Source organism: Papaver somniferum, chromosome 6 (genome assembly GCF_003573695.1).
Source record: "Papaver somniferum cultivar HN1 chromosome 6, ASM357369v1, whole genome shotgun sequence".
In the NCBI taxonomy this organism is placed as follows: Eukaryota; Viridiplantae; Streptophyta; class Magnoliopsida; order Ranunculales; family Papaveraceae; genus Papaver; species Papaver somniferum.
This window is the reverse complement of record NC_039363.1, coordinates 98276992-98421170: the sequence shown is the minus strand read 5'-3', so window position 1 is coordinate 98421170 and position 144179 is coordinate 98276992. Positions and strand designations below refer to the sequence as shown.

At 36.9% G+C, this 144179-nt stretch overlaps 5 protein-coding genes, 2 long non-coding RNA genes, 4 other non-coding genes and 2 pseudogenes across 17 annotated transcripts; 5 read left to right on the top strand and 8 right to left on the bottom strand.

The window, feature by feature from the left end:
* Nucleotides 1–28144: 28144 nt before the first annotated feature.
* LOC113291184 (surfeit locus protein 6 homolog) lies at nt 28145–29331 on the bottom strand. Its single transcript, XM_026540747.1, has 4 exons — nt 29275–29331; nt 29083–29190; nt 28471–29011; nt 28145–28332 (listed from the first exon to the last, which is right to left on the bottom strand). Exons 1-4 carry the CDS (start codon nt 29329–29331, stop codon nt 28145–28147), a joined length of 894 nt encoding a protein of 297 aa, XP_026396532.1.
* A 21087-nt stretch (nt 29332–50418) lies between these two features.
* On the bottom strand, nt 50419–50518 carry LOC113292048 (annotated as a pseudogene).
* A 33039-nt stretch (nt 50519–83557) lies between these two features.
* On the top strand, nt 83558–87150 carry LOC113288543 (annotated as a pseudogene).
* Nucleotides 87151–87290: 140 nt separating this feature from the next.
* Nucleotides 87291–90699, top strand: LOC113288544. The gene is made up of 4 exons (XM_026537622.1): nt 87291–87994; nt 88091–88235; nt 89520–89667; nt 90130–90699. The coding sequence occupies exons 1-4, from the start codon at nt 87448–87450 to the stop codon at nt 90358–90360; spliced, it is 1071 nt and encodes a 356-aa protein (XP_026393407.1). The 5' UTR covers nt 87291–87447; the 3' UTR covers nt 90361–90699.
* A 262-nt stretch (nt 90700–90961) lies between these two features.
* Nucleotides 90962–91033, bottom strand: TRNAW-CCA. Its single transcript has one exon. It is a non-coding gene; the product is annotated as a tRNA-Trp (tRNA).
* A 1997-nt stretch (nt 91034–93030) lies between these two features.
* TRNAW-CCA lies at nt 93031–93102 on the bottom strand. Its single transcript has one exon. It is a non-coding gene; the product is annotated as a tRNA-Trp (tRNA).
* A 67-nt stretch (nt 93103–93169) lies between these two features.
* Nucleotides 93170–96422, top strand: LOC113288542 (A-kinase anchor protein 17A-like). The gene is made up of 5 exons (XM_026537621.1): nt 93170–93750; nt 93850–93994; nt 95186–95345; nt 95865–96044; nt 96164–96422. Exons 1-5 carry the CDS (start codon nt 93207–93209, stop codon nt 96167–96169), a joined length of 1035 nt encoding a protein of 344 aa, XP_026393406.1. The 5' UTR covers nt 93170–93206; the 3' UTR covers nt 96170–96422.
* Nucleotides 96423–97621: 1199 nt separating this feature from the next.
* Nucleotides 97622–98727, bottom strand: LOC113288539. Its single transcript, XM_026537620.1, has one exon. It carries the CDS (start codon nt 98670–98672, stop codon nt 97890–97892), a length of 783 nt encoding a protein of 260 aa, XP_026393405.1. The 5' UTR covers nt 98673–98727; the 3' UTR covers nt 97622–97889.
* A 3038-nt stretch (nt 98728–101765) lies between these two features.
* Nucleotides 101766–103434, top strand: LOC113288541. Its single transcript, XR_003330652.1, has 4 exons — nt 101766–101818; nt 101906–101969; nt 102324–102409; nt 103363–103434. It is a non-coding gene; the product is annotated as an uncharacterized LOC113288541 (long non-coding RNA).
* Nucleotides 103435–122045: 18611 nt separating this feature from the next.
* On the bottom strand, nt 122046–123180 carry LOC113288538. The gene has a single exon (XM_026537619.1). It carries the CDS (start codon nt 123083–123085, stop codon nt 122243–122245), a length of 843 nt encoding a protein of 280 aa, XP_026393404.1. The 5' UTR covers nt 123086–123180; the 3' UTR covers nt 122046–122242.
* A 1403-nt stretch (nt 123181–124583) lies between these two features.
* TRNAP-CGG lies at nt 124584–124655 on the bottom strand. Its single transcript has one exon. It is a non-coding gene; the product is annotated as a tRNA-Pro (tRNA).
* Nucleotides 124656–124741: 86 nt separating this feature from the next.
* On the bottom strand, nt 124742–124813 carry TRNAP-UGG. The gene has a single exon. It is a non-coding gene; the product is annotated as a tRNA-Pro (tRNA).
* A 4675-nt stretch (nt 124814–129488) lies between these two features.
* On the top strand, nt 129489–134392 carry LOC113288537. Of its 7 annotated transcripts, none has more exons than XR_003330649.1 (8): nt 129489–129579; nt 129677–129749; nt 130363–130712; nt 130933–131292; nt 131592–131671; nt 132034–133133; nt 133230–133387; nt 133943–134392. It is a non-coding gene; the product is annotated as an uncharacterized LOC113288537 (long non-coding RNA). The 7 variants fall into 7 exon arrangements; XR_003330648.1 differs by having other exon boundaries at nt 129677–130712; nt 130933–131012; nt 131143–131292; XR_003330646.1 differs by having other exon boundaries at nt 129677–130712; nt 132034–132397; nt 132969–133133.
* The last annotated feature ends 9787 nt before the right edge of the window (nt 134393–144179 follow it).

The following is a 144179-nucleotide window of genomic DNA, read 5'->3' as shown; positions in this document are numbered from 1 at the left end:
TAATTAACACTCGTCCCATATTTATAAGAACACGTCTGGTAAGTCTAGATCAAGAAAACGGAAATCTTCCAAATTCCCTTTTCTGGAACCGATTTTTAAAGGTCCTAGACTCAGTCCTCAGAAAAATCCTTCAGATGGACTACTGAAAAGGTTTATGGAAAATTCTTCTGGAATACGCTGTAATCAATGGAAAGGAGGTAACACACAAATAAAACGCTTAAAAAACTTGTACAACCCTTCTCTCATGTTTCGTAGTTAGATCACTTCTCACTCTTTTACCTAACTCTAGGTAACCTCATCCTTGAATCTATCTTGAGGGGTACAAGGATGATGATATGGGAGTCTCAAGATTTTTTTAAATATTTTTGTGTTATTTTCTTTTGTCATTCAATCTGAGATATGCAACTGTCATAACCCAGGCTCTAATTTAAAGATTATTGAGCTATATTGACAAACATTGTGTTTTTCCTTATTGGATTTCTTTTCATCTTTCACTTGTAAACATTCCGTGAACGTCCGTGTCCTACTCCTGTGAGTTCACAGGATTTCCTCAATGAGAAGTGCCTTCTCTTAATTACATATACATCTTATATTGTATTAATCCATCCCTATAAAAAAATTACATGAAGAACTCTGCAAAATCTCAAGAGATTGTGCATCTTGATATGGAGAAAGACACTCAAGGACGTGAGTCGATTCAAGAACTGGTTCTAAAGAAGATTCTTGGAAGAAAGGACCACAACTCCTGGATTGATGATTCTGTCAAGGATTTAACTCGTTTTCAGAATGATTCAAAGGTCGAGTTTGCAAATCTCCAACTGCAGATAAACCAACTCTTAGATGGTCAGGACAAAATCCTTGCAAATCAAAATATTCTAATACGGAATCAGAAGAAACTCATTATGGACTGTGTCAAGGCTTGGAAAACTTGCTCGGGTTGTTGATCGTAAAGTTTGTGTACTTACTCACGAACATGGAGTGTCTACAGTCAAAAGAGTGAAGGAAATTAGTGACACCATCTATGATGGATTCATTGAAAGGTATGAGGTTCTCAAGGAACTTTGATTTATATGTCTAGTAAATCTTCTTTTTATGTTTTTAGAAGAATAACTAGGGTTTGGAATAGCCATTATTATGAGTACACATAGCTATGTCCAACGATTTTCATCTTATTGTTTTTAGATTTATTTGTTTAAATTCTAAAGTATTTTGGAAGATGATTTTTGCAATTTTAATCTTTATGATTTGGTATATTGTAAATTGTTATAGGATATGTTGTTTACGTCCGTGAACTTGTGACTGTCCCATACTTGTTCAAAAGTTATCTCTATTATGTCAGTATGAATGTATTGATGGAAGATATAATGAACTTTTGACATTACAAAAGTTAAAGCCTTTTATGTCATTTTTTGATGGAAGAAAGGATAAAACTTTTGTTTACAAGGATTAAGCCTATTGTATGTCATTGTGAAAATAGTGATAGAAAATAGGATGAATCCTTGTATATTCCGCAGTATTTGGTCGATCTCCGATCCACATTTTTGTGCACATACTGTGTTGCTCCGTAAGGTTTCTTGTGTTTGAGCATAAACGATTGAGTTGATCATTCCTATGATTGACTTAGTTGTTGCTCCATAAGGTTCCTTATGATTGATCATGACCAATTGAATTGATCATACTCGTGTGGTCAATTTAGTTGTCGCTCCATAAGTTCTCTTATGCCAAGCATGACCAATTAAATTGATCACCTTGTGGTTAGTTTAGTTGTGTATTCCAATTGAATTAATCATGGGTTTTCTTATGGTTAATTTGGTTGTATTTTTCGATTGAACTAACGATGGGTTCTCTTGTGGTTATTTCAATTGAATTTTTTGGATACAAATTCATGTTTTCATGTGATTTGGTTGTCCAAAGAAATCCTTCTTTTCTTGTGAAAGTAAGGTCGCCTTTGTTGTTCCTTCTGGGATGACATTTTATGGGGGAGAGTTCTTTTGAACTTGTATTTAATTTCCAAATATTGATACATGAAAATAATTAATCCTAAAAGAGGTGTCCCTTTAGCTTACCAAGGGTTCCTCTTAAGAAGAAGGAACTTGGGGACTAGGCCTAACCCATTGGAATGGGGTAGTTCTAGTCCATCCAAGACCATGTCAAGATTGGATGGGCTTTAGCCCAAGAGGAAAGCCTCTTAGGGTTTAGTATTAACTTAAGGAAAGGGAAATGGTAGTTTAGTAATATGCTAATCTTATGAGCATTTATTCATAAGATAGTCATTATAAAAGGGAAAGAGGGCACACTTATTGAGACCATCATAATCCCACTATTACCACCCATAAGCTCCTTGGAAGTACTTTCTGTGATTAGGACTAGTTCCTCCTTCCCACTTTCTACCCATCAACATTGCGACCACAGTGGGAGGTTCTTAGCTTCTTTTCCAGCATTATACTCCCAGGAGCGAGTCAAGAAGCATTGGGCGGAAGATCCATTCCAAATCCGGATGAGGTTACAATAGAGAATGAACAGGAAGAAAGAGATGAGGAAATTCGAGTTAGAGCAGTAGTTACCACACCCATTGTGCAAGGAGCTGGGGCGTCGCAGAAGAACACGGACGCAACTCATGACGCGAGGATATTACAGAAACAGGCGGATTCCCTAAAAGAGAAGAATGTTGCAAAGTCGAGTGAGAGAGAAATGGTCGAGATGCAAAAGGAATTAGACGCATCTGTCAAAAGACAATAAGAGTTACGCGGACTCCTAAAACGAGCAAGAGAACAAAGGTGACAATGTCTAGAATGGTAAACATGAAGAGCGCAGCACAAGGAATGACAAAAGATGCGATAGCTAAATTCTTGGAAGCCAATTATCGAGTAACGAAGCATGACGCTTACGATTCACTAGGATCTCCATATCCTATGGAAGTTGCGGATTATTCATACTCGGAAGATTATACATCGCCAAAGTTCAAAACCTATGGTATGGTTACTCATACCTAAATGAAGTCACATTTCATTTATGTACAACAAGCTAAGTTCGATCTAACGGTTGAAAGATATTAGCTTGACTCTAATCAGGTTTTCATCTAAAGATATTGAAGACGAGGGTACCCAAACATACCTCAATCTAAAACTTTTCCATATATAAGTCCTTTCTCCGAAAGTGATTGTCTATGGACTGAGTCGAGACAATACAACTAATCGGTTCACACTTCGTGTGATCGTCTATGGATACGTGAGTCCCATCTAATGTATTTATGGGTGAAAATGCGTCGCACTTTCGTTCTTATTAAATTCCCCCACACTTACATTTTACTCATCCTCGAGTAAAACAGAAAATTGACCCGCTACACAGCTGGTCATATAATGCAAGAAAAAAAAGAAAAGACCCGCTACACAGCTGGTCATATAATTATTATTATTTTTTTGTAGACCCGCTACACAGCTGGTCATAATAAGCAAGAAAAATCCTGAAAAAGAAAAATAAAACGTTAACCACTCCCCCACACTTAAACATTAGATTGTACTCAATGTAGTTGAGTCATCCAATGCAAAACTTAAGATGGGAAATTCATAAAGTAAACGAAAATATAAAAAATAAAAATAAAAATAAATAAATATACCTACTGGAATGTACAAAAACGGATCGCCAAAAATCAACAGCCTGGAATGTACAAATGACAGTTTCACAATTAAGTTATGAAAATGCGGGGACACTGAAACTGTAAGAAAAAAGAGGATTACCCCCAAATCTAGTTTTTACTACACAAGGAAGTATGTAAAGAACATAATATGGGGATACTATTGGGACAGGGAAATTTTCAATTGGCTCATGCACGGTATCAGAAATTGGCAAGTCCTCTGGGTACTTAGATGCAAAGTAATCCAACAACACTTTAGAAGCACACAATTCTAACCCTAAATTAGGAAACTTTTGGAATTCTAGGGGTTTAGAAACAACCTCTAAGTTGGGTGAATTATCTTGTGGGATGGATTCATCTATGGAATTAGGCAAATCATCCACAAGGTCATCTATATGTTCTGTCTGGAACGGAGAGTCACTACAAGACTGATCATCATTATCATTGAATAATTTTTGGAATTCCAGAATTCTCAGTCTTTGTTCCAAACTAGATGGTGTGTATTTGTAATACTTCTCATATATCATTAGCGGGGATTCTTCACTTACCTCATGTGGAGCAAAAACTCCATACCGTTGCCTACGCTTATATTCAGCAAGCGTCATCTCGGATGAGGTTTCCTGACAATTTGACTTTCTACGCTTATATTCCGCCAGCGTCATCTTAGGTGATGTCTCCCCAGAAAAATCCATCGTCCTCAAAAAGTCCCTGAAAAGAAATACAAAAAGAAATGCATATAAAGGAAAAAAAAATCTAAAATGAAATGAAAATATTGTACAAAATAAATAAAATAAACCTAAAAATTAATCTAAAAACAAATCCCCGGCAGCGGCGCCAAAATGAATAAGATTTTTGATTGTCGTTGTTGTAATAAAGATTCAGACTCTAAGACTTGTGAAGATTAAATTTAAAGGTTTAATAAAAGCGAGAGCAACTGGGACTAGGATTCCACCGAATTCATAACACAAGGCTCAATTATTTATTCTCAACAATTATCGCTCAACAAATAAAACAACATCGACTCTTATTCTTGCCAAGGTAGATTCTCAAAATATTAGTTATAAATCGTAAGCATGGGACATCAAACATCAAAACAAGCATGACCCATCTAATAAAATAATAACTAATTAATTCAAATCATAATTATATTTTAATTAGTGCAAAAGTCATATAGAAAATAAAACAAATTCACCCATGTATGAAGTTCGGCTTCCTCCGTCGACCCAGTGTTGGGGTTTAGCTTCTCATGGGGTGTAAATAGTAGAGAAGGTGCCCCTTATCCAACAGTGACAGTCCGAATAACATGTGTCCTCCGGGTGCAAATAACATTTTTTCGAGCAACTTTCTCCATAAGAGCTTATTTCACAAAAACACCTACAAACAAGTTTATTAGTGATAAAATGAGTCACACCTAATGTATTTATGGGTGAAAATGCGTCGCACTTTCATGCTTATCAATACGAGATCGAGACAATATGTCAACAAGATAACTTGTATGATTGACTATGTCTGTGTTATTGCTTTTACGCATTATATTTTTTATATAATTAAAATAATACAGGTTGTGCGTTAAGATCATCAATTAGAAATCCAACCTTTGGTTGTTGATTGAGATTGATTGATCCTTGGACATTGGTCTTTGGTACCGTCCAAGTTATTCCTTGTATTTGATTAAAGGCCCGCTATTGTTTTAGCTCGAGTAAATCAAAACAAGTGAGAGATATAACTCCTTGAGATACTTTAATCTAGATTGAGTCTGACTGTCTAGTTGATTCTCTAGCAAAGTATTTCGGAGTTAGTCTATACAGAATGCTAATTGAATTATGGGGTAGTATTGTTAGACCCCCGCTTTTTCAATAGGTATCAGAGCAGGCAAACACGTTAAGACCTGACAAGTTTGTGTTTGTGGCAATTTGAGTCTGTGGATAGAATCTCATACGCATACCAAAATGCCTCCTAAAGCTGTCCACTTTGTCAAGTGTCTTGGAAATACCTCAAAGGGTCACTCCTTAGATGATTATTCCGAATCCCGAGGTAAGAAGAATGTCTCATCTTGTGTCAATCATTCTTCTTCCAATGATACATTGGACATAATGCCTAAAGCTGAAATGGAGCTCACTAGAATTTCAAAAAAAATTATAGAGTTATGTTGATCTCAAGGATCATGTACATCTCATTGATGAATTCGAAAAGTCTATTGATCGTGAACAGGTACTCTACAACATTATAGGGTCCTTCTCTAAGGAAATTGAGAAACTTCTTCAAAAAAACAATATACAGCGTGAAAAGATTTGTGATCTTGAAAAGCTGGTTCAAGAAGGCTCAATTAGAGAAATATGTTTGGTCAAGACGCATTCATCTAATCTTGACAGACTCCGTGTTGAGAAAAAGGAACTTGAAGCATCGCTTGCCATAGCCCATGGACAGTGCATATCCTTGGAAAAGGAAAAATCTGTTTTAAAGGAAAATTCTTTTGCACAAACTAACTTTCTTAAGTTACTGTACAAAATGAAAGTTTCTCCAGATGAAGATTGTGTCAAGAAAAGTTTCCATAACTTACAATCTTCTCTGGTGGCTATGAAGTTCAAACAAGTTCCTGTTGTTACTTCACCTCCACGAACCTATACCTTCTGTGGAAAAGGAAATCACTTTGCTATCCATTGTTTTGAAAGAAATAAACAAATTTCTAAACTCCGTAATTTGCTTCTATCCACTGTCAATGTAACAAATATCCAATCGACTACATCAGTGAACCAAATAACCACAGAAAACCAGGAGTCTTGTAAATATGGATCTCTTCCTAAAAGACGTCACATATCACAGGTACATTCTAACCATTTAAACTCTTATGTTATTGATGAATGTATTCCCCATATTTATGCTTTTGGTAAATCTAAGTCTAGAAAGTGGATTCCCATCCATTCTGATCCACTTGAACCAATTTCAAGAGGTCCTAGATTTAGTCCTCAGAAAAAGTATTCAGAAGGATATGCGGAACAAGCTATGTCTTATTCTTCTAAACTGAGGGATAGTCAAAGAAGGAAGGCTAAACAAAAGCAATGGTTATTTAATGAGCTGGATGCTCATACTTGTGTGAATTAATCACAAGGTTGATATCTCATTCATCAAAAATCCTAGCTGTGTGAGAATTGAATAGGTATACTCTGTGCAAAGTAACTGTGATTATCTAGCTATTTTCTTATCGTTCTTAGATGGATAATCAGTCACTTACATGAGTATTTTATCATCTATTTTGTACTGTTTTTGTTAGTTTGGTCTTGGATTTCAAAAAACTTCAAGTTCTGTTACGGGCTTTTTAGGCTTACCCGTAAGGCTTCGTGTACGGTTCTGGGCCTTGTCTCATATACCTACCTATTTAACCCTAATTCCATCAAATCATTTATATACCCTCCCTATTGAGTTAAAGCTTTTCACTCTAGGATTCTCTTGAATGACTTCTTCTTCGTGGGATTTGCCTGAAGACTTTGTTGATAACGGTATATACTTTGAGTTTGATAAAGAGAAGGGAACTATTGTTGAAGTTGAAGGATCTCTTCCTCAATCTCCTGTTTTCCACTGAGATATTGGGGAGAAAATTCCAACTAAGGTGATTATTGATTCTCAACAACTTGTTGGGACTATAAAGTGTCTTGATGCTGTAAGAGACAAAAGGTTAACTGTAACCTGGCTCTCATGAAGAATCATGTCAAAGAGCCCCTCAAAAAGGATTTTTCCTCTAAGGTTGAAGAGGTTGTTGTCGCTCATAAGATCAATAATCACAAGACTCATGAACCTCCATAATCGTCCGTCTGATGTTGTATTGTCTGGTCTTTGGTTAAGAGTCTGGTTTTTAGATGCCTAATATGTCTTCTTTTTGGATTAGTTGGAAGAATAACTAGTGCTTTGAATAACGATGATTGTGACTACACATAGCTATTACGTTTTCATCTTATCATTGTTATTTTTTTTAGGTTTATTGTTTTAAATTCTAAAAATATTTGAGGATGATGGTTATTGCAGTATTAATCAGTATGATTTTGAAGTATTGCAATATTTTTATGGGATATGTATTGTTTGCGTCCATGAACTTGAGGGTCCCATATTTTGTCAAAAGTAAAGTCGTTCAAAATTGATATTCGTATTGATGAAAGGACGAATGGACTTTTGACAATTACAAAAGTTATGCCTATGCAGTCATGTATTTGATGGAAAATAGGATGAAATCTTTTGTAAGACTAAGGATAAAGTCTATTATGTTGTTATGCACATAATGATGGAAAATAGAATAGATCCTTGTATGTTATCCACGGTATTGATCTTCATTGATCCATTTTGTTATGTATTACCGTGAAGGCTCGATTGTGTGTCTCATGTCGAGCACGATACGACTAAGTCGATTATTCTTATTGACTTGGTTGGTTGTTCCGTGAGATGCTATACGTTGAGCATTATGAACTAAATTAATCATCTTGATTGGTTATTTAGTTATTTGCTTCGAAAGTATTCTTTTGTCGAGCAAAACCTTGTGACAATTAAATTGATTATTTCGGTGATTAGTTTGATTGTGTATTCAAATTAGATTAATTATAGGTTCACTTGTAATCATAATATTCCGTAAGGTTTTTCTTATGTTGAGTATTTGAACGGTTAAGTTAGTCATCTCCATGTGATTAGCTTAGTCGTTGCTCCGTAAGTTTACTTGTGTTGAGCAAAATCAATTAAATTGATCACTTTTGTGGTATGATTTAGTTGCGTATTCCAATTAAATTAATCATGGGTTTACTTGTGATTAATTTGGTTGAGTTTTGGATATAGAAAATCATTTCTTTGGTTTTTGGTGTCCAATTAAAAATCCTTCCTTTCTTTCGAAATTAAGGTCGCTCTTGTTGTTCTTTCGGGAATGACATCAAATGGGGGAGAGTTCTTTTGAACTTGTGCTTAATGGTAATATCTTGCGGGGTGTGCGGCTGTGGAATTTTAGAGGGGTTATCTTGTATCTTTAAACTCCTTGATGAATGCATTTAGCTTCGGCTTTATGATTGCATCTAAATTAAGTTGGTATGTATTTTTTCTTTTAGTCTATGAAATGTCTCTTGTGGAAATTTCATTATGATCTCGTTCTTTTACCTTTGCCAATTTTATTGACAAAAAAGGGGAGAAATAATGTAGTTCACACTACAAATACATATGGTTTTCGGATCATTGTGTAAGGGGGAGTGGTTTCCATAATCAAGATGGAGTATTGACTAAGGGGAGGAGATACATATCACCATAATATTGTTGTTAAAGTCGTGATGCAATTGGACTTTGATGTTACATAATAGTACTATGTCACTGTATAATAATGATCGAGAATCTCGATTTCTCTCATTGTTGTAGCTACGGATCTTCACCAACGGTGGTGCTAAACTTACAACCTTTGGGATCATTGGAGTACTTGGAAGGACGAAGATTTCAAGGAACGTTGAAGATTAGACTATGGAATAGGAGCCAATAAAGTTTATCTTTTTTTGTATTCCATATGTATTAATAGTTTTGTCACTAAAATTGACAAAGAGGGAGATTGTTAGAGCATAGCTCGGTCGACCTCGCATGCGTTGCTATATCAAGCATGTTTGTCAATGTTAGTGATCAAAAATATGAGTCTTGATTTCTAGTCTATTATAGCTAAATCTCGGACTAGGATAGAAAAATGTAGTTGAGCTCAAGGACTTCATGGCGATTCATCATACAACGACGAAGATCTACTCAAGGAACCATGGAACTTCATCAACAAAAAGGTATGTGGAGACTTGAACTTATCTATCACTCAAAAGTATATCTATTCTATCTCCTACTTCTTATGAGACAAAAGTCGTACGCTATATAGACTGGATCATACACATTTGATATTTCGATCTGAGTATACATTGCTTATCTTTTTCTCGAAATCATGTGTTGGTAAAGCATTTCGCTTTGATCGAGTTTATCTTTACCTAGTGACGAAAGTCATAATGTTTCAATCACTTTGAAAATCGCTTTGACGAGAAATAGTGTAACAAGTATATAACGTCCTCTAAGAATGTTTCAATGGTTGGAATGAGAGTTTAGATTACATAACCATGTATTCCTTGAACCGAAGTTTTCGAACTTTGTTGATCAAGAGTAATCGGAAGGATTGTGGAATTGGCTTGCCAAGTCCACGAACCCAGTCCGCGAACTGATGGAAGTTCTTGTACCGAGAATTTCTGCTGGGATTTCCAAAAACTCGTTTGTGTTCTAAGTCCGCGAACTGGTGGAAGTTCTCGACCCGAGAATTTCTGCTGAGTTTGGAAAACTCTGCCGGTTATCTTAAGTCCGCGAACTTGTTTGTGAACTTAAGTGGTTATGATCTAAAGATGTGCTTCGAACATCAAACTTAAATTACTAAGGAATACTTTATGCAAACCATGGCTAAAGTTCATGAGCCGATTCAATCGAATCGAATCATCTTTGTTTCAATTGTGTCTTGTGTAGTTACATAAGATCTCATAGCAATTGAACAACTCTCTAACTAGTTCATTTGAAGTCAATTGAACTAGTATGGTGAAGAAGAACAAGGTTAATATGAAAAGCTCATATGGTTAACCTTTTGGGTTATTATGTTGAACCAACATACACGTACACGTTTGGGCATGGTTTTCACGAACCCAGTAAACGTATACCTCACGTGTGTGACAAGCTAAGTTTTCGATCTAACGGTTGGGAAATATTAGCTAGAATCTAAATCAAGTTTTCATCTAAAGGTGAATATGAATTTCTTTGTAACTAAGGCAAAACTCTGATTTGAAGACTATATAAAGGAGACATCTAGCATTGGGCAAAACTAATCCCCACACGTATGTGTGATACTAGTGCGCTCGTTAGATTCGATCGCCATTAACCTTTGGTTTTCTTCTTCTAAAACCAGGTTAACGACTTAAAGACTTCATTGGGATTGTGAAGCCAGACCGATGCTACTTTTATCGTAGTTATGTGATCTGATCTTGCATCTTCTATCGTACGAGTACAATCATATTGATTGGCTTGAGATCGTGAGAGTTCTCCGATAGGCAAGATATAAAAGTAATCACAAACGCCTTCGTCTCATCATTTGTGATTCCACGACATCTTGTTTCGCTACCACACGATTAAGATTGTTGTGAGGTGATTGATTAATCTATTATGTTTTCATCTTCCTGTGTTATTTTTTAGATTTATTTGTTTTACATTCTAAAAATATTTGGAGGATGATGGTTATTGAAGTATTAATTTGTTTGATTTTGAAGTATTGCAATATTTTTATGAGATATGTATTGTTTGCGTCCGTGAACCTGAAGATCCCATATGTTATCAAAAGTAAAGTCGTTCATAAATTGATATTCGTATTGATGAAAGGACGAATGGACTTTTGATAATTACAAAAGTTATGCTTATGCAGTCATGTATTTGATGGAAAATAGGATCAAATCTTTTGTAAGACAAGGATAAAGTCCATTATGTTGTTATGCATATAATTATGGAAAATAGAACAGATCTTTGTATGTTATCCACGGTATTGATCTTCATTGATCAATTTTGTTATGTACTACCGTGAAGGCTCCATTGTGTGTCTCATGTTGAGCACGATACAACTAAGTCAATTAATTTTGGCTTTTTTGATTGTTTCATGAGATGCTATATGTTGAGCACTCTTGAAATAAATTAATCATCTTGATTGGTTATTTAGTTATTTGCTCCGAAAGTATTCTTTTGTCGAGCAAAATCTTGTGACAATTAAATTGATTACTTCGATGATTAGTTTGGTTGTGTATTCCAATTAGATTAACTTTAGGTTCTCTTGTAATTAATCTAGTTGAGTTTTCATATATTCCACAAGTTCTTGTGTTGAGTATATGAACGACTATACTAATCATGCTCTTTGGTTAATCTAGTCGTATATTCCCTAAGGTTTTCCTTATGTTGAGTATTTGAACGATTAAGTTAGTCATCTCCATGTGATTGGCTTAGTCCTTGCTCCGTAAGTTTACTTATTTTGAGCACAATCAATAAAATCGATCACTTTTGTGGTTTGATTTAGTTGCGTATTCCAATTAAATTAATCATGGGTTTACTTGTGATTAATTTGGTTGAGTTTTGGATATAGAAAATCATTCCTTTGGTTTTTGGTGTCCAATTAAAAAATCCTTATTTTTTTTCGAAATTAAGGTCGCTCTTGTTGTTCTTTCGGGAATGACATCAAATGGGGGAGAGTTCTTTTGAACTTGTGATTAATGGTAATATCTTGCGGGGTGTGCGGCTGTGGAATTTTATAGGGGTTATCTTGTATCTTAAAACTCCTTGATGAATGCATTTAGCTTCGGCTTTATGATTGCATCTAAATTAAGTTGGTATGTATTTTTTCTTTTAGTCTATGAAATGTCTCTCGTGGAAATTTCATTATGATCCCGTTCTTTTACATTTACCAATTTTATTGACAAAAAGGGGGAGAAATAATGTAGTTCACACTACAAATAAATATGGTTTTCGGATCATTGTGTAAGGGGGAGTGGTTTACATAATCGAGATGGAGTATTGACTAAGGGGGGGTGATACGTATCACGATAGTATTGTTGTTGTTAAAGTCGTGATGCAATTGGAATTTGATGTTACATAACAATACTATGTCACTGTATAATAATGATCGAGAATATCGATTTCTCTCATTGTTATAGCTACGGATCTTCAACAACGGTGGTGCTAAACTTACAACCTTTGGGATCATTGAAGTACTTGGAAGAACGAAGATTTCAAGGAACGTTGAAGATTAGACTATGGAATAGGAGCCACTAAAGTTTATGTTTTTTGTATTCCATATGTATTAATGTTTTTGTCACTACAATTGACAAAGGGGGAGATTCCTAGAGCATAGATCAGTCAACCTCGCATGCGTTGCTATATCCAACATGTTTCTCAATGTTAGTGATCAAAACTATGAGTCTTGATTTCTAGTCTATTATAGCTAAGTCTTGGACTAAGATAGAAAAGTGTAGTTGAGCTCAAGGACTTCATGGAGATTCATCAAACAATGACGAAGATCTACTCAAGGAACCGTGGAACTTCATCAACAAAAAGGTATGTGGAAATTTGAACTTATCTATCACTCAAAAGTATATCTATTCTATCTCCTACTTCTTATGAGACAAAAGTCGTATGTTATATAGACTGGATCATACACATTTGAAATTTCGAGCTGAGTATACTTTACTTATCTTTTTCTCGAAATCGTGTCACCTAGTGATGAAAGTCATAATGTTTCAATCACTTTGAAAATTGCTTTGACAAGAATTAGTGTAACAACTATATAACGTCCTCTAAGAATGTTTCAATGGTTGGAATGAGGGTTTAGGTCTACATAACCAGTGATGGATATAAGCATTGTGTGGTAACACATATGTGCATAAGTCTTATTCCTTAATCCGAAGTTTTCGAACTTTGTTGATTGAGAGAAACCGGAGGAATTGGCTTTGCCAAGTCCGTGAACTCAGTTTGTAAACTCAGTCCGCCAACTGACGGAAGTTCTTGTACCGAGAATTTATGCTGGGATTTACAAAAACTCGTTTGTGTGTTAAGTCCGCGAACCTAGTCCGCGAACTGGCCGAAGTTTTCGACCCGAGAATTTCTGCTGAGTTTGGAAAACTCTGCCGGTTATCTTAAGTCCGCGAACTTGTTTGTGAACTTAAGTGGTTATGATATAAAGATGTGCTCTGAACATGAAACTTAAATTACTAAGGAATTCTTTATGCAAACCGTGGCTAAAGTTCATGAGCCAATTCAATCAAATCGAATCATCTTTGTGTCAGTTGTGCCTTATGTAGTTACATAAGATCTCATAGCAATTGTACAACTCTCTAACTAGTTCATTTGAAGTCAATTGAACTAGTTATGGTGAAGAAGAACAAGGTTAATATGAAAAGCTCATATGGTTAACCTTTTTGGGTTACTATGTTGAACCAACATACACGTACACGTTTGGGCATGGTTTTCACGAACCCAGTAAACGTATACCTCAAGTGTGTGTGACAAGCTAAGTTTTCGATCTAACGGTTGAATAATATTAGCTTGAATCTAAATCAGGTTTTCATCTAACAGTGAGTATGGATTGCTTTGTAACTAAGGCAAAATCCTGATTTGAAGACTATATAAAAGAGACATATAGCATTGGGAAAACTAATCCCCACATGTATGTGTGATACTAGTGCGCTCGCTAGAGTCGGTTCTCCTTTAACCTTTGGTTTTCTTCTTCTAAACATGGTTAACGACTTAAAGACTTCGTTGGGGTTGTGAAGCTAGACCGATGATACTTTTATCGTAGTTATGTGATTTGATCTTGCATCTTCTATCGTACGAGTACAATCATATTGATTGGCTTGAGATCGTGAGAGTTCGCCGATAGGCAAGATATAAAAGTAATCACAAACGCCTTCGTCTCGTCGTTTGTGATTCCACGACATCTTGTTTCGCTACCATACGATTAAGATTTTTGTGAGGTGATTGATTAATCTAGGATGTTCTTCGGGAATATAAGATCGGATTATCAATTGGTTCATGTTCACCTTGATTTCATATCTTAAGACGGAACAAAACCTAGGGTTTATCTGTGGGAGACAGATTTATCCTTTGATAGACTTTTCTGTGTGAGACATATTTGTTTATTATCAAAGCCTGCGATTTTGGGTCGTAGCAACTCTTAGTTGTGGGTGAGATCAGCTAAGGGAATCAAGTGTGCAATATCCTGCTGGGATCAGAGGCGTAGGGAGTGCAACTGTACCTTGGATCGGTGGGAGACTGATTGGGGTTCAACTATAGTCCAGTCCGAAGTTAGTTTGTAGTAGGCTAGTGTCTGTAGCGGCTTAATAGAGTGTGTATTCAATCTGGACTAGGTCCTGGGGTTTTTCTGCATTTGCGGTTTTCTCGTTAACAAAACTTCTGGTGTCTGTGTTATTTCTTTTCCGCATTATATTTTATATAATTGAAATAATACAGGTTGTGCATTAAGATCATCAATTGGAAATCCAACCTTTGATTGTTGATTGATATTGATTGATCCTTGGACATTGGTCTTTGGTACCGTCCAAGTTATTCCTTGTGTTTGATTAAAGACTCGCTATCGTTTTAGCTTGAGTAAATCAAAACAAGTGAGAGATATTAACTCCTTGAGATACTTCATCTAGATTGAGTCTGATTATCTAGTTGATTCTCTAGCAAAGTATTTCGGAGTTAGTCCATACAGATTGCTAATCGAATTATTGGGTGGTGTTGTTAGACCCCCGCTTTTTCAATTGTTATCAGAGCAGGCAAACACGTTTAATACCTTAAAAGTCTGTGTTTGTAGCGATCTGACTATATGGACCATAAAGTCTCAATTGACGCTTCACCAGGTTTAAAAAACAACCGTCGGAAAAAGTCTGATAAACTGGTTACTCTTCAAAAGAGATTGGAAGAACAAATTCGAATATATTCTGGTCTTGTTGCAGAAATTGCAACTCTTAAGGATTTGATATCTAGTAAGAGTCTCTCGTTGAATCTGAGAGAATCCAGTTGTTCCTTGTTAGATAATTTTCACCATTCAGATAATGTTCAACGATTGGTTGTTGAGAAAACTGATGTGACTAGAAACCACTCAGATAAATGCCAAGGGTCTGGATTATATGGATACTCATCCGTTCATCCTCAACAAGCCTGTACACCTTCTTCAAAGAGTCTGGAGGCTGCGAGTAATCCTTGCAAGAATACTTTACAATCTTGTGTTACTCAAAAAGGACATACAATTCTGTCAGGAAATTCCAAACAGAAAAGTACTGATAATATGGGTAATCTTTCCTTGTGTTCTATCTCTTCCCTTCAATGGTGTAGTGACAGTCGTTGTGGCCCTTTTCTACATGTGTTAGGCGATTCTCAACTTTGTGTGTCATCTATCGTTTCTAAAAGTGGAAAAGTCTCTACAATCAGAACAAAAGGAGAACTTCTGGTTGGTTCTATTCTTCCCAATTAGAACCAGAAAATATTGATATAACTCCAAACAACATTTCTTGGGAAAAGACAATGGATGATGAGCTAGATAAACTTCATAGACAAGTTGTGTGGAACCTTGTACCGTGCAAGTCCAAAGTCTATAATATTGGTTCTATATGTGTATCCAGGAATAAGGGAGATTATTCAGACAATTTCAGAGATAATCTCAAGCTCATTCCTCAAGGACACTCACAAGTCGAAGAATCTGAGTCTAAAGAAACGGTTGTTACTACGGAATGTACCCCGACCTTTCAACCTAATAACTGTAGCAAGTCCTATGTGACAAGCACTTTCAGGAACAAAAGAAGAAGATTCTCTGCTCAAGTGTCTTACCTTAGAAAGTCACTATGGGATAAACAAGGGGAACTTTTTGGTCCCATCGTTTCTACCTAACCCTAGACGTTCGTATCCCCATGTTTGTCTTGAGAAAATGGGGATTTGCGTCTTTTGGCTCAAGGTGTATATTTTTGGTTAAAAAGTTTTGTTTATAACTATATAAATATCAAAAAAAATAAAAAAGCTTCTGTTTGTCTAGGGTTTTAGTCATTCGCAAACGGTGAGTCTCAAAAGTTTTTGTTCCATGGCACCTGTTATTAGATGCAGTACAAGCAGGAATCCAACTCTGGCAGCTAACGTACGTCGGTGTAACGGAATTCCCTCCACAAGTTTGAAGAAAGTGAAGGCTACAATTAATGGTAAAAATCCTTCCTCAAACTGGTTCTTGTCTTCTTATCAATGTGATGAAAACTTCAGGAATCTGGTAAAACAGTTCATCAGCAAAAGAAACAGCTTAAAATCTCGGATTGTTGCATCCTTAGAAGATATAATTCACTATGAACGAATGTTCTCTCAATCCTCAAACACTGTACGAAAACTAGAAAAGGAACTTAGTAAGTTGACAGCATTTTCAAAATATTTGGAGGAGTTGAATGATCCTTTTGTCAATGGATTTTTCAATAACGAGAAAGAGTTCTCTGAAGAAGCTTTGGAAAAGTTTATTAATGCCTAGTACGTCTTCTTTTTGGTTTAGTTGGAAGAAAACTAGTGCCTTGAATAACGATGATTTGTGACTACACATAACTATTATGTTTTCATCTTCCTGTGTTATTTTTTAGATTTATTTGTTTTACATTCTAAAAATATTTGGAGGATGATGGTTATTGCAGTATTAATTTGTTTGATTTTGAAGTATTGCAATATTTTTATGGGATATGTATTGTTTGCGTCCGTGAACCTGAAGATCCCATATGTTATCAAAAGTAAAGTCGTTCATAAATTGATATTCGTATTGATGAAAGGACGAATGGACTTTTGATAATTACAAAAGTTATGCCTATGCAGTCATGTATTTGATGGAAAATAGGATGAAATCTTTTGTAAGACAAGGATAAAGTCCATTATGTTGTTATGCATATAATTATGGAAAATAGAACAGATCTTTGTATGTTATCCACGGTATTGATCTTCATTGATCAATTTTGTTATGTACTACCGTGAAGGCTCCATTGTGTGTCTCATGTTGAGCACGATACAACTAAGTCGATTAATTTTGGCTTTTTTGATTGTTCCATGAGATATGTTGAGCACTCTTGAAATAAATTAATCATCTTGATTGGTTATTTAGTTATTTGCTCCGAAAGTATTCTTTTGTCGAGCAAAATCTTGTGACAATTAAATTGATTACTTCGGTGATTAGTTTGGTTGTGTATTCCAATTAGATTAACTTTAGGTTCTCTTGTAATTAATCTAGTTGAGTTTTCATATATTCCACAAGTTCTTGTGTTGAGTATATGAACGGCTATACTAATCATGCTCTTTGGTTAATATAGTTGTATATTCCGTAAGGTTTTCCTTATGTTGAGTATTTGAACGATTAAGTTAGTCATCTCCATGTGATTGGCTTAGTCCTTGCTCCGTAAGTTTACTTATTTTGAGCACAATCAATAAAATCGATCACTTTTGTGGTTTGATTTAGTTGCGTATTCCAATTAAATTAATCATGGGTTTACTTGTGATTAATTTGGTTGAGTTTTGGATATAGAAAATCATTCCTTTGGTTTTTGGTGTCCAATTAAAAAATCCTTATTTTTTTTCGAAATTAAGGTCGCTCTTGTTGTTCTTTCGGGAATGACATCAAATGGGGGAGAGTTCTTTTGAACTTGTGTTTAATGGTAATATCTTGCGGGGTGTGCGGCTGTGGAATTTTATAGGGGTTATCTTGTATCTTAAAACTCCTTGATGAATGCATTTAGCTTCGGCTTTATGATTGCATCTAAATTAAGTTGGTATGTATTTTTTCTTTTAGTCTATGAAATGTCTCTCGTGGAAATTTCATTATGATCCCGTTCTTTTACATTTACCAATTTTATTGACAAAAAGGGGGAGAAATAATGTAGTTCACACTACAAATACATATGGTTTTCGGATCATTGTGTAAGGGGGAGTGGTTTCCATAATCGAGATGGAGTATTGACTAAGGGGGAGTGATACATATCACGATAGTATTGTTGTTGTTAAAGTCGTGATGCAATTGGAATTTGATGTTACATAATAATACTATGTCACTGTATAATAATGATCGAGAATATCGATTTCTCTCATTGTTATAGCTACGGATATTCAACAACGGTGGTGCTAAACTTACAACCTTTGGGATCATTGAAGTACTTGGAAGGACGAAGATTTCAAGGAACGTTGAAGATTAGACTATGGAATAGGAGCCACTAAAGTTTATCTTTTTTGTATTCCATATGTATTAATGTTTTTGTCACTACAATTGACAAAGGGGGAGATTCCTAGAGCATAGATCAGTCAACCTCGCATGCGTTGCTATATCCAGCATGTTTGTCAATGTTAGTGATCAAAACTATGAGTCTTGATTTTTAGTCTATTATAGCTAAGTCTCGGACTAGGATAGAAAAGTGTAGTTGAGCTCAAGGACTTCATGGCGATTCATCATACAATGACGAAGATCTATTCAAGGAACCGTGGAACTTCATCAACAAAAAGGTACGTGGAAACTTGAACTTATCTATCACTCAAAAGTATATCTATTCTATCTCCTACTTCTTATGAGACAAAAGTCGTATGTTATATAGACTGGATCATACACATTTGACATTTCGAGCTGAGTATACTCTACTTATCATTTTCTCGAAATCGTGTCACCTAGTGACGAAAGTCATAATGTTTCAATCACTTTGAAAATTGCTTTGACAAGAATTAGTGTAACAACTATATAACGTCCTCTAAGAATGTCTCAATGGTTGGAATGAGGGTTTAGGTCTACATAACCAGTGATGGATATAAGCATTGTGTGGTAACACATATGTGCATAAGTCTTATTCCTTAATCCGAAGTTTTGGAACTTTGTTGATTGAGAGAAACCGGAGGAATTGGCTTTGCCAAGTCCGTGAACTCAGTTTGTAAACTCAGTCCGCCAACTGATGGAAGTTCTTGTACCGAGAATTTCTGCTGGGATTTCCAAAAACTTGTTTGTGTGTTAAGTCCGCGAACTGGCTGAAGTTTTCGACCCGAGAATTTCTGCTGAGTTTGGAAAACTCTGCCGGTTATCTTAAGTCCGCGAACTTGTTTGTGAACTTAAGTGGTTATGATATAAAGATGTGCTCTGAACATGAAACTTAAATTACTAAGGAATGCTTTATGCAAACCGTGGCTAAAGTTCATGAGCCGATTTAATCAAATCGAATCATCTTTGTTTCAGTTGTGTCTTATGTAGTTACATAAGATCTCATAGCAATTGTACAACTCTCTAACTAGTTCATTTGAAGTCAATTGAACTAGTTATGGTGAAGAAGAACAAGGTTAATATGAAAAGCTCATATGGTTAACCTTTTTGGGTTACTATGTTGAACCAACATACACGTACACGTTTGGGCATGGTTTTTACGAACCCAGTAAACGTATACCTCAAGTGTGTGTGATAAGCTAAGTTTTCGATTTAACGGTTGAATAATATTAGCTTGAATCTAAATCAGGTTTTCATCTAACGGTGAGTATGGATTTATTTGTAACTAAGGCAAAACCCTGATTTGAAGACTATATAAAGGAGACATCTAACATTGGGAAAACTAATCCCCACACGTCTGTGTGATATTAGTGCGCTCGCTAGAGTCGGTTCTCCTTTAACCTTTGGTTTTCTTCTTCTAAACCAGGTTAACGACTTAAAGACTTCGTTGGGATTGTGAAGCCAGACCGATGCTACTTTTATCTTAGTTATGTGATCTGATCTTGCATCTTCTATCGTACGAGTACAATCATATTTATTGGCTTGAGATCGTGAGAGTTCTCCAATAGGAAAGATATAAAAGTAATCACAAACACCTTCGTCTCATCGTTTGTGATTCCACGACATCTTGTTTCGCTACCATACGATTAAGATTTTTGTGAGGTAATTGATTAATCTAGGATGTTCTTCGGGAATATAAGACCGGATTATCAATTGGTTCATGTTCACCTGGATTTCATATCTTAAGACGGAACAAAACCTAGGGTTTATCTGTGGGAGACAGATTTATCCTTTGATAGACTTTTCCGTGTGAGACAGATTTGTTTATTATCAAAGCCTGCGATTTTGGGTCGTAGCAACTCTTAGTTTTGGGTGAGATCAACTATGGGAATCAAGTGCGCAATATCCTGCTGGGATCAGAGGCGTAGGGAGTGCAACTGTACCTTGGATCGGTGGGAGACTGATTGGGGTTCAACTATAGTCCAGTTCGAAGTTAGTTTGTAGTAGGCTAGTGTCTGTAGAGGCTTAATAGAGTGTGTATTCAATATGGACTAGGTCCCGGTTTTTTTTTGCATTTGCGGTTTCCTCGTTAGCAAAACTTCTGGTGTCTGTGTTATTTCTTTTCCGCATTATATTTTATATAATTGAAATAATACAGGTTGTGCGTTAAGATCATCAATTGGAAATCCAACTTTTGGTTGTTGATTGATATTGATTGATCCTTGGACATTGGTCTTTGGTACCGTCCAAGTTATTCCTTGTGATTGATTAAAGACTCGCTATCGTTTTAGCTTGAGTAAATCAAAACAAGTGAGATATATTAACTCCTTGAGATACTTTATCTAGATTGAGTCTGACTGTCTAGTTGATTCTCTAGCAATGTATTTCGGAGTTAGTCCATATAGATTGCTAATCGAATTATTGGGTGGTGTTGTTAGACCCCCGCCTTTCATAAAGTTGAGTTGCTCTATTTCATCAGAAAGGGTGGAGAACAAAGCAACTTCAAGATCTGCAAGTTCCATGTATTCAAGTTTTTTAATTTTTGTAGGCAGTTAGAAATTTGGAACCTTCCATGTATTCTCTTAGAAATTTGATACTTAACAAAAAAAAAGGTTTGATACTTAAAGAAATTTCAGTTCTTTTGTTATATGAATCTGATATGAATTGAATGAATGTGAGATGAATAGATTGAATTGAATGAATGTGATATGCTGTTGAGTGTGGATGACGAATGTATTGAAAGGTATATGCAGGGCATAGAACCTAGAATTCCGGCTTATTTCCGGCAGAAAATGAACTGCCAGTCAACATTGACCAGGTCAAGGTTGACTGGCAGTAATTTTTTTACTGTTACAAAAAAGTTCGTAACGGCTCCAAGCTGTTACAATATGCCACGTAGTAACGGCTCTAAGATGTTACAATATGCCACGTAGTAATGGATCGGCGGTGTTACGACAGTGGTGTTACAAATAAAATTCGTAGCATCCCTTAGCTGTTACCATGTGGCAAATTCGTAACGGCTCACACCTATTACGAGGGCCGTTACAACCCAAATTCGTAACGGCCACAAAGCCGTTACGAAAAAATGTAACACCCACTTTTGCAACAGGAAAGAGCCGTTACAACCCGTTTTACTAACGACTCAGTTCTGTTATGGATCCCAAAATTTGGTGTAGTGGGAGATGAAGTTATTGTGGTGTTGGTAGTTTATGAACTGCAGTTGTAGTTTTAGTGGAAGCTGGCTGTTACAGGAGAGATGCTGTAGGGGAAACAAAGATGTGGGAGTTAGACTTAGAGATGAGATGGATAGTGAGTGAACTGGTGTAAGAAAAATGATTACGATTAAAATGGTGATTTAAAGTTGTACATAGTGATTGCTGTGAAATCTTGGAACTACGTTTGCAGGTAAAGCTAAGTTTGTAGTTAAATTATGAAGTTCAGTTAATTGAATATATTTGTATTGTAATGGGAGTTTTAGATGTTGTTAGATTAAATTGAAATGGTAATAAAGTGGAAGTTGTAAATGAGTTTAGATGTGTTGCACCAATGAATGTGCAGTGGTGTTCTTTAGCATGTGTAGGCTTTAGCCTTAAGCCTTACTGTTCAGTTAGATGTATGACTGATTCAGTGTGTCTGACTTAGTAAATTTGATTGAGCTGAATCGTATTGACTCAGTGAGTTCCCTTTCCTTACCGAGTTGACTCAGTTGACCCTTTTGACCGTTAGATACCGTTAGTTGACTAATGGAATGAACCTTAGTTTAATGGTCTAGTTAAGAGGGCTTGTGCTTAGGATTAGTTTTCCTAGTTTGATATTTGGACCCCTTATAGTTTGATTTAGCATTTGGTTCCTTCTACAAAGTTGTAGACATTTATAATACATATTCAATAGACTATAAAACCAACCCAGTTTAATTAGTAAACCTTAGCTATGCTAAAGATAGAGAATGAAAAGGTGTAAAGTCATAAATGGGCTTAGAACCATTAGATAGACTTGTATGATCCTTTTGAATAAATTCTTAGACTTCTTGTGTGATTAACAGTTAGTCTATATTAACAACGATCGATTCAAAGGATGAACCGGAAGATCGTGGATCTCGAAGTAGGCGTGGCTTGTCATCAAAAGAGGTGGGAATCGATAACGAACTCTCTTGTATTCATTATTGTTTTACAAATCAATCTTGGTGTTGTGAAATTCATGCATATGTTTGTGTGCTTTGTGTGGTATGAGATGTGTACCGATACAATATCAGTATTCTAATGAGTGTGGTTAGCACGAATATTACCTAATGAGTGTGATTAGCACGAATATTATTCTTCCTTTATATCAAGTATTCTAATGAGTGTGGTTAGCACGAATATTACCTAATGAGTGTGGTTAGCACGAATATTACTCTTCCCTTATGTGCGGCAACACACATCTGATACATGGATGTTTACTGTTATTTATGGATGTCTTTGAAGAAGTTTCTACATTATGTTTTATTGTCTTTCCTTGTTTTATCGTCTTTCAATTAAACCTGCATTGTCTTCAAACCATACTAATGATTACTTGAAAGCTAGTTGTTATTCCTACGGGGCACCCCTTTTAGGGATGATGTGCTCATCCATTCCCAGTTTCAGTTTCAGAGACAGATCAGAGTTGCGCAGCGGAAGCTTTGTGGCGTTGAGTCTATTGCTATGTTTATTATGTTGTATATTCTACTTGTAAACCAAATGACTATTGTATATGTAACATTTGAGAGGACTTCTTGTATATATATGTTTCAGAGCGGGTTAGTTTTGGGTTAAGTTTTGTATCGCATCTCTTAATTGAATACTTAAGAACATGATTTAGATTCTTAGTGCCTCTTTATTTAGTTAATCTCTTGGATTAGTCAGCTGCTAGCTTAGAGGGCGTTATAGTTACAGAAGGCGATGTTACTGTTCCAAAGGATATTGGTGAGTATGTTCCTGACGAGATCCTTGCTGCGAAGAAAAATTCTGATGGCCTAAATTCCATCATACATGCCATTACCCCAGATCTTCAGTACCATGTGACTATGTACACTAAGTCTAAAGAAGCCTGGTATATCTTAGAAACTATATTCGAAGGAAATTTCTCTAAGAAAGAAGCTAGTTTTCAAAACCTATGTTATGATTGGGAAAACCTTCGTATGGATGATGAAGATTCATTTGATGAGTTTAATCACAAAGTGTCTGAAATTGTTAATACATCTTTTGTGTTAGGTAAGACTATTCCTGAAAAGGACAGTGTGATAAAAATCGCAGACCGCTTCCATCTATATACGATTCTAAGAAGCATGCCATCGTTGAAGGAAATAACCTTGATACCTTATCCAGAAATACTCTTGTTGGGAAGTTAAAGATCTTTGATCATGAGCATAAATCCAAATCCGGGAAGGATATTGCTTTCAAAGCACAAAAGAACACTAAATTACTTGGTAAAAGTAAAAGTGTTGGCAACTCTGAAGTTGATCCTATTGAGACTGATTCATCAGATGAAGATCTTGACAACTTATTTTCACTGATCACTAGACAGTTTAGAGATATTCTGTTGAAGAGAAGTAAACGGTTCATCAGAGATAAACCCAGGTCATCATTCAAACCTCACGACCATTCCCTTACTAAAAATAGAGACACCGTTGACACTAATGATGAGAATATGCCACAGTGCTTCAAGTGTAAAGGTTTTGGTCATTTGTTAATGAGTGTCGTAGAAAATACACTTGGAACAAAGGTCTTGCTGAAACTCTTGATGAAATGTCTGATCACTATGATTCAGATGAAGAAAAGCCAAGTGTTGCACTCCTTAGTGAAAATATTGATTTTGATATTGTAGCAATACGTACATCAATCTTGATATTTTTCCTGGAGAAACTTCGTCAACCACTATGGAAGATAAAATGGATTTTTCCATGTCTACTGAAAAATTCTATTTCACATGTTTCAGGTGTTAGAGCATTGCTCGGTAGGACTCGCAATCGTTGCTATCTCAAGCTTGTTTGTCAAATTTAGTTGTCAAAACTATATGTCTTGATTTCTAGTCTACTTATAGCTAAAGTATCGGACTAGGATAGTTAAGTGTAATTGAGCTCCAGACTCCATCACGATCATCATATGAAAATGAAGAACTACTCAAGCAACCAATGGAACTTCATCGACTAAAAGTTTTGTCGAGACTTGAACTTATCTATCACTCAAAAGTATATCTACTCTATCTCCTACTCTTGAGACGAAAGTCGTATAAGTATACAGATTTCAATTATACACATTTGCTATTTCGAGCCGAGTTTAACTCGCCTATCTATTTCTCGAAATATGTGTTAGTAAGCTTTCACTTTTGCCAAGTTTATCTTTACTCGTGATGAAAGTCATGTTGACATTTCAATATCTTGAAAATCGCTTTGATGAAAAATAGTTTGTGAATAACAACTATATAATATCCTCTAAGAATGTTTCAATGATTGAAGTGTAGAGTTGAGATTATGTAACCATCTTTGGATATAAGCATATCTAGTGTGTTCGCATATTAGTGTATAAATCCATGAACCGGGAACCAAGTGTATGCATATGTGTGTGTACGATATTGGTGAAGGAGACAGGTTAAGTATGCGTATATGTACACATACTAGCGGAAGTTTTCACCCGAAAATTTTTGCTGAGTTTGGGAATTGTCAAGCTCTTAACTAGTCACCTTAAGTATGCGCACCCGTACGCATACTGGCAGAAGTTTTCTATCCGAAAATTTCAAATGAGTTTGGAAACCAAAACCAACTCAAATCCGGTTGCTTAGGTACGCATACTTAAGCTGGTTACTTTATCAAATCGGTCAGTTCATGAACTTAAGCATTTAAATTATAAGGAACGCAATCTTTGCAAACCGTGGCTATAATGTTCTTGAATTGATTCAAGTGAATCAAAACGATTTTGTTTCAATTGGGTCTTTCAAAAGATCTAAGCAATTGAACAAATCTTTAACTAGTTCTTTTGAAGTCATTCGAACTAGTTGTGGTGAAGATGAATATGGTTGATATGAAAGTGCTCATATGGCTAACACTACGGGAAAAATCATCATTGAAGACACAAGATAAGAGTTGCAGTACCCCTACGACAACTCCATTTCATGCATTGTGGAATGGGGGTATTGTAGAAAGTCCAAGTTTTTCTACAATGGTTGACAAGTGTTGTAAAGGGTGATGTGATTCATGGTTCGACAATAGTTTGTCAATGTTGTGATTCTCTTTCGATTTTTTTTATAACCTAACACAACTCTTGCTTGTATTGTAGAACAATCGTGGACAACATAAGTAGCATATCGTAGAAACATATGCAACAACAATTACCAGTATTATGAATAATATTTGCACAACACTTGTATGAATTTTCGAACTATCTTGGACAACACAAACTTATGTTGTAAAGTAACTGTTTCACAATATCTAGTTTATGTAGTTGAAAACCTTTTCACGATGTCTATTAGTATTGTGAATACTCCTCTCACTACACTTCCTTGAGTTGTATAACTGTTCTGAACAACACCTGGTGATGTTGCAAGATTTCATTTTACAATGATTGTGGTATGAAGTAGAAATTGTTAACACAACACTTACTAGTATTGTGAATATTACAGTCAGTACACTTGTTAGCATTGTAGAACATTTGTTTTTACAATTATTGTCATGGGTAGTAGAAATTTTAACACAACACTTATTAGTATTGTGAATTACAGTTAGTACACTTGTTAGCATTGTAGAAGTACCTTGATACAACTATACTATGTGTAGTAGGACTATCTTGGACAACACATAGTTATGATTGTAAATAAACTATTTTACAATACTTGTGAATAAGATCAAACCCATATTTCAGAATATATATTTCACTTTTGTCACTACTATTTGTGAAATGTAAAGAAACAACTAGATTAAACTGAAATGTAAATAAACAATTGGATTAAACTGAAAGATTCATTCAAATTAAACCAAACCCAGAGTTAAAGCATTCACATACCAATGTGATATACACAAAACATACAAAAAAGTGGCAGTGATATGTTTGTTACCAAAAGTTAAGTCTCCAAAAAGATCACAGAAGATTAAGAAGTCTATTGGTAGATTATTCTATCTTTGGGCCATGTGATAAAATTTGAAACAACATCATGAACAGTTCTGACTTCTGAAGTAGCTTGGTAGACAAGAGCATCATCCACATAAGAAACCTTCACACATACAGTGTAGGCTCCAAGACCGATTGGTTTTCCATGTATCTGCTTACTTGGATCTGTTTCAGCAATTTCAGCCTCTGCAACCACCTCGTCCTCCTTGTACCAGCTTAACAACTTGCAAACTTGGAATCTCTTTGGCACTTGAACCTCATTTTGTTTCCTGACATGACTTGGAGTGGTATCAGTTGAGTCTCTTTCATTACAGATAACATTTCTGCTAGTGCTAGCCTCATGATTGTTGCTGGGACTTAACATGTGAGAGGGTAAGACTCCATTGCAGACACATTTTGATTTCGTTCCCTATATTAAGACCAATCAGCAGTATGAGGGGCATTATCGAGTTTGAGTTTATCAAGAAAAGGAGACCTAATAAAAGACAAGTTAAATTCTCACCTCTAGCTGCACCACTCGATCACTCAATGCTTTATAGGATTCTTGACACTCTTTAATCATCATCTTATAGTGGGACTGCGCAACAACCTTTTTACGTGTCGCTCCAAAACCAATTCCTTTAAGTCTCCCTTTAGTTTTCTTGTCCTCACCAAAGGCCTTTGCAAGAATATCATCTGTCACGGATGATCCACAATCAGCATGATACTTTTCTCGAGCTTTTTCAAGTTTTTCCTGTGTAAGCGTGTAAAACATCAGATATTTTTGACTTTTTCAAGCACACACAAATAAAACAAAGTAACATGAGAAGATTTCTTACCAAAGCTTCTACAACACCAGGATGTGGTTTCTTTCCTTTGCGCTGTTTATGACCAACTTTCCAGATTATAGCTCTATCAATCTCTTTGGTTGTGTTTTGCTCTTTTTGCTGCCAAATAAATGTATCAATACATGAGTCATCAAGAATAGCATAACAACATGGTATTATCTCAGAATATTTCTAAGATAAAACTTTGTAGAGAACTTCAAACAATTATATTTTTAACGATGCAATAGCTTTCACATGGTGAATATCAAGACTGTAGAACATACCAATTTCACCTCCAATCGGGCGTAACCTTCTCGACTTATGGTATGTGGGGTGGTGTGTTTTGAACGATTTTTTGCATTTTTATTCTTCTGACCTGAATAGAAAAGTAAAAAAATCATTTGACAGACTTTAAAGTTTTTAATACAAATATATAGGCATTCTATATAATAGAAAACTTACTCTGAATTCAATAGAGTCTACATGTTTCACAAACTCTTCCCACTCCCTAACTGTCATGGTCCTGGGCATTAACTTCTCCAGCCGTTTCTTTTGTTCTTCCCCTTGTAGCCGATCCAAAGCGTCGAGTACCAAACCAGCTTTCCTTGACCTTGCTTCTCTAAGATAAGTTCCCATCTTGCTGAAATAATAGTCTTTGTAATACTCAGGCACAATGAATCGGTTCTACAAATAAATTTAAATAATTGAATTAGAATACGCTATGAATTAAATAATTGTTGACTATGACTTAAATAATTATTGACGAATGAAAAGAGTTAAAGAGTTATCAATTGCGAACCGAGACTATCTTCCATATGTTTTCTTTGGCTTCATAAGGGACAAGTCTCCAATCCTTGTACGTTAATGGAAGTTTCCGAACAAGCACCCCTAGCACACTGGCAAGTTGCACAGATGGATCACCAATCGGTTGTTCATTAGCGTTGAAGGAAATTGTTCTTTTCGGATCAGCAGAATCTAACTTCAGTGCATACATCTGGGTTGGACCACGTGGAACATATTTTCTTTTCTTCGCTTCTTTTCCTTCTTCACCTTCCTCATTATCATCATTACCATTATCATTTTCTTCTTCCAATTCAGGCTCATCACCATTACCATTATCATTCTCTTCTTCCACATCAGGCTCCACATGATCAGAGTTATCCTCTTCCACTTCCTCCTCCTCTTCCTCTTCTTCTTCATCTTGAAAATCTGCGAGAGTGTCGTGTGGATCCCTAAGTTGAACATTCAGACATGGGCCTGTGCTGCTTGTGTCAAGTTTCCGCTTTACATTCTTTCGCCCCACTCCAGATTTTTCAGTATCTCCTTCAGAGCTTTTTGATTGGGACTTTGTAGTTGTGGTCTGTGAATGTTGAGCACTTTCAGATTGCACATTCTTCTTCCTAGTAGCCTGTCTCTTTGTAGTTGGTGATGACATTTTAGCACTTTCAGGTTGTCGACGACGCTTTGGAGTTGTTGCACATTTAGTTAGAGAAGAAACAACACTTGGTTCTAACTTCTTGTTCCTTTGTGATGATCGCCTACTTCCAGGTGAAAGAGATGGTTCTGCGGACTTGGTTTGAGTCGGGGTTTGCAGCTTTGAAGTGAGTGAAGCACTTTCAGTTGGGGACTGTTGAGTGTTCTGCTTGTTTTTCATCTGCAAAAAGTGTAGCTTAGTTAAAATGAGAAGGTAAGTAGTTTGTTAAAATTGAGATGAAAAGTCTTTACCTTTATCGCAAACTTCTTGTTCCTTGGTGATGATCGCCTACTTTCAGGTGGAAGGGATGGTTCTGCAGATGGAGAACCTTTATCAGTTTTGGACTGTTTGTTTTTCATCTGCAACAACAATGCATATAGGTTAGTTAAAATGATATGGTGAATAAATTTATTTACACTGAAATTGAGATGAGAAGCCTTTACCTTTATGGCCAACTCCCTGACCAGCTTTTTCTTTATTGTTTCCTTGTTAGTCTTCATTATTGCAGTTATGCCTTGCAAAAATATAATCACAGTGGCTAAACTTCATGCTTTGGCACAAATATAATCAAATCATACACCTAAAGAGAATAAGGCTACACCTATCAAATCACAAATTCTTACGAATTCTAAATTATACTTCATGCATCACAGTGGCTAAACTTCTGCACTAGTACTCCACATATCTTTGCTACTACAATTATTACACTAAAGCTGTAGTCATGAGCCCATGAAGAGCACCTCCCCATTAACATGATTTTTTATTCCCTGTTGCTAATGGGAATCATGGCCATCTAGGGTTCTCTGTATTTGCTAATTGAAAGATGGAGAGAGGGATTGGAAATATGAAGGAAGAAAAGGGGGGATTTTTTGTTATAACACAGAACAAAGACCTAAAAAACTAGAACATGAGCTGCAGAGACAATCATCGAAATGAAAATCATCATAAAAAGACCTAAAATCGAAAATTCCCAAAATTAAATAGGACCCAATACCAATTTCATCATGGAAACAACAAATCCTAAATTGCATGTGAAGATCTGAACATTTATGTGAAGAAAAAAAAAAACTCAAAATTACTAAAATAGAAAACTGGAACAAAGAGATTTATTTTCTTAAGATTTGAGAGTATGAGAGATTACCCCTTCGTGAAATCCTTTTCTTGAAAATTTGTTAGGGTTTTCTTCAAAGTTGAAGAGCTCTGAGATTAATAGATAGTTATGGTTTTATGAAGAGTTTGAGTGATTGAGAGATTGTTAGGGTTTCCTGATGAGAGATTGTTAGGGTTTTCTGATGAGAGATTGTTAGGGTTTTCGGATAAGAGATTGTTAGGGTTAGAGCTTCACAGTTGCAGACATGGCGATAGGTGAGAGATTTTTTTCTTTTTTTTTTTGGTGAGAGAGTTTTCTTATTTTTGTGAAGAGTGAAGAGAATAATGATTTTGGGCGCGTTGTGAAAATACTGGGGGGAATTAACATGGGATAGGACACGTTGCAGTGGTCAAACATTAAATATTGTCTGAAAATTTCTTGGGCAGACACGTGACCAAATTTGGGCGGGATCTTGGGCGGGAAAAGTGGAATATTCTGATTGGTCTAAGCAAAAGCATACGGATTGGCAAAGAAACACAATTTTTGACAAATAAACACAAGATTCCCACCGTTAGATTTAGTAGCAGTTGCTTCCCCTAACTTTGGTACGTTGGATTAGACAAAATTACAAAAAAAAACAATTGGTGGTAACACTCTAAGTAACATAGATATAACCTGGCTCAGAGCTCGAAACGTGGCGGTAACTGGTAAGTGGACTATTCTAAGTCAGAGACTTCATAAAAACGATGGATCCGTCTATCTATAAATAATATCGGTGCCATTAGAATATTCCTCCAACCCTTAAACCTGTCCGGTTTTGGCAACTTCGAGATATAACATGGCTCCGAGATCGAAACTTGGCGGTGAGTGGACTACTCTAAGTTAGAGACTTCATAAGAACGATGAATCTGTCGATTCATAGGTAAGATGCTTTCATAATATTCCTCCAACCCTTAAACCTGACCGGTTTTGGAAACATCGAGACATAACATGGCTCCGAGATCGAAACATGGCGGTGAGTGGACTACTCTAAGTCGGAGACTTCATAAGAACGATGAATCTGTCGATTCATAGGTAAGATGTTTTCATAATATTCCTCCAACCCTTAAACCTGACCGGTTTTGGCAACTTCGAGACATAACATGGCTCCGAGATCGAAACCTGGCGGTGAGTGGACTACTCTAAGTCAGAGACTTCATAAGAACGATGAATCTTTCTATTCATAGGTAAGATGCTTTCATAATATTCCTCCAACCCTTAAACCTGACCGGTTTTGGCAACTTCGAGACATAACATGGCTCCGAGATCGAAACCTGGCGGTGAGTGGACTACTCTAAGTCAGAGACTTCACAAGAACGATGAATCTGTCGATTCATAGGTAAGATGCTTTCATAATATTCCTCCAACCCTTAAACCTGACTGGTTTTGGCAACTTCGAGACATAACATGGCTCTGAGATCGAAACCTGGCGGTGAGTGGACTACTCTAAGTCAGAGACTTCATAAGAAAGATGAATCTTTCGATTCATACGTAAGATGCTTTCATAATATTCCTCCAACCCTTAAACCTGACCGGTTTTGGCAACTTCGAGACATAACATGGCTCCAAGATCGAAACCTGGCGGTGAGTGGACTACTCTAACTCAGAGACTTCATAAGAACGATGAATCTGTCGATTCATAATATTCCTCCAACCCTTAAACCTGATCGGTTTTGGAAACTTCGAGACATAACATGGCTCCGAGATCGAAACCTGGCGGTGAGTGGACTACTCTAACTCAGATACTTCATAAGAACGATGAATCTGTTGAGTCATAGGTAAGATGCTTTCATAATATTCCTCCAACCCTTAAACCTGACCGGTTTTGGCAACTTCGAGACATAACATGGCTCCGAGATCGAAACCTGGAGGTGAGTGGACTACTCTAACTCGGAGACTTCATAAGAACGATGAATCTGTCGATTCATAGGTAAGATGCTTTCATAATATTCCTCCAACCCTTAAACCTGACCGGTTTTGGCAACTTCGAGACATAACATGGCTCCGAGATCGAAACCTGGCGGTGAGTGGACTACTCTAACTCGGAGACTTCATAAGAACGATGAATCTGTCGATTCATAGGTAAGATGCTTTCATGATATTCCTCCAACCCTTAAATCTGACCGGTTTTGGAAACTTCGAGACTTAACATGGCTCCGAGATCGAAACCTGGCGGTGAGTGGACTACTCTAACTCAGAGACTTCATAAGAACGATGAATCTATCGATTCATAGGTAAGATGCTTTCATAATATTCCTCCAACCCTTAAACCTGACCGGTTTTGGCAACTTCGAGACATAACATGGCTCCGAGATCGAAACCTGGCGGTGAGTGGACTACTCTAACTCGGAGACTTCATAAGAACGATGAATCTGTCGATTCATAGGTAAGATGCTTTCATAATATTCCTCCAACCCTTAAACCTGACTGGTTTTGGCAACTTCGAGACATAACATGGATCCGAGATCGAAACCTGGCGATGAGTGGACTACTCTAAGTCGGGGACTTCGTAAGAACGATGAATCCAACCATATACTGGGAATATTCCTTTGGAATATTCTATGTATATCATCACATCATAACCACCCATTCATTTAATTTTTAGTTCTATTTCATCTACAGTCGTTAAGTTTTTTTTTTTTTTTTTTTAACATCATTCTCATATCTATTCCTTCCTTATCCTTTTCTTTTTTTCCCTCAACTGCATCTCCCCAGTGTGTTCGACGGAGAAACTTCACCTAAAACCACCATTACTCAAACCACCATCACTCAAACCACTTCGGTACAACAGCACCTCCATCACTCAAACCACTGGCAACTTCATAGTCTACGACTCCAACAGCTCCGTTCATTACCATCGTTTTTAACTTCATCGATCTCAGGAGATTACTTCACCAACTTCATCATCACCACACAATGTTGAAGATCGACCTGTAACCCATATCTCGACTAACCACCTCCACCAATTTCCCGAAGTTGAAGATCGACATGTAACCAAAGCTCAATTTAGGGTATATTGTTTTTTTGATTTTTGATTTAGGTTTTTTTCAGTGACTTTTTTGCATTAAATTTGAGTAGTTTGCATTAAATTTTGGTAGTTTGCATTAAATTATGTTCTTTTTGTGATAATCAACACAAAACAATATGGGTTTGGTTTAAAATTTGATTAAAATCAACAATATGGGTAGTTTGCTCCTTTCTTATTTGCATGACAGTAATGAAGAAAAGAGGGTTTCATGATTCTAGAGAGTTTTCAATTGCTCCATTTGTGTGTTCTGAGTTCAATTTTGTTCTGATCCAATGTAGATGTGATGTGATTGCTTGTCATCATGAATTTGATGACAGTAAACATAACAAGTCTTTTAGGAGATTTGGCCCTTGAGATATAAGACTTCATCAAAACTGAAAACTGTAGGTTCGCAGTTCTGTGACCTATTCTGCGGTATTTTTGCGCAGACTCTTGCTGTTTACTTTGGTTTTTAATTTTCCCCATGTCGAAGCATATAACGTTTCAAATTGTGCATGATATGAGGAAATGTTCTCCTGATTTGTCTGATTGATGTTATATAAATTTCATGCGACTGTGTTTAGTGACTTTTCCCTCATACCGCTTGCCGAATAAGAATTGCCTGCTCCAATGTGTTGAATGTCTAGAATTAGTACTCACATATGTAGTTCATTGAAGGGAAGTTGAACTGGATTAACTAGTATGACATATGTTGTCTAAACAGTGTGAATAGTTTGTTTGAAGGACTTGATTTCAATTTGATTGGCCAGTTTGTCTAAAGCTTTTCCTGTGTAGGCTGTAGAGGCACTCTTAGTAGCAAATGGTTATACATGTGGCCTGATGTACTCAATTTAGACAAGGATGGTTATACTAGTTCGAAATGTATCTATATACATAAAAAACTAAACAAGGTGGCTGGTATATGCTAGCTAAATATTCATATCAGTACCTCACTCTGGAATATGTATTCTCAATCCCCTTTTTGTATATGTAAATATCTTATGATTTGTTAATCCATTGTGGTTACTTATGCTGGTTATCATATTTTGATTGCGCCAGGTACCATTAATCTTTAATAAATTCAACATTCCAACCAAAGAAGTGGCTCCAGTGTTGGTTGAGAAGGGAAATTGAAAGGTTTTTTTTAACTGGATTGAAGAACTGAACAGATTTGCAGATTCAAGTCATTCAAAATTATGAATAAATATTGGGTTCATTGGCCAAGGTTAATATGTTGTTCACTGTAGAATATTACATTCTTTACATTGGTTTTCCCTCTTTTATTGTGTTATTCCGTGATTAATTATTTCGTCGTTCTTTCATGTAGGGGTGATCTTCCATATCAAGAGGCCTTGAAGAATTTCATAGATACCGTTTGTCAGAGACTTGGAAATCCTTCTGAATTCAGTTGTCCTTGTGTTGATTGTAAGAATCTCACTTTCCCACTTCCTCCGAAAAAAGTGCATCTTTACTTGCTGAAACGAGGTTGGGATCCTATACACACTGAGTGGGTTTTTCACGGGGAGACTATACACACTTCTACTGATGTACACCAAGAGGGAGCAACAAGGGGATCATATCATATAGATGCTGTTGTTGAAGATGGTGCACATATCGATCAGGGACATGAACCTGTGCAAGATGAGGGTTTGGAAAACCATGTGGAAGAGGCGGACACACCGTTATATCCTAATTGTAAAACACACACAAAGTTATCCATCACTGTTGAATTGTATAGGCACAAGAGAGTAAATGGTTTATCTAGGAAATCTTTTGACGAACTTCTCAAGACAATCGGTTCCTTGTTGCCGCCAGATCATTGTCTTCCTTGCTCAATGAAAGTGCTCATATCGCTAACCATTTGGTTAACTGTTGTGAACCAACTAAGTGTACACGTTTAGGTACGGTTACTCAAACCTAAATGAAATATATTTCATTTGTGTATGAAAAGATAAGATTCGAAGTAACGGCTTAAAGATATTAGCTTGAATCTAATCAGGTTTTCATCTAACGGTGATTATTGAATGATTTTTTACTAAGCTAACATTGATTGCAAACCCTGATTTGAAAACTATATAAAAGAGAACTCTAGAAACTGGGAAACCTAATTCCCACACCTCTTGTGTGATACTAGTTGTGTTAGCTAGAGTCGATTCTCCTTTAACCTTATGTTTCTTCTTGAGACCCTGTAAGTTCAAGACTTAAAGACTTCATTGGGATTGTGAAGCCAGGACGGACTACTTTTCTTGTAGTTGTATGATCTGATCTTGTTGTACCTATCTGTTGATGATGGTTTTTAGCCTAGGGTTAAAATCGTAAAACCGCACATCTGACATGACGTCATTATGACCATTAACACATTTATTGAATCAATCAGCATGCTTACGTAAGAATTACCAGGGTACCTTTTTTCTTTCTATGCGTCCTGTTCCACGGCAGAACCCTTAACATCGGTTGACATCACCTGTACAAAACCCTGAATTTTCATGCTACTGTGCCAATGGCAAACCATGCCAGCCACATCTCCGCGCCAAGGCATGCCAACCATGCCAGCCGCACCACTGTGCGAATGGCAAACCATTCCAGCCACATCTTCGCGCCAAGGAATGCCAATCTTACCAGCCGCACCACTGTGCCAATGGAAAACCGTGCCATCCACATCTCCGCGCCAAGGCATACCAACCATGCCAGCCGCACCACTGTGCCAATGGAAAACCGTGCCAGCCGCATCTCCGCGCCAAGGCATGCCAACCATTCCAGCCGCACCACTGTGCCAATGGAAAACCGTGTCAGCCACATCTTCGCGCTAAGGCATGCCAACCATGCCAGCCGCACCACCGTGCCAGCCACATCTCCGCGCCAAGGAATGCCTACCATGCCAGCCGCACCATGTGCCAAACGGCATGCCAAGCCCTTGGCCCCGCCATGCCAAGCCAAGCGCACCTAGCCGTGCTAGCCGCACCATGTGCCAAACGGCATGCCAAGCCCTTTGTAGATGGTGGATTTTCAACAAAGGGCAAAACTGTAAAATCATGAGGCATGTTTTTGACACGGCTTTCAGGCATGCAATGATTCATATTTTACGAAGCCATGACGAATATGTTTTCGAAAATCCTCCACTAGCTAGCGTTCGATCCCTGGCAGTTTGTCATGACCTCTATGCAGAATAACGTATTTGGGAGGTTCTCCGTAGATTGAGAGCTTAACGCCTTCAGGACTTCAGTGATACTCATTGTTCCCTGACTGTAGGAGAGAGACCCACCTCTACATAGAAGAACAATTGGGCGGTTCTCCGTAAGATTGAGACCAATAACGTCTTCAGGACGGTGATACTCACTGTTCCTGACTATGTAGAGAGACCCGTGTATAGACTCAGGCGGTCCTCCATACATGAAATGTTGAGAGGGAAAAACGTCTTCGGGACATTAGCAACACTCGCTGATTTACTGACTATACGCAAGAGATTAAATTCTAGGTCATATTCACCACTAAATTTCTAGAAGATAATCTATCTTATCTCATTACTCCTATATCATGATCGAAATGGTAATAGATAAAAGTATTACTCCAATTTTGTGATCGAATCCACGGCTGATCTCATGAAATGGTAATAGATGTTATTCCGATTTCATGGTCGAATCCACGGCTGATCTCATGAAATGGTAATATCACCACTTATTTTATTACTCCGATTTCATGATCGAATCCACGGTTGATCTCATGAAATGGTAATAGATGTTATTCCGATTTCATGGTCGAATCCACGGCTGATCTCATGAAATGGTAATATCACCACTTATTTTATTACTTCGATTTCATGATCGAATCCATGGCTGATCTCATGAAATGGTAATAGATGTTACTCCGATTTCATGGTCGAATCACCATGATTCCATGGAATGGTAATATCACACTCATTTCATTATTCCAATTTTATGGTCAAATCTGCGATTCCATGAGATGGTGATGAAATTATCATTTTATTATTCCGAATCCATAGTCCATCTACTGATTTTATGGATTGATAATAAATAACCACTCACCTTATTACTCAGTTTCATGAATCATTCTCCATTGAATTTCATAAATTAGTAATAAATACTCAATACCGGGTATCTGGACCACTACTGAGTAAGTCCCACAAAAATGGTGTAAGTGTACTCGACCATGATGCATGAACGAGCACCCGAATGCGCGAACGCGCATCCAAAATATGAACAAATGAGGAATCCCGCATAAAACAGGAGAGATAAAATAATAATATTAAAATAATGGGAAGCGCTCACGGGCCGGTCCCACGGCCGGCCGGCCGTGCCCTAGCCCTGGCCGGTCCCATGCTTCCTCCATTATTTTTTCTTATTTTATTTTTTCATAAACTCATGAAGATTCCTCCATCCCAGCAACTTTCCTTGTTTGAGTAAAACTCATGGTTTCTCCATATTTTGGTGGTTTTCCCAAATTCTGCGCAGTTTTACAAAAAATAACAATAAAATAGGAAAAGGTGTTGCGAGACCGGGAAACATGGCCGGCCGGCCATGCCCTATCCGTGGACGGTCCCACACCTTGCAATCCCTAATTCTCATAAATTGTTATTTCCTCATCTTGTGAAACTCCCTAGTTTTAGCAAAAATCATGGTTTCTCCGTATTTTCTCAACTATTGCGGAAACCATGAAAAATCCAAAAGCCAACATGGTCACATGACCGACTAGGCTACTCACGAAAATATATATTAAAATATCTCTATTTTAATATTCACAGAATGTTGATCAATTGAGCATACATGCTCATTCCAACAAAAATCGAGAATTCTCAGTCAAGATGAAACCCTTCTGAAAATTCACTATGTTGCTCGAACGTGCATCAGAAAATGCTGAAACTCTCAGTACGGAAACACGGACACCGTGGTAACACGTGTATGCCCTCTTGACCGACCAGGGTCGTCCCTAGGGCTTTCACAAAGCCGGTCCCACACGTTTTCACACTTCTGACCTAATTTGCGCAATTGCTAGTATTGGGTCCAAACTCTTCACAATCTACTCAGAGTTTGTGCAAACGCTCACCAGCGGTCCCACACACCCAAGGGCCGGTTTCACAACATCTTGGTCGGTCCCTCACTTCTCCATAAATTAGGTTTTATCACCTAATGCTCAATGGAGCACTATTCCAGTAAATGATGAAACCTATTTAATCGTCATTCCTTCACCAACCGGTCAACTCACGACCCTGGTGCATGCTCACTCGAGCAATTGGACATCACATGGACGTCCATAGTCTCATGTGGTTGGTCCCGGTCCCTCCGCTCATGACCCATTCTCAGACATTCGTCAATTAATGAGCAATCGATCAAAATTTAGGGTTTCGAACAAACGCTCAACAAATCATCTTTCTGAGCAGTTCAAACACTAAATAAATTTATTTATGTTGATTCAGCAATCATCATCTGGGTTAATTATATATTTGGTAGTCTACCAATATTTTAATTAATATTTTAGTGGGTCACGCATCCACAAATAATTAGCTGAATTGAGCAATACTTGCTCAATCCACCAAAATTCAGTAAATTATCAGTAATTTTCCAAATTGAGCAATACTTGCTCAACCACTCGAATATTGATCCACTATCAATATTCAGCAATTCATCAGTAATTTGTCGAATTGAGCGATACTTGCTCAGTTGCACGAAAGATTATCAAAAATCATTAATTTGTTGAAATGAGCAATACTTGCTCAGTCGCTCATCAAATTCTCAATATTCAGTAATCCGCCAAATTGAGCAATCGCTCAATTGCTCGAATACTATCCAACTAATCAATATTCAGTAACCCGTTGAGCAATTACTCAATTACTCGAATATTGATCCACAACCATCAACACCCAGTAACTCGTCGAGCAATACTTGCTCAGTTACTCGAATATTCCACTGAGCAATTTGTATGCTCAATTCAATAAAACCAAGACTCATTGTCTAAATCAGTCAACGTGACTAATTTAATGCACGTCTGTCATGCAGACTCCACGATTCGTGAAACATCAATCACGTCAAAATGGGGGATATCACTTAGGGTTTTGGTCTTGCGGCCTACAGCACGTGGATTCATCCACAACGAGAAATGTGAGTAAGTCGTGTCAACGGTTGGAGGAGTTAGCAAAGTAGTGGGTGAGTGATCAACCAAGTCTCCGCAAGACCTGGAACTGGTTTCACCACGATCTCCCACTTTACCACTATTTCATTCAAGAAACTGTCACACTTACAGAGATCAGGGCGTTCATCATTCCTGCAATATAAATAAGCCTCTGAGTACACAATTGAAACGAGAACAATTTTTCGATCAATCACTCTCAGAAATTACATCAATCTCCCAGAACTTATTCACATAACTCAACTTCATCAGTTCACCATCATTGCAGAAACCTTCAACACACCCACAATCTTCGATCATCACTGATCCCACACAATTCTTATCTTCCTTCCTACAGATCAACCCATCTCCCTCTTTGCGACCGAATTGACTCTGGAACGACCATTGTCTTGGTTTAGGCCGGAGTCATACAGATTGATTTCCCGAATCTAAGCACCCTCTTTGGAGCGGTGCATCTGTGTGAGGTTAGACAGTTCGCTCGGTTCGAGGAATATCCATCGCACGATGATTCCCTCATTTCCTAAAAAACCATCACCGTTTTCCCCCATCCACATATTGGAGACCATAGTGGGAGATTAATCTCTTGGTTGCAATCTCACATTTTCACAAAATGGCTGGTCTTAGGTCTGGGACAGTTACAAACGCGAACGACGCTAGAACTAGCACCAACGACAATGATGATATCCTGGAAACCATCCCTTCCTCCAATACTAGTGGTGGTGATGTCACTCCTTCTCATATCAACTTCGGCAACCATCCTCTCTTCGGTCGGTCTCCCGAGGAAATCAGAGAAAATCCGCTTACCATAGGTGATCTTATGAAGGTGCAAGAGACTCTCGCCAAAAACCAGATTGACATGGCTGCAACACAAAAAGAGCTGTGCAATCATCTCAAAACTCTCAAGATGTCAGAAAAAACTCAGGAGAAGGGAAAATACACAGAAACATCTTCGACTGCTGATCCTGAAGCCACTCCGATCCATGTAGTAGACGATGATGAAGTCCACAAGGCTGTAGACCGAAGGAACCTGCAGGCTTTATCATCCGTGAAGTCCTGGAACGCTTTATGGAGGATCGATGAAAAGACAAGACACTGATTCATCGTCATTAACTTCCATATCCTGCTGCTACGCAAAGAATTCCTCTCCCGAAGGACTACACTTCCCCAACGTCCACACTACAACGGAACAGGGAACGCTCGAGAACACGTCTGTCGATTCATGGAGGCACTAGGAGAGCATGAACACAACGGAATGATCCCAATCTATAGAGCCTTGCCGGAGAATCTGCGATTCCAGACTTTTTTCAGAACTTCATGAAGCAGACAATACAACCTCCAACCTTCCATGAACATTGTTGCTCAAGGAAGCATAAGGAAAGCCGAATAACCACGACAAAAGCATACTTCTACAAACGAGTAAATGATAAGACAGATTCAAACTTCCCTCTTCTCATTGAAGAAGTGATCGAGTTACTGGAAGTCTAGATTCAAGATGGTGCAACCCAATTGACATTCATCAGGAGACATCCAACTGAAGAAGAAGTGAATATTCCCAGAAATACTCCCTGAACCTTCATCCACAAACAAGGAAATGCACGACTGGGGACTGCTTACCAGTCCATCTCAGAGGAAATGAATTCGAAAGAATGTTGATCGATGCTGACACCGTCATCAACATCGTTCCACTGAAATCCCTCAGAGCCGCTGGCATCACTCGACAAGAATCTACTTGTCATCCCATTATTAGAGCACTTGGAGAAATTTCGAACTTTGACGAGGTTGAACCAAGAACTTGAAAAAGATGCATAGACATTCATCAAGAGGTTCCGTACTCAGGCAAGTCTCATTCTTTTCGTGCTTATATCATTTATTTCCTCACATGCTATCCTAGCATAGGGACTCAATTCTGCTAGCATCTCTGCTATTGCAAGGCGTTATGAGTGGGTAATATCACTTCAGCAATATTTTACCAAGTGGTTGAACCTGACACCGCTTCGAATCGAGCATCTCACCGAGACATTCACTACTAAGAGATGACTGAAGCATGGCAATTTTAGGCATTTATCTACTTGTAGGAATGTCCATGAGTATCAGAAATCTCTGATGTCTGCACAAGTGTTGAATCCCGCTATCGCAGCGGAATGCCGAATCAACAAAAAATACACGGGCCGAGACGATCAATCCTAAGACATTCGACACTTCAGCGCTCAAGCATAGAAGAAGCCTTCGAATTGTAATCCCAATCAAAGAGTACACCTTCGATAATAATGCATCTAGCTTCAGCACAATATCTCGACGTGACACACCGGTTCAACACCGATACGATCAAAGTATAGCTGAATTACAATCGACAAGTCTTCACTATCCCATGATAAGACTTCTGAAGTACATGCAACATCGTTCATCAATGGATGCTACAAACTCCTTCAACTATGCTAAGTGAATGAGGGATGCACTGGGGACTTGATTTTATTGGAAATATCAATTAAATATATTTCAATAAATGTTATCCACATAACAAGTCATTGCAACCTAATGTGATTCCATGATACGTCGTCAAACGGAACCTCTACATCAAAAGCCCCTGCACGACTGGGGAACTTCCTCTCTTTACCAAAGACTGCTGCTGCTATCTACCGCGCAACAACATCGATTCCATGACGAATCCACTTCACAGTAAAGTCATATCAGAAGAATTTGGGTTGAAATCCTAATACACCTTCATCTTAGAAATGCTCAACTCACCAATTAGTTCGTGCATGCTCACTAGATGGAAGAGCAAAGACTATCATCTTCGGTTTCTGTATCAACTCCAATCATAGTATCGGCATCAGCATGTGGAGGAACTCTATTCATGGTCTCAGCATCAACAAGAATTTATGGAGAACTTCCAGTTGTAATCTCAGCATCACTCTCGGGCGCAACATCCGTCTTCATCAGCTATTCATTCTCTATGGATCGTACTTCTTCAAGCCCTAATGATTCATATCAAGATGTGTAAACCTGAAAACATGGTAACGTGAACGTCTTCCCAAAGCTTACACGACAGATGGGCACAAACCAAAATCTTCTAAAAGATGTTCTCATCGCCTCTACAAGTGAGATACGACATGCTCCAGGCCATGGGTTTACAAAAACTTACCAATGGGTGATGAATGGGACAAAACTTCCTCAACAAAAGATGTCCGTATATGTTTCTTCTATAACATACCAAAAGGGCGCATCAATCGGACATACAAGCTGAAAGATATGTCCTTTACCACCAGGTCTATGAAATCTGAAAAATTTATACGGGATTACAAATTACAAATGTGCATGCTTCGTTGGCAGACCTATGCAATTCCAAACTGAGTGATTCTTTTCTCATTTGATAACTCAGTCTCTTAGCTTCAAAAGTTTGGGTCAAGCATCGAATTCCGACATCTTATGAGGTTCCTACAGCTTCCAAAGCATACAACATGCAAGCAGCAATTCTTAGACGGAATTCATAACTTCCAGAGTCGATCGGTGTCCACCAAGTCTTACCACTAAGTCCTTCATAAAGGTATCTCCAACTTTGACCATCTAGGTATTTATATTAATTTCTCTACCTGGGTCCTCTATCTAGGTCTTTCCAGAAGAAAGGAAACCGAAAAGGAGAGATTTGACAAAATACTGGGGACTGACGGTCCACTGATCATGGCGATTAGTTTCAATAGTCCAAGACCCTTGGCGCCGGGATCTCATGTGTTGATCCTTCATCATAAAACAAATTCTACAACCAGAACATGCAAACATGGTCATTACATCATCATTACATCATCAGATTGCTCAAATCATTACGATGGCTCTATTGTTCCCAACTTCTGCTATTAACACCTATTACGAAGATTATATGTGATTAGAGCAATCCAAGCAAGGAAATCCAAAGAAATCATCAAATTCATAATGTAAGTGATCTAACATCATCAAAGTTCATCATTATGCATTCACAACATGTTCCAATAACAAGGAAGTCATGAAAACACGCTTTACGACGGAGCTCGTCTGAAGAGTCTTTCACTTCCCTGTATAAGACGATCAACTGGGAGCAATTAGTGACGAATCTAAGGTTTAGTTATATACCATTCTCTTCGTATGGATGTTATCTACAACATATTAAAATTTCATAGTATTTTGATTAACGAGCAAAAAGATGTGGCCGAAACATTCAACTACACACCAGCTGAGAAATCTCTGAAAGTCTCCTGGAAGTTTTCTGTTTCGCTAATTTCGGCCTCCAAACGTGCTCGAAACTAGAAAAACTTCTTCGATAAATCTTGAAAATTTCCCGGGCTTGAGGATACATGGGTATATCGCGAAAATCTGACGTCGGACGGAGATTTTACGGTGTTTTTACTAAAGGGCTGAGTTCTGAATTTTCTGGTGGCGTATTTCGGCAAAGGTTTCATGGGTCCTCGTTCATTCACTAACAAATCAACAATTTCATACTTCTATGAAGAAATAATATGATGGGTACTTACTGGAGTGGTCATTAAAGCGCTCAAAGGACCGGAATTGCCGACACCACCGTTGGAAACATCATTGCTTTCATTCGGTTTCGAAATCCAGGGTTTTCTTCTTCACCATCCTCCGAGGATAAACGAGCATCATCAGTACTCCATGATTCCAAAGAAATCTCCTCCTGGATGCATCAACAACAATTATTATTATTTCATTCAATGAGATACCACGATCACCTACACGAAAGAGATACTTACATCGACTTCTTCATCTGTGTTGGATTCCTTAATTGTTTGTCCGGGAAAAAGTTGAAGACTGTCATGGAGCAAAGGTCTGAAAATAAATAACAAACCTTAGTCTCGTGATCCTAATAGTACGGGTCAAAAAGGTCATTATGGAGGAAACATCGACAACTCACCAAAGAAACGGCTGGGGACTGCACGTCATTTACTGACATCCTGTAGTCCTTGCTTTTGGGTTCTCCGCATTGAAGACTTTCTTCCATTTCCGTGAAGTCTACATTAATCCGGAATCTCACTACACGATCATCCTATGATGAAGTTAACGAAACAAGCAGGAGTACAGCTCAGGATCTCTCACCATCACTCAGAGGTCCCGGAAGTACCATTTCTCGAAGTTGCATCGAGGAGGTATCATCTCTGGAAACATCATCTCTGAAAGTGTCATCATGGGGGTCAGCAATTCGCGCAAACTGGCTGTGACAGATGCATAACATTTCTACTTCAGCGCATCGTTCATACAAAGCGCAGGATTCAACGAAACAATGAATCATGGAATAAAAATGCTCACATCAGTGTCTACATAAATGGTAACACGCCAACTCTTACCTATTTACAATTTCACTAGTTGTAGTGATTATAACGTTAGAATTTCGAAAATTTGCTCGTTCCTTCAAAACCTGAAAAGACGAGCAAAATTCATTATTCAAAATCATGACTTGATTTTCATAAAATCATGAACAAACCACATAAATTTTATTGTGTGAACATTCACTGGTTTTTCAAAAATTGGACAGACGTCCATTCTACAATTGTGAAAACACGCATACAGACATTATTTCACCATGAATAATTGTCTACTTTCAACAGTTATTCAAAATCAAAACATTGATTTATATATTTTAACGTGAAACTCACGTGAATTTGAAATATATATATATACTTTTTCTCCCTCACGCGAGCATACGTCTTTGAAGCTCAATGTCCAAAATAAAATTTATATGAAAGTTCATAGACAAAATTTTATTACTAACAGACGCACGTCTCTTTAAAAAAAAACTTTTCTCTCGTACGAGCATCCACCTTTGAAACGAGAGTTTCTTCCATTTTGTGAAACCTCACATATTTAAAAATAAAATTTTGGTTTTCGTGAAACTCACAGACAAAAATTTTATCATTAGACTCATGTCTGTTTTGTTTGTTTCTTAAAACCAACGAACGAACAAACGTATGTTCCTAAAACAAAGATTTCTTTTTGGGTTCGGGCCCATAAATCCTAGAACAACCATAACTAAGCTTCCGAACGCCCAAATCAGCAGTGCCTATCCTCTCCACGCTCACAAGATGACACTCTATCTTACTATCAGGGTCCTCGTCTGTGCATTTGCCCGTACATGACATCATTGGGGTAAATCGAGGATTCTGAAACTACCTTTGTAGACTGAGTTCAACCACTGATCTCGTCGGCTGAAAATCACCATTTAATGCTTACTGCGGAACATGACTATTCCTCACTAAGCAGGGGACTTAATGTAGATGGTGGATTTTCAACAAAGGGCAAAACCGTAAAATCATGAGATATGTTTTTGACACGGCTTTCATGCATGCAACGATTCATATTTTACGAAGCCATGACGAATATGTTTTCGAAAGGCCTCCATTAGCTGAGCGTTCGATCCCTGGCATTTCGTCGTGGCCTCTATGCAGAATAACGTATTTCGGCGGTTCTCCGTAGATTGAGAGCTTAACGCCTTCAGGACGTCGGTGATACTCACTGTTCCCTGACTGTAGGAGAGAGACCCACCTCTACATAGAAGAACAATTGGGCGGTTCCGTAAGATTGAGAGCAATAACGTCTTCAGGACGGTGATACTCACTGTTCCTGACTATGTAGAGAGACCCGTGTATAGACTCAGGCGGTCCTCCATACATGAAATGTTGAGAGGGCAAAACATCGTTGGGACATTAGCAACACTCGCTGATTTACTGACTATACGCAAGAGATTAAATTCTAGGTCATATTCACCACTGAATTTCTAGAAGATAATCTATCTTATCTCATTACTCTTATTTCATGATCGAAATGGTAATAGATAAAAGTATTACTCCGATTTCATGATCGAATCCACGACTGATCTCATGAAATGGTAATAGATGTTATTCCGATTTCATGGTCGAATCCACGGCTGATCTCATGAAATGGTAATATCACCACTTATTTTATTACTCTGATTTCATGATCGAATCCACGGTTGATCTCATGAAATGGTAATAGATGTTATTCCGATTTCATGGTCGAATCCACGGCTGATCTCATGAAATGGTAATATCACCACTTATTTTATTACTCCGATTTCATGATCGAATCCATGGCTGATCTCATGAAATGGTAATAGATGTTACTCCGATTTCATAGTCGAATCACCACGATCCCATGGAATGGTAATATCACACTCATTTCATTACTCCAATTTCATGGTCAAATCTGCGATTCCATGAGATGGTGATGAAAGTATCATTTTATTATTCCGAATGCATAGTCCAGCTACTGATTTTATGGATTGATAATAAATAACTACTCACCTTATTACTCAGTTTCATGAATCATTCTTCATTGAATTTCATAAATTAGTAATAAATACTCAATAACCAGGCATCTGGACCACTACTGAGTAAGTCCCACAAAAATGGTGTAAGTGTACTCGACCACGATGCACGAAAGAGCACCCGAATGCGCGAACGCGCATCCAAAATATGAACAAATGAGGAATCCCGCATAAAACAGGAGAGATAAAATAATAATATTAAAATAATGGGAAGCGCTCACGGGCCGGGCCCATGCTTCCTCCATTATTTTTTCTTATTTTATTGTTTTCATAAACTCATGAAGATTCCTCCATCCCAGCAACTTTCCTTGTTGAGTAAAACTCATGGTTTCTCCATATTTTGGTGGTTTTCCCAAATTCTGCACAGTTTCACAAAAAATAATAATAAAATAGGGAAAGGTGTTGCGGGACCGGGCAACATGGCCGACCGGCCATGCCCTATCTGTGGCCGGTCCCACACCTTTCAATCCCTAATTCTCATAAATTGTTATTTCCTTATCTTGTGAAACTCCCCAGTTTTAGCAAGAATCGTGGTTTCTCCGTATTTTCTCAAATATTGCGCAAACCATGAAAAAGCCAAAAGCTAACATGGTCACATGACCGACTAGGCTACTCATGAAAATATATATTAAAATATCTCTATTTTAATATTCACAGAATGTTGATCAATTGAGAATACATGCTCATTCCAACAAAAATCGAGAATTCTCAGTCAAGATGATACCCTTCTGAAAATTCACTATGTTGCTCGGATGTGCATCAGAAAATGCTGAAACTCTCAGTACGGAAACACGGACACCGTGGTAACACGTGTATGCCCTCTTGACCGACCAGGGTCGTCCCTATGGCTTTCACAAAGCCGGTCCCACACGTTTTCACACTTCTGACCTAATTTGCGCAATCGCTCGTATTGGGTCCAAACTCTTCACAATCTACTCAGAGTTTGTGCAAACGCTCACCAGCGGTCCCACACACCCAAGGGAAGGTTTCAAAACATCTTGGTCGGTCCCTCACTTCTCCATAAATTAGGTTTTATCACCTAATGCTCAATGGAGCACTATTCCAGTAAATGATGAAACCTATTTAATCGTCATTCCTTCACCAACCGGTCAACTCACGACCCTGGTGCATGCTCACCCGAGCAATTGGACATCACATGGACGTCCTTAGTCTCATGTGGTTGGTCCCTGTCCCTCCGCTCATGACCCATTCTCAGACATTCGTCAATTAATGAGCAATTGATCAAAATTTAGGGTTTCGAACAAACGCTCAACAAATCATCTTTCTGAGCAGTTCAAAACACTAAATAAATTTATTTATGTTGATTCAGCAATCATCATCTGGGTTAATTATATATTTGGTAGTCTACCAATATTTTAATTAATATTTTTAGTGGGTCACGCATCCACAAATAATTTGCTGAATTGAGCAATACTTGCTCAATCCACCAAAATTCAGTAAATTATCAGTAATTTTCCAAATTGAGCAATACTTGCTCAACCACTCGAATATTGATCCATTATCAATATTCAGCAATTCATCAGTAATTTGTCGAATTGAGCGATACTTGCTCAGTTGCACGAAAGATTATCAAAAATCATTAATTTGTTGAAATGAGCAATACTTGCTCAGTCGCTCATCAAATTCTCAATATTCAGTAATCCTCCAAATTGAGCAATCACTCAATTGCTCGAATACTATCCAACTAATCAATATTCGGTAACTCTTTGAGCAATTACTCAATTACTCGAATATTGATCCACAACCATCAACACCCAGTAACTCGTCGAGCAATAATTGCTCAGTTACTCGAATTTTCCACTGAACAATTTGTATGCTCAATTCAAAAAAACCTAGACTCATTGTCTAAATCAGTCAACGTGACTAATTTAATGCACGTCTGTCATGCAGACTCCACGATTCGTGAAACATCAATCACGTCAAAATGGGGGATATCACTTAGGGTTTTGGTCTTGCGGCCTACAGCACGTGGATTCATCCACAACGAGAAATGTGAGTAAGTCGTGTCAACGGTTGGAGGAGTTAGCAAAGTAGTGGGTGAGTGATCAACCAAGTCTCCGCAAGACCTGGAACTGGTTTCACCACGATCTCCCACTTTACCACTATTTCATTCAAGAAACTGTCACACTTACAGAGATCAGGGCGTTCATCATTCCTGCAATATAAATAAGCCTCTGGGTACACGATTGAATCGAGAACAATTTTTCGAGCAATCACTCTCAGAAATTACATCAATCTCCCAGAACTTATTCACAAAACTCAACTTCAGCAGTTCACCATCATTGCAGAAACCTTCAACACACCCACAATCTTCGATCATCACTGATCCCACACAATTCTCAGCTTTCCTCCTACAGATCAACCCATCTCCCTCTTTGCGACCGAATTGACTCTGGAACGGCCATTTTCTTGGTTTAGGCCGGAGTCATACAGATTGATTTCCCGAATCTAAGCACCCCCTTTGCAGCGGTGCATCTGTGTGAGGTTAGGCAGTTCGCTCAGTTCGAGGAATCTCCATCGCACGGTGATAGACACATTTTTATGTCCGATTTGTCTCGATTCTATATATTGTTAGGGCTCATTTTTGTACTTATTATGGTGTTTTATTTATTTGTAGTTATTTTTGGCTAATAAACATTTTTGGAAAAAATTGGCTCGAAAAGTTGTCGGAAAGCACCCGGAGGATATTTGCTATTCGGACTCTCACTTTGGATAAGGGGTAACCTAATTACTAAGGGGTATCCCATTTCAAGGCAGTTGCTAATCGCACCCCTACTCTGGATAAGGGGCAACCATCTTCAATATTTCAAAAATCAGGTTTTTGGCGGGAAAATAGTGTAGTTAAAGAACAGTTTTGGCAATCGTGATTTGGAGGAGTTTGAGGTCGATAAAACCTCTGATTTTCATAGGATAGACTCCTTATGGGTCTAGGAATCTGATATGGGTGTTTAAATCGATTAGATTGGGCTCAATCGACGGATTTTTCTCACAACATAAAGTATGGAAAGTCACGTGTGTGACCTGTTTTAGGGAATTTAGAGAGATTAAAGCGCTGTAAACCTTCCCAAAGATTTGTATCTATCTAAGGAAGAGTTTAGAATAAAAAGGAAAGCTCAGAAACGCGTAGAAATCCTAAAACAAGAAATTGCCGCAACTTGGCCGTGAGCTATAATTAGTGATGGAGGTTCACACTAATTAGTGATGGAGGTCCACCGAGCTTCCCTCGCCTCTATTCAACTTACGTTAACTCGGATTAATTCCAGAGGGGTTTGCTTAAATTGTAACGAATTCCCGTTCGAAGGATTAGAAGCTGGTCTAGAAACAATCTAAGTAGAGCCATCATGTTTTTTGTTTGCTAGAAATCAATAGGTTTGATTTGGTTGAGTCGGCCTTGATCTGTGTTTGCTTACCCTTCCAATTTAGAAAATTCTATTGTATGCCTGAACGTAAAAGAGACGCACTAGGTAGATTTGTTAAAGAGAAACCTAGTAGTTCGAAGCGTCTCGATTACCTTAATCTAGAAAGTCCGCCTTTTGAAGAGTATGTTTTTGAACGTTCTTTGACTGAGGAGAGAATCCCTGTTGCTCCGATAGCGCCAGAAATGGCAACTTTGAAAACTTTGTTGAATCCAAATAGGACTACCCGTCCTTCGTGTATTAAGTTAGCTGAAACGGAGGCACCCTATGAACTGAAACCTGGGACCTTACAGATGCTCCCAATCTTTTTAGGGAAAGAAAATGAAAACCCTTATTACCATGTTAGGGATTTTGAGGAAATTTGTAGTACTCGAATTAGAGGCTTAGATGATGATGCTTTGAAACTTAGGTTATTCCCATTTTCCCTGAAAGATAAGGCCAAGTCGTGGCTGTATAGTTTGGACTCCGAGTAAATTGAGACATATGAATAACTTACATCTGTCTTTTTCAATAAGTTTTTCCCTAGGCATAAAATATCGTCTATTAGGACGCAAATATGCACATTTTCACAACAAGAAGGAGAATCTTTATATAGGTATTTGGAAAGGTTCAATGATTTATTATCCCAGTGTCCTCATCATGGTTTAGAAAAGGTTAGGCTAGTTCAGATCCTTTATGAGGGTTTAGATTATTCCACAACGACCATGGTTGAGTCTCTATGCACTGGTGGATTTGAAAACCAAAATGTTGATGCAGCGATGGAATTTTTTAATGAAATCGCCGAAAAAACCCAGCAATGGGAAAATAGTAGGGCACCCCAGAAAACAATTCTTTTAAGTAGAGAAAACGTTAATAGGGTAGAAGGAGGCTATGAATCAGATGCCAAAATTACTGCTATAACAAAAAGGTTAGAAGCCTTAGAAGTGGGCCAGACTAGTGGTAGAGTGGAGCCTTTTTAGGAAGCCTAGAATATTGAAGAGCAGGCCAATGCTCTTTATAATAACACTAGATTTGATAACCGTCAAAAGATTGACCCATATTCAGAAACCTATAATCCTGGTTGGAGAAAGCATCCGGACCTTTCGTGGTCTAAGGGCCAAAGTCAAGGTCGGTTTAGTAATTCTAATGCTCCCCCAGGTTTTGGCTATACTAAGAATCCTTCAGAACTAGCTCAGTTTCAGAATTAGTCAGATAAGAAAATCCTAAGTTTAGAGGAATCTCTCGCCTTGTTAACTCAGCAAACTGCAAAATTCCAGTTATCCGTAGAACAGAGTCTACAAGCTAGTAACAGGATAGGACAAGAAAATAGTCAGGCTATTTCCGAGTTAAAAACCTAGGTTGGTCTTATAAGTGATTCTTTGAGATAAAAAGGTAAGTTTCCTAGTCAAACACAACCCAACCCTAGAGGAGTTCATGAATTAGAACCTTTAAAAGTGGTAGAGTTGTAGACAATAAGGTAACCATGCCCGATAGTGAACATACTGTAGTTCACCCCTCAGGATCTCACCTCACAGGACCAGTAGCTGAAGAGACTGATAAAGTTTCTGATGATGTGAATTTGGTTGAAAGGTCTGATTTTAGGCCTAGAGCCCCATTTTCTCAGCTATTAGTACCAACAAAGAAGGAATCGAACTTTAATGATATAGTGGAGGTTTTTAATCAAGTTACCATAAACCTTCCCTTATTAGATGCAATTAGGCAAATTCATGCTTATGCCAAGTTCCTTAAGGATATGTGTACGCGAAAGCGAAAACTTAGCGTCCATAAGAAAGCCTTTTTAGCTAGTCATGTAAGTTCAATCATTCAGAACACCACAACTCCAAAGTACAAAGACCCAGGTTCTCCTACCATTGCTTGCACAATAGGTAACTTCCGGGTAGAAAAAGCTTTACTTGACTTAGGAGCCAGTGTGAACTTACTGCCATTCCATGTATACTTACAGCTAGGACTTGGTGAAATGAAACCTACTCAGATGACACTGCAGTTAGCTGATAGGTCTGTTAAAATCCCTCGAGGTGTTATCGAGGATGTTCTTATTGAGGTCGACAAGTTTATTTATCCAGTGGATTTCGTGGTCCTAGATACCCAACCTGTCCCTGACCCAGAGAACCAGATACCTGTGATTTTAGGTCGCCCATTTTTAGCTACGTCTAATGCGATCATTAACTGTCGAAATGGTGTGATGAGTTTATCTTTTGGTAATATGACTATGGAGATGAACATTTTTAATGTCAGTAAGCAACCTCATGAGCTAGATGACACATGTGTTGAGGAGGTGAACATGATAGAAGCCTTAGTTCAGGAGTCATTACCAAACATCTTGTCTGAAGACCCATTAGAAAGTTGTCTATCCCATTTTGGTTTAGATTTTGACGACGATAGCACTATTGAACAGGTGAATGCTCTATTAGATTCTACCCCTGTGTTAGACACTGATAGATGGAAAGCTAGGTTCGAACCGTTACCAGTTTCTGAGACTACCCAATTTCCTTCTTTAGAAGAGCCCCCAAAGTTGGACCTTAAACCACTACCCGATACTCTAAAGTATGTGTTTTTAGGCCCATCTGAGACTTTACCTGTGATTGTAGCTTCCAATTTGGATAGTGATCAGGAAAGTAGGCTAGTAAATGTACTTCAAGACAATAAGGAAGCTTTAGGGTGGACTATAGCAGACATTAAGGGTATAAGTCCTACTGTGTGTATGCATCAGATTCATTTAGAGGAAGACTCCAAACCTTCTAGGGAGATGCAACGTCGACTGAACCCTAACATGAAAGAGGTAGTTCGAAAAGAGTGCTTAAGTTGTTAGATGCGGGTATTATTTACCCAATTTCAGACAGTAAGTGGGTCAGCCCTGTTCAGGTTGTCCCCAAGAAATCAGGTATCACTGTAGTCCAGAATGATAATAATGAATTAATCCCAACCCGAGTGACCACGGGATGGCGTGTTGTATTGACTATAGGAAATTGAACAAGGTCACAAGGAAGGATCACTTTCCCCTTCCTTTTATCGACCAAATGCTAGAGCGATTAGCTGGACATAGTCACTATTGCTTCTTAGATGGCTACTCCGGTTATAATCAGATCGTTATTGCCCCAGAAGACCAAGAGAAAACCACTTTTACCTGTCCCTTTGGTACCTTTGCGTATAGACGCATGCCTTTCGGGCTATGTAATGCCCCTGCAACTTTTCAGCGTTGTATGATGAGCATATTTTCTGATATGGTAGAACGGTTCTTAGAGGTCTTTATGGATGATTTTTCAGTGTTTGGTTCATCTTTCGATGAGTGCTTGCATCATTTGACATTAGTGTTGACTAGGTGTAAGGAAAAAAATTTAGTGCTTAATTGGGAAAAATGCCATTTCATGGTTAAATCAGGAATTGTATTAGGGCACATCGTCTCTTCAAAGGGTATAGAGGTAGACAAAGCCAAAGTTGACCTTATTAAGACTTTACAGGTCCCAAAAACCGTAAAAGATATTAGGTCATTCCTAGGGCATGCAGGTTTTTACCGTCGATTCATTAAGGATTTTAGCTTGATTTCTAGACCTCTTTGCAATTTGCTTGCAAAAGATGTTAAGTTTGTCTTTGATGATGCTTGTTTAGAGGCTTTTGAGAAGCTTAAAACTTTACTCACTACTGCCCCGAGATAGTCCAGGCACCTAACTGGAACCTACCCTTTGAGATTATGTGTGATTCTTCAGATTATGCTATAGGCGTCGTTTTAGGACAACGAGAAAACAAATTACTTCATGTGATTTATTATGCTAGCAAAACTCTGAATGATGCCCAAATGAACTACACAACTACCGAGAAGGAACTTTTAGCCATCGTGTTTGCCTTGGATAAGTTTAGGTCCTACCTATTAGGTTCTAAGATCATAATCTATACAGATCATGCTGCTTTGAAATACCTTTTATCTAAGAAGGATACCAAACCTAGATTGATTAGATGGATCCTATTGTTACAGGAATTTTCCCCAGACATTAGAGACAAAAAGGGTGCAGAAAATGTAGTAGCAGATCACTTGTCTAGGCTAGTTGTTAGTTCCCCTAGTGATTCCCTTCCTATAAGGGATAGCTTTCCTGATGAACAATTGTTCTCTGTTTCCCAATCACCTTGGTATGCAAATATAGTGAATTATCTTGTTACTGGTCGAACCCCTCAACATTGGGGTAAGCAAGATCGTTCTAGGTTTTTAGCCGAGGTTAAGCATTTCTTTTGGGACGATCCTTATCTGTTTAAGTATTGTCCGGACCAGATTATTAGGAGATGTGTATCTGAGAGTGACCAGTCTAGTATTATCTCCTTTTGTCATGAACATGCATGTGGGGGTCATTTTAGTGCTAAGAAGACTGCTGCTAAGATTTTGCAGTGTGGATTTTACTGGCCTTCGTTGTTTAAAGATTCCCATAGTCATTGTGTTTCTTGTGAGCGTTGCCAGAAGTTAGGAACCATTTCCCGTAGAAATATGATGCCTTTGAACCCTATTTTAGTGATTGAGGTCTTTGATGTGTGGGGCATTGATTTTATGGGTCCATTTCCTATTTCGTTTGGTTATCTTTACATACTTGTCGTGTAGACTATGTGTCTAAGTGGGTTGAGGCGGTTCCGTGTAAACGAATGACCACAGGGTCGTAGTCCAGTTTTTGAAAGAGAATATACTTACACGTTTTGGTACGCCGCGAGCTATAATTAGTGATGGAGGTTCACACTTTTGTAATAGACCGTTTTCTCTTTTAATGAAACAATACGGTATTACCCATAAAGTAGCAACCCCATATCACCCTCAGACTAGTGGTCAGGTAGAGGTTTCCAATAGGGAAATTAAACGTATTCTAGAGAAAACAGTTAATCCAAATAGGAAAGACTGGTCGTCGAGGCTTACTGATGCCTTATGGGCTTACCGTACTGCGTTTAAGACACCCATTGGAATGTCACCTTATCGTTTAGTGTTTGGCAAGGCATGTCACCTGCCTGTTGAGTTAGAGCATCGAGCCTATTGGGCTATTAAGAACTTAAACTTTTCACTTGACAAGGCAGGAGCTCAAAGAAAGCTCCAGCTCAATGAGTTGGACGAGATTCGTAGAGATGCATACGATAGTGCTAAGGAGTATAAGAACAAAATGAAACTTGTGCATGATAGGAATATTTTACGAAAGTCATTTTCTCCAGGTCAAAAAGTTCTTCTGTATGACACTCGTTTGCATCTATTCCCCGGGAAGTTGCGCTCTCGGTGGACCGGTCCTTTTGTGGTCCGTACTGTTTTTCCTCATGGCGCTGTTGAGATTGAGACACCAGATGGTAGTAGTTCTTCGAAGGTTAACGGTCAGCGATTGAAGCCCTTTTTAGAGCCTTTTCCTACAGGTGGTTGAGGAGGTCCCTCTGGAGGACCCTGTTTACCTTGATTGACCATCGAGGCGATTTTGTATGTTGTATAATATTTTTTAGGTTTTTGGTTACACTTCACCCAGGTACTATCTTTCCGACTTCTCTCTTTACTATTTCCTCATGTTACTTATATTTTTGGTACTGTTCTTTGATTAGAAACATTGAGGACAATGTTAGATTTAAGTTTGGGGGTGGGGTAGAACTTTTTGTTACCTTTTCGTTGCAATAAATAAACTCCAGAGCCTAGAAATTTATCCCTATTAAGGATGGCACTAACCAATCTAAGTGGATGGAAGCATTTTGGTTGTAGGAGTTGAGGAACCAATCTGACTAGATGGCAACATCTAAAGAGTCTATTCATAAAAGCACAGAGCTCAGGTGTTAGAAATAACATGATAGTTTCACCATATCTCGTTGAGTCCTTTTCACTTCTGTTTTTATTTTGTTTTGTTTTTAAACTATGTTTCTCTAAGTGATTAGGTGGGGCTCACGATTCAAGTTGTTACCAATGCTAGGGTGAATTAGAGTGATTGAGATACAAAAAAAAAAAAAAAGAGACCAGACCATCAGACCAACTGGAATAAATTCAATAAAGTCGACCACTGGAACCCTTGTATATGCCAGTTGTGTTGACCTAGAGTTAGGATTATCACACTGGTTCCCTTGTATATGCCAGTGTGTTGATATTAGTCAGACCGTATCTCAGTCCATTAGGATAGGTTCATTTTGGCGGAGGCCTTCAGACAGATATGAGAAACACCGTTCACCTAGTAAACATCAAAACCATCTATGTTTTTCTATATCCATCTTCTTGATCTATCCATGTGATTAGTTTTGACTCCGGATATTGATGTCCATAGTGCGACTATCTGAGTAGAGCTCTGTCACTTCATATGAATTTTAGTATGCTTGAGTGCAAACTCGTGTACAACAATTGGAATTTCGCATCAGGGTACTTCCTCCTGTAGTCAATAAGTATGCCAACCAAGGAGATTCTTTAGTGCCTTCCAAGGTTCTGTGTAGATAGCTAGGGTCTGGATTATAAAGGTTTTGTGGGTATACCTCTGGTAAGCCCTCCGGAGATAACACTCCGCCACTAGGGACACCTAGGGGTTTAAAGGCTTATTGCATACGCTAAATGCAATCGACGATGCCTGCGATAGTGAGTTAGGATTTTATTTCTATTTTATTTTTGCTCGAGGACTAGCAAATAATAGGTTTGGGGGTATTTGATAGACACATTTTTATGTCTGATTTTTCTCGATTCTATATATTGTTAGGGCTCATTTTTGTACTTATTATGGTGTTTTATTTATTTGTAGGTATTTTTGGCTAATAAACATTTTTGGAAAAATTGGCTCGAAAAGTTGTCGGAAAGCACCCTGAGGACATTTTCTATTCGGACTCTCACTTTGGATAAGGGGTAACCTAATTACTAAGGGGCATCCCAATTCCATGCAGTTGCTAATCGCACCCCTACTCTGGATAAGGGGCAACCATCTTCAACATTTCAAAAATCAGGTTTTTAGCGGGAAAATAGTGTAGTTAAAGAACAATTTTGGCAATCGTGATTTGGAGGAGTTTGAGGTCGATTAAACCTCTGATTTTCATAGGATAGACTCCTTATGGGTCTAGGAATCTGATATGGGTGTTTAAATCGATTAGACTGGGCTCAATCGACGGATTTTTCTCACAACAGAAAATTTGGAAAGTCACGTGTGTGACCTGTTTTAGGGAATTTTAGAGAGATTAAAGCGCTGTAAACCTTTCCAAAGATTTGTATCTATCTAAGGAAGAGTTTAGAATAAAAAGGAAAGCTCAGAAACGCGTAGAAATCCTAAAACAAGAAATTGCCGCAACTTGGTTGTGAAGAGAAGGAAAGAGATTTTGGAAGATTTGGGAGAGATTTAATCGGTATTTTTGATATAAATAGATGTCTTGGGTCATATAGAAGAGGTGTCGAGAGTTTGGGAACCTAAGGAGAGCCAGAGAAGAAGAAATCAGAGCTTTACCAAACTCTGTTTCTGCTGCTGCTGCTGAAGAAGAAGAAGAACGCGAAGAACATTGATGCACGATAAACAGTCGCAGAACAGTGTCGTTGTTTAACAGTTGAAGAACATTAAGCTGTTCAGGGCAGTCGTATTATAGGGTCTTAAAATCAGTTACAAAGCAACAGTTTTCTGTAACAGTTCCATTGTAACAGCTGTTTTGCAACACCAATACAGTGTTGCAAACAGTCTGTGTTATTACTTTTCACTCTTTTGATCATCTTTATAGCAACAAACACATATTTTGAGATCATGATTAATATGAGGAGCTAAACCCCATTGCTGGGGCGATAGAGGAAGCTATTTTTCCAACAAAAAGTGGTATATTCTATTTTATTTTTTTATTTGCAATAATTATATGATTATTTTCCTTGAACTATTATTGAATATGATTTTTATTTGAGTGATTGTGATTGTGATTTATTTTGATGGAGTATGCTTAGTTTTAAGACTTTTGATGCTTCATACTTGGTATTTATAATTATTACTTTTTAAAATCTACTTGTTGCAATATTTTAGAATCAAATTAAATAAGAAAATTGCATAAATATAAGTATTGGTTTAATCACTTTGAACTTGGAAAATAGTGGAATCTTAGCCTCAGTGTTTCTTTTAGTATTGATATCATCTTTGATTGAGTTTGCTATAATTTTTAGTGAGTTTTCTATTTTAATATTAGAATTTAAGCCTAATTAATATCCTTCACAAGTCTGAGAATCGAACCACTTTTACCACTATCTACAAATCACATCACACGGTGATTCCCTCATTTCCTAAAAAACCAGCAAACCGTTTTCCCCCTTCCACACCCTTGGCCCCGCCATGCCAAGCCATATTGGCATCCCTCAACCGCGCTGCGTCAGAAAAGCAACTGTTTCCATCCAGGAAGTTGTTTCCATCCAGGAAGTTGTTCCCAAACCCTTACATCTCTTGGAAAGCACAATAGATGGAGCTGGGGACTCCTAGCCACTGTTCGCTTGAAGGATGTCCAGTTTGAAGGCATACTAATTAACACAGCATCTCCGCTTCAACGTCCTCCAGCAGCGACTCCGCTTCAACGTTCACTCCGACAGCTGCTCCGCTTCAACGCTCGCTCCAGCAGCCGCTCCGTTTCAGCGTTCTCTCCATAAGCTTCTCTAGGATTCGAAGACGAGGCTTTAGCGTTCAGCTTCTTAAGTTTCAACATCTTCTCCAAGATCCGAAACTGTTTCAACGCCGCTTCTTCCTGCAAAGGGTCGTACCACCACGCTCCCCATGTCAAGGATCATGATCACAACCAACCAATCTTCGGAGTCATGGCCTTCTTTTGATCCATCTCGCCAAAACTCGTGATCATGGACAGTCTGCTCGCTTACGCATCCAGCTAATCCTTTTACTTCCACGGATGCCCATACAATTCCATCCAACCTACTTTGTTACCACGACAATGTAGTCTCTTATGATTACATCTGCTACCAAGAACTGTTGCCGCTCATCTGCTGATACCAGCCAGAGCTTCACCACAGCAGCAATCGCTACAAAAATGGAAACATGCAAACCATACTTGAGGACTGAGGATATACATGGAATCCCTTCACTGTCAAATCTCAGAAGACACAGTCAACCAAAAATCCATAGCCACAACAAGGTCATCTACTCTACAAGGGTGCAGCGCAAGAATATCGTCACCTCTTGATAGATTTGGGAAACCTACAATAATAATACTGCAAGTGCACAGCGTCTAACTAGTAGACAATGGCAAGTACAGGTCGTTCCGATGAGGAGTGTGAAATACTCTACCAACTAATATCGAAAGTAACTAATCGACAGGATAATGTTTTAACGATTTTTAGAAATTTGGAACAAAATGAAATAATAATAATTTTAACAATAAAAATAAAATGGGAATGAGTTATTAGGATTTTCAGTTTCCACCAATTAATTATGCAAACTCTACAAATTGTTAAAAACATATTTCATGCCTTTTCAAATACTGTTTCTCTGCTGTAATTTTCTTCGCTTTATGGGTAGTGATTCTAAAGCATTACCTATCAATCCTAAAGCATATCACGTCAAGGGATTTAACCAAAGAACGCTATATCAATTGAAAAGCATAAATAAATAGTGAAATCACATGAACAATAAAATACCAAGTTATATGAAGAAAAATTACTAGTCATTCAAATCATTATTGAGCATATAAATATAGAGTTTACACAATTTATTGGTTTCTACCTAAACCCTAACATAACACTAGCTAGAAATGGCTTTCTCAAAAGCCATAAACATATTAATATTAAACTCTAGCTAATGGAAAATGAAGAATCGAAAACAAAACTTCAAAACCCTTCCTTCCTTGCGGCCATGTGGCCGGGTGCCTCCCCTCTCAAATATTCGACATCCTTTTTATACACCTTCCCTTTCTTTTATTTCATTAAACAAAGTATCAAAATAAATTATTCTATGAAATACTTGCACACAAGTTGATGTCGTCATCAGTATCTTTTCCCAAATAGTACTGCCACCTCATTCTTCCAATGAAATAATAAACTCTCCTTATTTCCAAAATCTCCCAAATTAAGAAAGAATTATTTTATTTCCAAAATAATCTCACGTGTAAACATTCTTCAGTTAATTCTTCACATGGCAAATAAATTATCTTTCCCGGTGGAGTATTTGTAATAAAGTAAGAAAGATAAAATACTTCTCATTTTCAGTTTGCATGTGCCAACCCCATTTTGATTTCAATTCCTTTGTTGCGTTTGTGCCTCGCCTATGAAACAATTTTATGCTGCTGATATATATGGAGATACCGGGCCAGCTACATTTTGTCATTTTTTTCATTGTAGTTGCTGATATATGGAAATACCAGGCCAACCTCATTTCATCATTGTGGTTGCTGATATATGGAAATACCAGGACAACCTCATTTCATCATTGTGGTTGCTGATATATGGAAATACATGGAAATACCAGGCCAACTCGGCTACTGATACATGGAAATACCAGGCCAGCATAATAAGTGTTGCTGATATATAGAAATACCATGCCAGCATAATTGATCATTGTGGTTGCTGATACATGGAAATATTAGGACAACCACATTTCATCATTGTGGTTGCTGATATATGGAAGTACCAGGCCAATCACATTTTTCCATTTTTGTCGCAAACACCATTAAGTCTCACATTTTGCTGTTTATTCGCTGGATGATCGAATTCACTTGTACTTTCTACAAAAGAACTAAAATAGTATTAGTAACTAACATATTGTATCATAACTAATATAAATATGGGTATAAAATGTAGCATATACATGCTTATCAACACCCCCACGCTTATATTTTTCTAGTCCTCGAGCAATACAGAGATATTATGCAATTGATTTTTTTTATTTATTTATTCTAAGAAAAGTGAAAACCTGCAAAAATATGGATAATTACCCACTCCCTCACACTTAAACATTACATTGTCCTCAATGTAATTGAGTCATCCAACATAGAAATTAAGATGGGAAATACAAAAATAAACAATAAAAATAAGAGATAGAGTAGAGAGAACAAATCTGATGGGTTGACTCCCATGAAGCGAAATTTATTTATTTCCCTACTTTCCAATATCATGTAGTCTCAAACAAGGTGAGGTTGGTACCCCAAAGTAGACATCCAATCATATATATAGAGTCTAAAAAGTTGAGGATCATCCCAACTAATCCGGTCAGCTGAAGATATGTCCCTGTGAACACTATAAACCTCCAAAACGGTATGTAAATTCATTCTCAATCGAAAACTGTAAGTGATATTCTCAACAAATTCAGATTGTTTGACAGTTTTTATTGGCGGAACACGCTCTAAATCAGGTTCTAAATCAGCTGAAATAATTTCCGTGGAACAAGAGCTCAATGGAGAAATAATATCACGACTCATAGACCCATTATCATCTAAAACGGTTTCATTATTAATATCATCAAGACGAAAAAATTCAGAACTTAATGGCTTAGGGTCAAGGTCGGATCTTTCTCGACTGATGGAACTAGTCGAGACTCGGACAAAACTAGAGGTTCTAATTTGGGGTTCCATTTACTAGTGTCTAGCAACGATGCGGAGTCTAACAAGGCATTGACTTCACAAATAACACTATCATCATCAAAACCAAACCCAAAATGAGCTAAGAAAACCTCTAATGGATCTTCCAAGTGGCTCTTGCAAAAGCTTGTCGAGTACATACTTGATTTTCGCCCATAGCACTTCGGACTAAGGTACCTAAAAAAATCAAGCAAACTGCATAAAAAGACTAAAATAAATTTAAAAGAAAAATAAAAATAAATTATGTACAAAAACTAAAAATAAACTATATACAATGATATCAACAAAAGAGTATTTTGCAACCACTCCCCGACAGCGGCGCCAAAAACTTGATAGGTTTGGGAAACCTATAATAATAATACTGCAAGTGCACAACGTCTAACTAGTATACAATGTCAAGTACAGGTCATTCCCACGAGGAGTGTGAAATACTCTACCAACTAATATCGAAAGTAACTAATCGACAGGATAATGTTTTAACGATTTTTAGAAATTTGGAACAAAATGAAATAATAATAATTTTAACAATAAAAATAAAATGGGAATGAGTTATTAGGATTTTCGGTTTCCAGCAATTAATTATGCAAACTCTACTAATTGTTAAAAACATATTTCATGCCTTTTCAAATATTGTTTCTCCGCTGTAATTTTCTTCGCTTTATGGGTAGTGATTCTAAAGCATTACCTATCAATCCTAAAGCATATCACGTCAAGGGATTTAACCAAAGAACGCCATATCAATTGAAAAGCATAAATAATCAGTGAAATCACATGAACAATAAAATACCAAGCTATATGAAGAAAAATTACTAGTCATTCAAATTATTATTGAGCATATAAATATAGAGTTTACACAATTTATTGATTTCTACCTAAACCCTAACATAACAATAGCTATAAATGGCTTTCTCAAAAGCCATAAACATATTAAAATTAAACTCTAGCTAATGGAAAATGAAGAATCGAAAAAAAAACTTCAAAACCCTTCCTTCCTTGTGGCCCTGTGGCCGGGTGCCTCCCCTCTCAAATATTCGACATCCTTCTTATACACCTTCCCTTTCTTTTATTTCATTAAGCAAAGTATCAAAATAAATTATTCTATGAAATACTTGCACACAAGTTGATGTCGTCATCAGTATGTTTCCCCAAATAGTATTGCCACCTCGTTCTTCCAATGAAATAATAAACTCTCCTTATTTCCAAAATCTCCCAAATTAAGAAAGAATTATTTTATTTCCAAAATAATCTCACGTGTAAATATTCCTCAATTAATTCTTCACATGGAAAATAAATTATCTTTCCCGGTGGAGTATATTTATAATAAAGTAAGAAAGATAAAATACTTCTCATTTTCAGTTTGCATGTGCCAACCCCATTTTGATTTCAATTCCTTTGTTGCGTTTGTGCCTCGCCTATGAAACAATTTTATGCTGCTGATATATATGGAGATACCAGGCCAGCTACATTTGGTCATTTTTTTCATTGTGGTTGCTGATATATGGAAATACCAGGCCAACCTCATTTCATCATTGTGGTTGCTGATATATGGAAATACCAGACCAACCCCATTTCATAATTGTGGTTGCTGATACATGGAAATACCAGGCCAACTCGGCTGCTGATATATGGAAATACCAGGCCAACATAATAAGTGTTGCTGCTATATAGAAATACCAAGCCAGCATAATTGATCATTGTGGTTGCTGATACATGGAAATACCAGGCCAACCACATTTCATCATTGTGTTTGCTGATATATGAAAGTACCAGGACGACCACATTTTTCTATTTTTTTCGCAAACACCAGTAAGTCTCACATTTTGCTGTTTATTCGCTGGATGATCGAATTCACTTGTACTTTCTACAAAGCACTAAAATAGTATTAATAACTAAAATATTGTATCATAGCTAATATAAATATGGGTATAAAATGTAGCATATACATGCTTATCACCTCTCTGTCTAGAAGACGCTTTCAACACTTTACGAGGCCGCGGAGGATCACAAGCCTGCTCAGAGGAAAACAACTTCAGAAACTGAAGAAAGAATACGACTGGGGACTTCTCATCGCAGTCCATCCCGACGACCATCAAAGACTCATGAGATAACTCCAGAGATGCGGCTGAAACATTTTCTTGAAGAAACAAAGGGATCCATGATAAACAACATAACTCTCTCATTCCTACCACTTCACTATCCAGAATATTTCATCATGTAATTTCTGAGCATCCCAGCGTCGCATCCAGAAGAGTACGACAATCTTGTATCAAATACCGTGGATGTGGATTCAAGAAGATGTAATGAAAATAGGCTACACATGGGGACTACCAGTACGGGGCGCTTTCACCCCCCTCCACCAGGTTATTTATGATTTCAACATCATCACTGTCGAAGTTTTACGAGCCGCGGGAATTTCTCAACACGAAGCCGTACATGTGCATCAAAGACTCCAAAATCATGCCACAGAGATACATTCACATGTTCGGTCGTGCCATCGGATCTAACAGAAATATAGTCGGGGACTGCTCACCGCATCCCATTCCATACGATAGTCCAAGATTCAGAAGATGGTTCGAAGGATGTCTTTTGGAACAAAGTCCTTGAAGACTTGATAGAAGCACGTCGGTAACGAAACGTCTCCCAACTCATCTATTTCATCCAGTGGCTCCGGAAGATTTCGACCATACAAGCATCCACAACATACTGTCATAGCAATCAGAAGGTCCAGGCACTAAACAACCTAAAATCAAGGATGGACTGACAATGCAACCACATCCATCCGTCCCAAGAATGCAACAGAGTTTGGTAAATTTTGGAATCCACTGGAGAGATACTACAGACGAAAGCACGGATCCGAACAAGCAACAGAAAATAGAAGAAGGTCAATACCCCTTTTCATACGGATGGAGTTTCTAGAGTTTGAACAGAATAAAGTTTCCTTCTTGCTCCATGAACTGGAATAGAGGACTCGTCGCGACTATGCTACCCCGGGCCCGCAATATCCCTCCTGAATTCTTCCTTAGTTTCACTGTCGGGCCGTTTTTCACCTCCTTAATATTCCCTCGTATGAAGATAGGAAATTCTTTTCCGGTCAGATGGAGGGGCAGACCGTCAAAATCCGAGTTTGTACGAGAATTCTACAACGATTCTACTAAGGAGTGCTAATTAGGGTTTCAGCATCCCAAACCCTGAATTCGACAAAGTTGTCAGGCGTCTTCACCACTGTTTGGTAGCCTAAGTTCCAAAACCAGTTCCCATCCTTCCACGGAACTGAATCCAGTCGTCATCCTTCCACGGAACTGAAGCCAGTCGTCATCCTTCCACGGAACTGAAGCCAGTCGACATCATTGCACGGGTCCGCAACATCCCTCCTGAATTCTTCCTGAGTTTCACTGTCGGGACGTTTTCACCTCCTAAACGAGCTCAAAACCTAAATATTTCCGAGTACGTAGATAGGAAATTCTTTTCCAGTCAGATAGATGGGCGGACCGTCAAAATCCGAATTTGTACGAAAATTTTACAATGATTCTACTGAGGAGCGCTAATTAGGCTTTCGGCATGCCAAACCCTAACTTAGACAAAGTTGTCAGGCGCCATCACCACCATTTGATAGCCGAAGTTCCAGCATCATCACCATTTCCACTATTCCAAGCCGACCGATGCTAACGGCTTCTTTCCAAGCCGACCGATGCTGACGGATCCATTCCAAGCCGAACGATGTTGACGGCTCCATTCCAAGCCGACCGATGCTAACGGCTCCTTTCTAATCCGAACTATGCTGATGGCTCCATTCCAAGCCGACCGATGCTAACGGCTCCTTTCCAAGCCGAATGATGTTGACGGCTCCATTCCAAGCCGACCGATGCTAACGGCTCCTTTCCAGGACGAACGATGTTGACGGCTCCATTCCAAGCCGAGCGATACTGACGGCTCCATTCCAAGCTGAACGATGCTGACGGATCCATTCCAAGCCGACCAATGCTGACGGCTCCATTCTAAGCCTACCAACGCTGACGACTCCATTCCAAGCCAATACAACGCATGCTTTGCCTCACCAAACCGTGTCATGCCTTGCATCACCGTCCGTGCATGCTTGCCTCGCAAAACCGCGTCATTCCTTGCACCATCATGCCGCACCATGACTTGCCGCGCCAACACCAACAAATCGCCAAGATAGCGTCATGATGTTCCCTAATCCATCCAAGGAGATGCATAGCCAGACTAAGCCGACGATCTTCATCTCACCACTTCACGGTCTACACCACGAGTAGAATCTACACAAGTCCGCAAAACAAGAGGATCATGGACTCTCCTTACCTCTCGAGAAATACTAAGCCGACGAACTTCATCTCACCACATCGCGGTCTGCGTCACTAGCACAATTTATGCAAGGCCGCCAACACGAGAAACACAAACTCTCTTTACCTCTCGAAAAAGGTTAGTCGGACTTTCCTGACCATCTTATCACGACTTACTGTTTCGATTTTCTTGTCCTAGCCTGTCACCATCTTATGCTTACCTCGCAACGATGCTCCCGTTCCGAGCTAAGCAGGGGACTTAATGTTGATGGTGGTTTTTAGTCTAGGGTTAAAATCGTAAAACCGCACATCTGACATGAAGTCATTATGACCATTAACACATTTATTGAATCAATCAGCATGCTTACGTAAGAATTACACAGGTACCTTTTTTATTTCTATGCGTCCTGTTCCACGGCAGAACCCTTAACATCGGTTGACATCACCTGTGCAAAACCCTAAATTCTCATGCTACTGTGCCAATGGCAAACCATGCCAGCCACATCTCCGCGCCAAGGCATGCCAACCATGCCAGCCGCACCACTGTGCCAATGGCAAACCATGCCATCCACATCTCCGCGCCAAGGCATGCCAACCATGCCAGCCGCACTACTCTGCCAATGACAAACCATGCCAGCCATATCTACGCGCCAAGGCATGCCAACCTTGCCAGCCACACCACTATACCAATGGAAAACTGTGACAGCCACATCTCCGCGCCAATGCATGCCAACCATGCCAGCCGCACCACTGTGCCAATCGAAAACCGTGTCAGCCGCATCTCCGCGCCAAGGCATGCCAACCAAGCCAGCCGCACCACCGTGAATGGAAAACCGTGCCAGCCACATCTCCGCGCTAAGGCATGCCAACCATGCCAGCCGCACCACTTTGCCAATGACAAACTGTGCCATCCACATCTTCGCGCCAAGGCATGCCAACCATGCCAGCCGCACCATGTTCCAAACGGCATGCCAAGCCTTTGGCCCCGCCATGCCAAGCCAAACGCACCTAGCCATGCTAGCCGCACTATGTGCCAAACGGCATGCCAATCCCTTGGCCCCTCCATGCCAAGCCAAACGCACCAAGCCGTGCTAGCCGCACAATGTGCCAAAACGGCATGCCAAGCCCTTGGACCCGCCATGCCAAGCCAAACGCACCTAGCCATGATAGCCGCACCATGTGCCAAACGGCATGCCAAGCCCTCGGCCCCACCATGCCAAACGCACCTTGCCAATGGCATGCCAACCTAGCTGCGCCACCATGCTGGCCTTCTCTATGCGGCTACTAAAACGAAGGCGTGCGACAAACAACGGTCGCCCTTCAATCCCAGGAGCAAATCCTATCCATCCAAGGTTACCAGACAGCGCATGGTAACCTTTGGCCCGAAACCCTAGTTTGGCCACGCCAAACCGCGCCAAGGCATGCCATGCCAATGGCATGCCAACCTAGTCGCGCCACCATGCTGGCCTTCCCTATGCGGATATTAAAACGAAGGCCTGCGACAATCAACGGTCGCCCTTCAATCCCATGAGAAAATCCTAGCCATCCAAGATTACCAGACAACGCATGGTAACCTTTGGCCTGAAACCCTAGTTTGGCCACGCCAAAACGCGCCAAGGCATGCCAACCCAGCCGCGCCACCATGCTGGCCTTCCCTATGCGGCTACTAAAACGAAGGCGTGCGACAATCAACGGTCGCCCTTCAATCCCCGGAGCAAATCCTAGCCATCCAAGGTTACCAGACAACGCATTGTAACCTTTGGCCCGAAACCATAGTTTGGCCACGCCAAACTGCGCCAAGGCATGCCATGCCAATGGCATGCCAACCATGTCGTGCCACCATGCTGTCCTTTCCTATGCAGCCACCAAAAACGAATGATCAACGACTACCTTTCCTCTTAAGATGCAAAATCTCGACCGTCGAAGGTCACCAAGCCAGCAAGTCTCCCAAGCTCGACTTACCAGGCAACAACAATATGCTACATGTTTTCCACGATAACATTTGAGACATCAACATATATCACAAACTGGGAGATCCTCTTTGGGTATTGGTTTGGCGGTTTACAGCGTGCGGCGTACACTACGCCCGTAATTAGGAAGTGTCATAAGGATGAGACGGTTAGTAAATACAGGGAGTAATTGTGAAACGCTCTTTTTTAAGGAACATCAAATTCCATGTGTTAACGGTTACCACCTCCTCCCATTTACTCACCCATTTTTCCATTCCTTAATGAGACCAGAGTACGTTACACCTCGACTTGTATAAATAGGTCTTACCTATTTCCACCGAACAACAAGTTCAGTTAGGAGCATACAACAATCAAAAAACATTTGCTAGCTTTCCATCTGTTAGCTTCCCACTTTCTGATACAAGTCGTAGAAAACAACTACTCTTCCAGAATCAACTACTATGGTCTCAACACTTTCCTTGCTTCCCTCCCCAAAACCAACCCATTCTCCTTCACTTTGTGACCGAAGCAAGTCTGGAACGGACATTTCTTGGTTTAGGCCGGACTTGTACAGATTGATATCTCGAATCTAAAGTACTCCCTTGCAGTACATTGTTTAGGGTTTAAATTCGTTTCTCACCCACACACCCGAAATTACCGAAATCAGCAGAAACCATTTTCACCCACAAACACTATCGTACGAGTAAAATCGTAAGATTGGCTTGAGATTGATATCTCCGATAGGAAAGATATAAAAGAAGTCACAAATATCTTCGTCTCATCGTTTCTTGTTTCGCTAGTGGATTATTAAAAATATTTTGAGGTGATCTTTTTTCGGGAATATAAGTCCGGGTCATCGATTGGTTACTGTTCACCTTGATTTATGAAAAGACGAAACAAAACTCGTAGGTATTTCTTTGGGAGACAGATTTATCTATTACCGTAGACTTTTCTGTGTGATACAGATTTGTTTATTAAAGTCTTCGACTTTGGGTCGTAGCAACTCTTAGTTATGGGTGAGATCAGCTAAGAGAATTAAGTGTGTAGTATCCTGCTGGCATCAGAGACGTAAGGAGCGCAACTGTACCTTGGATCAGTGTGAGATTGATTGGGGTTCAACTACAGTCCATACCGAAGTTAGTTTTTAGTAGGATAGTGTCTGTAGCCGCTTAATACATTGTGGTGTTCAATCTGGACTAGGTCCCGGGGTTTTTCTGCATTTGCGTTTTTCTTGTTAACAAAACTTCTGGTGTCTGTTTTATTTCTTTTCCGCATTATATTTTGTTATATAATTGAAATATCACAGGTTGTGCATTGTACCGATCAATTGTGAAATCCAACCTTTGGTTGTTGATTGAAATTGATTGATCCTTGGATACTGGTTTTTGATACCATCCAAGTTATTTCTCTTGTATTCAATTAGACTCGAAGATTTTTGTTTGCTTGAGTAAGGATTGAATTGAGATTTAAGATATTAACTCTTTGATATATCTTTCTTAAGATTGATTTTGACTGTCTAGTTGATTCTCTTGAAAGTATATTGGAGTTAGTCCACATAGATTGCTAATCGAAATATTGGGTAAGGTTGTTAGACCCCCGCATTTTCAATTGGTATCAGAGCAGGCAAACACATTAAAGACCTTATAAGTCCGTGTTTGTAGCGATCTGATTATGGACGAGTCTATCTCTAATAACGTACCTGGTCAGAAATTACCAGATGTTTTTGAAATCTTGGATTCACCTGAGAAAAATGCCACATCTATGTCAATATCTAATCATTCTCTTAATGCAAAAACTGTTGATAACTGGAAAACACTCCTACAAGAACAGTTGGATGAACTTTCTGATGAAGGTGATTCAAATATTGATAGAGAGTTTGATGAGGAAGTCTCAAAGTATGTTAAGGTTTTGAATTCGTTGGAAAAGAAGAAGAAGATGACAACTTATCATGTCACACCTCTTCTGACTCCTCTCTGTCGAATAAAAAACCAATTGAGAAGATATTGCGCATATGTTTATCAAAAGTACTTTTCGTTGGAAGAGAAACTTGCAGAATACGAAGCAAGGATTAACTCTCAACAAGTTAGTTTTGATGACAGAGAAAACGCTTTTCTCGCTCGATAAAAACGTCTTGAGGATAATTTGGCTGCTGCTCTTGATAAAATCAAGATGTTGGAAGATGACTTAAAAGAGTTCAATACTAGTTCAAGAAAGTTAACCACTATGCTAGGAGCAAGTAAAAATCATCGTGATACACGAGGATTAGGCTATAAGGGAATAAGTGCTCCAAGTATTAGCAAAGAGGTAATATTTGTCAAGGCTAGTGATTCTTCTCAACAAAAGGTTTCCACTGATGGAAAGAGGGAAATACCTTCACCGGCAGTTAAGGTTCAAAAGACCAAAGTATATCAACCTCCAAAATCAGCACACACAGATCGAGGTAAGAACATTCCTTATGTTTGCCAGTGTTGCGGAAATAAAGGTCACCTGGAAAGGATATGTCATTTCCGTATAAGGGATGAGAAACTTCATGATGTTCTCGTTTGGGCTTCACAAGATGTTGTGAAACCAAGATCATATGTTAAGACTAATCCCCTTAACGTTACAGGTTGTAACTGTCTAACCTTTAGGAAAAGGAATCGGTGTTATGATAAACCTAGATTTTCCTGTAAACGTCATATGAATCCTTCAAAATCGTAATGGTTATCAAAAGGATAACTTCGTAAAGACAAATACAAGATCCGATGCTCCCAATTGGAGAAAGACTAACTTGCAAAAGAATAGCCAATCCAATTCTCTTCCGAGAATTCTAGAAGAGAGTAATGGGAAGAAGGTTCCAGTTGTTCCTAAACGCACTCAGAATTGGACACCAAAGAAATTCAATGATGTTTGGAGTGTGAAAAGGAATGATCTCCCAGAAAATTCCATGACTATGGAGAAAGAAGTATCCATGATGTTGGAACTTAATAAGTTCTTTGGAAAGATGGATTTGGATGTGAAAGGTTCTAAAAGCGATCTCTTTCATGATAATCCAAAAGTCACTTGTGGTTAGCAAGATATTTTTCACCTCAACACAACTTGAGTGTATTGTAAGTGCATCCTCATCAAGGAATGCCCTTTTATGTATACGGTGAGGGGAGCACAAGAATTGGGGCACGCAGATTATGTTCGGTAAGGCTGCAGAATTCGATTGGATTCTTTTAAAAAGGTATGTCTATAAACTTGAGAAATATTTGTGTTTTTATTTGCTTAGAGTACTTACAATGAATACCTTACTTATCATTCAATTCTACCTAACTTGATCTGTGTTTAAGATTCTTATATGTTTAGGTTTGAAAATAGTAATTCGGGATGTTTGGAATTCATGGTACATATACCAAGAATGAATACCATCATTGAAAATCAAAATCCATGGATTTTAGTACGCATACCCGTTTTCATACTGCCAAATGTCATGAAAATTCGTTTGCAAACCCGTATGCATACTTGCCTGTAGACGTCGATATTCGGTAAACTTGTTTTGGTCGTATCTTCTTCTTCCGAACTCGGAATGACCTAATAATTTTTGCATTCTCTTCCTCTTTAAATTCTCTTCAAAATGGAGATGAGAAACCTTGAATTTAGATGAGTTAAAATTGGTATTTGTCATGTATCTTGTTTTTGAGTGTTTTGCTCCGTTTCGTCGCACTTGTTCCACTTCTCTTGGACTTGGGCACTTGGATTCTTGGAGTACTACTCTTTTAAGATAATTTTTAGCTTTTAAAAGAATATTGTTGGTGAATCACAAAGAAGGAAGTTCAAGAATGGGCAGTAGTATGCATTGTTATGGTATTCTTGAATGTTCACAACCATCCTTTATGAACTATAATGCATGGTCGTTAATGAATTTGTATGCTCTTTTTTGTTAAGAAAATATTTTTATACGCCTTTGGTATCTATTCTTGGTGTAAATCCGTGCGAAAAAGATTGATTCTACCCTCTAAGGACAAATCATCATGTATGTGCATTATGAGTTTGTCTTATGTCTAGGAAACTTCTTATGAGAATTTTATGTTTTTGTTAAGAAGGATAAATAGGGTTTGGAATAACCATTACTGTGAGTACACGTAGCTATGTCCAACGTTTTTCATCTTGCAATGTTTTTAGATTTATTTTTTTATTTAAATTCTAAAGTTGATTTGGAAGATGATTTTTGCAGTATTAATCTTTATGGTTTTATATATTGCAATGTGTTATGGGATATGAATGTTTGCATCCGTGAACTATGTTTGTCCCATACTTTGTCAAAGGTTATCTCTTTCATATGTCGATATGCATGTATTGATAAAAGATTGATGAACTTTTGACATACAAAAATTGAACCAATTATGTAATTATGCAAATAATTGATGGAAGATAGTATGAATTTTTATTAACAAAGATTATGTCTATTATATGTCGTTATGCAAATAGTGATGAAAATAGAATGAATCTTTGCTTATTCTGCATTATTGATCTTCCCTGATCCATATTTTATATATATACTGTGTGGCTCCGTAAGTCTTCTTATGTGAGCATTTCCAACTAGATTAATCGTGAATTCTTTTGTGGTTAATTTGGTTGGGTATTCCAATTAAATTAATCATGAGTTCTCTTGTGGTTAGTTTAGTTGAGATTTTTGGATACAAAATCATTTACTTTTGTGATTTTTGGTGTCCAAAAAAATCCTTCTTTTCTCGTGAAAGTAAGGTCACTCTTGTTGTTCTCTCGGGATTGACATCTTATGGGGGAGAGTTCTTTTTGAACTTGCGCTTAATTTCCATATCTTTGTGGGGAGTGCGGCTGTGGAATTTTATAGGGGTTATCTTGTATCTTTATAAACTCTTTGATGAATGCATTTAGCTTCGGCTTTATGATTGCATCTAAACAAGTTGATATGTGATTTTCTTTGGTCTTGAAGCATCTCCACGGAAATTTCATTAGGATCCCACTAGTTTTCGTACCTTTGCCAATTTTATTGACAAAAAGGGGGAGAATTAATGTGTAGTTCACAGTACAAATACATATGGCTTCCGGATCATTGTGTAAGGAGGAGTGGTTTTCATGTTGAGATGAAAGTATTGACTATGGGGGAGTGATACATATCACCATAATATTTTTTAGAAGTTGTGATACAATTGAACTTTGATGTTGTGTAATAATACTATGACATTGTATAACAATGATTGAGAGATTTTGTTTCTTCTCATTGTTATGGCTACGGATCTTCAACGACTATGATGCTGAACTAAACATCTATTGAATCATTGGAGTACTTGGAAGTAATGAAGATTTCGAGTAATGTTGAAGAACCAAGGAGATCATGCATGTGGACGAGAAGCTACAAAGTTTTATTTATTTTGTAATCCATATATATTGATAGTTTTGTCACTAAAATTGACAAAGGGGGGGGGGGGGGGATTGTTAGAGCATTGCTCGGTCGAACTCGCAAGCGTTTCTATCTCAAGATTGTTTGTCAAATTTAGTTGTCAAAACTATATTTCTTGATTTCTAGTCTACTTATAGCTAAAGTTTCGGACTAGGATAGTTAAGTGTAGTTGAGCTCCAGAATCCACCGCGATCATCATATGAAGACGAAGAACTACTCAAGGAACCTGTGGAACTTCATCGACTAAAAGGTATGTGGATACTTGAACTTATCTATCACTCAAAAGTATATCTACTCTATCTCCTAATCTTGAGACAAAAGTCGTATAAGTATACAGATTTCAAATATGCACATTTGCTATTTCGAGCGGAGTTTAAGTCGCCTATCTATTTATTGAAATATGTGTTGGTAAGCTTTTGCTTTATCCAAGTTCATCTTTACTCGTGACTAAAGTCATGCTGACATTTCAATATCTTGAAAATCGCTTTGATGAAAAATAGTTTGTGAATAACAACTATATAACATCCTCTAATAATGTTTCAATGATTGAAGTGTAGAGTTGAGATTATGTAACCTTTTTTTAATAAAGCATATATAGTGTGTTCGCACATTGGTGTATAAATCCATGAACAGGGAACCAAGTGTATGCATATGTGTGTGTACGAAATTGGTGAAGGAGACAGGTTAAGTATGCGTAGCCGTACGCATACTGGCGGAAGTTTTCACCCAAAAAATTCTGCTTAGTTTGGGAATTGTCAAGCTCTTAACTAGTCACCTTAAGTATGTGTACCCGTACGCATACTGGCGGAAGTTTTCTACCCGAAATTTTCTGCCGAGTTTGGGAACCAAATCCAACTCAAATCTGGTTGCTTAGGTACGCATACTTAAGCTGGTTACTTTATCAAATCGGTCAGTTCATGAACTTAAACATTTAAATTATAAGGAATGCAGTCTTCAAACCGTGGCTATAATGTTTATGAATCGATTCAAGTGAATCAAACCGATTTTGTTTCAATTGTGTATTTTAAAAGATCTAAGCAATTGAACAACTCTTTAACTTGTTCTTTTAAAGTCATTAAATTTAGTTGTGGTGAAGATGAATATGGTTGATATGAAAGTGCTCATATCGCTAACCATTTGGTTAACTGTAGTGAACCAACTAAGTGTACACGTTTAGGTACGGTTACTCAAACCTAAATGAAATACATGACAAGCTAATATTCGATCTAACATTTGAAAGATATTAGCTTGAACCTAATCAGGTTTTCATATAATGGTGATTATTGAATTCTTTGTTACTAAGCTAACATTGATTGCAAACCCTGATTTGAAAACTATATAAATGAGAACTCTAGCAACTGGAAAACCTAATCCCCACACCTCCTGTGTGATACTAGTTGTGTTAGCTAGAGTCCATTCTCCTTTAACCTTAGGTTTCTTCTCGAGACCCTATAGGTTAACGACTTAAAGACTTCATTGGGATTGTGAAGCCAGATCGGACTACTTTTCTTGTAGTTGTGTGATCTGATCTTGTTTTATCTATCGTACGAGTACAATTGTAAGATTGGTTTGAGATTGATATCTCCGATAGGCAAGATACAAAAGAAGTCACAAATATCTTCGTCTCATCGTTTGTGGTTCCGTATTATCTTGTTTCGCTAGTCGATTAAGATTATTGTGAGGTGATCGATAATTCTAGGCTGTTATTCGGAACAAAAATCGTAGGTATCGATTGGTTCATGTTCACCTTGATTTATCAAAAGACGGAACAAAACTCGTAGGTATTTCTGTGGGAGACATATTTATCTATTAACGTAGACTTTTCTGTGTGATACAGATTTGTTTATTAAAGTCTTCGACTTTGGGTCGTAGAAACTCTTAGTTGTGGGTGAGATCAGCTAAGGGAATCAAGTGCGTAGTATCCTACTGGGATCAGAGATGTAAGGAGCGCAACTGTACCTTGGATCAATGCAAGATTGATTGGGGTTCAACTACATTCCATACCGAAGTTAGTTTGTAGTAGGCTAGTGTCTGTAGCGGCTTAATTCAGTGTGTGTTCAATCTGGACTAGGTCCTTGGGTTTTTCTGCGTTTTCGGTTTCCTCGTTAACAAAACTTCTGGTATCTGTGTTATTTCTTTTCCGCATTATATTTTGTTATGTAATTGAAATATCACAGGTTGTGCTTTGTATCGACCAATTGTGAAATCCAACATTTGGTTGTTGATTGAAATTGATTGATCCTTGGATATTGGTCTTTGGTACCATCCAAGTTATTTCTCTTGTATTCAGTTAGACTCACATATTTCTGTTTGCTTGAGTAAGGATTGAATCGAGAAATTGAGATATTAACTCTTTGATATATCTTTATTAAGATTGAGTCTAACTGTCTAGTTGATTCTCTTGAAAGTATATCGGATTTAGTCCATACAGATTGCTAATCGAAATATTGGGTGAGGTTGTTAGACGCCCGAATTTTCATCAGGTACCTCATTTTGTTTAGCGGCATGCTCAGTTATGGTGTCTGGACCGTCCTCCACATTGACATGTTCTCATTGTACTTTTTCGGGTCATGAACTCTCTATGTGTTACAAGTACAAACATAAAATAAAATATGTCAATAAACTTCATCGGAGAGCAAATAGATTAGCAAACAAGCTCAAACTTGTTCAGAAGTCTAATTTATTTGAGGTAAGTAAACTCAATTCTTCTCTGAAAAAGTTAATTTCTAAAGAACTAATTAGACCTCTCCGGAAAAGAATAAGGTCTAAACATTCTGTGAAAAAGCGTGTTAAGAATTCCGTACAAGAATTGTTTGGTGGACAGATTATTGTTCACCCCAACACAACTTAAATATGTTGAAACTGCATCTTGTCTCATGTGCCTGACTTCAAAGACACAAGAGTTTTGCACTGTTCGGGCTTTAGGAAAAGAAAGTTCTTTTTTTCTTTTTTGTTGCTTTTTTTTTGGGAATTCTGTTGATCTTTTCATATTATAAATTTGTATCAGAAAGAATTTCATTTTTCATTAAAATGGGGTTATCGACAATTCTACCTTCTTTAGGGATATGAATTGGTCGTACGTGAATCCTTCTCTGTATATAGGTTCTGTAACCCAACATTCCTTTTTCCTTCCTTAAAAAACTACTTTCATCACAAGACTGCTTGTAGAGTGTGTTTTGTGTTCCTCGCAGTCCCATATTTATAATGGAAACTCCAAGCAATATGTCTGCTGGTGGAAAGGATGTTAATATGATTGTTAATCCATCAATCATGAAGGAAAAAGATAAGTCTCCTTCATCTACAACTTTAAAAAGAAAAAGGAAGAATATGAAGAAACCAAGGGCTATCCCCTCTAATCTACAGAAGTTTTCTGGTGTTCTTGAAGAGTTGAACGAAATTAGGAAGGAGATTTAGCAAGTAAAGGTTATTGTGTTAAAGACTCTTGAAATTCAGAAGGCTCTGGTTCGGTATCATTCAAGAAGGTTTGTTGGAATTGACTCCTTTCTTCATGAACTTTATGTTCAAGTGATTGTTGAGGACAAGGAGTTCGGGGACGATAAATAATTTTTCAGAGGACTTAATGTCTAGGAAACCTCTTATGAGAATTTATTCTTGTGTTTTAGAAGGATAACTAGGGTTTGGAATAACTTATTTTGTGATTACACATTGCTATTGCCAACAATTTTCATCTTGCAATGTTTTTACATTTATTTATTTAAATTCTAAAGTTTATTTGGAAGATGATTTTTCAGTATTAATCTTTATTGGTTTTATATATTGCAAAAATAGTTATGGGATATGTGTGTTTGCGTACGTGAACTATGATTGTCCCATATATGTCAAAAGTTAAGTCTATTATGTCATTATGCAAATATTGATGAAAAATAGGATGAAATTTTGATTTGCAAAGATTAAGTCTATGATATCATTATGCAAATATTGATGAAAAATAGAATGAATCTTTGAATATTCCACAGTATTGATCTTTCCCTGATCCACTTCTATGTGAAAGTATTGTATGTCTCCGTAACTTTTCTTATGTTGAGCATTTCCGATTAAATTAATCATAGGATTTCTTGTGATTAATTTAATTGAGTTTTCTGGATACAAATTCATGTTTCATGTAATTTGTTAATATCCAAAGAAATCCTTCTTTTCTTGTGAAAGTAAGGTTGCTCTTGTTGCTCCTTTAGGAAATGACATTTTATGGGGAAGAGTTCTTAATTGAACTTATGCTTAATTGCCAAATCTTTGTGGGGAGTGTGGCTGTGGAGTATTATAGGAGTTTTCTTGTATCTTTATAAACTCCTTGATAAATACACTAAGTTTCAACTATGTGAAATCATCGAAACAATGTTCATATGTTCTCTCTTAGTCATGAAGTATCTCTATGAGAATTTCATTATGATCCCACTAGTTTTCGTAACTTTGCCAATTTATATTGACAAAAAGGGGGAGAACTAATGTGTAGTTCACACTACAAATACATATGGTTTACAGATCATTAAGTAATGGGGAGTGGTTTTCATTATGAGATGAAGTATTGACTAAGGGGGAGTGACACATATCACCGTAGTATTATTGTCAAAGTTGTGATACAATTGGTATGAAACTGTATAACGATAACTGAGAACAATTGTTTTCTTATTGATATGGCTACGGATCTTCAACAACTATGATGCTGAGTAGAAAACGTTCAGAATCACAGAAGTACTTGGAAGTGACGAAGATTTCGAGTAATGTTGAAGAACCAAGGAAATCAAGCATTTAGATGAGAAGCTACAAATTTTATTTATTTTGTAATCCATATGTATTGATAGTTTTGTCACTAAAATTGATAAAGGGGGAGATTGTTAGAGCACTTCTAGGTCGAACTCGCAAGCGTTGCTATCTCAAGCTTGTTGTCAAGTTTAGTTTCCAAAACTATAAGTCTTGATTTATAGTCTACTTATAGCTATGTCTCGGACTAGGATATAATGTGTAGTTGAGCATTATACTTCGCGGCGTTCGTCGATTGAAGACTAAGAACTACTAAGGGGAGCTTGTGGAACTTCATCAACAAAAGGTATGTGGAGACTTGAACTCATCTATCACTCAGAAGTCTATTTCTTCTATCTCCTATTGAGACAAAAGCAATATAGCTATATAGACTTTATAGTATACACATTTGATATTTCGACCTGAGTTTAACTCGCTTACATATTTCTCGAAATATGTGTTGGTAAGCTTTTGCTTTAACCAAGTTCATCTTTATTATTGACGAAAGTCAAAAGATGATCATGTGAAAATCGTCTGGTAACATCTTACATGATTTGTGTGAGACAGTCATTTTGTAACACCCCGAGTTCCGGACCAGGGTCAAACCCATTTGGAGATCCGAACTCGAAGCGTTACGGGTCGGGAAGAGACTTATTCATATAACTCTTCTAATTTATTAATTACAACAAACATAATTTAGTCTTTCTAATATGAATTTGAACATATGAATTTGCTAATCATTTGTAACAACATTTCCAAAAAACCTATTATTTCAAATTACATTTCAAGCAATACAATAAAACAATTCAATCACTAAGCTACTCATTTCTAGCTTCCACTTCCAACTTCCATAAATCTGCAAGGAATGTCAATTGGGGTGAGATGACAGCTCAATAGAATGCATTCCCTTTCTCAAAATATGTGAAAACATGTCAACCAATCAAAGAGAATATGTACAAAAGAGCATATGATGCAACTTCAACGATTTAACTATATATATGTTCATCAACTAAACTCACAATATACCAAATCATCTTAAATGCACGAGTATCCTCGGTTAGTGCCCCGCCTATCCGTGTATCCTCGTCACGGAACCGCCAACCTCACTTGCACGAGTATCCTTGGGTTGTGCCCCACCTATCTGTGTATCCTCGGTATGGGTACCGCCATTCAAACACGTATATCCATTCATTTATAAATTCACACTATCGTTGCACGAGTATCCTTGGGTTGTGCCCCACCTATCCGTATATCCTCGGTATGGGCACCGCCATTCAAACACGCATATCTATTTATTTATAAATTCGTACTACCGTTGCACGAGTATCCTTGGGTCGTTCCCCACCTATCCTTATATCGTCGGTACGGGAACCGCCATTCAAACACGCATATCATACATCATACATTTTCATATTCCAAACCGCTTCATCAACCAGTCATAAGTCCACAACTCAACTAACGATGTAATTCTTTCAACCATTCAAGCAAACACACTAACTGCAGAATTTTACATTATAGGTTTCATAATGATAACTTTGTTCGATCTACCTCAAAATTTTAGTGAACATTCCTGACACCATACTGTATAACATACCCAAATTTCACATGAAAGTAACATCTCAATCGAAAGATATTGACTTTACAAATGCATTACAAAATATAGGCAGGCAACAACATTTTACCAAACTGTTCACCATAAATTCATATTAATCCCAAATTAAGCAAATCCAAATCACAATGAAAGATAACACATTTATCTACAACTTTTGTTAAAACCTAAAATTATTTTATCATCATTAAGACTTCCTAAGAATATAAAAACCACAGCAAAACGAAACTGTCCAGAATTGCAGAAATCACAATCCAAATTACAAGGAACATTCAACGGTGAATTTGTGTAGGAAAATTCTCAAATTTTAACAAGAGATACGTAATCATGTTATAAATCAATAGGAGAATCCTGATCATCAATAAGAGATATATATTTATTCAATTAAATTTCAGAAACCTAAAAATACAAACGCATACGAAATAAACACCAAAGATAAACACCAAAAGAGAAAGGGTTTCACATTCTACCTTAATTCCATTGATCATTTTGATTCTCCATGGTCTTCTTCTCTAAAATAAACTCTTAATCCATCTCTTTATTTTTCTCTCTAGCCTTTTGTTTTCTAATATCTAAAGTTATTTTTCTTTATATTAATACAAAACCTATTATATTAATACCAACATAAATACACATAAATATAGTTATTGTTTTTCTTAACTATTTTATTTATCTTTTCAAATTTCTCTAAACTTATTTATTTATTAAAATAAAATAGGTGACTTTATTTACACCCTAACTTGTATCTCTTGAAGTTCAAACAACCCAACTATGCTAAGGCAAAAGATGCAAGAACCTAAATAAAATGTTAGCTAACTCGGGCATACCGAACCGAAACAGTAAATAAAAATACAGGTATTACACATTTGATATAGACTCGAAATGTTTCGTACTGATCTATTGATCACTTGAAAATTGCTTTGAAAGCTAATAGTTTGTGCGAGACAGCTATTCCCGTTTTCCAAGAATGTTTCAAAGATTAACCATTGATTGAATATAGCACAATATGCGTACTTTTATGCTAACTGTTGCAAGTTATTCAAAGTCCGGGAACCATAGTATGCATACCCGTATGCGTACTGGTTGTTTAGTTGGAGTACGGGAACTTAGTATGCATACCCGTATGCGTACCGGCGTAAAGTTCAAGTCCGGGAATTCAACTGAGTTTGGAGGTATGCGTACCCGTTCGCATACTGGCGAATCCAAACTATGTCCGACCACTTAGGTATGTGTACCTGTTTGTATACTTGAGTGGGTTAAGTTCTAAAATCGGTTTGTTCATGAACTAATACATTTATATATTGAGGAATGCAATCTTTTGCAAACCGTGGCTATAATTTCATGAATTGATTCAAGTGAATCAAAATCGATTTTGCTTCAATTGTGTCTTGTATACTTCTATGAGAATATACAAAATTGGACAATTCCATAGCTAGTTTCATTTGAGTCATTTGAACTAGTTGTGATTAAGATGAACAATGTTGATATGAAAGTGTTCATATGGCTAACTTCGGTTAACTATTGTTGAGCCAACTATGTGCACACGTTTGGGTACGGTTACTCATACCTAAATTAAGTGACATTTCATTTATGTATAACAAGCTAAGTTCGATTTAACGGTTAAAAGATATTAGCTTGACTCTAATCAGGTTTTCATCTAAAGGTGAATATTGAATGCTTTGTTACCAAGGTAACATTGATTGCAAACCCTGATTTGAAGATTATATAAGGGAGAACTTTAGCAATTGGGAAACCTAATCTCCACACCTCCTGTGTGATACTAATTGCGACTAGAGTCGATTCTTCTTTAACCTAGGTTTGTTCTAAAACCATTATAGGTTAACGACTTGAAGACTTCATCGGGATTCTGAAGCCAGACCCAACTATTTTCTCTGTAGTTGCGTGTTCTGGTCTTACTTCTATCGTGTTGAGTAGTATCTTCTCTAACATTTTCTCGAGATTTAATCTCCGATAGGTAAGATAAAAAGTAGTCACAAATGTCTCATCGTTTGTGATTCCACAATATCTTGTTTCGCTTCCATAGGATTAAGATTATTGTGAGGTGATTGATATTTCTAGGATGTTCTTTGGGAATATAAGTCCAGAGTATCAATTGGTTCCTGTTCACCTTGATTTATCAAAAGACAGAACAAAAACTCGTAGGTATTTCTATGAGAGACAGATTTATCTATTCAATAGACTTTTTTGTGTGAGACAATTTTTTTATCAAGTCTTCGACTTTGGATCGTAGCAACTCTTAGTTGTGGGTGAGATCAACTAAGGGAATCAAGTGCGCAAAATCCGGCGTGGTTCAAGAGGCGTAAGGAACGTGGTTGTACCTTAACCAGTGTGAGATTGGTTATAGCTCAACTACATTCTAGTCCAAAGTTAATTGGTAGTAGGCTAGAGTCTGTAACAGCTTAATACAGTGTGGTGTTCAAATTTGGACTAGGTCCAGGGGTTTTTCTGCATTTGCGGTTTCCTCGTTAACAAAATTTGTGGTGTCTGTGTTATGTCTTTTCCGCATTATATTTTTATACAATTGAAATATCACAGGTTGTGCGTAGTTCAATCAATTAGATAATCCAACCTTTGGTTTTTGATATAAATTGATTGACACTTGGATATTGGTCTTTGGTACCATCCAAATTATTTCTCATATTAATCCGGCTCACAGATTTCTATTTGTTCGATTGTAGATTGATTTGAGAAATTGAGATAAAACTCTTGGATGTATTTTCCTTGATTGAGTCTGACTGTCTAGTTGATTCTCTTGGAAATATATTGGAATTAGTCAATACAGATTGCCTAAACGAATATTGGGTGTGGTTGTTAGACCCCTGATCTTTCAGATCAATTAATGGAAGAGTGGTTCTCGAAAGACCGTCCTCTTGAACCACTCCAAACCGTATAGACTTAGAGAAAAAAAGCTGGAAGATGGATCCCCGCTTTAGGGAAAAATAGGGGGTCACTTAAGGTTGGTTCGTGCCTATAGGGGTCATAGGGGTGTGATTTATAAGTAGTTTGATTTATGTTGTTTATAATTTTTGTTAGTGGAAACACTTGACTTGATGGTCCAACCTAGACGTGTGATTTCTGACTTGAGCTTCCATAGGCTGTCATAGGGGTCAGCTCAGCAGCACTCAACATAAGAGCTGGGTTGGTCCTACCTGTCCGTGTTATCATTTCAAACACCTCATCATTGTCCTTGACCCAGGGAGGGACCTTGACAATTTGCATTTTAAAAGCCATTATCCTTCCTCTTCAAGGAAAAGTTTTCAAAAGAAAAAGAAAAAGAAACTATCATACGCTATCATGCACATAATGAACCACCAAGGGAAAATAGGATGGCAGAATCACATTTGAAAGCATAATGCAAGCAGTAATTGGTAAAATCAGCACTAGATCAAAAACATTATATTTGGGATTATTTCTTTTCTTGCTAAACAAATTCTCTTTGCTAATGAAGCTCCAAATCCACCTCCTTATCCCCTTCATTCGATCTTCATTTTCACTGGGCCCACCACATCCAATGTCTCCCCACTGGTCCTCATCTCAAACAGTAACCATGACCTGTTTTTCCCATCTTTAAAGCATAGGATTTCAAATTCTACAAAAGTTAAGATTTTTTTGGAAGCGCACCTCAAATCAAAAACACTTATTTTTATATTACCTTTGTCACTAGAAAGGGTTGCACAAAATCTATAAAAAAACTGAATACAAATTCAAAAGATTGAAAAGACAAAATCCAACGTGCCGGGTTCCTTTGCAGCTCTTGCTGTAAGCCTGTAATTCAACCTCAATCAGCTGCCTTTATTTATTACGACATATACCCATAACCCATAATCAACGTCAGTTTGGTTGGTACAGATCTCGATTAATATTATTATTCTTTTCACGAGAAAAACAAAAAATGTTTCAGAAAATAATACACAGCTCATAAATTCTCATTTGCATGTGCTAATTATCACCAGTCTCATTACAGTGACACAAGATTAGAACAACACAAAGCTGGGAACTTTATTTTTTCTTTTCAGAGAAATTTTTTTACAAGAATCTTGATTAATAAGAGATTGCTTTCATGGTGTTGGTGTGGTGTATTAAATAACATTATTCTGGATTTGGGTTTCTGCTGGTAAGTCCAATGCTCCTCCTGTGATTGCCTTTACCTTTTCATTCTTTTCTGCTTTATTTTGTCTTTTGTTTCTTGTGTCTTGCATTTTTTTGCAGCTTGGGTTTTATAAAATTATATCAATCCGTAGTTTTGAATTTGATTTTAGGGTTCCTTCTTGTTATTGGGTCTGCAACTCAGTTTTCTACAACTACCTAGATCTTCATCAATGTCTAGTTAGCTAATATCTAAGCTGGTATAGCTTCATATTGTTCTTATTTTCTCTGGGTATGCTGAGAAATGTGGGCATTTCCCCCCTTTTTTTGTTTTGTTAAGAGTGTTTGATTTAGTACACTAATGTGACTTGATTTTTGCTGTTAGGTACACTATCTATTTGAAGAATTGATTGGAAGAAAGAAAAGAAGGGATTTTTAGGAGATAAATTTATTGAATTCAGTGAGAAGAGAATTCAAAATGTTGTGTGCTTGCTCTGGAGAGCAATTCAAATTCGACGAGGTTCCGCAATCGCCAGAATCGCTTGCAACGAGAGATTTCTCTGCCAGTGGTCTTTCATCAAGGGCTGGAGATTGGGAATCAAAGTTTGAAGATAGCCAGGTTGATGATGTTGAGTCCACTTTAAAAGAAGCTCTATCTTTGAATTATGAGGTATGAACTTTTTTACTCCCCTTGATTTATTGAAATCTATATGATCTTGCGAGCGGGAGTTCGGAATTAATTTTCATTGCATTTGTTGTTTCTGTATGGCAGGAGGCAAGAGCATTATTAGGGAGGCTTGAATTTCAGAGAGGGAACTTTGATGCTGCACTTCAGGTGTTTCAGGGGATCAACACTCGCAGTATAACACCAAAGATGAGTGAAGCTATTGCAGGAAGACCACGTCGGAAGAAAGGTCGTTCCAAAAGTGAGAATTTTCAGGTGGGCTTGATGTCAATGCATTCAGTGAGCCTTCTACTTGAAGCCATCTTGCTTAAAGCTAAATCATTGGAGGCTCTTGGTTGTTCAAAAGGTATAAAATTGTTGCATCTACTCTAAAATGTTTCAGTATATCTCTACTTAGAATGTACATTTGAACTTTACGGTTATGTAGCTTTAAAACTTTAAGTGAACCCATAAAGTAGAGGGCACCAGCACAGACCTTTATCTATTCCATGATCCACCTTCCTGCTGTACTAGTGTTTTAAGTCGTTGGTTTGATGATTTAGCTTTCTAAAAGGTACCTCTGAGTTGATGCTTATACTGTTACTGTTGATCCCAAATTATCAGATGCTGCAAAAGAATGTCGAATTATTCTGGATACTGTTGAATCAGCGCTGCCAGATGGAATGGTCGAGGGCATTGCCGAAGACTGCAAGTTGCAAGATGTGTTTCACAAAGCACTAGAATTGCTTCCGAAAATATGGAAGCAGGCTGGTTTTCTTGATGAAGCAATTATTGCTTACCGTAGGGCTCTAACAAAACCCTGGAACTTGGATCCCCAAAAGAAGGCAGATATCCAAAAAGATTTAGCTGCTATTCTACTACATGGTGGTGTTGAAGCAAGTCTTCCTCATCATTTGCAAATGTGGGGACCAACAACCCCCAAGAATAACTTGGAGGAAGCTCTTCTTCTTTTGTTTATACTCATGAGGAAAATGGCATGTCAGGAAATAGTTTGGGATCCTGAAGTCATGGACCATCTAGCTTTTGCGATTTCCATATCAGGGAAGCTCGAATTTTTGGCTGATCATTTCGAACAGGTTCTTCCTGGTGTTTACAGCCGCTCTGAAAGGTGGTACTTTCTTTCTCTTTGTTACACAGCAGCGGGTCAAGATGAAGTTGCCTTGAACCTTTTAAAGAAAGTATTGGGTCCATCAGAATCTAGGAACGAACCCCATCTTCCTTCACTTATGCTGGGTGCAAAGCTATGTGGTCGAAATCCCAAGCATGCTACTCTGGGTCTAGATTTTGCTCGGAGAGCAATTGAAGCAACAAACCATAAAAATGAACATTTTATGTGGAGGGTTCATCAGTTGCTTGGTGTTTGTTATGGAGTTTCTGCTAGAGTTTGTCTGTCGGATTCCGAAAGATTTTTTCTTCAAAATGCGTCTTTGAAATCACTCAGCGAGGCTGCCATGATTGAGAGTGAAGACCCAGAAATAATGTTTAACATAGGGCTGGAGAATGCCGTGCAACGAAACCTGAATGCTGCTTTAGAAAGTGCAAAAAAGTATTCTGACGCAATAGGAGGAAGCTCAGTACGAGGGTGGAAATTACTGGCTTTGGTGATATCAGCAGAACAACGTTTTGAAGATGCCGAAACTTTAGTTGATCTTGCTTTAGATGATTGCGGAAGAAGGGATCAATTGGAACTTCTCAGATTGAAAGCGGTGCTTCAAGTTGCTCAGGAACAGCCGAGGCTTGCAATATCAACATATAGAAGTTTGCTTGGGTTGATTCAAGCACAAAAGGATATCCAAACAAACAACTTCGATCAGGTATATTTGTGTGGTTGTTGCCTTAAGTTTTCATATTTATGGTTCGTTCATTAGGTGGCAAAGCGTTATTCACTTTGAAAGTGTATCGTAGACCCAAAGGACAAATGTCATCGTCAGTCAATGCCAGCAGTTTTACGATTTCCTTCCCTGATCTTCTTAATGCTTTCGTTTGGAATTATGACATTCGAATATGACCGTGTGCTCAGTAAAGGGACTTTGCATGTATACAGGTAATGGCTGATGCAAATTTAGAAGTGGAAGCATGGCAGGATTTGGCTAACATCTACACGAAACATGAATCATGGCCTAACGCAGAGATTTGCGCAAATAAATCCAAGTCAATCAAGTTTTATTCTCCTAAAAGTTGGCATTCAACAGGTATACATCATCTTCTCTATTAATCACCAGTAAATTTATCAAAACATTGAAAGACGGAGATTTGATGAAGACACATTTGATCAGTAATTTTCCTTTTCTATTTTTCGCTCAGGGATGTTGTTTGAAGCTCAGTCCTTGTGTAAAGAAGCGCTTGTGGCGTTCTCGCTCTCACTATCAATTGATCCAGATTATGTACCAAGCATGATTTCAACAGCATCAGTGCTGGAAGCTCGGGAAGAAGTCACTCCCAATAGCAAAGAGTTTTTTGATGAATGCTTTGCGATTAGAACCCACAAATCATGAAGCATGGTTGACATTGGGACATGTCTCGAAAATGGAAGGCTCATTAGATCAAGCCGCAGACTTTTTCCAAGCAGCACATGAACTCCAACAGTCAGCTCCTGCTCAGAATTATGTGTGATATTCTTTTCTGAATATCTAGATGAAGTTGCACTTCCACGACAAGAGCCATAACGCGACAGAATGTGATGAAATATTTTGCCAAAGCGATCAAATATCCCCATTAGGTGTCCCAATGTAATAATGCATGTGGTTCTTTTTTGTAAATGGGATATGTACAGCAGTTAGGTTAGTAAGATGAAGGTACTGTGAATGTAATAGAGGCAGCAGGAAGAATCTGAAACTTGGCCGTGAGTAGTCGTGGCCAAAGGAGATGATATGTGATTGAATATTCTGTACTTCTGCACCACAGTGATTATGAAGAAGAGTTAATATAAGTAAGACGAAATAATGTTCATTTGAAAGCTCTCAGTATTTCTGTTGGTCTAGTAATTTTTATTGGATGTCAATAGACAGAAGTAAAATGCTCTGCAGTGGTCTGTAATCAAATCCAATACTTTAATTTTTATCAGAAAAAAAATATGAGCCAAAGGCATCAAAAAATGAAAAAAAAAATGAATCGAACACGCAACCTACTGATCTGGAGTCAGACGCGCTACGACTGCGCCACAGATCCTTTCTTGTTCAAAAATGCCGTAAGAATATCTCATTAAAAGGCAAAAGAGGAAGAATTTAGAGAAGGGAGAGTGACAGACAGAGAGAATCATCATGAGCTCCGGCGATTTCAAACCCGTAGCACCAACAGAAACCCTAGAAATGGAGAACGGGATCTCAGTTGTACCTAGAGTTAAGCTTCTACTCACAATCTACCGTTCTGATCACTCAGTTAAACCCATTGATGAACGGCAACTCAAACTTTCACTTCTAGACTACCTAAAGGAGAGTACATTCACACCCCCTCTCACTATCCCTGAAGAAGATCTTGAAATTCATTGTTTTAAAGATATTAAGAAACGCAAACGTGAAGCTCCTGTTGCTTCTGGTACTCTTTATGTCAGAGACTTAGGGTTTATTCATCACGATGAAAAACAATTGTTGGAGAAAAAAAGTGATACTGATGGTGATGAAGAAGAGTGGAACAAGGGTTTAGAGAAGAGATTCTTTGAATGGAGAAATTCTTTTGTTAAAAAACTGGATGGGGTTGAGTTGAGTCTTCAAGGTGTCAAGTTCAAGGCTAATGCTGTTCTTCCAATTTCTGATGATTTTGATCGGATGAAGAAATCTTGGGAGGGCTTTTATGCTTTTAATTCTCGAGGTATGAGCTTGACATTGTTAAACTTGTGTGCATTTTGAGTGGGGTTTATTCAGATTTTGTTATTGTTGAATTGTTTTGATTGTTTTTGATGATTAGGTGTTTTTGCAAGGACTCGAAAGCGGCAACCAGATACACTGATACTAAGAGGGGTTCTATCGAGATGGTTTGCGGAAACAAGTGTTTCATCGGAGCCTTCTGTGCTAGTCAGTCATTCAATTTTTTCAGTGTTTGGAAAAATAAGGTAAGAGAATTTCGTTTTTACTTTGTGTTCTTGTGTAGGTGCTTGTTAAAAGTTTGAAACTCTGTTCTTATACTAGTCTGATTGAGGAGTAAATAAGTTAGCATTCTGTGACTTTCGCCTGATTGGAAATGGTATGACTGATGGGCAAATTTTAAACGACTAATGTATAATGGTATGGTAATGTAATGCTTTTAGACAAGTTTGCCAAATAAAGTTGTAGTATGTTGAGGCTTTCTTTAAATGAGTATCTTACAGTGCATTAAAGTTCCCCCAACTGCGTAAACGTTTGTGCTTACTGTCGATTTAGCCATTTATAGCGCACTAGAATATATTGAATATTAGTTGTTAGGCGGGCTTAGGATGAACTTAAGAAATATTTTGTTTCCTTTCTCTTTTCAGCCAGTGAATCTGAAAATTGTATAGGGAGTTCTAAATGAAAATGAAGTAAACTTGCTGTGGATAGAGACGAAGAGAAGGGCCTCAGGTAGTCACGTATTGTTAACCTGTCAGCAGTGGCCTTGCACCGTAGGATGGGTTAAAAGAGATTAAGTTAAATGTTGTTCCCTAGCATGGTAACAGAAATCCAATTGAAAAGTGTAGTAATATGACTCTAGATAATAAATCCTAAGGATAATTTTCGAATATTTTGACTTTAAACGTGTGAAATGTATATATGGACAACCATGTTCACTGTAGAGACAAATTGGAAATCAAGCAGACGACCAGATGACCTCATTTATGCCAAAGTACTCTCAAACAGGCTTATTATGTCATTAACGTCTTGGTTGCTAAATTTTTCGTTTCCAAGAATTTATTTATGATTCAGAGGTCTATTAAATGAATTGCAGAATGAATCATGATATAACATACATGTAATGAGGAACAAAGAATAGTTTTACGAACTCAGCAATCTGACAGCAGTAGTGAAGCTGATACTACTATTCACTACTCATATATGCTTATTGAAAGTTCTGGTTTGGACGTATGACATACATGTAATGTACAGGATGCAATGTTGAGTGCTTCGTCAAACACTCCACTGCTTTCTAGTGAAAGTGATCAAAAGTTTTGTATCTGTCTCTTACTCATAACATTTTCAACTATTCACTACTCATGTATGCTTATTGAAAGTTCTGGTTTGGACGGATGATATAATCTCACAAATTATATCGTGTTTAATTCCATTTATCTTCCCCAGGTTTGAGTTTTTGTTTTCTAATCATATTCTACTTGCAGTGGTGATATATCTTGTAATTTGTAATGGTTTCAACTTCTCCCTAATAGGAATCTTAATGCTGCTGGGGACTTTGATCTAGTTAAGAATGGGAAGAGCATTTTCTCTGGTCTGCAGTGCAAGATAGTAGTTCAGTTTGAAAAGTATGACGATTTCTGCAACGCTATGAAAGTGTTGTGTGGGCGTTCAATGCAAAAGGTAAAAAGTTGGGTTGACCTCTCTCTTATGGTTGCATTACTTGTTCAGAACAATTTTCGTGATATTTTGCTGTCTTGGATACAGCCGGTCGCCGCAGATATATCTTACTTTCATATTCATATATGAGATTATCAATCCAAGTAGAGACTAGTGGCAGAAAGATGTAAAGCCTTGGCTCACGCGCCAAGACCCAGCAGAAAGTGGGTTGACTCATATTGTTGCATATGCACTATATGCATGTATATGTGCAACTCATGACTATTTAGTTTTAATTTGAATGGGCAGTCTCCTTGAGCACCCTACCGTGTGCCATTAAGGAACAAGAATCTGTGTCGAGTAGTGGGATGATATCTTGTATTGCGTTGTTGGACCAGTCAGTCTCTGTTGTCCGTGTCTATATGCAAATGTCTCAAGTCAATTGTATAAATTTGGCTGATGTTCTTGTTTTTTTCTATTAAGCAGCAAGGGTCAGGTCTGAAAGCCGAATACGAGGTGACTTGGGACAAAGGTGAGTTTTTCTGTAACTCACTGCAAAGAAACGGTCCACTGCAGGATAATGTAGAAGTAGAAGAGTATAACAGCAAGCGTCCAAGTATTCATTCTCGTCTTACACAAAATGATTCAGAAGGCTTGCACCCAATGGTATACAAGGTTGAATTTCCACGCTGCAGATTTTTTCCAAGCAGCCCATGAACTCCAGCAATCAGCTCCTGCTCAGAATTACTCCCCTTGTTACGGGAAAAGTGATACTTCCACTTCTTGAATTTGGCCTATTTTTTTAGGCAAAAATGAAAAAGTGAAAATATCACTTTCCCTGAAACGGAGGTAGTAAAGTTAGGTTAGTAAAATGAAGGCACTGCGAATGTAATAGAGGCGATTGGTTGCAGCATAAAGAATCTGAAACTTGGCCACGATTAGTTGTGGCGGAAGGAGATTATATTTTGATTGAATACTTAGTACTTGTGCACCACACTGATTATTGGGAAGAGTTGATATAAGCAAGACAGTATAATGCTCATTTGAAAGCTCTCAGTATTTTTGTCGTTCCCCTAGAACTTCACTTAGCTAAATCAATCAAAGGACTTTACTTATGTCTATAATCAAATCCTAGCTCCAACGGTCTGGCACTCTTGGTAAACCATGACATTAAAATTTCTGAATTTTGTAAGCTGACAATAAAAATTCATACTGTAGCGCTATGTAATGCTCTAGAATCCGAGCTGATTAACCGTGAGGCCAAGTTCTGAGGGGCGCTGCATCTCTTAAGCTCATTGGAAGAGAAAAAAAAGAAAGATGAACCTGAAGTGAATCGAACACGCAACCTTCTGATCTGGAGTCAGACGCGCTACCATTGCGCCACAGATCCTTTTGTTGGGAAACAACTTCCTTGAACATACATATCCCAAATCGCCTATCTCAGTGACTAATGATGATGATGACGAGGGTTTTAGATACTAGATACTAATGATGATGACGATGAGGGTTTTAGATGATGTCTATTATTGGGGCGTCACACTTCATTAGAGGGGCTTCACTTGGATACCCGGTGACCAAAAATCTGGTTAAGGGATATTTTTGATTCAATAGCAATTTGTTCAAATTACCCTTCAATTAAAATTAAAATAAAAACAAAATAAAAACCTAATCTAATCTAATCTTCACACTTTCAACCTTTTGAATCCTTCTCTTCTTCTTCACCTCTTTCTCTTCTTCTTCTTCTTCACAGTAAATTTTCACATCAATTCATTTCATCGTTTTCGATTAATCGGCGATCCGAAAAATTGAACCTCGTAGGATTGAAATCTGTATGAAAGATGAGAAAGAAACAAACTGATTGCAGTGATGGTAATCAAAATCTCAATCAACCCCCTGACCAACAACTTCATCCTCAACAGTCACCGATTGAAGCAAATGATTTTTCGGATTTTCGAACTCCTCAACAACAACCCATGGTGTATATAAGGTATTAATCGACAAACCCATCTATTCTTACTCGTTTTGTGCTTAAAACATGTTAGATTGAATCAAATCGAAGCAAAATTAGGGTTTCTGTTTTGTTTTTGAAGGTGTTACGCCTAGGTTCGCCAAGCGTAAGTCTAGTGTTTGAAGAACTTACCCCTAGGTTTAGAGGAATTCAAACCGTAAACTTTGAATTACGTGTCGTATAACGTCTAGGTTTAGTTGATTTCCAACCGTAATTCCAGTTTTACTTCTAGGTTTAGTTACTGAATTTTCCTTTCGTCAATCTAGACGTAATTTCAATTTTACGTTTTGTTTGAAACCTAGGCGTAATTCTTCCTGGACGTTTTTAAGAAATTTCAACTTTGAGTTTACGTCTAGGTTCTTGCACCACATTTTCCAGATGTAATTTAGAACGTCTAGGTTTTTTATATGTCGAACCTAGACGTAGTTCATGCTGAACATCATTTTTTTTCTATAGATTGACTTGTGTTACTAATCCATCAATAACGATTGTAAGGAAAAAAAAAGCCCAACAGAGATTACAACAAACCAAAAGAATATTAGTGGACCCATATACTCTTGCTAGACTAGGGAGTCAGTGTGAGCAAATGGGAAATTTTGAGTACTAAAAAAGAAACGGGAGATTATCTTTGAGGGAAGATGAATTACTCGTATTAAATTTGTGTGTTTCTTTTATCGGTTTTCAACAATTATCGGTGGACAATCATATCACTTTTGTAATAAAAAAGAAACATATCAAGAATTTCATAATGACATAATCAAAAAGAAACATATGAGGAAATTTATAAGTTGGATCAAAATTGATCATGCATAATAAGAACTTGGAAAATAAAACTAAGTGATCACAAAGATGAGGCTGATTTGCTATACAGACAGATAAACAAATATACCTGAACACAACAATCATGAAAGAAAATCCTAAGATTCTCCAGGATGGTAATGTTAAGAAGCAGTGGCTAGTTCTTCATGTATAATGTGCTTTACTTGAGAACAATCTTCATCAAACCCCACTGAAAGAGAATTCACAAATGATTATTCAAGTAAGCAAACATTACTGTGATGATCATAATCCTTAGACCCATTATTTCTCTCTATGTTGTAGATCTCCCTATCTCAAGTGGTTGGTTGTGCATTTGATTTCTGAAGAAGAAACCGATGGAAGAAAAAATAAAAGAGTGTTTCTAAAAATGAAAAGAATTAAGTAGAAAGGAAAAAGCTAGCTAGTATGCACAGGGTTAATAAATGATCTCAAACCACTAATGTTTGGTTCAGGTTTCCAGTAAGTGTTGCTTTAGTTTATTTAGATCAGAATGTGATTTCTCTCCTGCATTTCTTTAGCTCATTGAAAAGAAAAAAAGAGAAAAAAAAAAAAAAAAAGGATGAACCTGACGTGAATCGAACACGCAACCTTCTGATCTGGAGTCAGACGCGCTACCATTGCGCCACAGATCCTTTCCTGTGGTATAATTACTTTGAAACTTACAAAACAAGACTTTCTCAAACAGATTAAAGAGAAATAAGACTAGAGAAAAAAGAGACAGAGAGAGGGAATCAGAATGAGCTCCCGGAATTTCAAATCCATAGCACCAACTGAAACCCTAGAAATAGATAACGGGCTCTCAGTTGTACCTAGAGTTAAGCTTGTACTAACAATCTACCGTTCTGATCGTTCTGTCAAACCCGTTGATGAATGGCAACTCAAACGTTCACTTCTAGACTACCTGAAGAAGAGCTCATTCACACCCCCACTCAATATTCCAGAAGAAGATCTTGAAATTCATAGTTTCAAAGATATCAAGAAACGCAAACGTGAAGATCCTGTTGCTGCTGGTACTCTCTATGTGAGGGATTTAGGGTTTATTCATCATAAAGAAAAGGCAGAAATTTTATTGGAGAAGAAGAAAGAAGAAGGTGATGATGAAGAGTGGAAGGTTTTGGAGAAGAAATTCGTTGAATGGAGAAATTCTTTTGTTAAAAAGCTGGATGGAATTGAGCTGAGTCTTCAAGGTGTCAAGTTTAAGGCTAATGCGGTTCTTCCGATTTCTGATGATTTTAATGCGTTCAAGATATCTTGGGAGGAATTTTTCGCTTTTGATAGAGGTATGAGCTTAACATTGTTAAATTTGTGTGATTTTTCAGTGGGGTTTATTCAGTTTTTGTTAAAATTGGTTGTTTTTGGATTGTATTGTTCATAATTAGGTGTTTTTGCGAGGATTGGAAAGCGACAACCAGATACAATTATACTAAGAGGAGTTCCGTCGAGATGGTTTGCGGAAACAAGGGTTTCATCGGAGCCTTCTGTGCTAGTCAGTCATACAATTTTTTCAGTGTTCGGGACCATAAGGTACGAGAGAGTTTTGTTTTTACTCCGCGTTCTTATGTAGCTCATTATTTGCTTGTTAAAGATTTAATCCTTAATTTTACTAGTTTGGTTGAGTGAATTAGTTTCTGTTCTGTCACTTTTGTCTGATTGTTTATCATTGGGAAATATTATGAATGATGTCCAAACTCTATACAACCAACGTATAAGTGGTCTCGTAATGTAATGCATTTAAACTAGTCTGCCTAATAAAATTGACGTATATCAGGCATTCTTTAAATGAGTATCATAAAATATATTGGAAAACGTTCATAAACATTTGTGCTTTATGGTCGATATAACCATTTATAGCTCACTCTAGTATATATTGAATTAGTTGGGAAGGATTTGGATGTTAGATGCACAAGTGAACTTAAGATAAAATTTGTCTCCCTTCGAGTTTCAGCCAGTGCAGCTGAAATTTATATAGGGAGTTCTACATATTCATGAGGTAAAACATGATATGAATAGGGATGAAGAGAAGGCCTTTACACCTTAGGATGGGTTGGTAAAATTTAAGTCAAACGATGTTGTTCCCTAGCCAGGAAACTGTAATCCAATTGAAAAGGTGAGTAAGTATGACCCTCAATACCTATTTCTTAAGATAATTTGTTTGCTTAAGGACTCTGAAATCCATTTCTCGAATATCTTGACTTTAAACCTGTGAAATGTACCTGGACAACCGTGTTCGCTGGTAGGGGCTAACTGGTAATTAAGCACACGAGCTGACCTTATTTATGTCAAAGTACTCTCACACAGGCTTATTTTGTCATTTATGTCTTGGTAGCTGAATTTTCTTTTCCAAGAATTTCTTTATGGTTCATAGGTCTGTTAAATAAACTGCGGAAAGAATTATGCGCAACGAGGAACAAAGAAAAATGCTGCAAATTCAGCAATCTGACAGAAAGAAAAGCTATCTTATACATAATGTACGGGATGTAATGTTGAATGCTTCGTCAAACTGTCTAGTGAAAATAATCAAAAGCTTCTCGTCTGTTTCTTACTCATATGCTGACTGAAAGTTTAGGTTTGGATGTATGATATGATCCCATGAATTATACTATCATGTTTACTTCTGTTGTCTCCCCCGGGTTCGGTTTTTAATTTGTGATCATATTCTACTTGCATTGTTTATACATATTGTAATTTGCGATGATTTCAAATTCTGCCTAATAGGAATCTTAATGCTGCTGTGGACGTTGATCTAGTTAAGAACGGGGAAGAGGGTGAGGAGAGCATTGCGTCTGGTCTGCAGTGCAAGATTGTTGTTCAGTACGAAAAGTATGACGATTTCTGCAATGCTTTGAAAGTGTTGTGTGGTCGCTCAATGCAAAAGGTATAAAGTTGGTTTGGCCCTCTATTCAATGTTTGTTTTAATGTTTCACAACAATTATCGTCATACTTAGCTGTCTTGGAGTCTTGGACGTGGTCACCTTATAGATATATCTTACTTTCATGTTCATATCACTATGAACTTATTAGTCCAAGTAGAATCTAGTATCAGAAAGATGTAGATTCTTGACCCAACACAGTCAATAATCGAGACTCGGGAGAAAATGAAAACACTCATTTTCTTTCCATATATATATGCATGACTATATGAATTTTACCCGCCTGCAGTGAACTGTTCTCTTTCAGTTATAATTTGAAATTTTAAGGAGCCATCTACTTGAAAACCTTACGTTGTGCCATTCAGGAACACAAATATGTTTGATGTGTATTTTTTTGACTCCCCTCTGGAAGCATTTGAGGTTATATCTTGTATTGAGTTGCTGGACCATTCAGTCTCTGTTGTCTGTGTCTACATGCAAATGTCTTAAGTCAATTGTATGGATTTGGTATTGCTATTAAGCAGCAAGGGTCACGTCTTAGAGCTGAATACGAGGTGACTTGGGACAAAGGTGAGTTTTTCCGCAACTCGCTACAAAGAAACGGCCGTCTGCAGGATACTGTAGAACAACATAACAAGCGTCCAAGTATTCATTCTCGTCTTACACAAGATGTTTCAGAGGGTTCGCACCCCAAGCGATTCAAGGTTGAGTCTCCTTGCTCGTGATTTTTATCTTTCTATAGAAGGTGTCCATATTATTTTGGTTTTCTTAGATTATGATTTCTGAATGATTGTTTTATAAAAACCCTTCAAACCTTATGCAGGACTGAGGAGGTTGGCCATATAGATCATCCTCAGATGATGTATTGGAAAAGAAGAGCTCCATTGCTCCAAGACCGATTCACTAAGTGAAAGTGAATAAACTTGTTTTCCAAGTATGTTGTACTATAAATCTATAACATTCTTATATTCAGTATCCTCGTAAATTTCTCGTTGACAAATTTAGGGGTCAAAACTCAATATGTCTTTTAAGGAGAACAGGGATTTGATTATATCCAATTTGCGTATTCCAGTTTTGTTACAGACAATCGTGGGCAGCTTGACTATGAATATAGGGAGTTGACGCTGTTTTAGTAGAAACAGATATTAATCCAAGATTAAACTCCTCTTTTTATAGATGCAAATTGCAAAAATAAGACGCGTTGAAGTTATTTTAGCCTTATCTTTTTTCTTACGGTGCCAATGGATTTTAATCATTCGAACGTGCAACAAAGGTGTTCGAATGTTAATAGGTTCTGAAATTTCTACAGAAGTCTGCAACTTATACCTTGGCCCCTTTATAGGACCTACTGGAGAATTCATTCTTTCCCTGCCTTTTCGAATCCTTGTATGTTTTAGCCTGGATGTTGTTCATCATTCTGGATCTTAAAAACTGTTTAGATGATCAAGTGGTGGAGACTGCGCAATACTGAAAAAAGAATTTAGATGATCAAGTTTGCATTACTGAGCAAACTTGCAGTATAAAAATATAGATACCTTATCATATGCAACACTGAAAACTATCTTTTGGAAACTGCAACCACATTCATAACATGCCTCACCCGGAACATTAGGGCCCATAATATGCACATGATCTCTGAGTAATGGAGAACTACGTTGTTATCAAGTACATGGTACGTAACATATCCAATTCATTAGATTAAACTACTGTTTCTTAAAAAAACCTTGATAATGGTACTCCATATCTATAATATTTGGTCAAGGAGTTCAGTATGATTGAATAGGATTAATTATTACTCTAATTGTTGCTTACGCCCTCACTGACCTCAATACAACTAGCAGTTTTCAAATGTATTTTAGTCAGTGATTAGAATATATTATAGTATCTGCTTCTTAATCACAATCTGATAATGATTTATATGCTTGACTGACTCCATGATTTCTGTAAATTTCGGGTTTCGGATTGCTTTGCTCAAAAGCTTTGCCCTTACTAAGTAAGAATCTAAGATTAGCATTGACCATGTTCTCGCATGGCCCAAGTCGAGCAGAAGACCATGTTCGAAGCTCGTTTTAAATTGAAGTTGCATGTCTGCATGATTCCTGAGCCATACTTCCCGGCAGCTCAACTTGGAACTGAAATTTCTTAAAAAGAACAAATAATGTGTATCATCTTGTACTTGTAATTTTATATCAGCTAAACTAATTAACGCAGGATTTGCTTCTGATAATGGAGAAAAATATAAAATAGAATCACAAAATTTCTGTTAATTTTAGATTGGGAGTAAGAATTTTAACAGATGCCTTTCTAGCATAATGGTAACATTATTGCGTGCTAATAGTAAGAACATATCTTCTTAATGTACATTTGACTTGACTTTTGACCTTGACCTAATCCAAGCTATTTACATTCATGAACGATGAACATGTCAAAATTTTGAAAATTCAAACCTGCTGTAACCCAAACAGGAAAAGAACAAGAAAAAACATCACAAAGAAAAAATTGAATAAAATTAATGATCTTGAATTCGATCAAGTTAACAGCTTAGAAGATTATCCAGCGTAGTACTTCTTGTTGAAAGAATAAGGAAATCCATCAATACCCATTTTCTTCTCCTCATCGGTATAATTATTATTCTTCTTGATTCTTGAATTCAGGTTTTTGTCTACAACAGGCATCAAATACCAACAAACTGACATACAGATTATCGCAAACGATCTCCCGTAAATCGCCAAGCATAATAGAATCAACACTATGACAATTCCGAAGTAGTACTTGCATATATGACTTTTACTTTTGTCTAGCAAACTTTTCTTCTGTATCTTCTTCACTGCCTCTGGTGACGATAATGGTGATGGACCAAGTTTAGCAGTATTACTTTTTTGTATGTCCTCTGTAATCTCAACAATTTTGTCATTACCATCTATATGTAACTCGGGTTCTTGTTTTTTCTGCTGTTGATTTTTCAACCTGATTATAATCGGAACCAAATTACCTTTCGAATCCGAATACCCGAAACGTATTAAAGGTATATCTTGTGCAGTAGTAGTAGTAGTAGCGATTTGATCCAAAATCTTGATTCTTTTATCTTCAAGATCAGCTAACAGCAAACTGAATTTATCTAGCCCACGAGATGAATACGGGTTCTTCTCATTCTTTTTGTTTTTATGTCTATTACAGAAATTACTTATCTTACTTCTTTTCGACGATGATGAAGCAGATGATTTCTTTGGTGATGGTGATCTGTTTGGCGACGAAGTACTGCTGCTAGATGGATAGTACTCTTCGTTGTCTTCTTCATCATGAAAATTTCCACAGATGAAGTGACTCAACATTGTCTTCTTGCTTAACTTTTTTTTTCTTCCCTTCCTTCAACTGTCTGAGCTTTAAAAGTTTTTTTACAGAATGAGAAGGGGAAAAGCAAAATATATATATATAATGGGGTGTGAGGGAGTCTTAATGATTAAGACTAGATCCAAGAAGGCCTTATTAAACTGATATTCAAATCATTCAAGGTTTCGAATTGATAATGTCACACATAGAAGTTTCCATAAACAAATAATGTACCTGGTGATGTTTTGGGTTGACTTGTTGATTACTTGATGAAGAAGAATTAAGTGTTAGCTTGGGAAACGAAGTCTTGACTGAATTGGATTTGTATAGAATCATTATACAATTCGAATAAGGTTTAGAGTACTAACAACATTAACTAGCTGACCGTACTGATATGTTACACCGGTTATATCCTTATACCGCACCCACCTACTATTATTTGAAACTGGAAAGACCAAAATCTACCGGCCGGGTGATGCATTCTTTTACAACCTTGCAGTTTCAGTTAGTTTGCTCGCTATATATTCTCAAATTTGTGTCGCAACTCGCCATTGATAGGTGGTAAAACTCACTTGAATGCATTAATTTCATATTTGAGAGGACCGCCATGCCACCATATAAACAATGATTCCTAACTGGTAGAGTGAGTTTATTCTAGTGTTTGGTAGCTAGGTAATTAACTAGCCTATGCTTGATCCGGATGAACATTAGGGGATTTTGTTTGGAAAGAAAATTGATGGGTCTAAGATTCTAAGTTGATTCACTGGATCATGTGAAGATGTTTTGTTATGCAAGTAAGCCACTACCAGTAGACGGAGTAATTCATTAATTAAGTTTAAGTGAAGTTAAATAATTAAACAAGATAAGAATATAATAACGTTAATAAGACTTCCTTGTGAGTGGTTAATTAAGAGACGTCACCATGTTTGTCAGCGACTTGGTGAGGATTTAAGTTTTGAGTGTTTGTACGAATCCACTAATAATTAAAATCAATCAACACTGCGAATTTACATTTTCCTAACAACAAATTTTGATTGAGTGCAGCTCATGCATCACTGGTGTCATTTAATGGAGATTGAAGGATTATCCTTGAATTCATTTTACTAATCACTTTAGAAAATTCGTAAAACTGTCTACAAAATCTGTTTAGAAAACTAATTAATGGAGTGAGACATGAAAGGCCGCAAAAATTTGTCAAGGCGTGTGATAGAATTGCCTCATAGACATGAAATTAAGTGCCAAGCTACGCAAAGTTACATGTTAATCTTTGCCTTGCAACCTGTCAACAAATCATCAAGATGCAAATCTTGGTACAAAAATTATCGGAATTTGTTGGTACATTTTGTGTAAGTCTCTGCATGGATGTCTTAATCATCCTTAAAAGTACGGCACGTCGCCACCAAAAACAGAGCATCCATAAGCAGACGGATAAAGCAATGTGGATTTTTACCATGACTGCAAGACAGGAATGAGATTTGAAGATCTAGATTGTTCTAGAAGCCAGGTCATCAGCCATAACAGCTCTTATACAAACTTTTCATGAAACACCACTGATTAAGAAAAACAAATTAAGGAAAAAAAAATAGAATCTTCGAATACATATATTTCTCTTGGACGACGACGGCGATGCTGGGAGTTGTACGCTATGTATCGAGTTTGTTAGCCGTACGTGGCCGTAACCAGTCTTTGTTCATCAAGAAGAAGAAGAAAATGAGCCCAAATCCTACTAATCTCGGGCCTATTTTTTGTAGTTTACCTTTTCATTTTTGCAACATTTTGTCATGAATACTTTGAAATTTGAGTTTTATGTAGTACGCGGTGTCAAATGAAAATACTCCGCCACGCCACATAATGAAGAAAAAAAAAGAAATGAGAAGCTTGAAATTGATTGATTGGAGTGGAAGTACATTCAATAGTACATGCTCTTCTTAACCACAAAACACTACCAAAACAGAATCCCAAAGTTTCATAAATTCAAACCATTAAGTTGTGGAGGCAAGGCCTAGTTTTAAAATGAAGTTGCAGATTGCATGATTCCTCATCCATACTTCCCGGCAGCTCAAGTTGGAACTGAAAATTCTTGAAAAGAACAGATCATGTGTACCAACTACTACTTCATATGCTTATAAAACGAATTAATTAACGTACGATTTGATTCTGATCATGGAGTAAAATATGAAACAAAATCACAAATTCTCAGCTAATTTTAGATTTAGTGTAAGAGTATAGAAAGGAAATCGCGTAAACTGATTAATGTGATAAGCACTCATGACTTTAGACTTTTTGCAATTATATGCCATGTCTTTCTAGCATAACAGTAAAATTTTAGTAGTCGCAACATGAGATTGAAATTAAAAACTCTTAAGCAGTTAAGTTTGTACTTACTTTACAAGGTTCTAGATACTGTGATTATAACAAAAATTTCCGGATGGAACTACATTTCATACAACTGGTTATAAGAACTGCATTAGACTTTCCTTCTGACCCCATCCAAACTATCTACATTCATGAACAATGGACATGTCAAAATTTTGAAAATTTAGAAACCTACTGTAACCCAAGCAGGCAAAAAAACAATGTAATTAAATTCTTAATGATCAAATTTCGATCAACTTTTTTTTGTTTTCTTTCTTTGGTGGTCTGAGCTCTAAAAGGTCTTTTAGTTTTAGAACGAGAAGGAGAATATATTATATATAGGGGGTTGCGAGGGAGTTTTAATGATTAAGACTAGGGGTGCACATACCCTATCCATACCCACCAATCCTACCCTACCCGCCAGTGTTGTAACCTTATCCTATCCTACCCATTATTTGGCGGGCAGGGTGACGGTTAGAGATTTTTTTACCCGTCGTTAAATGGGTAGGATGACGGGTAAAGCACGAAATTACCCTACCCTACCCACCTACCCGTCTAATACTGAAAAGACAAAGTAACCCTTGTATTGTTTTCTCCTCCTGCCTATTTTTTTGTTATTTTAAAACATATTAGGGGTAAAAGACAAAGTAACCCTTGAATGGATTTTACTTTCTATCGAACCATTTCATCTATTTTTCATTCGAACCATTTCTATCTTTTCATTCGAACCATTTCATCTCCTCGTCTCTGCAGTAGCGAAGTGAAGTCTGGGTTTCGATCTGAAGCTGAAGATGTAGGTTATTTGTGTGTTCGATTTGTGTATCATTATGTGTTTGAATCTATTTTTTGCTCATCTCAATCCACTTTCTTATCTCTGCAGAAGAGAATTTAGGGTTTCAGGCTGCAAGTGCAGTTTGAGGTTTTGAGGGTTTCGATCTGAAGATGTAAGTGTTTAAAGCTTTCAATTTGTGTTTTGATTTGGGTTTTGATTTGTTCTTTTGGATTAGGCTTTCATTAAGGTGTTGATGTGTTAATTAGATTTTCTATTTTATATTAGTAACTGATTTTGAAATTTTTATGAAAAACCCTATACTACTGAAATAGAACGTGGGAATTAGGATTTCTCTGTATTCTTTTGCTTGGGTTTGTTTGCTTTGTTATATAAAACCCTCTTTGCTTCATCTATTTGATTATACTTGGTTTTCCATAATGTAAGTGTTTTGAATTAGATTGCTATGTGGCTGCCCTGATTTATTGTGTATTAACTCTTTGCTTCATCTATTTGATTATGCATACAGATATTTCTTAAGAGAAACGATGCTGGTGACCATTTTCCCTCACTTGCAATCTGCTTAGGCTTTGAACTGTTAAGTACCGTTATCAGGTTTGGTTCCCTCCATTATAGACACATTTCTTGATCTGTATCTTTGATAATTTTAGATGAATTTTCGTGTCTTTGCTTCTAGTTGTCCGTTGTTTAACATGTATGATATATGGTCAACTGTTGTTCAAGTAAATCAACTGACTTAAGTGTAGCTTATGGAACCTTTTGTCTTATAAAACAATTCTTAACATAGCTCAATAAATGAATTTAGAGAACAAAAAGTAGGTTTGTTCTATTACAGATTGTTTCAGGGAGCAGAGCTTATACCTTGTTACAAAACCTATACATCCCACACATGATGAGCATGATTAGACACTCATACCCCTTAAGAGTTCTTATTCTCATCCAGGGAGAGATGAGAGTCAACGAAAGAGATTACTGCTTGTGACATGTCCTTCCACATTGTGGAGAATCTGGTGGTTTTTTGAAAACATATATGTTTTTTAAAGAACCTTTTCCATGTATAGATTTTCTACTTTGTGAATCCAAATTTTAAGAGAAGCAATATGAAGTAGATACCTTTGTATTTCGCAATTAATGACTGCATTGGTAGGAACTGCATTGGTTGATAACTTTCACCTTAGGTGTTGTTGATATACTGGTGTTACTGTCAGTTAGTATTTTCCAGTTTGGGTGTAGTTATCATGAATGAACTCAAATGGATTAAGTTTTGTGTTGAAGTTTGCTAGTAGAAAGTATTACGAGCGTAAAAGAGTACTGTTATGTAGTCTTTGAAGGTTATGTTAAGAGTGATGTTTCTATTTCATTGTTGGAATGTGGAGATCTTTGTTATGTTATATTAGTGTGGTTAGAAGCCATAGTGTATCAAGCACCCTGTGTAAAAAGCTAGAAATCCCAATATAGACATCAAATATTTCTCATGTACAAAGTAGTATGTTATAGTTAGCAACTGGTACTTATACCTGACTTAGTCCTTTGTGACTGTTTTACAGGGACTGTCGTAAAGCTTTATCACCCTGATTGTGTTGGAAAGGTTCCTCAATTTGCGAAACTGTGGAGCCCTGGATTTGAGAAGGAGGATGACGTCTTAGAGTCAGGTATACAACTTTCCTACATTGATTCTCCTACATTTGTCAAGTCTTTGTTGTTTTCAGTTTCTTACAATATAGTATAACCATATGTATATTTCCATCAGTAAGTATACTAAGACCTCTTAATCAACATTTGTTGGTTCTCCTTCGGTGCAAGGATTTCTATTTTATCATGTTGTTGTAATCAAGTGCCATGTATCTTGAAGTCAGAATTGCTTTACAGTTCGCAGTGCCTAAATCAGATCTTTTGATGACTATAAAGGATGATTCAAGCATATAAATGCATTGTATTGTATTAGGTGTTGTAGAACTACCTGGCATGTATCTCATTAGGAAACCGTGAAGTTGCAGATATAGCTTTGGTGTCTTTTTATTGATGTAGTGGTGATATATGCAAAGAGATGTGAACTCAGAAAACAAAAAATATGCAAAGGATGACGGGTACTTGAACATGATTAGAGTTAGGTCTCTGTCATTATTCCTGCGTATGCTTGCACATGGTTTTGTTTGGCCATAATATGTTAAGGTTATAAGATAATGTCCTTCTTATTCAGCACTTGTAGATTTAGGATAACATTATTTCATGTCTGGGTTTCTGCCTTTTCTGAAATATACTGCCTTTTCTGAATACAATGCTCTGAGTTGCATGTTAGTTCTAAAACTATCAAAGGAGCAGTTTCTTCTTCTTATTTTTCTGTACTTTTTTTGAAGTATAGTTACTATCTCGAACTCATAGAATTTAGCAATTTCCTAGCCTCTTATTTTGTCTTTCAAACATAACAGATACAGAAATTGTTGTGATATTACTTGATGTTGGTATTATGACTGAACTTTGCATCAAATCATTCACTATTATGACTGAATCTAACAAGAGATAACTTGTATGCAGATTTATTTGGTGATCTTAGTACTTATTCCATCATCGTAGATGATGATTGAAGAAGAAGGTCAATATGAAGAGCTTTTGGTGATGATACTGTTATATGAAGAACAAGGTCACGTCAAGAACATGGAATTGGGCTGGGATTCATCGTCTATTTCAAAAAGAATACAACTCTTTTCTTGAGAATACTTTTGTTTGTACATTTTCTATGGTTATGCTTTTGTTTCTAAATTCATCGTTGGTCTACTAGCACAACATGCACGGTCCCTTTTCTTGTTCAGAGTCTGAAATTCAGACTTCAGAAAGTCATGGAGAAGGGGGAAAAACGGTTATACCCGTCACCCTACCCTACCCGGCCCGCCAGAGAATGGGTTGGGTAGGATCTTACCCGTTTAATGGCGGGTAGGGTGACGGGTAAAATTTTTCTTAACCGCCAGTAAACGGGTAGGGTGGCGGGTATAGACCATATCCTAACCATCCTACCGGTTGTGTAGCCCTAATTAAGACTAGATCCATGGAGGCATCAATATTCAAATCATACAAGGATTTGAATTGATAATGTCATTCACATAGAAGTATCCTTAAACAAGTAATGTACCTGAACATACATGTGGTGATGTTTTGGGCTGACTTATTAATTACTTGATGGAGAAGTGTTAGCTTGGGAAACCAAGTTTTGACTGAATTGGATTTAGTTAATTATAGAATGCTAGCTAATTATTATACAATCGTATAAGGTTTAGAGTACTTTGGAATAAAGTTACTTAGCTGATATTAGTGGACCGTACTGATGTTACGCTGGTTATATCATTATGGCACCTGACTAACACTCCCTTCGTTTCGCCTTATAGTATCTCTTTCCACAAAGGAAGATAGTATTGCTTACAGCATTTTCTATGGGTAGTCTCCATTTGGAGACTAACTCGCCCATATAAAGCACTACTGGTTCATATGAAAGAGTGAAGCTGTTATGGGCAAAATGATAGGGAAACACTATACGAGTAATCATCCCCTATTTGTAGTTTTTTTTCTTCAAAATTTAATGATATAATAATAAATGGTGGGAAAACTTGTTGTTTAAAAAATGGAATTTAATCATACACGGGGACAGTCCCCCGTGAGATAGTAAGATCACACAGGCTACTCATTCTCAAATTTATATCGGTCCGCGAGTTATAACCCTAAAGGTGTCACTATCCATATACAAAAACTCCAACAAAACAAATTGTTCACAAAAACCCCATTTAATATAAATTGTCTATATTACCCTTCTAGTTTAAATACCCCAACAAAAACAAAAATAAACCACACTTTAATTCTTATTATATTGTCACCCCCAACAAGAAATAAACAACCACCAATAAGTACCGCCGCCACCGATAACCACCGCCACCACTTCCGACCACCGCCGCCACCGCCACCGACCACCGCCAACACCACTTTCCGCCACCGCCGCCACCGACCACCGCCACTGACCACCGCCGCCACCTCCGACCACCACCTCCGTCGCCGCCACTGACCACCACCGCTCCGCCGCCGCCGCCCGCCGCCGCCACCACCGACCACCGCCACCGCCACCACCCGACCACCACCGCCGCCACCACCGACCACCACCGCCGCCCGCCGCCACCATTGACCACCGCTGCCACCACCGACCACCATCGCCGCCACCACCGACCACCACCGCCTCCACCGACCACCACCGCTCCGCCGCCGCGCCACGATACTGCGCAATTGCACCACCACTGCCAGCCACCCTACCATCCAGCACCACCATTGTCGACCACCACCGCCACCACCACCTCCGACCACCACCACCACCACCGATACTACGTAATTGCACCACCAATACCAGCCACCCTACCATCCAGCACCACCACTGTCGACCACCGCCGACCAAAACCAGCACTACGACCTCCCACCACCACGACCGCCCACCACCACCACCTCCCAAAAATACGATGAAACCGATTTTGGTTTCATCTTGGTTTCGTGAGAAATCACCTGCAAGAAATTTTTTAAGAGGTATTATACATCTTCATGGATAGAAATACATTGTTGAAATACGATGAAACCGATTTTGGTTTCATCATAAATAAGATGAAACCATAATTGGTTTCTGCGCTTCAACAGCAATACCACCAGTTATGTCTCAAGACCCATTACTCAGCTTCACCTGGTATATCTTTCCATCTGGGTTTACAGGCAATTCCTCATTGTATTGCAGCACTTCATTGCACCTGCAACTACAAATTCACTTCAAATCCCATACCCACTGCATTACTGCCTTCCATTTCAGTTCAAGCTCATACCTGAACACCACAAATGCTCCATCTCAGGCTCAGTTTGATCTTCAACTGGACCTGCAATATCCATATTAATTCAACCAGAGCAACACCATTTCCTCCATGGATTCTGATTATCACCAGCTGCAGTTCATAATCACCACCAACATAGGCATCTCAGTTCTTCTCTACACTCCCAACCTGCAACTGTACTTAAAAACCATTCTCAAGCATCAGCTCAAACCATTCTTCATAGAGAACCAACTCAAAGCCAACACCAGTACCACCTTCTCTATAATATTAACTTCAGCTGCAACCGGAGCTTACTAGCAGCATCAAATGAAACTCGTCACAAGACCCTGTCACTGCAATAACCATATCAAACCCATCACTGCAATAACCATATCAACAATACCAGCAGTTACACTTGCACACTGCCAATCTGAAAGCAGCGGCAGCAACATCTCCTAGCTGACTCTACTCAGCTCCACAATCCAATTCACCACCTGCAATTGCTTCCCATTTCAATTCTAGCCATCATTTTTCTCTATTAAACCTTCTTTTGGACCCTCTCCTTCACCTAATTTCAGAATCAGATTCCACTGTTTCCAGAACAGTTTCCTGTTTCCCTTCTTCCTGTAGTAAAGAAGTTTCATCAACTTTATTCATCCCAAGAGCAGTCCTTAATGTCTCCATCTTTCTCTCCTTTCTAGCATCAATTTGATGGGTCTGACTGAGTACCTGACACCCTGAATCAAACACAAGCAGTTCCAACATATCAGTAATAAGATATAAGAATATTGGCCAACAAGAATAGAATAGTTACTTTTCTCTTTCCATATGCTCAAATCATCTCAAGTAGGTACTCGGAAATTAAAAAGAGCATGTTTTAGGGAGATGCCTCCTTCACTTACGCTGCACACAAGTGTCGGTGCAGGAGTCAAAAGAGGGCCACACTGTGGTACTTATAAAAGTTTTCAAGTTCAACAGGGGCACCTAGTCTAACCACTCTAACCATAGATGATAACTATCAGATTGAACTGCAAAATATGACTTTGAAATGTATGCATGGCAGCTCAACATTAACAAACCACATAATGTCAACTGCTAAGTTAACTGTGGAAACACAACTTAAGTTTTCAATAATTGCACAACCAAACAACTTGTACACTTTCCTTAACCAGTTCTTTAATTGGCATGGACTTCAATTAAAAAGTTAGCCCATAAAATGGACCTCACTAAGAGACCGTAATGCACACTTCATTGATCTCAACATTTTAGACTAAAGTACTTAGACAAACTTCAGTTCAAAATTCATCTACTATTAGAAAAATCAATCCACCAACAAGAAACATAAGACTAACTGTGATATTCATATCCCATTTCCACCAACACAGAGCAAACAAGGGACGAAATCTTGCACCTGGCAAGTTAATCTCACTACTATTTGGTATAACATTTTCAAGAATAAATCTAATTCATCATCAAACATGTAAATGGAATTAAATTTACCAAGTCAATAAATCCTTACAGTAACAATCAAAAGTAGAAGGAAATAAGATTTTTACCAAGTCAATAAATCCTTACAGTAACAATCAAAATCAAATTCTCAAGAATAAAAACCAACGAAATGTCAAACAAAACGAAATCTGGTATCCAATTCAATTGAAAAATTAGTGAAATGATAAGATTTTTTAATACTTCAAAACTTCAAATTATCATTCTAAATCTACCGTTTCTCCCAAGACGAGCATATCGTCATCGGTAGTTCATTTCCACCATGGAATCAATTCCTAGATCTAATTCCTAGACCTTGTTAGAAACGTCACCACTCCATCATCCCTTCCTTGAAAAATCGATCTCAATCATCAATTCGTCACCAACCCATCTCTGTTCTTCAACTGAAGTTAAAATCACAACCCTAATTTCAACAATTAAGGGTTAAGGGAACGAAGGTGGTGATGGAATTGAAGGAGGCGGACGAAGGTGGTGGTGGTGGTGAGATACGAAGGTGCTAGTGTGGTCGGGGAAGCATAAAGTTTCTGCTGGTAAGATCTGGTATCGCTGCTGGTGGTGATGGTGGTGGGGAGAAGGAGAGAAAGAAAGAAGAAAAAAGAAAGGAGAGAAGACGAAGATGAAGAAGGGTACGTTTGGGTTTTTTCAAAGTAAAAAAAAATAAATTTGCTAATTATTATTTGAGCGGGGGTTTTTGTGTCACTATTTAATGAAACTGATTTAATTTGTTAAAATTAATATGGGTGGTTTTTTTGTTCCTTTAAGTTGGTCACCTAGGGGTTTTGTCACTAGTTTTGAATTTATATAGATGGTCATGCCACTGCCATATGTAGGTCTTGAATCTTCAAAGAGTAAAACCCACTTGAATGGATGTCACTATAGAAACAGTAATTCCTTGCTGGTAGGGTGAATTACAAGGGAAAACATCATGTGTATTTTTCTTCTTTTGGGAACTTAGTGATCCTTAAGTTAGATTGAGAGTAGAATTGTACTTTAAGAGGGAATGCTGATCTAAAGCAGTAACCTAGATAAGGGAATATTCTTAGATAAGGAATTGTTTCTAGATAAGGAAATAGATTCCTAGGAGGTTTGAGAAACCAAACCAAAATAAGAGAATATTTCTAAGTAAGGAAATATTTCCTAGATTAGGAAACAGATTCCTACGAGGTTTGGGAAACTAAACCAAAGCTATAAATAGATATGTTTAGCTCAAAACTTGACACACACCTCGAGGAGGTTGTGAGACAAACATCTAGAGATAAGTTTATGAGACAATTACTAGGTTATTGTAAAAGCAAGCTTAACAATATATGTTGTGGTTATATACTGTTTTAGAATGATTGTAAGCATAACGAAGAGAGGACTATAACAATTGTTCATAATCTAGAGAATATATTTTTTTTAAATATTTTCTTGTATCTTCCGTTTGTCATTTTTGTCTATATTTATTATTTTGAATTCCGCCTCTATCTTAATGGTCCCCAAGGTATAAATATCATAGGAGTTGGTGTAAGAGCGAATTAGTTTCTTTTACAAAAGATTCATGTGGTTTATGGTCTTAATTAGATGTCTATACAAACAACTTGGTGAATTATACCCGAAAAGCAGGAATACGTTGAAATAACAAGATAACCAAGGATGACAAAGTTAGGAAAGGAATTTAAGATTGATGAACGAATGCAATTGACGAGAAGGTGGTTATGTTGGAAAAAGAGATTAAGACGATTCAAACTACTTTGGACGAGTTGGTTTCTTTCGTTTAAGTACACTGAATCTGAAACCTAAGAAAAATAAAATACCCATATATCTTGGGGTTCGCAGGAAGAAGAAAACGAAAAAAAATAAAAAATTGAGGTTCCCGAAGGCCAAACAACAACAAAACATTGTGGTAAGTTTATGAATCATGATAATAATCTGAAAATTAATTTCCGTGCTGATATTCCACTTTATGATGGAAGTGTCGATATCGATGTTGAAAAATTGGATGATTGTATAGAGCGTCTAGAGACGTACTTAAATTTCTTTAAATTTGTATGTTTCAAAGAAGTAGATAGTTTTTTGCATCATCGAAGCTTTCAAAGCATGGTTTAATATGGTAGAAATCTTATCAAAGGCAACACCAGCGTAGCTGAAATCGTTCTCCAATGCCGATTATTCTCCGAGTAATCGCTACTCGACCGATATGATTTCTGATTCCAAGACATTTCCGATTTTTGGCGATTAAGGCGGCCATGGATCTGTGTTTTAAACAAAAAGAGTTGCGGATATTTCCGAGTCGGCCTTGCATGCCAAAATTATAAAATATCAATTGTTTTTTGGTAAACCCTCATATGGGAGTTATCAAATGTAAAAACCTCTAAAAACCTGATAAATAGGTTCAATATAACAATACTACATACTCAATTACATGATAGTGTTAATATTTTAATTTTAATTAGGTACAAGTCATGACTCATGTGCAGCAATATGTAAATATTTAATAAATGGGTTTCGTGTATTAGGCTGAGTTTTAGCGATTACCAAATCCGAACTCATTTCTCCTCGCTCCAAGGTCCCCAACCGAATAAGATTGATGACCAATTTTGACTAGTTTGGGCAACATCTAAGTAAGAGAGCATTAACGTGGAAGGTATTCAAGGAAGTTATGAGGAAATAATTTTATTGGGTTGGTTACCTTGAAGACATGGTTTCAAGTGGTACAACTTAAAACATTCATAACAACCAAACCGTGTAAGAATATACCTCAAAACTCCAGAATCATGGTGTTGTTTTGGATTTAGACTTGGAATGAAGCATATTTTTGGGTTTCATGAGTATGTACTGAAGAATTTGAAGATGTTTTCAGTTGATACTATTGCCGAAGCAAGTATAAAAGCGCCATTGAAAGCAGGCTTAATAAATCTGATGTGAAGGGGAACACTAACGGAAAGTTTGGAGGATCCGTTACTAAAGAAGCTAAAATGATCAAAGAGTAATGAAAATCCAACGATAGAGAAGGTTTGGTTTGAACTCATTGCAAACAAACATGACATTTTATCGATAAGTGACGGATAAAGTATCATAATCTAACACCAAAAGGGTTACAAAAAAAATATCCATGATAAGTTCCAAAAGAAGTCCAAGGACTAACGAAACCTAGTGAAAAGCTCTCCCTAATGGAATAAGGTGTAAAATAACTTACAAAAGATGTTCCTAGGAACAATTAAGATGCAGGTTAAAACATCATTGATGAATACTATCATTGACTTGGGAAGTTAGAATAATTTACTTTCTAATTCTCTGGTACACAAATTGGGTTTGAAGATTTTTATACATCCTAAATCTTATCCTTTAGGATGACTTCAAAAGGAAGGTGTGATACAGGTTGTATAGCAGTGCATGTTCAAGTTTGCTCTTGATGAGGTCACATGTTTGTCAAATTGTACTGAGAAGTCCTTACTTATGGGATCAAATGCGATTTTACGTAGGAGGGAGCAGATTTATACCTTTACCAAAGATGGGGAATCTTTTGTAATATAGGATATAGACTCTCCTCTTGAGGGGGCTTGATTACAACCACTTAGGCTGAAAGGCCGGTGAATGCTAGTATAAAGGTCATTCACCTTGTGTTCCGTTCTCTTGATGAAAAGCCGAGTAGAGTTGGTTTGGAAGACCTAACCAAAACACAAGAAGAACACCTAGAAAGGTTGAATATGTTTGATTCCCCATTAAAAGATGGTGATGGAGATGATAAGATTATTTTGCCACATGTGTATGACTTATTGTTTGATCGGTAAGAATCACTCAAGGAACATTGTATTATGAAGCGAGGAGTGACTGAGACACGACAGAGAGAAAACCAGACTTTCCCAAATGGATGTAAGGTCAATTTCCTAGCAGCGAGAGATGGTTTAACTAGAAGAAAGGGATTTTTGAGTTCCCTAATCTTCAGGTCTAACTTTCACAAGATTTCGAGCTCTAAAACGGGGAACCCATGATACAGATGTATCTTTTGTCTTTTGGGAACTTAGTAATCTTCAAGTTAGATTGAGGATATAATTGTACTTTAGGAAGGAATACTGATTTATTTAGTAAACTAGATAAGAAAATACTCTTAGATAAGATCTTAGATAAGAAATTGTATAGATTCCTAGGAGGTTTGGGAAACCAAACCAAAATAAGGGAATTTTTCTAAGGAAATATTTCCTAGATTAGGAAATAGATTTCAAGAAGGTTTGAAAAATTAAACCAAGGCTATAAATAGAGATGTTTAGCTCATAACTAGACACACACGTGGAGGGAGGTTTTGTGAGACAAACACCTAGAAAGAATTTGTGAGACACTCACTTGATAAATATAAAAGAAAGATTAGCAAAACAGTAATAGTTTTCTTATTCATAATCTATGGAAAATATTTTCTCCAGATTACATTCTTGTGTCTTCCGTTTTACGTTTTGGTTTATTATTATTATTACTCTGAATTGTGCCTCTACAATAATAATCAGAGATCATACATATCAATAACTGATATTTTTTTTGTAATTCAGATCACATCTAAGGCTGCACAGGAACCAAACCAGAACCGGCTAAGGAAGTACAGGTAATGGTTCTCATTTTCAGAACCGGTGTATAGGAAGTACATGAACCGGGTTTGCTAAGATTCCCGATCGAACCGGTACCCAAAGAACCGATGAATATCAACCATTGATGACATTTTTAGAAATAAATCTGGGCCATTGATTTTAGGTTAAGAATAAATATCTATCACCACCTCATATATTTTTCTTATCTCTTCTTCTTCATTATCTCTCCAGTCTTCTCCTTCCTTACAGAGACAGAAGTTCTTCTTCTGTTTTTCCTCTCAGACTCTCAACTGAGGTTCAGGAGACCAACTCATCCTTCTCTTCATCACCACCACCACCTTCTTCTAAAGAGAAATCAGTTACTTCTTCTGCTTCTTCTTATTCAATCAACAACAACAACAAGTCAGGGATTTCTGTTGCTACTAATAATCAAGAAAAGGATTTGAATGGGTTGTTGATGTTGATGGTCCGTGGGAAGAAATTGGTCTGAATCTGAGTTTGGGTGTTATTGCAATCGACAAGAAGAGAAAGATGGAAATGAATAATGGGTTTCAATTGATATTAAGTTTAATTCATGTTGATACTGCCATTGAAGATACGAAGAAGACATAGAGATCTGAAATTGAACTGTATGCAGATTTGAAATTGAACTGTATGCAGATTTGAATTGAATTTTCTTTTTGATTTGAAACTGTATTTGTATGGGTTGTATAAGAAATTGGTAAAGTTAGGGTCGGTTTATGCCAAATTGAAGTTTCTGTAGTCATTGATTTATTGTATATTTGTATTTGTATGGGTTGTACAAGAAATTGATAAAGTTAGGGTTCATGTGAATAACTTGTGAATTTTTTTTCTTTTTGATTTGAAACTGTAATAGGTAAAACCCGGTACAGGCCAGAACTGGAATGGTATCACCAGTACAGGTACAAGTACATGTAATGAGATTTAGGAACCGGTAAACATGAGATACAGGTACCGGGTTCTTAAGAAACCCATGCTGTACCGGCCCATGTGCATCCCTAATCACATCACATCTCTATATAAAAATAGAGTTTTTTCGAGCGACGTGGTTAATCGGAGCTCCTGGTTGATTCTGGCCCCACCAAATTCTTTTAAAGGAAATTTATTTGACGTAGCATAATGGGAAAGGTGGAATATATTTTCTGATCCCACAAGATTTTTTGAAATGGAAAACGTATTTTTTTTTGTTTCCTAAAACAATTATCTCGAAAATACAATATTATCAAAAATACATTCAATCAAAAATATCACACATTCACGATTTCACAGTAAAGATAAAAATTAAATCAATCACATAATTAATGAATAAAAGAATATTAAAAAATCCAAAATCCATTGTCGGTTACAGTTTTGAGAATCATTCTTTTCCTAATTTATTAAAACTAGAGAATTGGATTACACTTCCATGAAAAATAAGAAAAAATAAAATTGATCAAATTGGTTGTGGGTACTAACCTTTGAATCCGATGTTCTGTCTTTCTTACAAATAAATTTTTTAGTGATCCTGTCTAAATGTAAAAATTAAACAATTGTTAGGCTCTGGAACAAAAAATTGAAGTAAAAATTGATATGTAGCATACAAAAATCAAAACAATAACAAAATAATAAACCTCACTTTCATATTACTTTTCTTAATTTGTTCATGCCGTAACCAAAAATAAAAACATTCTAAAATAAAATAAAGCGATTTATTATTTTTTTATGTTTTTATATGTAATATATTTTCTATACAAACATATTTGCAACCTTAGTTAGAAATAAAATACATCTAAGATAATTTTTTTGAATAAATTCGTTTTTGTCATGTGTTGATATGTAAGTATATATTTTGATCCAAAAATATTTGCAACCACTAATTATGGTGAAATGAGATTATTATAGCTATCCAAAATTATGAAAGTTTCCTAAGTTTTAGAGTGTTATTTCCTAAACTAGGGATATTTTTCTTAAACCGAGATTTTTTTTGTCTAGGAAATCTTGGGCTTGAATGCTCTCTATATAAAGTACTCAGCAAATTTTAGGTTTCATTGTTTCGTTTTCGTGATGTTTGTATCTCCTAGGGTATCGTTTTTTTAATTCTCTGTTTTTTAGCAACATAATGGTAATCCTTGATCAGCAAAGCTGCTGGTGTACCTTTTCTCGCTATATTGACAATAGATCAAAACATGTGATGATCACGAATACTGGTTCGAGGTATATTTCATGATTTGTATATTTTTGTATGGACAGGCATTGCCGTTCATTTTGTAGGTATTCAAATTAGTGTCGGTCAACGGATGCTAATTTTCTCTTTGGAAATCAGCTTAGGTATTTTTTTCGCTTTCCTTTTGATTTTTAATTCTTTTTTCTCTACAGTTTTGTTGTTTTTATTTTTATTATTGATAAATAAAATAAAATGGTATAGAAAATAGTCTGAAAAGGAAATAATAATATTTAAAGAATAAAATGATAAAATGATAATATTTAAAGAATAAAATATCTCGAAGGGAAACTTTTGCGACAAATAAATATGGTTGTCCAAATTTATAGAAATTATGTCGATTTTGAGATATTTATTGTATTATTTCCAAAATATTCTTTTTTCAGTGGAACTATTAGACTTGGTGAATCTCTATATAAAACACTCGAGCAAAATCCAATTTCCAGTGTTACGGTGCCGCTACTCTCTTCTAATGTTTTCTTTTCCCTTTCTGTTTTGCGGTTTGGTTGTCTGATACGCTACTCTCTTCTAACGTTTTTTTCCCTTCTGTTTTAGGGTTTTGTTGTCTGATATGAAACGCAGCCAAATGTTTTTTCGCATTCCCAGTCGTGGTCGTGGCGTGGAGGAATTTTGGTAAATCTCATTCTCTCTTTTCATATCTTAATGTATTTCATAACAGTGTTTCTTAGTGGTTCAAATACAATAACGGAGATTGAATAAACGTTGATGCATCATATTCATAAACTATCATTAAGATGGTGTTCTTACTCTGATGATTTCAGGTAAGCTTTAGCATGTATCTCTCTGGAAAAGACATTCGAGCAGAGGACAAACTATTTCATAAATTATCATTAAGATGGTGATGGTGTTCTTACTCCGATGATTTTAGGTAAGCTTTACATGTATCTCTCTGGAAAACACATTCGCGCAAAAGACAAACTATCATTTGCATGTTTCTTTTTTCTTCTAGGTTTTTTTTCTTTTTCTTTCTTACTGTTATTGATTGGGGGTTTGGTTACTGATTTATGTAGTTGTTTGTTTTGCACGTATTCTTTGTTTTGCAGGTATCCAGGAAAACGTACGATTAACACTAAAAATAGTCTTCGCAAATTCCAAATCTTTTTGGATGCTCATTTACAGGTAGCATATCTTTGTGCACAAAAACTCACATCCGTTGCATATATCTGGGTTTTTGGTTTTCAGTTTCTATGCAGGGAATATGATACTCATGAAGATGTTTCTACACAATGCCAAGAGTTCTTGTAGGGCATTTATGCTGCTTGCTCAACTCATCCTACTGGATTACCAAACAAACCATCATTAAAGTGAATGGACTTGAGCTCTAAGTATATGCTTAACTTATTATCACTAGATGTACTTGGGTAATCATATTTTTTTGTTTCCTTGGTCAAGGCATAACATAACATCATTTAATGCTATTGAATATTTTATTTCCACCTATATTTTGTGGCATCGCATTTTTTTTCTTTTTCCATTCTACTGCCTTCATGATCAAATTGCTTGAACATAATTGTCTTTTTTCTCTCCAGACGGCGGTTTATAGTCTGGTCGTTTATAGTCCCTGGTCTGAAGGTTGTTGTCAACGGCCCAAAAATAACCTAAGAGGGGGTAACAAATTCTTATTAAAACTGAAATTAAAACTAATCACCACTACCTCACTGCAAACTATTGTCATATGGAGTGTTCTTCAACAAAAAAAAAAAGTTTAACATGCCGAGGAACCAAAAAGAGTGGTTACTTCAGATCCAACCTTATTGGACTTCTCTTGAATATTCTTTTATAAAGGAAAAAAATATGTACTTCACTTGTCTCTTTACTTAGTTTATTTCTTAACGAGAAACAACTACCTTTCCTAGAAAATGTAAATGTTAAGAATAAACCTGTAATTAGCAATAAATTTATGTTGTTTTTGTTTTCTTTATCCTCGAACTTCTCTCTGCATGAAGTTGCCTCAGGTGTTTACTTCATCCCGGGCATATGTGATAGCTCGCTTTTGAGTCGAGCTTGCATGAGATAAATTCCTGAATGTAACCTCTACTATTAGGATACTTGGGATACTGGATTAGAGATACTAGAATATTTGATCCGGATTCTGGGGTTATACCTTCATATACATGCAGTCGGTTGTGCTTATGCTTATGTGTGAGTACTTGGCTAGAGATACTAGGAAAATGATGGTGATTCGAGATAAGTATAGCTTAAAATTTCAAGTTAATTGTTCTCGGTTTTCATTACAACATAAAAAAGCATGTAAGTTTGGGGTGGACTTAGAGTAGCTTGCTGATGATTACCAGGATTATTTTGCGTGGTGCATGAGATCAAAGCCAGTAATTTGTTTCTCCCTTTTAATATCCTTCATGCTTGATCTGAAGTTTTATATTCGTATATGGGATATGAATGAGACAGAAACTAGGGTGTGGAGATGAGAAACTTAAGTTATGGGAAATAGATGGAAACGGAGATGGAAACTTTGTAAATTAAGTTAATAATATATACATGTGAATAGGTAGAAATAAGCATATGGAGATGCGAAAACTTCGTAAATTAGATGATAATTCATTTGGCGAATCTACTTTATCTGGAAAAACCAGCTGGAAAAACCTATGGATGGATGAAATGTTTTTTTGCGAATTTAGATGCATGATTATTTTCTCAATAGATTTATTTTAGAGTATTTGGAAATACTTCGGTTTTGTGTGCATGGAATGTTTCTTTGACGGGATGATGGATGGAAAAGTCAAATTATATTGAACGTTCGAGTACTTTTTTTCTCCAAAAAATGCAGATTCAACTGGTGTGCATATATTTATGATCTCTTGAATATCGCCTAATACGATCCTGCTTTTATATTTTCCACTTCGTGGGAACAAAAAATATTTTTGTTGATATAATAACATGTATGTAACAGGAAAATCCTCGAGAAAATCAGTTAAACAAGTAGAAGGTTGGAGCTGCTTAACTCTAACTCCGGATCAAGCAAGAGTGTATATCGGAGCAGCGAGAAGCAAGAGAACTTGTGGAATCCAATTTGGTTCAGATCCAAGATTTTATATGTTTGTGTAGAGGTGTAAAACGTGCCGGCCCGACACATCCCATCCCACGAAGTCACGTGCTTTGGGTGCTGCATGTTGTGCTAGGCTGTGCCAGCGATTCAGACGTGCTGTGCTGGGATAAATGGCGTGTTGTGTTGTGCCAGAAAAATAAACATGTAGTGCCCTGTTGTGCTGTGCTAGCACATTTATTTTATGTTTCCATAATAAATTTTTATGAGATATTTTAGTTAGTACATGTATTATTATAGAAATAAATTAGCATAACGAAAATAAAATGTCAAAAATTGGCTAAAACAATGATTCTTTTGTGAAATATGCATCAAATGTGATGTATTGTGTAGTATTTACGCATGATGTGGCGTGCTTTCTTCGCGTGCTAACACGTACCACATGTTGTGCCTTGCTGATGTGCCTATTTAGTGATACTGACGGGTCTGCTTCTCACTTAGAAAATAAAATGTAAGTAAGAGAATATAGAAGAACATAGCCAAGGATATCTTTATGTTTTACTTCCTCCGTTAAAGATTGCTGATATACGTGAACAGATTTTGCTGAAAACGTCAGTAAGAAAATATCATTTAAATAAATTGGAATTAATTCTAAATTCATAAACCATATTTCCCGTTCATGGTACAATATCTATATTTTCAATGAGAAATATAAAAGTATGCAATATAAACCCCGTGATCAAAACACGTTGTTCCGTTGCAAATACCATAACTTGACAAAAGACCATGAAAGGCACCAAAGAAATCCCTACTTGATGAATATAGTACAATACCAACAAAATCATACGACAACATGGAGATGTAAGCAAAGAAAAAAAAGAAGTTGATGATCAAGTTTATATTTTCTGTTTTTAATAACGACGTATAATAATTGGGTGCACCAAGAGAGGCACGGTAAATAAAAAACGAAAACATGAACTCTGGAAACCCAAAATATATATTTTAAAATTTGGAAAAAAAAACTAACATTTAATAACTTTTTATCAATTTGTGAAATTGGTATAAATTATAATGAAAAAATTTGAAGTTGCACGGCCAACCTCACAACTTTCTAATCATTATTTTTTAATTCATGGTTTTCAATTAGTTTGATAAATGTTCTATTAGTTTCGAAGGCCAGAGATTATTAAATTTTTGTTAGTTTTTGATGAAATAATTTTTAAAATACTAATCCAATATTTTGTAAGCGAGATACAGGCCCGTACATCGCACGGGTGATAAACTAGTTCCAATAGGTATCGAGTTGCCTCAGCATAGATTAGTTACGAAGTAAACTACTTCGGTAGATTGTCAAAAGGATTATGCAATTTTATGCTTGGTCCATGTGAATATTAGGGGTTTCTATTTGAACACAAAAAAAATGATGAGTCTAAGATTCTAATCATTGGATCATGTGACGATGTTCTGTCACGCAAATGGTAGATTAATTAATTAAGAGAAATTGAATAATGAATTAAGTTTAGAATACACTTACAATATAATAACATGATTAAGACATCGTTGCGAGTGGTTAGTGAAGAGACGTCGCCATGTTTGTCACCGACTTGGTGAGGAAGTGTTTATAGGATTTGATTAATGAAATCAAGAAACGATTGTGGTTTTAGATTTTCTCCCTTGACAACACAGTTTGATTGGGTCACCGGTGACGCGTTGAAGGAGATCAAAGAAATGTTTATTAAAAAATTTGTAAAACTGTTTGTTTAGAATCCGAAAGATCTTTTTAGTTAGAGAACTAATGGAATGAGACATGAAGGAAGCAAAAATCTGTAAAGTCAAGTGTGCACCGCACTCAATTTTTTTTGCCGGCTCAATGTTGTCATTTATATACGGAGATTTATTGGCTATCATCTAAATTGCGCGCTTTACTCCAAATTTTCCTACAAATCTCTTGTTGGCACAGGGGTACCTTGGTTAACCATCCTTGGAGTAATACACAAAATGGATAAAACAATAATTTTCTTTTAGCCGTACCGTCTAGAAGAAGAAGAAAGTGACTCAAATCCAAATCAGGCCTTTTTTTAGTAGCCTACCTCTTCGTCATTAGTGCAACATTTTGTCAGGAATACTGTACGAGCATCAGATCTAGTTTGAAATTTGAGTTTAAATAAGAATTATTAAGAAGAAGATTGAAATTGATTGGCTGGAGGTGGAAGTACACTGATCGTACACATGCCTTTGACCATAAAACACTACCAAACAGAATCCCAAAGTTTCATAAATTCAAACCGTTAAAGTTGTGGAGGCAAGGCCTAATAATCTTAAATGGTAGCATTCCTTTATCTTTACCTACGAATTTTATCATTTGAAGATTTATTTATTTATATTAATTTATTTATTTATTTTTTGACAAAAGAAGGGCAAATTTTATAAAAGAATCAAATTACCAAAGTGGTGAAAAGAAACTCAAAAAAGTTACAAGGATGTGTGAGTTACAACATCCCAATTACAAATGAGAGTAGACAAAGAAAAACCTAAAAAAGATATAGTGTTGATAGTCCTACAATAATCTGCTTAACAAATTTAGAGACATTATTATAGAGTCTATTATTCCTCTTATTCCAAATACTCCACCAGATTGCAAACGGTAAGTATCTCCAAAGTCATTTAAGCCTATTATTGTTTTTCTTGTTCTTCCACTCCCAAAATGTTCTTTTGACATCACTGGAAAAGACTCATCTAATGCCAAAACTATCCAAGAAATAAGACCAGCTCTCAAAAGTTAAGTTTCAATGCAAGAATAGATGAGGATTGGTCTCTGACTGCTGACTGCAAAGAAGGCAGTTATCATTGTGCACCAGCCCTGCACTAAATAATCCATCTAAAATTGGAGATCCATTGTAGCATAAAGTCCAAACTAGAAAAGAAACCTTCATAGGTACTTTTGGATTCCACAACTGCTTATCAAGAAAGCACAAAAAATCATCTATTTCTAGAGAAGCATAAGCGTTTGCCACTGTAAAGCCTTTCCCATTGCCAAAGTCCCATTGTCTTCCATCCTCAGTTAAATCAGTAGCCAAAAATTATTATAAATAACTCATTTAGTTTTGGATTGCTTCACGGATAATAAGATTTTTCCCTTACAAAAATTATTATAAATAACTCTCTACTGCACTATGGTTTTCCTACGCATGAAGACTTACACTTGTAAAGGTTCTCTGGCCTATTTATAATGATAAGGACCAGGCCAATCCGTGTGCAACTCATTTGCACGACCTATGAACAACCATCTATCCATAGGCAGTTCCCTAACCGCCACAGTTTTGACATATCCAAACCGTTCAAGACGAGTGTAGCGTAACTCTGCAAAGCCAGCACTAAAGTTAGCAGTTAAAAAAGAACCCAACTCTAGGAAGAAATAAAAGATGACATGCAACTGCAAGTCATGGAATGCCTTAGGCATTGTCCCAAGCATTGGCCAAGGATTGAACAATACATATGCAACAGTGCGTTGCTAAATGCGACGTTGTTGTCAATTGGTCAGGTCAAAAGAATGCAAGTGATGCACCTAAAGTATAAAGCTGAGTTATGCAACGGAATACTTAATTAGATTTAAGTATATAGGACATTGCCCAAATTGCGAACAAGACTATGTTCGAATCTCGTATATTGCATGATTCCTCATCCATACTTCCCTCCCGGCAGCTCAAGTTGGAACTGAAATTTCTTGAAAAGATCATGTGTATCAACTACTACTTCATATTTTTATATAAAACAGGTTAATGTAAGATTTGATTCTGATAATGGAGTAAAATATAAAACAAATCACAAGTTCTCCGCTAATTTTAGATTTAGTGTGAGAATATAGTATACCGATTAATGTGATAAGCACTCATGACTTTAGACTTTTTGCAATGACATATGCCTTGTCTTTCTAACGATGATATCGAAATTCGTAAGAAGTTGAATCTATATTTATTTTGTAAGGTTTTATAATTAAGCTCATTTTGTTTCTGGCAAAAAATTACTATTACTTTTTCGTTCTAGACTATCATCACTTTTGCAGACGGAGATAATACGTGACTGTAACAATATTTTCTGGCTGGAAGCACTGCATTTCATTCAAGTGGTAATAAGAACATTTTCCTTCTTAATGTACATTTGACTTCTATTTACATTCATGAACAATGAACATGTCAAAACTTAGAAAATTCAAACCTGCTGTAACCCAAACAGGAAAAGAAAAAAAATAACAAGAAAAGTAGAATAAAATTGGTGATCTTGAATTTGATCAAGTTAAGAACATTGAAGATTAATTATATCCATAGTTGCACTTCTCAACATGTTCTTAGTCTTGAATGAATAAGGAAATCCATCAATACCCATTTTCTTCTCCTCATCGGTGTAATTATTCTTCTTCTTCATTGTTCTTGAATTCAAGTTTTTGTGAACAATAGGCATCACATACCAACAAACTGACATACAGATTATTGCAAACGATCTCCCGTAAATCGCCAAGCATAATAGAATCAACACTATGACAATTCCGAAGTAGTACTTGCATATATGACTTTTACTTTTGTCTAGCAAACTTTTCTTCTGTATCTTCTTCACTGCCTCTGGTGACGATAATGGTGATGCCATTCTTTGCATTTCCCTCTTCGGGACAGATAATCCGACTTCCAGTTTTCTGCTAATTAATGGTTCTGTCATCTCAACAATTTTGTCATTACCATCGATATGTAACTTGGGTTGTTTCTTCTGCTGTTGATTTTGTAACCTGGTAACAATTGGAACCAAATTACGTTTCGAATTTGAATACGCGAAACGTATTAAAGGGATATCTTGTGTAGTTGTAGTAGCGATTCGATCCAAAATCTTTATTCTTTCATCTTCAAGATCAGCTAAAAGCGAAGTAAATTTATCTATCCCCCGAGATGAATACGGGTTCTTGTTTTTCTGCCTCCTATTACAGAAACTACTCATCTTACTTCTTTTCGGTGATGATGAGGATGATCTCTTTGGTGTTGCTGTTGGTGAAGGTGATCTGTTTGGTGACGAAGTATTGCTCCATGGATAGTACTCTTCTTCATTATCTTCTTGATCATGAAAATTTCCACAGATGAAGTGACTCAACATTTTTCTAACTTTTGTATTTTATTTTTATTTTTTTTTGTGATTCTAACTTTAAGAGATTTAGAATGAAAAGGAGAGAATATATATAGAAGACTAGATCCAAGGGAGATTCAAGTGATGATTCAATGGTTTGAATTCATAACTGTCATTCGTGGAAGTTTCTATAAATAATACATGTGATGATGCTGAAGGTTGACTTGTTAATTGCTTGATGAAGAAGAATTAGTACCAACTACAATTAAATTAGTGTTAGCTTGGGAAATGAAGTTTTGACTGAATTAGATTAAGTTATAGAATGTTAGTTAACCATATAGTACTAATTAGAGAGGTATCTTGTGTAACAAGGATGGTTAACTAGTGGACCGTACCGATATTATCACGCTAAGATTCTTCATTGGATCATGTAACGATGTTTTGTTAAGCAAATGGTAGTAGATTAATTAATTTATTAAGAGAAATTGAATAATGAATGAAGTTTAGAATATAATAAGAGTTTCTTGTGTGTGGTTAATGAAGTGACGTCACCATGTTTGTCTACGACTTGTGAGGATTAGTTATCTAGTGTTTGTACTATAAATTTTCCTGTTAAATTTTCCCCTGAATTTTTTTTTTTGATTGGGTCACCAGTCATGCATCAATGGTGTCATTCGATGGAGATTGAAGGCTTATCCCTTAAAATCCAAATTTAAAAATTCGTGAAACCACCTAAAATGTCTTTTTAGAGAACTAATGAAACGGGAGACATTGTGGAGGCAAACAAATTAAGTCGAGTGTGCATCACAATTCTTTTTGCCAGCTCAGTGCTGCTATCCATAAACGGAGCTTTCTTGGTTATTGCCTGAATTTATGGTACACACCTATTAATCATCCTTGAGCAAAAGAATCTATCAAAACAGAAAGAATGGCTGTTATCCATAATGGACTTCAAGACAGAAAATGGACTTCAAGGATCAAGATTGTTCTAGAAGCCATGTCATCACCTCATAACTGCTCCTATATCTACAAACACTATCTGAAATAGAATCTTCCGAAAGATACATGTCTAAGAGGACTAGGATGATGATAGTGATGTTGGGAGTTATTATTATTAGATCAAACCACTAATCAGTCTTTGTCCTTCTAGAAGAAGTTTGAAATTGATTGCCTGGAGTTGGAAGTACATTGATCGTACAAACTCTTGACCACAACACACTACCAGAACGGTATCCCAAAATTAAGTTGTAGGCAAGGCCTAAGAAGTTCCACGTAGCTCACAGCGTATGATCAATTAGAAATTTAAAACTCGGTTTTGACATTTAGGGTGGCCTATCGGTTGAATATCAACTAAAAAAATGTAGTTCCAGAATCCTTAAAGTGCCACGTGAATGAAATTCAAGAGAATTCGATGGCGAGTTTAAGAACAAGTTGATCAGGGAACACAAACTTTACCTGTAGCTCGAGTCTGATGGATGATCGATCAACGTTGAACACTTGGACCATTAAAAGTTGCAAAAGGGATGATGGGGCGTTCCGGGAATCGAACTCGGGACCTCTCGCACCCGAAGCGAGAATCATACCACTAGACCAAACGCCCATGGTGTCAATATAGTGGAATTGATACTAATTATCGTATTTGTATCGGCTCTCGTGCAAAATGAACAAATAAAGAAAGGAGGATTCGGGGCATTCCGAGAATCGAACTCGGGACCTCTCGCACCCAAAGCGAGAATCATACCACTAGACCAAATGCCCGCCTCTGATACCTCTTCAGAGTTCTGATAGTTGAAGTGCAACACTCCTGGACATGCCTCAAGGCCTAGCACTATAATTGTTATTTTTTATTATGAGCATAATGAATTTCATAGGAAAGAGAAATTCATAGATCGAAGAAAATAAATTGGATTGACTTCGCCATACAAACCTCTGCCGTATCTAGGGATGTACATGGTAAAGGTTATCCGCTAAAACCGAACCAAACTGATTAGGAAAAAACTGAACCGAGCCATTTACTAATAGTTGGTGCTGGTTCAAAAAAAGATAAAAATCAAGAGTAACGGTTGCAGTTTTGGTTTAGTATAAAAACCAAATCGAATGCCAATGGTAAACTCGGTTAGTTTTAACGTAATTAATATCAACCATTAGATCTACCTTAGATTAATTACACTTAATTTTATTCGTGGATTGAACTTTAAAATTCAATAATTAATTTTAATAGCATTATCATTTGGATTTTTCTTTTTGTAACTATACTTTAATCTTTCATTTGTTTTTATGTATTTTCCTTTTTAACTGTCAGTTACATGAAACTGACAAAATAATGGTAACTGAATGGTAAAATCGGAACCCAATGGAAAACTAAAATCCGAAACCATTAATTAATGACACGGTTTTGGTTTGCAAAATTAAAAACCGGGAATAATGGTTTTGATTTTGGTTTGAGCAAAAACCAAACTGAACCGAGCCATATACACCCCCAGCAGTATATTAGTATTTCAACCGGCAAAGTGGGATGAGGATTGGAGGGAAGTGGACCTGATAAATTCTGCATAACTCGTGTTTAGATTATTGTGGTGCTCAAGTGTCTAATAATTAGAAGGTCCGAGTAATTTTTGGTAAAATACTATTTTATTTTACTTTTTCTTATTGGGAAAGAAGATGGTGTGTTTATCTTTTCTTATCGATAAAATTTTTGGTGCTGACGAGTTTTGTATTCAAGTCACTGATACAATCACCCAGTGACTTTAACACTATACTATAATGACATCGGTTACGTTACATTACACAACCATAACTCTATTAGTATGGTTAAAAAGACTTTTCCCAAATAAGGAAACCTTACGTCCACCGTTGTTTTTTCGTTGCTTTTATGTGACCGTTATTTTTAGAAATTAAGCCAAGTCTCCAATCATTTATTTGGGCTGAAATTTTGCTATTTTCAGGTTCTTACCAGCATTCAAGTAGAGATTATATAGTGATAAATACTAGATAGTATGTTTAAAGATGACTACTTATGCCTGGTAACTTTCTGATTTTCACCTAAAAATTGTTGGAAATTGTTGGAATGTCCCATTGCTGAACCAACTTTGGTGTTGCTAAATTTCCAACCAAATCACTGGTATCAACAGTCAATAACTTTAACATTGTACTAAAATGACATTAGACCCATTTTCCTTCTTTCAACTAGACATAAAGCTTAATAAAAATTAAATGACATAGGGGGCTTTGTTCAATTCCTCTAAAAGTTCCACCGACAAGTAACAAGGAATTGGACAGAAAGCTTTGAACAATGATCAATCCCCTTGAATCACATTATACCTTTTACTTTATCGTCTTTGTTTGAGCATAGCTCGGTTGAACCCACCAAACGTTGGTATGTCAAGTTTGGTTGTCATATTTTAGTGAATCAAAACTCATGTTAAGAGTCGCTTGATTATGTACTAGAGTCAACTTCGTATAGGTTAGCTTGAAAGTATTAGGATATGAGATATTACAAGTATTGCGAAGACTTGAAGATGTGAAGAAGCAAGGAGCTACAACGACAAAAAACATCCTTCCACTTGAGGTTAGTGATATTTGACTTGAGCCGTTTCATTCCCTAACGTATCTTTCAAGTCGTGCATATTGAAAACAAAACTGCGAAGCATATTTGAACTCTAGATATACATAGTATTAAGGAATACAATACGAGGTTTATTTCTTAACCATTAAACTTTGTAAATAAGACATCGCCATAATCATTTGAATGCTATTGTGATTATGTATGGGTATGGGTGAGGATTTCATCCTAGGGAACAATGTTTACATGTGTTCTAATGAAGTAAGTTCATAAACTTGTTTGTGAATCGAAAAGGAAATCGTCAGGCGTTATTGGGATTGTTATTCATTGCATATATTGTGAACATCCAATATGTGTGATTTAGTAGAACCGTTCATGACTTCTTTGTGTTCTTGGTAAAACTATTCACAAAGGCCTGACTTATGTATTGGTATGACTTTTATTGGTGAAACCGATCTTAAGTAATCACCTGAGATGGTATGATCGGGTTTGTGATTTTATGTATGACCAAAACTGGGAAAAGGGGAACCGATCCTAGTAAGAGGTGCAGCACATCACAAAGGGGAACCGATCCTTGTATGAGGTGCATCAGGTTTATAGCAGAAAGGGGAACCGATCCTATGGACATGTGCAACACATTCAAGTTAGATACCATATATACGTGGGGAACCTATCCTAGTACCTAGTCAACCGAATTTTGGAAAGCTAGTGTGACTATGCACAATACTCACATGGAGGTAGAACCGAAACTTGTTTTGGTAGAACCGTTACACCCATGATTTTTGATTGAATGTTATTTGATCAATTGCATAGTTCTTGAAAGTCAGATGAACCAATTCTAAACTTGTTTGGAAGTGTGGCAAATCGGTTTCAAGGTTGTAAGTATGAAAGAAAACTTACAAAGTTAGGATGTCGACATACTTTGAACACGTGCTGTGAATGATTATTATTTAATTGTTCAAAGTTATTACTTAATAGCTAAGGGAAGAGAATCCCAGGATCGAAACATAAATAATTAAGAATCTTTTAATTAAGGTTATTAATTTCAGTTTTAGGAAAATAAGAATTAGTAATGTGCATTTACTAATTAAAGATTTTCTGAGAGATTTCGATCATTATTTTTGGACAGAGCATTTACATGAATTATGGAAACCGAATTTGTAATTTAATGAATATCTTGAGAATATTTTCGGTTTTGGAAATTCCTTGGTGTCCAAACTTCGTAGTCTATAAATACTGAAGTTTGCATTTCTACCAAACTAATCCTTCGTAATATAAAACTACCTCTTGTTGTGCTGCTATTGGTGAAGCTGCCCATTCGGAGAGGAGAGTAACCTAATTAGGAAAAATATCTTACGGCCGCTCGGTTTAAAGTCTTATTTGGGATTGAGAAGCTCTAGTCAGTACCGTTGGCAGGAAAATAGATAATTGCGGTTTATCTTTTGTTTTCAATGATTTGATTGACTAATGGTGGTTGAACTTTGATTGCACCTAGTTTGTTTATGCTTGAGAATCTTCTCTTCTGATATAAGATTCATTCAAACTAGTTCAGAGTTTCGACAGGGATCTTTAGATTGTTGTTAGTTCTAAAGACGATCTTGTGATAATCCATTGTTAACAAACTCCGTTCTGTGCGTGATTGATTACAAGAGATTCAAGCAATTGTGTGCAGGTGTTTATTGAAGATCTAAGAAGATTTGAAGACGAAGAATATATTGAAGATTTCTGATTTGTGAGTTCATAATCTTTGGTGTGCACAATACTTGTTTCGGTAAAAAGAGGATCCAATTAATAATCGGTTTTATCCTTGTGATAGAATTGGATTGATTAATTGAGTAGATCGACATCAACACAATTCTTTGGATTAAGAGTGTTGATTGCAAAATATTAACGATTACTTTGGTAATTGAACATAAGATAGATCTAAGGACCCGATGAAGGAGTTTATGTTAAGATAAACAGAAGAGCCTTTGTCCTACTCATATCACTTGGTTGAAGAGAGTTGATACCAAACAGATTTGTTGTTCCTTTACTGTTTGGAATACGAACCAAAGGAATTGATCCAAGTACATGACTTATTTATAAGTTGGAGGCGTGGGAATACATAAGGAACTGGGTGAACTATAGGTTTAGTTGCTTGGTCTCAACTATACGAAGTTGGTGTAATTTTGTGTAGCGGCTTAATCCTGAGAGTATTGAATTCTGGACTAGGTCCCGGGGTTTTTTTTGCATTTGTGGTTTTCCTCGTTAACAAAATCTTGTTGTTTCATTTACTTTTATTTTCCGCAATTATAATTGTCTTTATTATAACTTAAAGTAAATCACACAAACGTTAATTCCTATTTACTTGATAAGTGAATCCTATTGTGTTTGGTTAAGTCCGAACATTTTTATCGAGTAAACATACTTCGTTGTTGTATTGTCTTGATCTCGTATCCATAGACGAATCACACGAAGTGTGAATCGATTAGTTGTATTATCTCGACTCAGTCCATAGACAATCACTTTCGGAGAAAGAACTTATAGGTAGGAAAAGTTTTAGATCGACACTACACCATTTTAAGGTTTTAGCAACCCAGAGTAGCAACAGTACAAGGGCCGTTGCTAAACTTCTGTTGTTAATCCCCGTTGCTAAACGTTTGCAACGATAAATATCTGTTTCTAATTTCGCAACCTCGGAGCTTCTGTTGCGAATAGCAACCACTAGGTGTACACGCATGCGAAGTGCGCGTGTGGTCGGGAACACTATGACTTGGTTTTACGCCCAAGTCAAAGTTTGGTCAAGTGTTCTATATGTTTTTTCCACCCTTGAAAGAGTAGTCGGGCTTATCTTTATCTTTCCTTCTCCATTTTTTCATTTCATTTCTCAGCCTCAGAAGGTTTTAGGTTTTTTACTCTCTCTCTTTCATTTCTTCTCGATCTGCTCTGAAGAAGAGTTTCTGTTCTGAAGAAATCCAACCAGGTAATAGGTTTAGATTATAATCGATTGTTCTTTATTCTGTATATCTTTGTTTTAGAATATGTTTGCTAATGGATTTCATTTTGAATTTATATTGCAGCTGAAAGCATCGATCTAGGTTTTTAGGTCATCTATGAGATTCGGAAGCATCTATCTGATAATCAGATAATAAGGTCATCTTTTTGTTCTAGTTTTATGATTTGGGTCCAATTTTTTCGATTTAGGGTTTGTGAGATTTAGGGTATCAAATTATTTTTGTTTGATTTCTACATTTGGGTTTTCTTTCTGGGGTTTCAAAACAGCGATGAATTGGGTTTGTTCGATTTATATTTACATAGTCAATATAAATTACAGTGGAGGAGAATTTGTTCTTAAGAATAGAGACAGTACTAATACAACATATTATGATGATAAGGATCTAGGTGACGCTTCAGAGTTTTATCATAGCCATAATTGGGCCTTCAGTAGCACTTGTGATTTCATGGACAACAACAATGAGGACAGTTAAACAATTGATCGTGCAAATACATCACTCTAGATGACCCAGAGTTATACTTGACATCACGAATATCTCCTCTCTCTCTCTAACTTATTATGGGTTTTGTTTGCTTAATGGTAATTACATAGTCAAACTCCACTTTGTTGAGATAATATTTGATGCTAATGACTCGTATGGAAGTCTTGGGAGGCGTGTATTTGACTTCTACGTTTAGGTAACTAGCACCATCATTTTGAGAATTTTTAATCGTTGGACTAACTTATGATATTTTGTATATAACTTGATAGTTATTGTAGGGAAAACTAGAGTTGAAAGATTTTAATATTGTGAAAGCAGCGGGTGGGGTTCGGTAAGGTACACATTGAAATTTTACCTGCAGTTGTGACTAGTAATACCCTGGAAATTCAGTGAATCCAAAAGCACCTTTAGTAGTTCTGTTCATGGTGGTGCATCTGCTTCTACAATTGGTGGCAGTGCTAGAAATTAATTCTTACCCCAAAAACAACAACAACATCACCAACATCACCATCAGCAATAACACATCAGTACGGTGTCACAACTGCTTGCTGGTGGAATTGCAGGAGCTATCAGTAAAACTTGTACTGCTCCTCTTGCTCGCCTCACCATTCTCTTTCAGGTACTGCTCCTGATCTATATAACTGATCAATCCTATCAATACTGAATCAAAAAACAATCGCCCCCTTTTTTAATTTAGGGTTTAATTGCATGTTAGGTTTAGGACTAGAATTGTTCAGAGAATAGAACAAAACCCTTTCCCCCTTTCGTAAAGTAAGTGACGATTGCCAATTCAATTCACCAATTTCAGATTTTTATTGGTTGACATCTGATCTCTTTAGGTTCAAGGTATGCACACAGATGTTGCGAATCTAAACAAGGCTAATATGGAGGGAGGCGTCACGGATTGTACCAGAAGAAGGTTTTAGAGCACTCTGGAAAGGGAATCTTGTTACTATTGTTCATTGTCTTCCTTATTCTTCGATAAGCTTAGGGAAAATGGATGTTGATGAAATTGTCCTGTAACTATTGTTCTTCTATTGTTTCGGCAGTCGCTGCAGTCAATTCCTGGATTAGAGAGGCGTAGGGAAAATGTTACTTCCGATCTTTTTGTACGATTGGTGGGTGGAGGGTTGGCAGGGATAGTAGCTTGATCCATTACTTATCCACTAGATCTTGTGAGAACGCGACTTGCGGCACAGGTGAGACATGAGCTGCAGGGGAATTTTCTTTACCTTCCTGTTATACAGCTGCCGTTGTGTTTAGAAATTAACTTGTGCGACTAAAGTTTTCTCATGTGTTTGGTCGTTTCTTAAACTTTTTTCGTATCTCCGTGTTATCTACATTAGCTCTTTTCCGGTGTAGGATTATCATTTAACTATTCAGTTCAACTAATGGCTTTACACACATACTTAGGCTCACTACTTTAGTTCTAAACGGAACCAAAGAACTAAAATCAAATCAAAGGATCCCTAATGGAAAACTCATCTTTTTTCACCAGGAGCTACATGTCTGGTAAAGGGATTATGACAAAGTGCGGGTTATTTTCTTCTACTACGGTCTTTGAATTTTGATGATCAGGTAAAAAGATGGGGTTTCTATATTTTTGTCTTGTTTGATTTTAGGAGTTTTGGTAGCCGTAATTAAGCACTTAAATGTCGAAGATATCACGGATTCAGTTTATTATCGAAATTACGTGCTTAAATGTTTTTATATTTTAACAATTGACCAGGAATTCAATTTGCTAGAATATGTCTACTGATATGTGTAAACTAAGTAATAGTAAAATAACAACACAAAAAGAGAAAACAAATAGTTTTCATGCACCCTCTTAATTCACTTTGCCGCAAGCCCACCTCTCCCCACTTGCTGCGCTAGGCTGCATGGGTTGTAAAACCAAATAATTTTACTTTATGTTTGATGATGTCTCTGTTTGTATGTAGGACCTCATGGAAAGAAAATAGGTGTTTTGGTGGACATTATAGTTGTTTCCGTATTTTGTTTTGTGTGCATTATTTTGGGTGCTCTTTGGTGGAAGGGTTATTTGGCGAGAAAAAAATGAGATCGATTAAGGTAAGTCATTTGTGAGTGTCCAGGGGTAGAAGGTTCTATGGAATCACATCTCCGCGCTTTTGGTGAAAGAAAACGCTGGAACGTTGAAGTTTTATTACGGATGTTGACAAAGCTGCTTCCATTCGTGCACCGAAAGTGATTGAGACTTGCTCATTTCCCTCTGCAATGAGATCTCTTCTACATCTTCTGGACAAGGGGATTCTTCACAATCTCCTTGTTCGAATTGTACGCAGGGTATGTTATACTTTCCTCTCACTATTCTTGTTTATGAAGTACCGATTAAGTATGCATGAAGTCCTTTTATCATTGTACTGCCTCCATGTATACGTGTTTATAAGTCAGCCAACATAAGAATCTGCCCTGACCTCCACGTATTGTTTCTTGTTTTTCTCTAAAGATCATCTTTAAATACATTATTCATCTGTGTGCGCCATTTTATTCTTTTTTTTTCGTTTTGGCCTTGAATGTCCTGTATCATAGTTTTTGGTATGGTATTCACACCAAACCCTTCGATTGTAGCTACTCCTTTGGATTAGGTAAACAATTCTGAACATGATACTACTTGCATGTGCGATTGTATGGTATTGAGGTTGGATTTTAGGAGTGTATTATTGTTCTCTTATTCTCACACTTGTCTCTCTGAACTAACTGCATTATCAAGGCTCCTAGTTATTCTTACTACATATTGTAAGTACACTTCTTTTGCTTATGCTTATCATATTGAGTTCTGTTGGATACTAATCTTTAGTATATAATTTCATTTGAGGTAATATGTTGTTCGTGATGTTGCTACGGCATTATGCAGTTGCTGACCTTTCTCCAGTAAGTCTCTGTTGTGATCTTCATTGCTCCCATGAAGCCATTGGGTCTGGTGGGTCTTCATAATTCAACAAGTTCATAGTTCTTTCATATTTGTGTAATTGGCAGTTTCAGTATGTCTATTAACAAAAAAATATGAAGATAGATTCAGGTAATGTTACTACTTACTCTTATATTTATTGTATCAATATGTTGTCAGATTTATATGCGATGTATGAGTTATTTTAACACTCTTAAAGTTTTGCAGGAATCAACAAAAGCTTATGTCCTGTGCTGTCCGGCTCCCCATTCTGTACCGACCTGTGAATTTCCAATTCCCTTTGTTGTCCTTCAACATGATGTAGATACACTCACAGCAGCAGTAGTTTATGAATGTTCATGATCAACAACTACTCTGAAACGAAGGTAAACAAACTTCTTTTGAAAGTTTCGTATATAAGTCATAAGCTTATAATGCCAGACCTTGCAAACTAGAATTTAGCTGATTGAACAATCATTTCATTCTTTTGGATTAGGTAAACAATTCTGAACATGATACTATTTGCTTGTGCGATTGTATGGTATTGAGGTTGGATTTTAGGAGTGTATTATTGTTTTCTTGTTCTCACACTTGTCTCTCTGAACTAACCACATTATCTAGGTTCCTAGTTATTATTACTACATTTTGATAAGTGAACTGAAATGGAGTTCTAAGCGTCCTATGACCATACAACTCAATTTCAGTTCACTTATAGTAGAGTAGTGTAAGAAGGAGTTCTCTACGCCCTCTCACATGATGTTATCTTAAATATTTTGTTTGGATTTGCTTCTACATACATCTCCATTTAGTTCACTTATAACAGAGTTTGTTGATATTTGCTTTACATGGTTTTGACTTGTCTCTGCAGATTATACAAAATCTAGGGTTTAGTCTTTTGTTTGTGACATCGGTACTGAAACATCAAGTTGGTTATTATGCAGGTATTTGGGCTTAAGTCAAAAAGCAGTACTCTGGTGATATTTTAGAAGAAGTTGAATCTCTGCTGAGGAGATTGGTTAAGCAAGCGGAGTCTGGTGATACTTCTGGTGATATTTAGTATTTGTTTCCCAGTTTTTCAATGCCTCTGTCAGTTGACACAAACTAGGTTACCCATCCATTTATAAACATCAACACAGATCGAATATTGTATGTCAGTCACAACATACATAAGTTTACTTGTGTACATTTGTATCAATTGAAGAATCATTTCTTTTATGATCATATTATCTAGTGGTGATTCTCAACTACATTTGTATCAGGTTTGTATTGCCATTGTAATTTGTAAATCTGTGTGGATGTTGGATATGGGGAACTAGGTAATTGCAGGGGGAAATGTGGAGGTAATGAATTTTGACTAGGTCAATAAACATAGACTTGACCCTAGCGCTCTATTGCTAAATTAGAACCAGATCCAATAAATTAGAACCGGAACCAACAGTATCTAGTTCCGGATAAGGGTATTTCTGTAATTAGAAACAGATTAGCAACAACATGCTGTTGTTGCTAATAAAAAATGTAGCAACGACAAGCGTCGTAGCGAATGGCCGTTGCTAACCGAGATTCGCAAAAAATCTTATGCCGCTACTAAAAATTGCGACACCCTGTTTAGCAACGTTTATGTACGTTGCTAATATCTTAAAATGGTGTAGGGTGAGGTATATTTGGGTACCCTTGTCTTTTCACTCTTTGACATGACGAGGGCACTAAATAAAACACAATATTTTCAATATCACCCGGTGTAAATACAACTTGTACATTTTTATCGGAATAAATTATCTCAACAAGGTGTTTTTGGTAATTGTCAAAATCCAGATCGAACTAACTATGAGATCTTTACCAAAATAATTAACGTACAAGTGTATTTAGTTTAATTATAAAGTAAAAAAATATTGCATAAATAAAGGAAATAACACAGGTACACAAGATTTTTTAAACGGGAAAAACTGGTTGACAGAATAATCCCGGGACCTAATCCAGATTTGAATACTTAGAAAATTAAGCCTATAAACAAATTGATTACCGAAATTTGTATAGTTGAGACCAATTAAACACGAGTTTTTTATTTAGCTCCTTTAGTATCCCTGCGCCTACAAACAATCTGACTACACAAATAAATTCTAAGACAAATCCACTGTCTTGAGTTGCTTCACCGCTGTGAATATTTATGCCCTTAACTCCTTTGGATCGTAACTTGAAACAACAAAGATTAAATCTGTTCAAGTAACCAACCCACTTATAGATCACCCAAATCTGTCTTTAGATCAGTGAGAAAGCAGAGTAAAGCATCTTCCCTTCATATCAATAAACTACTTTAGTCTAGAGATCAAACCAAGAAAAAAGGGGGAAATTCAATTAGACTTACTATTTTTGATTAAAATCTCCAGTTAAACCTATTTCCAAAATAAAACGACATATTCATATTTTTTGAATCTCTTGAAAATATAGATCAATTAATTTGCTTAGTTATCAAATATGTGCAGTTCGTTATCTTCAATGGTCAAGGCATTGCAACCATGTACTATTACCTAAATATTTTTTAGTTTCATTCAAGAAGCATGTTAATCATTCTGGAACTCGAACTCTCAGATATGTTTTTTGGCGTCGAGTCTGTCATGCTATTTCTATGATCATAATTTTAAGTCAACATGTTTTGAAAAAATATTAACCAAGATGGTAACTCTAAATATCTTTTATTTTTTCCCTTTTATCTACTGAATTTCCTAACTGTTATTTTATATTTAAAGTAAATATATAACGAACACATGTCGACTTTTAAGTGGTGATACACGAAGAGACACCGAACTGGGGACGAGCGATTCGGAGATTTATATTTATTTAATTAAGAGATAACCAGTGGAATAACTGAATTTATCTTCTAAACCTAACCAACGGAAGATTAAGTAAAAGTTTCGAGTAACAGGATTCCTCATTTACCCATTTAGATCTATATTCATTTAATTAAATAAAACCTTAAGTTACCATTAACTTGTGACACAACACAACTAAGTCATTTTTAGTTCAGATGTAGCAGAAAAGTAATGGAGAGATACTTAATTGAGCTCTCATCTCCAAACCTAAGCTCTTACAACCTCTGAGTTCCCAACCTCTCATTTCCATATATAAAAAAGAATTTATTCACCTTTTATTTAACCCAAAAACCTAAAGAAAAAAACAGAGAGAAGAGAAGTTTAGTTTTAAAGAAGAAGAAATCCTGGGAACACCAGGAGATCAGTGATGAAGGATGTCAAAAATACAAAACAAAAAAGCAAAAAAAAAAAAACAGAAGATATTATGAGATTTTCATCATAGATCAAGAGAGGAGTGATAGAGAGACACACGTACAATTCACGTAGAAAATTACATAGCTAAAACTTTGTTTTTCATAAACTCATAAATATTTAGCCACCAATGACCCACACTTACCTAGTTAGTATGAATTAATTCCCATTTTTAAAATTATGTGATCATTCCCTAAACTTTAGATCAATACCAAATTAACTAACTTATTTAGTACAAAATCTTGATTAATTTAATTCAAATAATAATAAAGGTGTGTTTGGATTGTACTCCAACACCTTCCCTTAATTCAAGCACCTTTAATTCATCATTGTTTTCATCCTTGCATCATCTATCATCATCTTACATTTCAGAAATATCTTTGATATGTTCGCCTTCATCATCATCATTATCGTTATCACGATCATCGTAATCATAATTAGCAAATCAACATCCCCATCATTTCAACTAACATAACATATTATACAAATTAAATATTTACATCTTTATGGTCATAATATATACCATCAATAATGTAAGACAAAACTCAAAACCATAACTTGTAATAAGATATTTAGAATCCTCTACGTATTTTGAATACAAAAATCTTCGTCAAGTTTTCTTCATAATTTTTTATTCTCATATTTTTTTTCACCAAATAAACCAACTAGTTATTTTCTTGAAAAAACATTTCTCAAACTCATTAACATTTTGTTTAACTTTCTTTAACATTTTTTTTTAAAAATTCCGAACACTTATTTGAACTCTTCTGAAACATTTTTTCTTTATTACCCTCAACCTCAACTCAACTCAACTCTCAACCCCACCTCTGATACCATGTGAGATTTAATTTTTAATAAATATGGATCAAAAAAAGGAGCGAAACATAGACAAATAGAACTCACATAAAAAATTACACAGCTAAAACTTTGTTTTTTCATAAATTCATAAATATTAGTCTGCTAAGTTTTCCATATTAACGTATAAGCCTTTAAATGGGCATAACGAGAATATTTCTGTCAAACCATTAAAATAACTCCCATATTTAGCCACTAATGATACCTACTTACCTATTTAGTAGGAACTAACTTCTACCTCTAAAATTATGTAACCATTCCCTAAGCTTTAGATTAATCCCACGTTTTTCTCTAATACCAAATCAACTAACTTACTTAGTACAAGATCTTAATTAATATAATTCAAATAATAATAAAGGTGTGTTTAGATTGTATTCCAACGAATCAAAAAATTTCAATGGGCCACATTGGCTCCCTAAGCATGGTTAGTGTACTCATTGTTTTCTTTTTATTTTTGATGATTAAAAGATATGTTCTAGATTAACCAATCTCTTGTTTTAAAATATTTAGTTTTTATTGACAAATCCGAAAATCAATCCAAAAAAAAGGAAGGGACAAGCATCAAGTGGTGGGATCTGGGTACCGGAGTTGAAGTCAATCAGAAAGGCCGACCATGATGAGAGAAAAAAAATAATGAAGAATTATACCTATGTGGTGTATAAACTCATGCAAAAATAATGTTGTCTATAATTTGTCTGGTGGACAAGAATTAATGCAGATTGTACAAATCATTCTTTCTAGGAAAGATATTAGTTCGTTTACTAGTAATTTTGACAAAATCTTGTAAGGGGTATTGCTTAACCCTATTAGTCTGAAGTCGTTTGGAGTTACAGGATGCTTAACTTTAGGGATTAATAAAAGAAAAGTTTGATCTAGTTTTGGATCAGGATATTTAGTTTTGAAACCGCTCATTTGGAGTTTTCATTGATTTAACTACATTAGATACTTCATTTGCAAAAGGTATTGCAAGCAGACTTGCATTTTCTTGATCAGTAATAACTTTTGATATCAGTCTCATAATATTCCGATCATAAGAACTCGAGGGAAAAGAGTTTCAAAATGGTTTCTTAGTTAATCAACAATTAGAGATTCCTTGTCGATGATAATTCAACCCTCTAAGCTTGAGAACCATCCACTTGATTGTTCCCTAAACATTTCATTTGTTAGCATCTCATTCTTACTGATACTTTAGTACCAATATATACGTGTGCATTTGATTATGCTTCTACGGATATTCAATTATACATGAATCCATCAGCGTAGAACCTTTACGATTATTCTGCTTCAGAAGCTATTGGTCAGAATAGCCTTCACATATTAGCCAAAAGCAAAGAAGCCAGAGAAAATGTGATGCATATATTGGTCAAGAATGGGGGAGAGGATTGGAATGGAACATTCCCAGTTAAGAATAAACAAGGGGAACAAATTGTAGTCCTTATTACCAGTACTCCCCTCTATGATGATAACGGTAGTAATATCGGGATTATCTGCGTATCTGCTGATTCAAAGAACTTTTTCCAAATACCACCAGTTTCATTTGCGGAAGTCACTTCCGGCTTAAGTCATCTGGCAAGTTGTTAGACATTTAAATCCAACTCTCGATAACCTATTCTAGTTGTAGGTGCTCCAAGTGGAGCTTGCACGCTTAGAGGGGACGTACACCCATCTCCATTTGGCGCATCTTTTGAAACTGTCTCCATGGAAACATTCTCACGAACTGGCGAGGATGAAGGCAAGGATGGAATTCATAAGATTCATACTTCTACATCAGAGGCTTGCACTAGCAAGAAAAACATGCGATGTCCATGGAAAGGAAGTGAAGAAGAAGATGACTTTGATCGGACAAAGAGTCCTTTACAAAGTTATCTCTTGATAATCGCTTAGCTATAACTTCATGAGCATCGTAAGGCATTTCTGGTTCATGCATTTTACAATTAATTTGAATTTGTTTATTATGATAAGGACCTGCGACATTAAGCTTCTCTAATAATTTTCAAAAAACTAAGTTTTATTTATTTGGTACTCCAAAAACATTTTCCCACCATATTGTGAAACTTTCTCCTGAAATTTTCAAATTGTTTGTTAATACTTCTGTTAGAGCACTACTCGGTCGAACTCGCATGCGTTGCTATCTCAAGCATGTTTGTCAATATTAGTGATCAAAACTATAAGTCTTGATTTCTAGTCTACTATATCTAAGTCTCAGACTAGGATAGAAAGTGTAATTGAGCTCAAGAACTCCATGGCGATCATCATACAAGACGAAGAACTACTCAAGGAACTGGTGGAACTTCATTTACTAAAAGGTAAGCGGAGACTTGAACTTATCTATCACTCAAAAGTCTATCTACTATATCTCCTATCATGGGACAAAAGTCGTTTTTCTATATGGACTTTGATTATACACATTTCCTATTTCGAGCCGAGTTTATCTCGCCTATCTATTTCTCGAAATATGTGTTGGTAAGCTTTCGCTTTGGACAAGTCCATCTTTACCTAGTGACCAAATTCATGTTATGTTTCAATCACTTTGAAAATGGCTTTGACGAAAAATGGTTTGTGAATAACAACTATATAAAGTCCTCTAAGAATGTTTCAATGATTGGAATGAGAGTTTAGATTATATAACCAATGTTGGACATAAGCATTGTGTGGCAACACATATGTGTATAAGTCTTATTCCTTGAACCAAAGTATGCGTATTTTGTTGATCAGAAAAATCGGAACAAGAGCTGTGAACTCAGTCCGCGAACGGGCGGAGGTTCTAATCCCGATAATACCTGCTGGAGTTTGTGAATTCCTTCCGGGAACTTAAGTCTGCGAACTTGAGTTGGTTATATCTAAAGACGATTATTTATGAACTTATATTTATATTAACTAAGGAATGCAAATTGAAAACCGTGGCTATAAAGTTCATGAATCGATTCGAGTGAATCAAATCGTTTTTGCTTCGATTGTGTCTTGTATAGTTATATAAGATTTATACAATTGAACAACTCTCTAACTAGTTCATTTGAGTCATTTGAACTAGTTATAGTGAAGAAGAATATGGTTGATATGAAAGTGCTCATATGGCTAACCATTTGGTTAACTACTGTTAAACCAACAAATGTACATGTTTGGGCAAGGTTACACAAACCTAAAAGTGTGCATTTCATTTGTGTGTAACAAGATAGGTTTTCGATCTAACGGTTGAAAGATATTAGATTGAATCTAATCAGGTTTTCTTCTAACGGTGAATATTGAATGCTTTGTTACTAAGCTAACATTGATTGCAAACCCTGATTTGAAATACTATATAAGGGAGAACTCTAGCAACGGGGAGACCTAATACCCACACCTCCTGTGTGATACTAGTTTTATTAGCTAGAGTCGATTCTCTTTTAACCTTAGGTTTCTCTGAGACTGTATTTGTTAACGACTTGAAGACTTCATTGGGATTGTGAAGCCAGACCGATACTACTTTCTTGTAGTTGTGTGATCTAATCTTGCTGATTCTATCGTGTTGAGTACAATCGTAATGATTGGCTTGAGATTGTTATCTCCGATAGGCAAGATATAAAAGTAATCACAAACCTCTTCGTCTCATCGTTTGTGATTCCGCAATATCTTCTTTCGCCGCGTCGATTATGATTATTGTGAGGTGATTGATAATACTAGGTTGTTCTTCGGGAATATAAGTCCGGGTTATCAATTGGTTCCTGTTCACCTGGATTTATCAAAAGACGGAACAAAACTCGTACGTATATTCGTGGGAGACAGATTTATCTATTATCGTAAACTTTTCTGTGTGACACAGATTTGTTTATTAAAGTCTTCGACTTTGGGTCGTAGAAACTCTTAGTTGTGGGTGAGATCATCTAAAGGAATCCAGTGTATAGTATCCTGCTGGGATCAGAGACGTAAGGAGCGCAATTGTACCTTGGATCAGTGTGAGATTGATTGGGGTTCAACTACACTCCAGACCGAAGTTAGTTTGTAGTAGGCTAGTGTCTGTAGCGGCTTAATACAGTGTTGTTCAATATGGACTAGGTCCCAGGGTTTTTCTGCATTTGCGGTTTCCTCGTTAACAAAATTCTGGTGTCTGTGTTATTTCTTTTCTGCATTATATTTTGTTATAAAATTGAAATATCACACGTTGCGCGTTAGTTCAATCAATTAGAATATCCGACCTTTGGTTGTTGATTTACATTGATTGATACTTGAACATTGGTCTTTGGTACCGTTCAAGTGATTTCTCTTGTATTCAATTAGACTCGCAGATTTCTATTTGTTTGAGTAAGAATTGAATCGAGAAAGAGAGATATAACTCTTTGATATACTTTATTAAGGTTGAGTCTAGTTGATTCTCTTGAAAGTATATTGGAGTTAGTCCATACAGATTGCTAATCGAAATATTGGGTATGGTTGTTGTGCCCCCGCTTTTTCAATTGGTATCAGAGCAGGAAAACACGTTAAAGACCTTACAAGTATATGTTTGTAGCGATCTGACTTTATGGACAGAGGTGTTATCTCTATTAACGTACCACCATTCTTCGATGACTCTAATTACTAATCGTGGAAAATTGTTATGCGAGCTTTTCTTCAAGCACGTGATTTTCAATCATGGGTATATGTAGTTAATGACTATGATGCCCCCATTCTGGCAGTAGAAAATGTAAACGTTCTTAAGGACATTGGTGAATACAGTCCTGCCGAGATACTTGCTGCAAAGCAAAACTCTGACGGTTTGAATGACATCATACATGTCATTACCCTAGATATTCAGCACCATGCGACTACGTTCACTAGGTATAAAGATGCTTGGGATATCTTAGAAACCGTATTCGAAGGTAATACATGTGAAAAGGAAGCTAGGCTTCAAAACCTTAATTCCGATTGGTAAAACCCTTCGTATGGAAGATGAAGATTCGTTTGATGATTTTAATCACAAAGTGTCTGAAATTATTAATGCATTTTTTGCATTGGATAAGATTATTCCTGAAAAGGACGTTGTGATGAAAATTCTCAGATCGCGGCCTTCTAGATACAATTTTAAGAAGCATGCCATCGTTGAGGGAAATAACCTTGATACACTTTCCAGAAACACTCTGATAGGAAAGTTAAAAGCCCTTGATCTTGACACGAGCATAACACTCGCGTTCAATGCTGTGACCAATACAAGTGTATCCTCTCACTTGTCTTGGGCTGATGAATGTTGCTCCAATCATGTTGATTTTTATGAATCACTGATAATCATAAAGGTAAAGAATTTAGTAAAGAGGAAGTGTATATGTGATGAATATCCGTATTCAGTTAATGCTTCAGATGATTCGGTTACTACAGATTCTCTATGCTCTTCAACTTCTGATTCAGAACTTGAGTATGACACAGAGTTTCTTGATCTCTTGAATAAAGAGATTCTTCAAGAGAACCTTCACCGAAAGGCCTCGTTGAAGAAAGTTGAATCATCACTCCAGGCGAAAAATATTGAGATAGAGGGTCTTAATGATAATTTCGTTAGAACCATGTCTCTAAAGGAAAAAGAGATTAACACTCTCAAGTATGAAATGCAAAGGTTATCTGGAAGCTCTGACAAAACTGCAGCAATGTTATTTGGTCAGAGATCCTTTGGAAATACTAATGGTTTAGGGTTCAAAAGTAAAACTCAAAGCTCAAAGTTGTCCATCTCAACTAATCAGGGAACAACAACTGTTGACTGTTCTGTTAAACAGGAAGAGTCACATAAAGACGAAAAATCCTCTTTGATTTGTTCTTTTTATGGACACTCGAAGCATGTTCAAGACACTTGTTGGAGGTTCAGAAGGAGCAATTAGAGAATCCCCAAACTTCAAGAGAACATGCAGAAAATGAATCTGGGATCGGATAACCAAAATCTAAAAAATTCCAGATCTAGACGAGCTAAGAAATATATTTACACAACAAACAGTGATAAGCCAAGAAAAAATAATAATTGTGAGAATATGGCTCACTTGGTCATCAAATAATATTGGTGACGTTCGCATCCTCATTTTTTAGCTTGGGAAAAATGAGGTTTGCACTAAAAATGGCTCAAGTATATGTTTTTGTAAATCTTTTTCTTATATTTGTCAATAAAATATTCTCCTAAGAAAATGAATGGTGAATAATAAATCTTTAACGACTCTTTCAAAGTCTTCCTAGGGTTTGGTATTCATAAATTCTTTTTATTCTTTTGTCTCTTCTTTTTATCCAAAAAGATACCATCTCATGGCTCCTGTGACTAGAGGAACTACAAAAAGAGATGCAGTTGAAGCAGTTAATGTGTATCTTTTCAAAGGAATCACTTCCTCAAGGGTGATGAAAGAGAAGTCAACAAAGAATGGAGAAGGTTCTTCCTCTAACTGTCTCTTATCTGTTTGTCATTTTGATAATAATTTTAGAGGCATGGTGAAAGATTTCATCAACAAAAGAAACGATTTAAAATCTCAAATTGTTTCGTCTTTAGAAGAGATAACTCACTATGAACAAATTTTGTATCTAACAAAGAACACCTTGCGTGAGCTAAAAAGAGAACTTAGTGAGTTGACATATATTTCTGAAGATTTGGAGGAATTGAACGATCCCATAATTAATGGGTTTTTCAATAATGAGAAGGAATTATCGGTAGATGCTCTGAGAAAGATCTACAACGACTAGTAAGTCTTCTTATAAGAATTTTAATTCTCGTTTTGTTTATAAGAATAACTAGAGTTTGGAATAGCCATTATTGTGATTACACATAGCTATGTCCAACGTTTTCATCTTCATGTTTTTAGGTTTATTTTTTTAAATTCTAAAATTGTTTGGATGATGATTTTTGCAGTATTAATCTTTATGGTTTTATATATTGCAATTTGTTATGGGATATGTGTGTTTGTGTCCGTGAACTATGATTGTCCCATACCTTGTCAAAAGTTAAGTCTTTCATATGTCGATATGTGTGTATTGATAAAAGAATGAATGAACTTCTGACAAATACAAAAGTTAAGCCTATTATGTCATTTATTGATGGAAGATAGGTTAAAATCTTTTGTTGACAAGGATT

Excerpts from the sequence above, each read along its gene's own strand:
- LOC113288539 (XM_026537620.1), bottom strand. The coding sequence starts at position 98,672 with ATGTTGAGTCACTTCATCTGTGGAAATTTTCATGATGAAGAAGACAAC.
- LOC113288542 (XM_026537621.1), top strand. The coding sequence starts at position 93,207 with ATGAGCTCCCGGAATTTCAAATCCATAGCACCAACTGAAACCCTAGAA. Across the intron at positions 93,751-93,849 it reads ATTTTTCGCTTTTGATAGAG|GTGTTTTTGCGAGGATTGGA; the intron begins GTATGAGCTTAA and ends GTTCATAATTAG. Across the intron at positions 93,995-95,185 it reads TCAGTGTTCGGGACCATAAG|GAATCTTAATGCTGCTGTGG; the intron begins GTACGAGAGAGT and ends TCTGCCTAATAG.
- LOC113291184 (XM_026540747.1), bottom strand. The coding sequence starts at position 29,331 with ATGAAGACTAACAAGGAAACAATAAAGAAAAAGCTGGTCAGGGAGTTG. Across the intron at positions 29,191-29,274 it reads TCAGGGAGTTGGCCATAAAG|ATGAAAAACAAACAGTCCAA; the intron begins GTAAAGGCTTCT and ends TTGTTGTTGCAG. Across the intron at positions 28,333-28,470 it reads GGAAGAAGAGAATGATAATG|ATTCTGCTGATCCGAAAAGA; the intron begins GTAATGGTGATG and ends CACTGAAGTTAG.
- LOC113288538 (XM_026537619.1), bottom strand. The coding sequence starts at position 123,085 with ATGTTGAGTCACTTCATCTGTGGAAATTTTCATGATCAAGAAGATAAT.
- LOC113288544 (XM_026537622.1), top strand. The coding sequence starts at position 87,448 with ATGAGCTCCGGCGATTTCAAACCCGTAGCACCAACAGAAACCCTAGAA. Across the intron at positions 87,995-88,090 it reads TTATGCTTTTAATTCTCGAG|GTGTTTTTGCAAGGACTCGA; the intron begins GTATGAGCTTGA and ends TTTGATGATTAG. Across the intron at positions 89,668-90,129 it reads GTGGGCGTTCAATGCAAAAG|CAAGGGTCAGGTCTGAAAGC; the intron begins GTAAAAAGTTGG and ends TCTATTAAGCAG.